This window comes from Chlamydotis macqueenii, chromosome 2, assembly GCF_036417535.1.
Source record: "Chlamydotis macqueenii isolate bChlMac1 chromosome 2, bChlMac1.mat, whole genome shotgun sequence".
Classification (NCBI taxonomy): Eukaryota; Metazoa; Chordata; class Aves; order Otidiformes; family Otididae; genus Chlamydotis; species Chlamydotis macqueenii.
In genome coordinates this window covers 112,684,075-112,814,101 of record NC_141557.1, presented here as the reverse complement: position 1 = coordinate 112,814,101, position 130,027 = coordinate 112,684,075, and the positions used below count along the sequence as shown (strand labels likewise).

At 42.4% G+C, this 130,027-nt stretch overlaps 1 protein-coding gene across 1 annotated transcript; it reads right to left on the bottom strand.

Moving 5' to 3' along the window:
• Positions 1 to 17,417: 17,417 nt before the first annotated feature.
• Positions 17,418 to 119,767, bottom strand: COLEC12 (collectin subfamily member 12). Its single transcript, XM_086740694.1, has 10 exons — positions 119,546 to 119,767; positions 108,095 to 108,145; positions 40,684 to 40,806; positions 32,402 to 32,500; positions 28,830 to 29,876; positions 26,927 to 27,415; positions 26,346 to 26,482; positions 25,443 to 25,552; positions 23,581 to 23,726; positions 17,418 to 22,315 (listed from the first exon to the last, which is right to left on the bottom strand). The coding sequence occupies exons 1-10, from the start codon at positions 119,550 to 119,552 to the stop codon at positions 22,296 to 22,298; spliced, it is 2,229 nt and encodes a 742-aa protein (XP_086596820.1). The 5' UTR covers positions 119,553 to 119,767; the 3' UTR covers positions 17,418 to 22,295.
• Between the last annotated feature and the right edge of the window lie 10,260 nt (positions 119,768 to 130,027).

Here is a 130,027-nt window from a genome sequence, read left to right as displayed (position 1 = left end):
CTTTTGATTGTCGATTTCTACTCGCTTTGAGCTGCAGTTCCCCAAGCAGCTGAACGACTTCATACCAGCAAAGGGAGAAGTGCCCTTAGGTTCTGTTCCACTGGAGATGACTCCTAAGGACACACACTCTGACTCTGTGGGAACTGTTATGAGGCCCCACTGAGATCTCGTAATATTTCTATCCAAAGAGGTTACTACGGCTCAAGTAAAAAATACGTAATTGCTATAAGAAAATATCGAGCATCATGAAAAGTGTAATTTTGCTGGAAATATTTCTGTATTGCTTTTTTTTTAAATTAAGAAAATCAAGCATAATTTTATTATGGATCAAAATCTGAAAAATTCTGCTATCATTGCATTTTTGGGTTGGTGTTGTTTTTTTGTTTTTTTTTTTTGAGCGAAACACCTCTGTCCTCTTTCTTGCTCTCCAATTTCCTTATTTTTTTTTCCCACAAAACCCCCAATGATTTTAAATAAGTAAAGCATACGTTCAAGGCCAGGTTGGATGAGGCTCTGAGCAACCTGATCTAGTCAGGCATGTCCCTGCTCCTTGCAGGGGGGTTGGACTGGATGACCTTTAAAGGTTCCTTCCAACCCTAACCATTCTATGATTCTATGATTTAGTTGGAACCTCCCCTCTTCTCCCCTCCCCCAAATATAAAATAGAGCAAAAGTTTGTCATGAATTATCTAATTTTCATAATGAAAATAGACTTCTACTCCCCAGCCTGTTCTGCTTTACAGTTAGAAATACAGGGGACAATTCAGGTACCTAAAGAAAGTTGCCCAGTGCCACATTAAACATCTCGGGGTATTGGAGGCATCTACACAGAGCTGACAGATGAGAGCAGGAGCCACGGGACCTGCATCCAGCTGAAGTGGCAGCTGGAGGCCAGGCAGGACACCCTTCCTCATCCAAAGCGGCACTAGAGACCTGAATTGCATCCGTAGAAAGTAATGGTGGGATTCACCTGTCTGCCCTGTAGATGTCTATGCTGAGCTTGTCCTTTGTACTTCTTGGGGAAAGCTTAGACTCATTTCTCAGGCATGAGTTAGCTCAGCCTGAAGTATCTGGGGTAAGGCAGAGGAGGAATACGAGCCTCCCAATGCCTGTTTCTCTGCGTTCGCCACAATGATCTGATTAAGACAGCTAAGGTTAGGTGAGATGAATCCTACTCCACATGATGTGTTTTTTGCTTTTTAGATGATACCAGTGTATAAAGACAGAACATGGTTGACTCTATGCAGAACATGTACGAAATGTGTGTAGAGACTTGTTTTGCTGTATAGCATGGAAGATATTTTCATTTTCCTGCATCCCTTCCTCCTTGTGCTGTCAGGGGAGGCTGAGCCTGCCCTGATTCAAATACAAATAAGCTCATCCCACAGCTTTTCCTGAGCTAAATCTCACAGTAAGCACAGTGGTTGTCTGTCTTTGTCACATAGCTATAATGGTCTCCTGTGAAGGCTGGAGGAGATGTTTTTTTTTTTTTTCTGTTGACCTTGCCACCCTCACCAGTGCATGAACAACTTGCAGAGGCCAGAGTAACATAACCAGTATATTTCCCCAGCCACGTATGGTACCACGCTGAGAACAGTAACAACACGTTAGCCTAACAATAGTGAGGAAACTCCCAGTGGAGTGGGAACACTGCTTCTCAGTTTCTGAGTTACAAATGGCCACTTCTTGTGCAGGAACATTGTTTTCAGATGAGTTACAAACAGGTGGTTTTTAAGCAAGAACATTGCTTTCATTTGAGTTACAAGTAGTCATTTTTTTTTGTCTCAGGAAAGAGAAATATTGGCCATTTTCATACTCTTGTAAGATGCTGAATTAGTCTGCACTGCAGCTGCCTAACCAGCCAATTGGGTTTTTTCCTTCTCTTCACTCTTCTTCTTTAGTAGTTACTCCTCTTTTAAATCACTAGGAGAGTGTGAGGAATTCGGCTCAGCACTGAAGCCATCCATATCATGGATCTTGCTCTTTTCTGGTACCATAACCTCAGGCTTTTGGTCAGTTATGCTGTCTGAAGCATGGCATGTGCAGGCAGCCCTCCTGCCCATCTCTGGCTCTTCGCATGAGTATTTCCGCAGTCGTCTTCTGCTGTTGTCTCTGAGTCCTTGAAGGAAATGTGCTTGCCTGGGGTGTCCCTGAGTTATGGCATGCAGTGCTCTGTATGTGCTTTGATTTCTTTTAACAGACTAAGAGTGTAAGTCCTCTTCTGGACCTCAAGTCCTTTCCTGCAACCAGCTTTGTGGGCTGGAGGCTCCAGCTTTTCTCCACCATGCACCAGCAGGCTGGGACAAGCCCTTAACCACCTTCCTGGCAGAGGGGATCATGCATATGCTTTGGGCTGAGCTGGCTGGGGCAGTGGGTTAGCTCACCCACGCCCGCCCAGGGTCCATGCAAGCTCAGCCTTTTATGTCGGCGTTGCTCCCAGGATCCTTTCCAGCAGCAGAGCAGCCTGAGCTGAGGCAGTGTGGGGTTAAGTGTGCCTCTTGGGGGGCAGGTGGAGGAGGCAGCGGAAAACTGTTCAATCAACACAGTTGCTTGCAAGGGGAGAGTCTGACCAGAATTATTGGGAAAATTAGAAAATGTCCGTCATTGCTAAGTGGTTGTTTTGTGTGTGTGTGTGTGTGTATGTAAGGTAAAGGACTGCCATGGCTTCAGCCTGTCTTTTAATGCAGAGAACTGAGAGCAAGCTGAGCCCCAACGTGATTTCCCAGGTCTCCTAAGCATGCTGTTTGGTAGCTGGCCAAAAAGCTCAGGTACTGCCAAACTCTTGTTGCATAGACGCGAAGAAGCTCAAATATCCAATATCCTGTTCATATTGGAAGAGGCAAATAAAATTAAAATTAACTTTATTGTTATTACTAAAAGCAAATATTTAAAATAGCGTATGGGCGGATAGATGGGAGTATGTTTTTCTGTGTTGTGTGGCTGTAGTTAGTTTCTTATACCAGGAGAGGGAAGCGTTTGCCCAGCAAAGGAAGTCGCAGGGTGGGGGCACAGCTTGGCCTGGCTTGAGGGGCTGGCGCCGGTGCTGCTCGGCTCCTGGGGAGCTGGGGGCACCTCGCCAGCCCAGGCTCTGTCACTTCATCTCTACATCAAACCATTGTTTGACACTGCCTAAAAAATGCGGGATATGTCAGAGCCGTGCCAGTTCATTTCAAATCACAGGGAATGTGGCTTCGTAACATTGAAAATAGGCTCAACGTGATTTATCATTTTTGAATGAGTCACCTGAATGTACTGTGAGACATGCTGAATATTATCCATTTAGGCTTGGAAGAAAGCTTACTTGTTTTTTTTTTTACATGGCCTTTTCACTATTTCTCATTATTATTTTTATTTTATTTTTATTTATTATTAACTTACTATTATAAGTTAAACAATATTATCAGCTGAAGGAAGGGTCATTCTAAATAAATAATTTGAGATTATCCTTGCCCTCACCTCTCACTGTATGAAAGAAAAACAGAGAAGAGCTCTCTGAATAGTTTAAAAACAGAGCTTTTAAACTTTTACAAAGATAGTAGAAATCCAATTACAAGTGTCCAAGGGAGATACTGCCAAAGTAAATTGAGTCTTTTTTAGAATACAACTGTTCCTTAAGCCAAGACTGATGCTGCGTGAATGGAGAGTAGGACTGCCAGCATGCTGAAAAGCAGTAAAGTGTAATTGTTAGTGATACACAAAAGTGTTAGCATACACAAAGACATTTTTTCCTGAGGTGGGAACAGTTGAAGAGGAAGAACAACGTTGCCACTGTGATTTAATAGCATTTTATAGCCACCTCTTGTTTGATATTGGCATTTTCCTCTGTTTAGAACAGTGTTTATTACTTTCCCATAGATCTCTTGCAGAGGGGGGATCAGCGCTGAGCTGTTAGTGCTCCTGTTGTGATATCGACAAATGAATCTAGCAAGCTGGCTGCAGTGACTCTGAAGATGTGGGCACCCCAGCAGTTGCTGTGGACCCCTGGCAGAGATTACTATTCCCATAGCAATGTCAGCAGCATATCGCTTCTGCTTGCCACTCCTTGCCACTGTGCAAAATCTGACAACGTTGTTTAGAGTCATCTTCATCAACTATTTAAGCAGAGATTCCAAACTATGCACTGGACTGGCAGGCAAAAATTGCTCTCTGTTTTGGGGATCAGAAACTCAGTCAGAGGAGTACTGCTGCATATCTGTAAGGCAGTAATAAATTAAAATGCCGCAACTGTTCTTGATGTGAAGAGTCAGAGAGAGCTAACAGAGCTAACAATATCTTACAAAAGTATGGCATCAATTAGGCTGTGTCTTCTAGTATGTGCTAGGTGGGAAGCTAAGGGGGGAAAACAGAATTAATATAACTTTCTTTAAAACTATTGTAAGCAAAATCAGTTTTCAGCCCAGATTTAAATGCTATCACCAACTGAAAGCCCAGATGGATGAAAGCAATTAACAAAACCAATATCTCAGAACGTCTCTGTGCTGAGGAGGCAGTTGATAGAACAGAGAGCCCTATGTCAATAGGTTGTGTAGTTTCAATTACAAAAATTTTCACCTAAACCAGATGCTATCTTTCCAAATAAAATCCTGTTCCAAGACCAAATTGAGTTTCCATTTTAACTTCATACAGAAGGGTATACTTGGAGCCTCTGGAGCTTCCCATCTCTGTTGGCACTAGTGCTTGGTGCTTCATTCTCCCTCCTTTGTTGCCCTCCCTTGTGCTCAAGAGCTCTTCTTTTCGACCATGTTCCTCCCTGGAAAAGATTGCACAACATTCAGTATAGGACTGGCATGAAAGGTGGATAAATTGCTTTATTAGCCTATTTTAAGTAACTTACCTGTTATTTCCAAACCAGTGATGGGAAGTTGCCCAAGATACTTTCATCTTTTAAACAATTATGAATACAAGCTGTACTACCTTTGGTACTTAATTTTTAGATGGCATCTCACCAGCCACTTAGTTTTTTTCCTGACTGTGAGATATAATTAATAGTGTGTGGACTGATGAAGGAGGAACTAGATTAAAACAAAAAAACAGCCCCTGAGGAAAATTTAAATTACATTTAAAAAGAGTGTATAACAGAGAATCTTTCTACTTTTTGTTGGTATGTTACACTTTTCACCAGAGCATACGTAGAACTTTTATGTTTGTTAAATCTCATGATGATGTTCTGCTGCATTTAATATTTTCTGGGTTTCTTCTCAATTTCCTGAAGAGATTGCTGGGGAATATATACCATATGATCCCATTCTGTTATACCAGTTACAGCTGAAATGTTTCACCAATATATTTTGATGGGATTTTTCAAATAACTTAGTAAGGGTACCAGGAAAGGCTTCATTTACCTGGATTCACCTAGAAGATTGTTTCAAATGTGAATCTGAGAATGACTGATTTTTCTACTCCTCATCTTTCATCTGGGACATGGGACTTACTAGCACAGTTGTCCTAGAATTCTGCCCCTCTGGATATAGATGGAAATACGATCACGAATGGAAATAGGTCTGACCCATTAAAGACTTTAATGATCGAGATCAGGGTTTTGACCTTAGAGTAGAATAAAAATGAGAGTCAGTGGAAGCTGAGAGCATGAAGTATGCTCTTGCAGATGCTAAAGACACTTATGGGCTGATTCTGCCTGAACTAGAATCCATTGTCTCCATCTACACGGAGCTAAGCAAACCGTACGATTCTAACAAGAGATGAAGATCAAACAATGTACTGCAGCTAGATACCTACAATGGCCCCACACCCAGGAGCTGAATGACTCCCTTTTTAGTCATTCATTCTACATGGTGAGCTAGGAAAGAGGACTATTTTTTTTGCCTGTGTCTAAAACTTTGTGCTATTTCTATGTGTTTTATCGTTCTCATCATAACAATCAACATACACAATTTTTGTACATAAATCTTAATATTCTGCAGAAATAAAAGTCAGTTAAATATTTTCAAATAGTATTATTTGCTACCTTTAAATGTCTCTTTTCTGTTTGGCTAATTTATCATTGTGGTCTGGCTGTCCTGATTATCAGTTTGCGAAAGTGGTTATCATATATTGTTCCTTTTATCCCAATGCAGAGAACATGTGTCATTTTTGTTGCCAAAAGAATTTACTAAACTTTATATCACTGTACCACTAATACTACAGGAATCTGGCTTTTTTCAAAAGCAAGGTGTCACACATCTGGCTACTATTCACAATAATCATGCTATCAACAGCTCCTTCCCTCAGTCAGTAATATTTTTTGGATTATAACCTAATAAAACTACTGTGAGTTCAGCAGAGAACTTGGATCAGCTTGACATTTTTTAGCTAGAATTTGCTCGCAACATACCTCTCATTTTCAGCATACCCTGATATGGACCCCTTTACTTTCATTCGCAAGTGCCTTATAATGTCAGGCTTGGTTATTTAAAAATGCAGGAAGGCATTTTCTGGACCACATACCTGTGCTTCTATACCACAAGTGCCTGGGGTTACTTCTTTACTTTCACATCTGCCATTGGTATGGATTCTGAAGTATGCTGTTGTTTTGTGATTATGCTGCTGAAAATTGCTGTCATTTTTGCAGATTCAGTTCCTGTAGATTGTACTACTGAAGCTCATTTCTTCCTCTGTGTCATCCTCTTTTTGACCTTCCTTGACAATATTCAGGTAAAATACAGCTCTGCCCCAAAGAACTTGAAGTCTAGTTCAAACATATACATTAAAAAAAAACATTTAAAAATTACAGAAGCCAGTGGCAGAGACAGGCAACTAATGCTGATTGTAAGCTTTTGCAAATGAGCTTTTCTTTGATGATAAATTCGAAGTGAGAGAACAAAGCCACTCAGCAGTTCAGGCTTGGAGTGGGATGGAGGAAGACAGGAAAGTGAGAATCCCAGAAAGACAGTGGCTAAGAGAGTGGGAGTTAGGAAGGCGTAAGAAGGAGGCAGAATCAGAGCCGTGAAGACCTGGAGGATGAGCCTGGCCTCAATGGAGAGGGAGAGAAGGAACCCTTGGAGGAATAAAAGAGAAGCTAAAGGCAGGGAGAGCACTTCTTAACTCAAACATTCAGCCTGCTTTGCCCTGAAATGGACGAGATCCATGATGCTGCAAGTATTTATCCTTTGGCCGCCCAATAGCTTGTGGTGGCGGGGGGTGGGGGACTTGTTTAATGGTGGAATGATCCCTAATTGGTGTTTAGTCCAGTACAAATAACCCCTCGCTGTCACATATATAGTCAAGAGGAAAAGAAGGAAGCAACTCTTCTAGTTCAAGCTACAGAAATAGTCTGGAAAAGTCCTGGTGAGGCTGCATAGCAGGAATTCATCCAAAAATCTCCCCAAACCAAGGTAAACTATCTGGGGAAAGTCTTTAGATCAGAAGAATGAAGAAAAGAAAGAATGGAAAAACATGATTTTTAAAACTGTAGTGGAATCCAATTAAATATGTTCAAATAGGTAAGGTCTCAGCTAACAATTTTATTAAGATATCCAAAAAACCTCATGGGAAGGGCCAGAAGGGGAATTAGCATAATGTGTGTGTCAGATCGCCTGCCTCACTTCACTAGTGTGTCTCTTTCTACTTTATCTGGTTCTTTGTGTTTTAAAAACTATAAGGTCTCTGTGCCCAGATGGAGGTTTGTAAACTACCTTGCACTTTGTGGACTTGTGTTTCACCTCAGCCTGCTACTCTCCAAATGTCATTCTAGGTAGTCTGTGCGTGGGGGTCTCGTGTCACCCTCTCAGATGGATTGTGGCTGGAAACTGCCAGCTTACGGCCACTGATGACATTCTTTAAGAGCCAGCTGAAGACAAAGTGGAAAATCCAGCCGTGTCCATGTGTAAATTCTGACTAAGGCATGTGTCATTGATAAACTTTGCTATTGGAGCTCTCTGTTATACTTTATTTATGTCAACTTAAAGCCTGAAAGAATGTTGCTTTGGCTGCCTTTCAAAACATGAAAGCTGAGCATATGTGGATTCATTGAAAGGGAAATTAGTCACTCTTATTGCTTTAGAGAATCCAATCACTTTAAAATCCCTGCAACATCAATATGCCTCCCCATGAAGTAAATGCCCCAGAGGATTTCTTGTTTTGATCATTGTCTTAATACAACTGTCTGTCTAACTACTAAAGCACAGTTCACCTACTGAAGTATGGAAAAGCATCTGGAAGTATAGCTTGTTCAATCAAAATGTCTGAACAGACTTGGAATCAGCACAGTGCTTACATTTTGGTCAGTTATCTCCAAGAGCTCACTGCTAGTAGATGTGGTCTTTTTCCAGGCAGCCTCACATGTCACAAAGTACTGGAAAAAGCTTGTGAGAAGATCCACCGTCCTTTAACACCACAAGTAGTAGCAAAACTGAAGCTATTTACTCTCACTCTTGCTTGCACATGCATCCATACATTGTTTTCTTAGCTTTGCCAAGGTGAGCTGTTTCTTTAGCTCTAAGAAGACGGTACAGGCCCAAAACATCAAGTGTTATTGCTGTGGTCCAACACACTACGGTGATGCAACCCAACTCTTGTCCAAGGGCTCCTCATACTCCGTACGACAATGACATGTGGTGAACAGGTTGTTGGGACTCTGTTATGAAAAGTCTTTCCCAGTCTCCCAGCAGGTGAATGAGGCTAAATGATGACAAATGGCCAAACAGAACACTAACACCCACAATGGCAAAATGGCTTTGGTTGATAGCAGAGCTCTCTCTGGCTCCAAGACTGCTTGAAAGATCTCTCCAGTCATCACTGGGGAGAGTGGCAAACAGGCTGTTTTCCTCTTAGGTCCCTCCTAGATGAAGAGCCTTGAAGGCTCCTGAGCATCACTTCTACAAAAGATGTGGGAATGGCAAGCTCAGACACATTGAGAGGAGAGAAGGTGAGGGGTGAAAAACCTTCTAATTTCTACTCCTTTTTACGTCTCATAGCTAGCTCTATTCCTTCAGTAAGGCCCAGATCCCTGTCATTTGTGAACCTAGGTGAGGAGCACAGCCTTCCTGAGCACCTCTTCTGATAAAACCAAGAGTGATTCAGGTTTTGGGTGGCATGAGTGACATGGTGGTGGTGTGTTCTCCTTACAGAGAGCCTATGGCAGGTAGACTTCTCTCTTAGGCACTCAGTTAAGTACCATAAATTAGGTGGGATGGATCTGAATGACAAAAATAAGTATTTTCTCTTGTGCTGTGTTCCTAACTGGGAAGTGGAGCAGACCAGCATAATGGCAGGACCAATTTCATTCATTGCACACACCCACCCTTCCTTCAGGCTGCAGTCTAGGAATAACAGCTAAACTGAGTTACTCAAGATGATCTCAGATCTGTTGCTTTTCCAGATGGCTGCTTGCTTTAGATGCTTCTTACAAAACTAAAGGAAAATCTGATCAGCCTACTCACTTTTTTTCTGGGACTTGGTTATCATCTTGAGATGGAGAATTTCTCATGAAAACTGATAGCAAACTGCATGTTTCGAGAGATATATCTAGCACTGTAGTACCTGGAGTGTCTCTGTGATTCCTCTCCTCGGTTAGGTGGTTCCCAGGACTCTCCCATAAGTCTGGATTCCTTCTGTATTCATGATCGTATTATTCACAATTTCCATTTCCTTGCAACATTTGGTATTGGCTTTTTATTTTTCTTTATAATGTGACTTAAATTCTCTAACTATTCTAATATTTCAGCAGAGTTACTGACCACTGGATTTTTTTTTATTGTTGAGGAATTCCACACTGGTATAATTACAATGAGAGTGTTTGCCTGGCAGCTTAATAAACTCTGAGCCGCTGAGCTATGGTTTTGGATTTTAAACCAATCAGTTGAGCTTGTGCTCAGGGCTGTGATAGTAACAGATTTGTAAAAGCAATTTGGAAACATGGTTTCTCTAGGTCACTCTTACTAATACAAAGTCTGCTAAAGTTTTTGCTTTGCTTAGAAATAAGTTGAGAAAGCAGAAAAGTTAAAGCCTGGAACTAAGAGTCTGAAGCAAACCAGCAAACATTTAAGTATCATCTGAAGCATGCAGGTAGCTCCAAAGAAAAATTCCTAGATAAGTTCCTGTGCTTTGCTGGACCTGGGAGCTGGGTAAGCAGCTACAGGAGAGCATTTGCTAGGATGTGAAATAGTTCCCCTGGCCCCTGGGGAAAGAACAAGTTTGAGGGTGACTGGAAGTAGTTTTACTTTCTTTACTTGCCCTTGACTCTAACTGCCAATTTAAATGTCTTTGTGGCACATTTTCTCCTTGTTTTCAAGTTGGCTTTTTCTCACATTAGATCTGGTAGGAGAATAAAATGAGGAACTTGTTACATGGAGAAATGCATGCAAAGAGCTGCCAAACACACAAAGTCAGCCCACTGAAAAAAGTGAAAAATATGTTTCCCCATAATATCTTTAAAGTAGGATTAATAATCTGAGATAACCCCCTGCTCCACAGCAGCAGCGATGCTCAGATAACAGTGTGGTTTCTAACCTGAAGATAAAATATCCAAATGACAAAACATAAAATCTGGCTATAGCTTTCTATCAATCACATCTTTTCTTGTTATCTGTAACTTACCTACTTACATTTCACATGCAAATTACTTATCTGGGGTACCCAAGGGAGCAGTAATAACTTATCAAAGTGTTCACCTGAAGGTTCCTGAAATTATTCAGCTCTGCATAGACTATGTATAGCCTCAGGGGACCTTTCTTTAAAATCCAGTGCTGGAAGAGTAATTTCTGTTTCAGCAGCAGGCAGCGGGGCCACCCTCTTGCTGCAGCTCTGGATCTAAAAATGTTTTGAAACCTCAGTGTCTCCTTCACAGAGAAAAGTGTAAATCAGGGGTAGAGGCATTGCAAGAAAGGCCATCTGAAGCAAAGCAAATAGCACACACAAATCTTATCCCAGCTTTTTGAGCAGGGAGCATTTAGCACAGGGGAACTCACGAGGTGTGGGTGAGATCATCATCCTTCCTAGAGCAGTGGTGATGCTGTGTGCAGGTAGTTGATGTTGCCATATCTGCAACTCCTGCACCCCTGTTCTCAGAGGTGGAATCTGGTAGACCCTGTCTTAGCTCTACAGTGTACATGGCAATAATGGAAGTTTATGGTTATAGCTAGCATAACATTTTTTTTCTGCTTTTGCAAAAGGAGGGGTAGCATCTATCACAAAGACTTCTTCTCCTGAGTCCAGTCCCATAACTTCGGTTTACCCCCTCAGAATGGGCTAGTCATTCTTTGCCTTATTTAAGGAGAAGCTGTAATTGGTTTGGTCAGCTGTTGTCTGTTTGGTAAATAAAGCAAAGGGTAGTTTGAGTTAGTTGATTACAAAAATCTGGCAAACTAGTAGAATTTTCTGGGTGTTTGTATTTCTAGTCCATATTCCAGCCAACTTCCTCAAAGTATTTTGCAGGTGTTCCTGTGGGAATACTCACAAAACCTATTTTTGGTTGGCAAATTTCATCAGCATCTGTAGTGAATAGTGAGAGACGCTGGGGTGAAGAGTCATTTAGACATTAATCAATGGGACCAGTGATCTGTTTAAAGCCAAGCACAAATTTAAGTGATTTACCACACCAGGCCTTCAAATCTTTGCCAAATGTCATCCTGAAAGTTGATGGTCATACCCTTATCTCCTACAGCTCTGCCAGGCTCAGGCTTTAATTATTATAACAAACTACTCTTTAATTTAGTAAAAAAAATCTGATAAGCTGCAAAGAAAAATGAACAGTTTTTGTTATAAACTGCTGCACATAGAAATCTTGCATGATAGCAGTACAAGATGGGACCCAGTCCAGTTGACTCCCATGGAGAAAGGACCCTAGACACTGAGCATGTTTGCAGAGAATCTGTGAAGTAGAGGGATGGATGTCTTCTGGGTAAATCCACTGTTGTCAGGTTATAGAGTTTTTAAAATAAGAGGCAAATTTCACCTGATTTCCTGAAAGGTGAAAAACATTAAGATATCTCTAGCTTCTGTGGTCTAAATCACAATGGCATTCAGTAATTCCCTCTTAGGCATGGTATGGTCTATTTTAAAATCAATACTTCATTTAATTAAAGCATATGTGTTAACACAGGGTTGTTCTACACTAGTTAGGAAGAAAGGAAAAGGTAAATGTCAATGAGTGGGACAAAAGGAGCCAATATTCTTGGCAAGTTTTGTTTCCTATGAATCCTTCCTATGAAGTGCAATGTAAACCTCCGAGCCGCCATACTGCCTTCAGCTAGCTCAGTCTGAATTAGCCCTAATGATGCCCTTAAATACCACAGTGCCTTTAGCTTTTTGAGTGTGACTCTTGCCTGGTCAGGAAGCCCAGTTCTCGCTGTTAGGTTGGTTCATCAAGAAATGATGGCCTAGGAGTTGGTTTGTCGGGTGTAAGTCTGGGTGCCTTTCCTTCCACATACATCCCTCTAGTGACAAGGGTAACCCAGTGTCTCAATTTGCTAGTGAAATTAATATAATTCTAAATCCCCACTTTTTTCTTCTTCCTCAAAGGAAGAAAGGAGCTTTCCCTCCTCACCTCATAGCACCTTTTAAAAGTCTGGAGCCCATTTTACTACTGTCATTTTTCCTGTACCGCTTGCCTGGTGACACTCAGAGTCACTCACAAACACAGTATGAGTGCTACTAAAAGCAATGTAAAAGTAAATGTAAATGTAAAAGCAATGGCTTCTCCATTAAATTCAAGAGCTGAAGTTAAGTGTTACACTCATCACAACGCTCTTCTGTATTTAAGGTTTTTTTCTTCTCTTTCTCGTTGGCATGTAAATGACATAATTTGGCCTGCTATATTAATTGCAGGATTAGAAGCCAACTTGAATATCCTTTAGCTGATGCTTTAATTAATATTGTTTCAAGTGCACCCTCTTCCTGCTCTAGAATGTAATCTATTTATGCCATGGTACTCTTATTATTGTATGAACCAAACTAAACCAGGCCAAGGTTGTCTGCGGTGCTGCGTGGCGTTAGCGGTGTGTTTGCAGAGCACTCTCTGATGTCACCTAACCACACGTACCAGATGCTGTGGGGTAGCTAAGGTGTTCACACCAGGGTGGCATATAAGACAACGCCTGAGACTGTACCCTTGGCAGTGAGAGAAGATGTCCCTGAGTACTAAGCACCTATGAGTAAGTGCCTGAATAAATCCTTTGCTCTCTGGGTTTGTTTTCTCAGGCAGCGATCTCTTTTGACCAGAAGCAATGGGTCTGATTCTGCCCTCCCACAGGTATTACACTTTGTGACCCCTCGGATGTGTCATCTCACATGGAGGAAAAGCACATGCTGTGTGCTCCTTTCTGGTGCCTGTACAGCCCTGATCATGCCCACAATAAATAACAACAAATACTATATTTTCCTTAAGTTCTACTTGTCACATATTTTGGCTAATGATCAAAGAATTAACCTGTTCTAGGATGTTTTGGTTTTTTTTTTCAGCAGAACTTCAGATCTTTCACCTGGTTTCTTCACCTTCCTTTTAATATGTTCAAAAATTAGGGCTGAACCTTGCAAGCTGCTGCATGTGCCTTGGAAAATAGCTGACCCAGCATTTTCTGGGGTCTCTGGGCATGGAAACACCTCTGGCTGCCGTGTCAGCTGTGGTGGGGGAGCTCCCCCCCAATAGCTGTGGTGCAAGAGCCATGCACTTTTCAGCTGGCGGTTAAACTGTCAAAACAAGGCTTGCTTGGGCTCTGAGAAGCTTGTTCGTGGCTCCCTACGTGGAAAGACTGTCATCCCTCATCTCTTACCCATGGCATGAGGACCGTGAGGCCCAAAGTGTGGCCAGAGCGCTGTGGGAGCCAGCTCCAGATGAGTTTGCGTAGCCTGTTACATGGTGTACACTCTTTTTCATTCTCTCTCTGTGCTTGGAAAGAGGGCAGTATTCTTGGCTTTTTTGCCTTGTTTCACAGCCATATATTCGTACACAGCTTTTACCCTGGCTAGTGTGATTACAAAGGAAATAGCGCAGTAGCCCCTCAAATTGAGGGAGAAGAGCAAATCAAAACACACATCAGTCTCCTTAGCCAGAGTGCCAGCTACCACAGAGTTGGGGAAAACGCTGTGCACGTGATTTTGCTGCATGTGGAAAAGAAGGGAAGGGAAATGAAAAAAATATACCACTGTATCATTTAAAAATGTGTACCTACAGAGTTGAAGCAACCACGAGTGACACTGTGCAGATGACTTTTCTCTTGCCAGGGAGAAGTGTAGTGCGGCCAGAGTCTTTTAATCTGTCATATATATAACCGAAGATTTACAGTTGGAATCAGACTTGAAAATGTAAATGGATTTTCAATTGCAGTGTCTGCTCCATCGTAATGGCTTTCATTCGGAGTTTTGTCTGGATAGAACAACAGCTGTTCTGCCTGTATTTTTTCTTGGTTTATTTTATTTTTAGTCTTTTCTCATATGTAAAATGCCAGGAGATGGATGCAGACTGGGAGACCTCGTGGTGATGTCTGCTGAATAAATAAAGTGCTCCTAGTGATACTTGAGGGGAACTTATGTTTAAAATGCTTTCTTCCTCATGTAACATTGCAAAACACACAGAAGGAGAGAGTTCATTTCAGCTAGTGAAGAGCCCTGACCCAGACTTTCAACCACCTTCCCATTGCTAACATGGCTAATATGGATAAAACTGATGTGGAGATCTGATCTGACTTTGAAATCACCTTTTTGCTTTACATCACTACCTGATGACTGTTGAGAATCCCCTGGAGGCTCCAGATTTTGCCTCTTAAAGTTAAAAATTGGGGAAAGCTGGTGGTTGCTTATTGAAAAATACCATCTTTAAAACCTCTACCCAAGAAAAGCATTTGGCTATTTGACCTCTCCCTGCTCAAATCCAACAATTGTCTACCTGTTTTTTAAAACCAAACTACCTCCTTTTTGTTTCAATAATTCCTGTTTTTCAACATCTGTACATTTCTGTGCCTGTTTATTACTATTATTAAAGATGCATGTTTGACTGTTCATAAAGTGCACCTGTTCAAATGCAAGTACCAAGGAGAGTTTACGGAAAATAATGAGAGCACAGAAATAGGAGTTACGAGTCCAAATACTGTTGTGGACCTATTTCCCACTGCACACATTGTTTTGTTGCTTGGAGACCTGCTGTATGTTCTTTCTTACTTTAATCTCTTCCACAGTTCAGCTCTGTACTTCTAATACAGCTGGAAAGCCAGAAAATATTCTGTGTTTCAAAACTTGTGTAGGAGGAAAAGGACATGTAGGAAAAAAACAACAAACCACCAAAACAAAAGCCCCAAACCAGCTCCCTAGACACATGGAGCCACCAGGAATTTTTGTTTGTTCTGGGAAAGTAGTAGATGACTTCAGGCACCAGCTGAATGACATGCTTGTCTCGCAAGGCAAGGATGTGTTCTTTTCACAACCGACAATGGGAATTACGAGAACCACGACAGTGCCCTCTTCCATTGTTTCTGAGAAGAGAGCTCCTCTGTGGTTGATCTTACTAGAAACCACAATGAGAACATCAGGGTTCATTTTCCTCCTTAATCATTCTCCATCTGTTTGTTTTCTCTTCCCTATCTATCCCTTCCTCTTTTTCTCTGTTCCCCTTCTGTCTTCAACTCTTCTCTCTTTACGTGATTTTTCTCTTGTCTCCTACAGTTTCTTTGAAACACTCACTGTAGGCGTGCAGGGTTGCCCCTGTCCATCAGAAGATGGACCAATGACAAGGCTATACCTGCCATTTAGTTTGGTTCTGCAAGCAGATAGCACTGAGCTGTCTGCTCTCCAAATATTGGTTCATGCTGTTCTCACAGGCATTAATCCAGGAACATTATTTGCTTACTACCATGAGATACTGTAATGCCAAGAGATATTTTGTCTGATTTCCACCTCCAGGCTTTTATTTTTATATTAAAAAAAAAAAGTGGACAAAAATATGTTGTTACCATTCAGAAAAATAATTCCTCATCTGTTTTATATGAGTGTGGGTAATAGAGCTGGAATTAAGGAAATGTCATCTTTGCAATATGTCCAGAGCTCTGAATGAGAGGGATTCCCGAACAAACTTCTTCCAAAGTCACATTTCAGACTCGCAGCTTCCACCAGCAGGACCTCTGGCAAGGCTGGCAGGAGCATAACTGCGAATGCGGGGAGTTTGGAAGCAATTCTCAGAGCCTGGAACCGCATTGATGCCTGAGCCGCAGATTTGTGCCTTGGCAGGACAGAAAGATCAGAAAAAGTAGAAGTTACATGCTAATCTCTGAATCAGAGATTTTAATCTCTTGAAGATCAAGGGCCTAAGTCTGACCTGCACTTAGATTCTGCTCTGGTGTAAAACCAGAATAAGTGTGCTTAAGCTCAGACCTACAGACTCATTTTTCAAATGCTTTATAAAATGTGACAACCTTATAAAAAGCCAAGCACTTATAACCTACTCTAATTCAGCAGGAAACCATCCTCTATACCCATTTTGTTGCTCCCTGTCCTCTAGCAGTACTAACAAGAACAGAATATGGAAACTTCCGCCATTCAGCAAGAAGCCCGGAGTGTCCTCAGATAATCCCTTGTGGAGCTGGACGGTGGCGGGACCAGAGCCAGGCCCTGTCGTCAGGACTCCCTGGCTGGTCAGAGGGATGTGTTTGTTCTCAACCGTCCCTTACTGCGTCTGAAGATGAATGGCTCCATGCTGACCGCTGCAGTTGCTTGGCGGTCCCAGGAGAGATGCTAGTTAAGCTAAAGGACGACACTGGAATGAGAACAAATGTGTCTAAAAGGGACATCATTGCATTCACTCTGGTTATTAAAAGAAAATTCCTAATAAAGTTTTTTAAGAGCTTCCAAAATGATTAAAAGGGCAAAGAAACCCCTAATTATTTTAAAAGTAAAACTTGGTACGTATTTTGAAAGATTTATTGAAGCTGGGCTGCAGAGGAGTCAATAACCTCAGCAGTCCTTTAACCTTCTTCCCTCTGATCAAGGAGTCTCTTGATAATTTCGTGTCATTTGTTAGCTCTTACCCACATTGCTCTCCACTGGGCTGATGTTACTCTGCTGTGATCACTCTGAGCTCTGCTCTCCAAAACAGCAGCAGAAGCAGCCCCTCCCATATGCACGGTGGTGTGGGAGAGACACCATTCTCTTTACCTCAGTGTTGAAAAGTCCATTCCTTTCACCGAGGTGTATGAAAAGTAATTTGCTCTATGCCAATGTTGGTTTCATTGGAAAAAAAAATCACCGCTAAAAATCACCTCCCCAATATCTGAAAACAAAATCCCTAAAACTGAGACATGAAAATGAATTGTATTCTTGAAAATCTAACTTTTCCTCGAGTCACAAAAGGGGGCTGGCAATACTTACATACCTCTGGGAAGCCCTTTTGGTAAGAAAATCCTCATGGCATGCAAGATCTTTTCTACAAAGAGCATTGTTTGCCTAGTGATTTGCTTTTATTGTTCTGATATTAAAAAAAAAAATCTCAACACAAATTTTGGAGCATTACACTGAGTTTATTTTGAAAAAACAATCAAAGAATGTTTTTTTTCATCTCTGAGCCAGATGGAAAGAAAAAAACAAACATATTCCACCCTAAGAAAGAAAACACATGAGAACTTTCAAAATTTTTTTTTAGCCAAGGTTTTTTTTATTTTTTTTCTTTTTATTAAACAGCATGGAAAAATTGAGGTGGAGATGGTGAATGAACAAATAGGCTCTGGTTTTAGGAAGACCTGTTTTCTGGGTAGCAAGGATTTTGTCCGTAAGGCACTGTGCTTTCCCATCTATAGGTACCCAAACTACCTCTGAGAGTGTGTGAGGAAGCACCGGGAGCCCTACAGCTGCCTCCTCCTCCTGCCTGGGCCCTGGGAGGAGCAGGGTGTCCCAGTGGGAAGGAGTGCCAGGCACAAGCAGCTGTCCCGCTGCTGGTCCCTCACCGGTGTGAGCCCCCAAAACCCGCACACAGCAGCGCAGAGCCCGCGCCGGGGGCAGCTGGGCATTCACGGAGGAGCAAACATCTCCAGGGTGCACAGAGACACCTGCAGAAGTGAGGGGGAGAAAAGCAAGGCAAGTGTGGAAGCCGGAGACATTTTGTTCCCTTTGGATGCTACGTCTGTGTGAGCTGCTGTGCTTTTAACCAAGAAAGCTGCACTGGGGAAAAGTGGTGGTGTTATCTCACATGTGAATCGACTTGGCCGCTTTTCCCCTACTCGCTGCGGAGCAACTTCCTCTAACAGCCAGCAGCTGCCCTCCGACCAGCTCCTCATCTTGCCAGTAATTAGAGAGCACTGATCATGCTACTTGCTAAAAAAAAGGGAACTACTTGCCAGGAACAGAAAATTAAGAGAGGAGGTCAGCCATTTGAGAGAGAGAGAAATCCCAAGATTAGATTAGCCATTGTAAACAGCCGATTCAAGCTAGACGCAATAGTGGCTAATCTAGGGACTGCTCCTGCTCTACTCAAGAAGTCCTTCACTTGGGGGCCCATCTGAGGTGCTATGCGTGCTTCTGCAAGGGCAGTGAACCGCGAGAGGGAATTCTTGCTTCTTGTGACCTTCTTAAAGGTCTTGCTCAGCTCAGACCTTTAAAACCAAGTTTCTAGCACCTAGGTGCTGCAAGAACAAGACACTAAAACGACAATTAAGGGATACAATAGCCACAGTCATGCTTAGAACTAGGATGGTGTAAGTGAGAAGAAAGGCTTTAATGAAAATAATTTTAATCAGTTTGATTTTTAGTACCTACGAGTGCTTCTGGCTCCACATCTTTCTGATCTCCACATCTCTCAGTTACACAAGCACACACAGAGTAAACATTCATTTCCATGTCTCCGCTTAGTGCCTCCTTTATTGGAACATTTGCAGGCATTATTTGTAGACATTAAAGGGGATAAGAGTTTGAGATTTATATGCTCTAATCAGCTGAAGGTGTTTCCAAATAAATTAATGTAAGAAGTCAGAAATGACATTGAGAAACCCAGCAGTGGATATAAATCGTAATGACTGCACCCTCCCTGCCTTCCCCTCCCCTTCCTGCAATAGTCCCAGTGCTTGCCAGGGTATACGAACTTGCATTTAGTTTGATGTAAAACAAGAAAAAGGATGATGAAAATGTGTACTCAGTATGTCAAGTTACAGTATTTGTGCATACGAAGGAAAGCCAAAACTTGAGCTGGGACAAAATAGTTCCCTATCACTTAAAACTTTCCATACAACCTACATTATCGCTCAAACTATACAGAAAGCAGATTTAACAGGGATGTTTTCCAGACCCTATATGGCAGCTTTGACTTTCATGACAATTTCTTGGCCTTTTCTGGTGTCCTTCTTGCATCCCTGCCAATCTCCCCTTTCTCCAACAGGTTCCTGAGCTGTCTTAACACTCTCCCGATCATCCCAGAGATCTCAGTCTGCGTCGCCATTTGACACCTCTGTTTCCCTCCTGCAGGAATACTGGGTCAGAAGGATGGTCTCTCTCAGCCCGCCTGGCTGCTCAGGCCAGATTTTAAGGATAACTGAACAAGCAAGGCACGCAACTGCAGCATCCCTCTCCAGCCAGTTTTGCCTGACAGCTACTCTCTTTGCTTCAGACGTGTGAACAGAGAGCTTGAGCCCAGGCATTTTTCATTTCGCAGTTAAAGATGCTTGATTAGAGCATAACTATAGATAATTAGAATTCAGCATTGAAATTCACTTTGAAATGAGTATTGAATTCATAAACATGTTGCATCTTTAAACTGTCCTAGTTCAATGGTTGTCTCCATGCTAAAGCCACCCAACTGCCCGTAGTTTAGCATAGCTGCTGTGCTGCTTTTCAATGAGCTAAGCAGCTGTCGCTGATAAACAGCCATTTTTGTGACCTTACGCAGGCATAAGTGCAATCTATAGCTGCTGATCACCACTGCACAGAAAACCTCTTTAGAGGGAGTGGAGGACGCTAGATGACTCTTGGATCATCTCATCTCCATATGTACCATTATCCAGCTAGTGCTGAAGGAAGAGAAGGATGAAGTCAGGGCAAGGAAACAGTACAGCTGGGTCAACAGGGGTTCCTCATGAATTTCTTTTGTGGACAGAAGTCTATCACATCAGTAAAAAGCAAGAACTTCATTTAATATGGCAGATCCTCAGAATGAGCTTATTTCACCTAAATAAGCCAACATTCAAACCAAAGGTAGCTGTGCTTCTGATGGTGTAGCTCTGCAAAGCTCCACTCACCAGGGTTTGTGAGGCTATCTGGGGGTGCAAAGTAATGGCTTTGTACCTCGTTATCCAAAAATAGCACTTGAAAGTTATCTTCACAGACACTCTGTAAATATATAGGGAAACACTACAGCGTGTATCTACACACAACTCCTAGGTACAGCATGACAAGGCGTATGGCAGAATCATGTTGTGTTCACAAGTTGATGAAAAAGCCAGAAGAAAAGTTTCAGGAAATCCAGACTGGCTGAGGAAAAGCCCTGCCTCCAAGATGGTGGCACATGGTTTCTACAGTGGTAATATGCAAACCTTTCGATTTTAATTAAACATAAGCAATTTTCATGTTGTTCCTGTCTTATGTCTAACATGGACGCCAGGACAGATTCCCAAATGTAACGTTTTGTTTATTTTCTTTAAGAAAATGATAGTTAAAATTAAAAGCCACCCTCCCCAAACGAACAATGGAGGGAGTGTGGGATGTAGGAAAGCAGTGGTTTTTAACTGGTTGCTCTTAGGAGCAATATTTGAAAATGTGAATTACAAAATCTTCTCTCTTTCCAACAGAGCTGGAGTATTTCAACAAACTTATCTGCATTCAGCCAAGGTAAATGGCAGGTCAGGAGGCAACGGAAAAACAGCTCTCCTTCCCAAGGAGCCAAAACATATCCTTCATGGTATATAGCGTGTGGCCATGCAAAGAGTGTAAAAACTGGGAACCAAAACCAGGATTTCTGCTAATGAACTTTAACTGCTTGCTAATTTTTTAAAATTCCTGATAAGTCGCACTGCTGCCTAGACAATGGCTCTTGGGACCGTGGAGGAAACTGGCTGGGTGATGATATCATCTTATTAGCCACACTGCTTTCCGGTTTGCAGCATATTTTATTTTCTAGTTTGTTTGGGAGAGAAGTACTGGTCCAAGAAAACAGAGAGATTGATTTACGAAGCACGCTGGAGACCTGCAAATTGATTAGACTTTCCTGAGTCTGAGTATGGCATGTTTTTCTTTTTCTGAAATCTGTCTTAAAAAGAAACATATTTCAGTGTGTGCAGCAAATTCGTTTCTGTTTTCATAAAATCCTTCATCTGGACTTGACTTGCAACGTGGGTAGCACCTACTGGAGTAGAATTCCTCACGAGAAGGGAGAAGGAATGAAAACATTTGAAAATAGTTCTAAAAATTTGGAGATTTACTTCTGTGGCATTTCTCATGAGGAAGGCAGGACGGCAGGCAGGCTGGAAAGAAGGAAGGTAGGAAGGCAGGCAGGAAAGAAAGCAGGCAGGTAGACAGGAAGGGAGGAAGGAAAAAATTTTATTAACCTGGTCTTTGCATAGTACCCCGGTGGAACACTGGCTGTGATCAGAGCTACAATGAGTATCTAGTCCTTAGTCAACTTAATTGTTACACACGCAGACTAGACTGCATATCATAAGGAAAACACTATCTAAAATCTGCTTTAAAAGTTATTTAACCAGAACAAATCATCTGGGGAAGTACAAATATTTCTAACTGGAAAAATATTTCTCTATAGCTGAGCTAGGCCTGACAGCAAACCTTAATGAATTATTAGTACCTTTATTGTTTTCTTTGGCCCCTGTGCACTATATTTGTAAAAAAAAGTCAGTAAAAAAGAGAACAATTTTAAAAAGCAAATATTTTGTACAAAAATACAAAGTTTTAAAAGCTCTTAAAAGTATATTCCATATTATTGATAAGAGTTGGACTATATATATATATTTATATAAAATCTATATATTCGTGTATCTGTATAATTTTCCTACATTTGGGATTTTAGCAAATGAAACATACTGTTTACACAGTTGCTTTATATGTTTTTCTATATGAGTGACCAACAGTCTTACTCAGATTGACAGAATGTCTTTTCTCAGAAGACAAAAGTTGCTTATGTATATGGTTACTGATTGGGAAGAAAATCTGTTACAGAGTTAGTCCAATGGTATTTCCTGATGCTGTGGGTTTAAAGGCCTCGAATAATTGCAGGATGCTGGAGAAGAGTTGCTGCTGAATTCCTTTATGCACTTAAACCAGTTTTCAGTGCTTGCTTTTGTTTTTTTCAATTTTGGTAGACAGTGTTGCTCTCTCCCAGTATTTTCTTCTTCTTTAAGTAAATTTCCATAATATGTAGGTATCTGTAAAGTCACAGCCTATTACACTCCAAATATTTGCCCTACAGTATGAGAGAAAAAACAAAAAAAAGGAGGAAAAAAATGTAAAAAGCCTGTGAAGATTAAACGCATTTCCAAAAAGAAAACTTACAGAGATCAAGGTATGTTAAGAATTTAAGTGGACTCATATTCAGATCCTCCAAGTCCTGGAGGATTAAATATTTGTAAACCATGAAGTTTTCAAAAAATAACAAATGTATGTAGGAAAACGAGGGCAAATTACATTGTTGCTTATACACAATCCTTTACTCGGGACACCCAAACAGAATTATACACACACAAAGCTTATTCAGCACTTTGTTTTGTTCTAGGGGGGCATTTTTTGTGGATGGGATGTAATTTTGGCTCTAGCTAACATTTCCATCTGCTTTCACTGAAATTCAGCCTACGTGTTTGCGACTGGAGCAGCCAGGCACCCTTGGCAAAGCAATGTTTAAACAGGTTGTATGGAAGAGATAATGTTTTGGGCAGAGCCCCACCATGAACAGAAATACCACCTAGCTCTGTGAAGACAGTGCTAGGTTCTAAGCAGCCATGTGAACCAGCTGCCCTCTGTCATTCCAGAAATCCCTGTATATCCAGAAAGAGATGCCCCATAGCAATCACTTGGGTGACTGCTTGGCCACATTGGCCAAGTTTCAGAGTCCTCCACACCAACTGCAACAGAGGAGTTGCTTTTGGCCTGTGGACCCAGCTTCTCAGCCCTATGGGACATCTCTTGGCAGCAGTGGGAATTTTAAGACTTCCTTAGCAGTCATCAAGTGCCTCCTGTTGCAAAACCTCTCAAAACAGAGTCCTGGTTTTCAAAGGCTGGTCCCTGAGCCATCCTGAGGCCAGCTTTCCTCACTGTGTGGCCGTTGAGCCTCTAAAACTAGCTTCCAGTGTGGCCAAGGTCTGGAGCACATGTCCCAAATCCTGCTTGAAATTTTAGACGCATCTGAAGTCTACAGGAGATGGTCAAGATGCAGAGCATGCTATGCCTACAACCAGCTTGAAGACTGCTCTTTTCTTGTGATGAAAGATCACAAGAGCACAAGATTTATTGCAGTAAATCCAGCATCTGCATCCTGCAGACTATTTGAAAAGCCCACATTGGGCTGGATCTGAGTAGAAGTGCTCCAAGTGTGATTGCCCCTCTTCCTCAACGAGGCATGGCCATAGCATCTAACCTCATGCCTGGATCTGCTCCCCTCTAGCTGTGGAAATTTTACTTGAATTTGGCCTCTTAGGGGTAGGGTAAAGTAATCAAACCAAGCGCCTTGCTTACCTTTGTCCATGTCTTTTTCACAAATGAAATTGTTAACATCTTCACAGTAGAAGTCATTCCAGAGCCCAGCATAGATTAACCCGGCACAGTCTTCCCCTGGCCCGTGCCCATGGCTCCAGTTATCAGGTTGCCCGGTTTTCCAGTTTCTTTCAACCAAAAAAGCAAGAGATATGATTGCACAACGCAGCACACATGACAGTTTTTCACCACAAGAAATTAATAAAAACATCATGAGATCTGTTCTGAACGGGAAATACATGTTGAAACAAACAATACATGACTCTTGCTGCAAATGGAAAACAGATGTATTACAGAGAAGGGAATCTATTCAGCCTTGGGCTGCCAAAACTCAGAGTCCTAAAATTAGACTGATGAACTTTATTTTAGTTTCTGAATGTACATAGACATACAGTGGGAGTGCTCCATGCTCCATGTGCACTGCTCCAAGCCTGCAAAGCCTGTGCACTGCGTTCCTGACAGCAGATGGGACTAAGGGGAGCCGGCAGGCCCACCAGCGCTACCCAGGATGGTGGCACCCTGCCGTCGCTCACTGCAAAGGCGCTCAGCCCTCTGACTGCGCCGAGGCGGGCCTCTCGGGAGGCACAGCAAAGATTTGCCTGTTTTATGGACCCATATTTGGATGGGAAGTGAATTTTTGGACTTATAAGGAATGTACAAAACATATATACACGTATCTTTTGAGATCACTAGCTTTGATGGTGAAACTTAATGTGTGTAAAAGGCTTGCAGCAAGTGTTTTCTCATCCTGTTTTTGTCTAAGAAGTGAGAAACGCTTCCAACTTCGGGACTTAAAAGCTCCATTTTCCTGAGGAAACAGGTTGTTGAAGGGAGCTTGTGATTACTGGCTGATACAGTCCCTGCTCAGCTAAAAAACAAGCCTGCCTGACATGGAGCGTCTGACCAGCCACCTGAGAGGACACACAGCTTTCCAGAAGTAATGAAATACTTTCAAAATCAGTAACTGACAGCTGTGAGGTTACGATAGGGCACGTAAAACCACTATGTAGTGGAAACCGATTGAAAGCAGCGGCTGAAGTGGGAATCAGTCACAGTGCTGCCGTAAAGAGAAAGAAAGATGAAAACAGGGAGGGAGAAAAAGGGAAAAATATTACGGCTCAGTTGAAATACATCTGACTTTTTCCATGTTTCTCATCAAAATGAACCCCAATGAGATCACAGCTAATCATTTCGTAATATCTGACTGACTGGAGCCTGTTTTTCTGTAGCACAGCATGCTCAGCTCTATAAACTCTTTAGTCCACTCCTCAGTATTAAAAATTTGGGTGGTTGCAATCTGTTCCATTTAGGACAAATTAGGTGTAGCCCTAGGATTCCTGGTGAGCTGCCAGTTCAGTTTTCAGCTGGCCAAAGCTTAGGACACCCTCGTTTCATGCATTTTCCTTATGTTTAATGCTTTCCACTTGGATTTGGGCTTTATCTAAAGGCTGGCCATTTTTTATCAGAACAAGTACTCTATTTATAGCCAGTTGTAATGCAAATAAGGAAAAGTCAAACCAAGACAGCAAAACTGTCTGTGCTTTCCATCTCAACTTTGTAATAAAAGTCAGGAGCAAATGTTTTGGCAAGAAACACTGTGCTGTGTAGCTATGTGATTCTTTCATTCAACATTCAGTTTTCTTCCTGGCAAGGAAAGCAAGCCATGTAGATGGGGAAGGGAGAGAGGAAAAAGCAGTTCAACAGCATCCTCAGTAGTGAATTATTTCATTGGTACCTACAACCCTCTGGGTCCACTGGATAATTTCTAGATGCTGCTTTTAGGAGTGTCAGGAGAAGTGGTAGTGCCTGCAGAAAATAAACACCATTGTTTTTTATTTACATACGTGTAAACTGGTAAGGATCCATCCAGCCATCTCCATTCATTTTCCTTTTCTGAATCTGTTAGTCCAATCCAGAAGCTGCCTTTTCCAAAAATCTGCCTTTTTATCCATTGCTGTGGAAGAAAGATGTTAGTCCGTAACACACAAACACAACCATCTTTGGAGCCAATAAGCTACTGTGGTTCCATGAGCATCTTTGTTATCAGAATAGGAAGGGCCAGAGAAATTTTTCTAAGCTGAAGATATGCTTCAGGAGTTGGCCTTACAACCCCTTGCCCACACTAGAATGCATTGAAGTGTTTGCATGTGAGGCAGAGAGAGCTAGACATGAAAATTAGATCAACATAAAGTCACAGACAATGTTTTATAGATACAAATGTAAAAAAACCCAAAGAGTAAGCAGTTGTATCTTGATGTCCCCTCTGCTATGTAGCCATCAAATAATTATGTTGAACACTAGTAAAAGTATAGCTCGATTTATAATTACATTAAAAATATTTTTACGTCACAGTAGTCTTAGGCTGCATGTATTAAATCAGACAATTTGAAATTAAATTCTATTCACCACTGGAAAAAAATGCATTTTGGATAATATGCAAGGCATAAGGGACTCCCATCTTTAAAGGTTCAAATTCCTACAATTCTCACCAGCCTTTCTGGCTGCTCTGTGCCCACCACCTTCAGGGTCAGCACCAGCTCTGCTCACCCTACCCCTCTGCACATGGAGAAGGTGCTGAGCAGGCAGAGGGTAGACAAAATGCTAGCTGGAGTCAATCACTGTGTCTAACTGTGTCTACTTCACTGCATGAATTCATGATGCTCTCAGCTTCCCACTTGCCTTGTGGCTTCCACCTGTGAAATAAATTCAAACTCTCTCCTTGAAAAACAGAAAGAGAAGGTAATTACCTGCTCCTCTTTGTTGTTTATGATAACCAAGCGTGATGCCTTCTCTTCACAGAATAACTTTGCCTCTTCAAAAATTTCTCTTTCAATTGAGAAGTAGTAGCACTTTTCTGTATAGTTCTTCCAATGAGGAGAACAACCTGTCATGTGAATTTTTTTTTTGTGTTAAACCAGTTACTGATAAATCAACAAATCAGTGGCAACTTTGTGCATCGGGCCAGTAACAAGTGGAGGATCCCATACCCATCTACAGCATGCTGCTATCTAAAATACTTGCAAGGATTTACTTACTAGGATCCTGACTCTGAGAAATCAAGAGTGAACTGTGTGGTCAAGGGGATTATTTATTACTCATAATACTAATGCCTTTTCTTTAGCTGTAAACATTAACTTAATTCTGTTTCAGGTCATCAGAAGGAAGAACAGCAGGTATAGCTTCACTTAACAGGGCTCTCTGTGATAAATCCATGATGTTTAGTCTAAGGGAGCAGAGGTTATTTGAATCACTAACAAAGTGGTGAGCACCCTCTGCTAGATATATTTGTATCTCAGTAAAAGATGCATGTAGTGTGTTGATAGCTTACCATTAGCCTCAGGTGCTGATGTAGGTTCACTTTGTAGTGCCATTGGCATCCCTGGACCTGGAGGCCCTGGTGGGCCAGGTGGGCCCTTCGGACCAGGCATTCCAGGGACTCCAGGTAGTCCAGGTAGTCCTCGAGGTCCTGGTACCCCTGGCTCTCCCACAGTTCCTTGTAGACCTTGAAATCCTGGTGGGCCTTGTGGCCCAGGTGGACCATCTTTGCCTTGTGGACCCGGTGGTCCTGGGTCTCCGCTTGGTCCAGGCAGACCCGTCTTGCCAGGAGAACCTCTCTGACCTTTGGAGCCAGGTGATCCTCTTGAACCTTTCCCTCCTTTTTCTCCTGGTGGCCCAGTTGGGCCAGGTGGGCCCTTCTCACCTGCAGGTCCTGGTGGTCCGGGCTCTCCTTTCTCTCCTTTTTGTCCTTTTAGGCCAGAAGGGCCAAGAGGACCTTGAGGGCCTCTGTCACCTTTAGGTCCCCTTGGACCAGGAGGACCTGAAACAATGTAAGCATCCAAAGTGGGGATACAGACAGAAAACAAAACAAAAAGCCCAGGTCGGGTCCTTGTTCAATATATCTCAGACCAGCAACACTGGATATTCAGCCCTGTGAAAACTGGGCTAACAACTGCTTCAAGCAGTGCTTGTAAAAGTACATCTGCTTCTCAGGCACTGTATAACATTGCTCTTTCCTCAGCCTCTATGGAACACAGGATACAGAAGAAAATAATCTGATGCACCTTGCCCTGTGAACTGGACAATGACTGGACCGTGACCTAGATGACCAGCCGAGGCACAGGTCCCTGCAAGACACACTCCTTGATGTTGATGCATGCAGATCTGCATGCTGATGCTCCCGTTCCCTCCCTCTGCTGAGCTCCCTTTTCCTTCTAGTCCCATCTCTCTGCTCTTAGAGTACAGGACTCTTTCTCCTGCAATGACCCTGTCAATAACAGGTTGTCAAAAAGAGACAAAACAATGGATAGCAAGCAATAGGCCAACTGTGGGAAAGACCAGAAGTACTAGTTGCTAAATGGCTGATTCTAACAGGAAAGAGAACAATACTGAAGATAGGAAATGGTAATATTGTGATAGCCATAAACGAGAAAATAATTTTGGATCGTGATCATGGATGAGCAAATGCCTTTACCACCCCCCACTGCCAATCTACATAATTTAAAGTCCTCCAGAGATAAATTCCTAAACTGGAGTCATTTAGGCCTTGTTGAAATGAGAAAGGTTAAGGTTACTGACGTGTAACCTTGGCTCTAATTCAGCCTTAGTTTATTTGGAGCAATGCATTTATATTTGTGATTAGAGTTTTAGGCCTGACTGGTTCACATCAGGTTGGAAATACGAGCGTTCTTTTCATTTGGGATAATACTTGGCTGGGAGAAATCTCCTAAACTTGATGCTATTTATTTCTGGAGAATATAAAATATCCCAGGATTAAAAACTAAGCAAAGTAGGATGTTTTCTGGCAGACTAACAACTGGCTTAAAGTGAAATAGCAACTTGTTTTTCAGTAAGGGTGGACCTTTCTGGGAATAGTCCAACGTATATTTTTTAGCCATTTCCTCCTTAGCAGGGATTGGTTTCTTGAGGTCCCACACCTTCACTAGCTTATTTTAGAAACTAAATCAAAAGCAGATCCAGTCAGTCAGTCACTCAGAAGAAAATTTTGCTAAGTCAGAACCTTCTTTCATAACATCCCCACTCTAGGTATGTAGAGAAGGCACAGGAAAATCAGTAAGGCATATTCAAGCGACATTTACATTTCCAAAGTTTAGGATTAGATAATGGAAAACTCTGTACCAGCATGCACTAACTAACTTCCACAGAACTAAAGAAGCAATGCAAGCAGGAATTCAGCATAGACCATTATGGGCATTATTAGAGAAGTTGCATACCTTGTAAGATAGTGAAGTTCTTGATGAGCTGGCCGTGTTTGGAATCTACCAGCTTCATTTCTTCCATGATTACTGACAAATTCGCAACTTCAACATCTAACCTCGACCTCATCAAATCCTGTTGCATCCTGAGAGATGCAGAGTCTAAACGAATATTGGCTAGTGTGCTGTTCATAAAAATTAGCTCATCTGAATGTTTACTTAAGGTGTCTGTACAAGTTGTCCTGACCTCATTGAGATTGCTGGTCAGTGTCCGTAGATGATGCGCAGTGTAGCTGATGTTGCTAATGATATTGACTATATCGGTTTCAAAGACCTGGAACCTCTCTTCTAGCTGGTTGAATTTGGTAGAAGTTCTGTTTTCATATTCTTTATGCTGTTCCTGGAGATCCTTTAGATTTTGTTCATTGGCTTGGGCAATTGTGGTGATATTCTCCATTTGCCCACTGAAGGAGCTGAGCTGATTGTTCATGTCTTCAAGCGTATCATTGTTAGCTTTTGCCAACGCTGAATTGTTGGCGGCCAAAGTCTGTAAATTTTGTACTTTCTCCTTAAGCCAGTCAGTGTCCTTCCGGGCCTGAAGGACAACCTGCTGCAGATTTTGAAAGTCATTCTTGATTCTCAGAATAGCCAAGCTTGTATCTTCCATTGACTTCTGCAGGACAGTGATAAGATTTCTTTGCTGTATTTGTGTCAGGTTTAAGTTGTTCAGGTTCATGATGACCACATTATGAGAATGCACTTGGTTTTGCAAGTTTGTTTGAATAGTACTCGTGTCTTGTTGAAGATTGTTGATATAGCCAGTATATGCCTGAAGAGTCTTATTGACACTGATGATCATGAAAGAGTTACTATCTAAGGCACTTCTCATTTGGCTCTGTCTATCATCTAATACATTTCCAGACTCTTGCAGCTTCTCTAGCGTATCTTTGTTTCTGGTAGTTTTCTCTGCAATGTCATGAAGCTGCTGCCGAAGAGCCAGAATGTCAGATCTGAAGCTAGACAGTTCAGTGTTAGTATTCATAGCTTTTTGTCCAGCTTGGTCATCTGTTGTGCAGGAAAAAAATGGAAAAGCTTTAGGATGAGTTTTTTAAAACACAGTATAAAAAAGCACAGTCTATTTTAAGTACAGTCAGGTTGTCAAAATATTCTGTTGATAGAACTGCTATGCTATCTATTCCAAAAAAGAGAAACCACTAAGGAAAGTTCTGCCACTAGACAGAGAAAAAAAATCAAAGAAATGAAGACCTTGTGTCTTGCTGAGGAGGACAAAGTGGTGATTCTGTTGTTGTATACAAGAAAAACAACCATTAGAAACTGATGAATATACACAGTCAAGCAGTGCTTGTATTGTCAATGAAAACTGAATGGTAAGCAGAGTTAAAAATATTAAAGTAAGTTTATGTTTTGAAGTTACAACTGGCTATTGCTTAAAGCTCAGAGGTAAATTTCAGCTGTTCATATTTTCTTCTTCCTTTTCCTGGCAAGTGGAATATCTTCATTGTGATTTAGTACATATAATTTCATTTTTAAAAATCTTGGATTTAGTTTTAAAAAAGTTCTAATGCCTATTTTAAAGCAATCTGGAGTAGAGACAAAAGCTTTGCCAGCAGGCTACTCCAGATATGACAGGATATGATGTATTTCTCTTTTTCTCTCTAACATGCTACTATTGCTTTTAATGACATGTATTTTGCCGTTATTGTTTCCTCATGTTCTGAGTTTCAGGAAGGCAAACCCTTTAATCTTAGAGGAACATCTCTGCTCTTGCTCACACTGCCTTACAGCGTACTTCTGGGAGCTTGCCTGAGTATGATTAAGATTTTGAGGCTGCACAGCTCATCAGCCAGGCCATAGAAACCAAGGGAAATAAGGAGTCAACACTCACTTTCAGGGAAGATTCCCTTTCTTGACCTCAATCACTTCCCTCTCCTACACATAGTCCATATATTTTTGTCCTCATCTAAGTGTAGCTACATATATGAATTATACAGTCTGAAGTCCATCATGTCAGATGACTCTGAGAAAGAGTGGTATGGTTTTCATAAAGTACAGTCAGCACAGCAGTGTATGGAGCTTTCTTCTGGGGTGTCTGAATGAGTCACGATGGCAAACATCAAATGGTGGCTTGTGAGACTTCAGTCTAAAGTGTTTAGGGAGTCTTTTGTGGATGGACATCTTCCCAAACACAAGTTCCTCTCTCTGCCACTTGTCTCACTCCAGGATCCTCTAATCTCTGACTCTATGTTTACCTCTCAGTTATAGCTCAAGTTATATTGTGTTCCACATGCAGCTCTGACAACTGCCAGGTCCACATACAGCTAATCTCTGAAGGCCTGTCTTTCATTCACCACATGCTGTTATTCTTCTGGCTCTACAGCAGTTCTCTTACCTTTATGCCTCCCACCCACATTGCCTCATGATTTTTTTAACTTCCTCTATGGCAAGTTCACTTAAATAGGAACTGATGGTTCTGAGCATCTCACTGGCCGTCTGTCCAGCACCATGCAAAAATGTGTGGGTGTGAATGAATCAAAGGTGCTCCAAGTTAATTTAAAAATTTAGTCAGCATAATATAATAACCCAAAAAGTTGCATGTGCTTTAAGATGTAACATTTACTTCTGTATATGTATCAGTAGAAGTACATGCCACTGAATTACCTCCTGTCTTTGAACTGAACGAAATGCAGTGTGCAAATATTTCAGAATCCAGCTATTTTTTGAGGGGAAAAAGGTGTAAAAATTTATGATCAAGCTGCAAGCAAGTAATTTTTCCTAGAAATACACATCTCAATATATGGTTTATGAAGCTAAACAAAATTTATTTCAAGAAGCATATGCATGTATGTGTATATTAATATTTATATTAAAAAGTATAAAAACTATAAGCCTACATATATATAAACTGATAATAAACTGCTCTGCTTCCTTTCTAGACAAGGAAGAAAAGTAGAAATGTACACTTAGTGAGTAGCATCTTTATTCATGGTCTTTTTCCATGTTCCTGAAAATTGAGAACTGCAATAGCACTCGGGAGACCTGAACTCGCAACAACCTTGTGTCCTGTATTCCCTGAGATGATTAAGAAACATTTTATGGAAGCAATCAACTTGCCTCAGCCATAAGAGTTTTGAACAGCTGATTATTTGTGCGCCCCTTAAAATGACCTTCAGTTTTGAATCTTAATTGCTAAAACAGTGTCAAGATAACTGGGTGACAGATTTTCATTTTATGTAGAGTACCTTGGGCTCTGCAACAGCTTCTGCTACGTTTTACATCTCTGCCTCTGAGAAGACTCTCTCCTGAGGACAACCTTTAAGTGTCTGTTTATTTTCGTATAAATGATTTCAGAGTGACTTCAGTGGGAACTGTAAATATTGAAGTATGCTTAAAATGTTGTCCTAAGGAGCGCTGATCTTAACTATTTCTAAGTGCTTTCCCAAGTACTTGAAAAATTGGAATAGAAGCGCTGTATCTTGTCATAGCCAGAGATTTTTCAGACAAATTTCCTGCCGCTATCTGCCAGAACACCCCAAAGCCATAAAAAGGGGCTTTGCTCATGCATGGATTACCTAATTTCTTCAGATCACTCTCCACCTCTGTGAGCTTTTCTGTATATCTTCTGTGTGATGTTTCCAGGCCACCTGTCACATTGTCCATTTTTTCTACAACTAGGGGAAAGAGAACAGTATGTTATGGAAAGAAGAAAAGTGAAATTATGAAAAAAGTCTAGTAAACAAACAAAAAAAACCACCACTAGCATAAAAAAAAAAAAGAAACCACCTTAACATTGCCTTGCTTGCCACTACACTCTACTGTTGCTCTGTGAAATGCTGGAAGGATGAGCTCCTATCTGCTGGTGGGACCCAGCATTCTTCCAGTTCTTCAGTCTGCCAACAGTTCTCAAACATTTCTTTGCTCATGAGCAATCTCATTCCTCAATGAGGAAATCCCTCTTTGTGGGTTTTCCTCATAAACCAAGTCCTTTTCTTTTAACAGTATTTCCATGCTCCAAGCACAGTGCTGTGTGGCAAAGGCAGACCGATTGCTAAAGGCTCAATCATACAAGAGACGACTTCCTTTTATTTTGCTCTCAGCCATTTCTCCTAAAAAAGAACTTTTTTTTTCTTTCCTGTGCTGTTTTATCATTAAAAATTGCCCCTTGGCTAGCAAACTTTGGTCTGAGATAGCAGTTTGAAGATGCAATGGCTGATGTGCTCTTTATTTTGTAATGTCTGAGTAATTTTCTTGTCACTGAGATAATCTGATTATTTGATAGAATTGATATGGAAATGGAAAAAAAGCAGAGCAACAAATAAAGAGCCTGTGGTGGCTTCCAGTGACAAAAATGTGAAATGCATGCAAGGTTTAGAGGTAACCTTCAGCTTCCATGCCAAATCTTGTCTAATATACATTTACATTCAAGCCACAACCAGGAGCAGAAATTTATTCTCATCACAAGATTATTTAGATCTTTTGCTACACTGGGAGCAGAATGGATCTGAACCAACCCTGGAGAGGCTACACAAGTTATTGTGCCAGCCTCCCCTTTCAAACAGAAGAAATAAGGTGTTTCCCATATTGTGAGACAGTGAAACCAATTCTGTAAAGTCATGTGGGGAAGGAGGTACTGCTAACACTGCGCGATAATCTGCAGCTAAGAAATAACCTCATAGAAGTTATGTAAAGATTTGATTTTTTTCTAGAAGTGGAAATTTAGGGGATCTTTTGTTGCTCATGAGCAACCACCAGAATCCTAGACCTTTAAAGTGTAGTCCACCAAGTGCTCCTTCTTTATTAACTTTTGCCCTTGTTTTTCTGACTCTGGGTAGCATGGTTAGACAGCAGGCTTTCATTGCTTCCCCAAAACCAACCGGAGAAAGAGTGGACCAAAATTATCTCTAGTGCAACTGCACTGAGGTGAGTAGTTACAACAAAGTCTCAAGGTTTTCAGAGACAGACACCCTTTGGCTGCTCCTTTTTATACTGCTAACAAGACAGTAAAACAGAGACTACTGAGTGTGCAAAGTTAAGTCAGAGTGTGGCTTTCTGTATTTGGGATGATAGCACAGGACTTCCTCAACGCCAGATCCAGGCTACAATAATAATGTCTTTGCTTTTCAGGGGGATCACTTCTCAATACCTTCTGCTTTCAAAAGCATTTCCCCCCCCAGTATAGCACTAATATTTCACTGGTTCTTCTGCCCATTAGAAGTTACTTGTCAAAAAGCTGTATACTATTTTCCTAAATGAAGCCAGAGTTGATTCTCTGTTTGTTCTGCCCAGCTGACTTCCAGGCTGAGGCCCAGATCAGCAAAGGTCCTTCAGTTACGTCTCAGACTCCACTGATGCATGTACATACCCATCCATCACATGCAGTGAGCGTGGGGACCATACTTGTCTTCTCCTCCTGGCTACCTCTGGGCAGCTCCTTGTCCAGTTTGTGGTGGTTGTTTATGGAGAGTTACTGTGAAGGGCATGGCTCACTCTGGGCACTTAGACAAGACCTCATGAAAGCATCTGGACTTAAAAAGCAGGCCTACTCCAAGTGTTTCTGCTAAACCTTTGCCTTGCCTAGCAATGTCATATCACCTATAGGTCTTGTTAATTCAGATTTAGTGTAATATTCACCTGTTGGCAAATGAATATATACTATCAATAATGAAAGGAAAATGCAGTTCCTTCCTTTTGTTGTTCAAATGAATGACAGTTTGTACTTCAGATCCGAAGTTTGTAAAACTGAGATTTTATGCTGTCCTGTAACAACAAGAATGTTTTCATGGTTGAATGAAATCTAGCACTGGAAACTTGAGTTAAAATATTCCCCTGAAGATACCAAAGCAAATGAAAATAGTAAAAATCCTGTTGATATATAGTAGCCTGTACTGGAAGTTAGATGAGATTGGATGGAACTGAAAATACAATAGCGTATGGTATTTTCATTGCTGACAATAAAAAAAACCACACTCCACACTAAAACGACTGAAGCTGGTCAGTAGCCTATGAACATCCTTTGCATATAACATCCCCAAAATTTGTTGAAGCAGGACTTTAATCAGAAGCCTTACTAATATTATTGACAATTGACCCCACATGATATGTGGGGAAGACCGTGCCTGGACTGTGTCTGAAAGATCGCTAATGAGCACTGGTAAAATGTCTTTCAGTCCCCAGCAGCTTGTCTCCTACAGAAAGTAATAGCTTTTAATTCTAGTGTGTAACTGGATGCCAGACAGCAGCCCTCGATCGGGAGGGCTGACACGACACTTAGCTGGAAGATGCTGGTTTAGAGAGGCTGGAAGGAGAAGGCTGCTTTCAAATACACAACATATTGATTTCTGCCTATTCGACGCTAAACTGGTGATGACGTACCCAGATTAACTGATGTGAATTGCAGAATTAGCTATGTCAGTCAAACCATTTCCTTTATTTTAATTCTCTTTCCTCTCAGCAGGCAAGTCAGCCCTGTCATGTGAAGTGTAGAGGAGAGAGGCCAGACCCACATTCAAACCACCCAGCTTCGGCAGCAGAAACAGGAGACACCTCTGCAAACGTGAACTGCAGGATTAGCTCAAGGATTCCCAGTGATGCAGGCTAAGCTGAATTTTGTCATCCCATAGACAAACCAATGCATGTATTTGCTTTGTACAGGGGCAGGCTCGCTCTTAGCCTTCACAGTCAAAAAAATAATGGGCCTGGGGGACTTGATCTCCTGCCCAAACTCCTTCCCCAAGCAAGTTGTAACTTATTTACTTTCTTGCTACTGCCCTGCAAGTGGAAAGGATGAACTCTGGGGAGAATGAGTAGAGAGCCGTGGCCAAAGTAGGTTTTGTTGCTCTTGCTGTCAATAGAGGTCATATGGATCATAGAATCATAGAATGGTTAGGGTTGGAAGGGACCTTCAAAGGTCATCTAGTCCAACCCCCCTGCAAGGAGCAGGGACATCCCTGACTAGATCAGGTTGCTCAGAGCCTCATCCAGCCTGGCCTTGAACGTTTCCAGAGATGGGGCCTCCACCACCTCTCTGGGCAACCTGTTCCAGTGTTCTATAACTCGCATCGTAAAAAAATTTTTCCTAATTTCTAATCTAAATCTACCCCCCTCTATTTTAAAACCATTACCTCTCGTCCTATCGCAACAGGCCCTACTAAACAGCCTATCCCCATCTTTCTTGTAGGCCCCCTTGAGGTACTGGAAGACTGCTATCAGGTCTCCCCGGAGCCTCCTCTTCTGCAGGCTGAACAGCCCCAACTCTTTCAGCCTGTCCTCATAAGAGAGGTGCTCCAGCCCTTTTATCATCTTTGTGGCCCTCCTCTGGACCTTCTCCAACTGGTCCATGTCCTTCTTGTGCTGGGGGCTCCAGAACTGGACACAGTACTCCAGGTGGGGTCTCACCAGGGCAGAGTAGAGGGGGAGAATCATCTCCCTCGACCTGCTGGCCACGCTCCTCTTGATGCAGCCCAGGATGCGGTCGGCCTTCTGGGCCGCAAGGGCGCATTGCCTGCTCATGTTAAGCTTCTCATCCACCAGCACTCCCAAGTCCTTCTCCTCAGGGCTGCTCTCAATCCATTCCCCGCCCAGCCTGTATTTGTGCCTGGGATTGCCATGACCCAGGTGCAGGACCTTGCCCTTGGCCTGGTTGAACTTCATGAGGTTGGCACAGGCCCACCTCTCCAGCCTGTCAAGGTCCCTCTGGATGGCATCCCTCCCTTCCAGCCTGTCGACGGCACCACACAACTTGGTGTCGTCGGCGAACTTGCTGAGGGTGCACTCTATCCCACTGTCCATGTCGCCGACAAAGATGTTGAACAGGGCTGGGCCCAGCACGGACCCCTGAGGGACGCCACTCGTGACCGGTCTCCACCTGGACATCGAGCCGTTGACCACCACTCTCTGAGTGCGGCCATCCAGCCAACTCCTTATCCACCGAGTGGTCCGTCCATCAAACCCATGTCTCTCTAGTTTAGAGAGAAGGATGTCATGCGGGACAGTGTCAAAAGCTTTGCACAAGTCCAGGTAGATGATGTCAGTTGCTCGTCCCTTGTCCACCGATGCCGTCACCCCGTCATAGAAGGCCACCAAATTGGTCAGGCACGATCTGCCCTTGGTGAAGCCATGTTGGCTGTCACCACCCACCTCCTTGCTCTCCTTGTGCCTTAGCATGGTTTCCAGGAGAATCTGCTCCATGACCTTGCCAGGCACAGAGGTGAGGCTGACCGGCCTGTAGTTACCTGGGTCTTCCTTATTCCCCTTTTTAAAAATTTGGGTTATGTTCCCCCTCTTCCAGTCATCGAGGACCTCACCAGACCGCCACGACTTCTCAAATACGATGGCCAGTGGCTTGTCAACTTCATCCGCCAGTTCCCTCAGGACCCACGGATGGATCTCATCAGGACCCATGGATGGATGTCCCATTATTTGGAATGCCTTTCCTTCCCTGGCAGTAGCATGAACCACCATCTCTGCATGGAGCCTTCAATGATCGTGAGCACATTGAGCATTCTCAGGTGTGGACATCAACCTCTGGGGAGTGCCCTGGGCTTGAATAGCCACTTCCCATCTTCTTCAGAAAAAAGGCAAAGGCAAAACAGGCAGACCACCCATAATATCCCTTATGAAGACCATGCTGCTGCTCTCAACAGTCTGCTGCTCTCAAAAATGTAAAGTCTGTCTATGCCTTAAGCTGACTTTTGGATAGTTTCACCTTAATTCTCAGCTTGGTCAGATCTCTCTACATTGTCATCTCACTTTCTGACAAGGTCACTGTGAAAAATGTGGTAAAGACCCTCCAAAAGAAGCCAAAATTTCACGTAGTTCATGACCAGAACAGTAAGGACTGTCTGTATCTGAGCCACTATTTCAGAAGCAGGGACAAAATGTGCTGTCTCACCAGGATGTGTTGGCCCTACGTAATGGCAGGCGGACTCTGTCTGGGAGACAGGTAAATGAAGTAGATGAAAGTCATAGTGGGCATGAATCAAGAAACTTTAAAACAAAGACTGACCAGAGAATGAGAACTACCAGAAATTCAAGCTGAGAGCATGATAGCTTCCCTCACTGGAGTGAGCCACAAGAAGATATTTCACCTTCAACAGGCTAATCTAATGCTGGGGGGTACCAGAAAAATATAACTTTGTGTTTTGCATTTAATTTAACAAAGTATGCATAAAAATGACAGATTGCTTTATTAATGTTTTTAACAATAATTTAATATGTCTTCTGAAACCAAACTAATAGTAAACTTGGCTTGTCACTCCTTCATGACCTTGATGTTTAATTCATGTTTTGGTTTCAAGTTTCTCCAACCTACCACGTAATTTTTACCACCAGTCTGGAGGTTTGTAATATGTTGACTTTGCCTCCCATTGAGTTTTTTTTTTGCCTGCCATATTTAATCCATTGATTAGTAGTTTTAACATTTTAAATCACAAAGGATATCTAAATACCATGTAGGAAATTAAAGTTTTAAAAGTAGTTTTGGGCTTTATAAACATAAATGTGGGAGTCAAATTTAATGGAAACTTAGCTAAAAGACTGAAAGAATCCCTGATGCCAGCAGAATTCCTTCTTTCAATGTAATATTGCAATGAAAAAGACAAGCCAAGCTCTGATGCAGAGAGGAGAGTTCAAGAGCTCTATAAAATTTTATTTTGAGTTTTGTTCTTCCTCTAAGGCATGATTTCTTCCCAATGATCAAAAGTATTGCAATAATTCCTTTGACTATGTACCATCAGCTGGGATTTTATCTAACTCGTTTTCCCTGGAAATTAGTGCTTAGGCACTTTGGAGACGAAGCTCTTAAGCTGCAGGTACAAAGGGCAAAATTAATGCCTGACATATGACCATTTGCTGCTTGGTGTTACATAAGGGATACCTTGGACTAATCAGGACTTTTCTCCAGCATATGCCTCTGTCCCTTGGCATTCAGGTGAAGCAGTCACCAAGTCAGTGAGCAGTGGACACCAAGATGCCTTAAGGTCTGTGAGCAAGATGTGCACTATCCACCTTCCAATAATCTTTTCCTCATTTCTTTGTGGGAGAGGAAATTCTTTTGTCCTTGCCCTGGATAAATGTATCTTGATACTGCTATGACGGAAAGACTAATCCCTGGTCAGGCACCAGCGACTACTACTGCAGAAGCAGGCTTAGAACTGAGTGTAGCAAAGATGGCATCTGAAGATGAGAACAAAGCCTGGGGAAAACATGGTGCTAGAGGTCCCCATGGAGAAAGAAGCTTGAAAACCATGGATGGAAATGAGGAGGAGAAACTCCCTCTCCCAAATAAATCTTTTTGGACCATTCCAACTCTAACCATTCTATGATTCTATGATTCTATGATTTCTTATTGCTGTTGCTTCCTACACACACACGAACAAACATTTGCCAAGATACAGAACAACGGTTCCTCCAAATTGATACGCTCTTTCTGATGCCAAGAGAGGTCTGAGTCTTCTTCTGGTGAGCCCCAGAACAAACAAACTCTCTTGAGGAAAATTCTGCTAAATCTAATGGGCGAATTATAGCCCAGAAGGATCCCATCCTTACCTGCTGTAAGATCTTTTGCAGATTTATATCTGCAAAAGGCCTAAGTTTGTCCTCCCTTAGTCCATATAACCAAATGATCTTTTCTTTATAGATCAAGAACAAGTTTTTGAATCCTGGAAATTTTTTTTTTCCTCAGAATCTGACTTTCAGAGACCAGTCACACATTCTTCAGGAGCATGTCTGACCATTGTACATAGGTACAGCATTTTTTTTACATTTTATTTTAATTTACCAGATTCCATCTGCTTTATCCTGAAAAAGGAATACCTATGTGTCTCTATCTGTCCTTCACATTCTATAATCTCCTTGACTAAATCTTCCATCTAAACCAAGCAGTTTTAATTCTGTTGCCACTCAAAACTGTACCAAATCCTCTGAAATAAGTATTTATCCCTTTCTATTTCTACAATTTCCTTTTCTTTCACTGGCAAAGGACCAGAAGTGATGTCAGCTCTGCTACAAGTGCAGCTGTTGGCGGCACAGGACGCACTGCATGCTAATCACATGAATATTTACCTAGCTTCTTGGAGAGGTTTTGAAGCTACTCTCAGAGCTGTACTCAAGCAGCTAGTTTAAAGCTAGCTTGGTTTTCTTTGCAACATGCTGCAATGTCCTGTATAATACTCACAATGATGTTATTCACTTCCTTTTTCTTACCAGAACCTCACGTCTTATTTCTTTGACTTATAGCTGTGACTGTACAACAAGCAGACATTTACATCAATCCATTTGTAAGAATGCCTAAGTGGACGAATGAGATGAATTTGTAAGAATGCTGAGGATGTATGGGAATTTTAAACCATGCTTTCAGTGTGCCCTATGAATGAGAAGCACAAATGACATTTTTTCCATTTCTGGATTGTCAGAATCTTTGAAATTACTGTCAAAAGCAATCTAAACATCTTTGTTAATCAAAATAGCTATAGATAACTCAATACATTGGCACCTCCTGGTTCAATCTTTCTTCCAGATATTTCAAAGTAATATTGATCCCACATTTTGTTCCTGTGATAAATATTATAATAGTAAGACTATTCCTAGCTCTCCCATTAAGAAGGACCTGGAAAGGTCCTTTGATGTATGTAAGAGAGCCCAGTGAAATCAAGGTATAGCACACGTTACAGAGCTTTGAGTCTTCCAGTTAGTACTCCTTTATGGTGGAAGAATGGTCATGTGTGTACAACAAACAACATTGCCAAGGTATTGATATTTAAGGTGAAAATGTGATAAATTCCCTGTCTATCTTACATCTGGAAAAACACTTGGATGCTTGTCTGAAAGTGAAATGTTGCACTTGATGCATACATACCTTTGTATCCCAGAATGGCTACTGTGATTGTTAACAGGGCACATAAAATATATAATAAGATGATGGAAAACTTCAGTGCCCAGTTATTTTTACATTTGGTACATTGAGTCCCCTCCTGAATACCTGCAAAAGAAGATTTTAAGAACTTTAAAACAATAGCAAAGAACATATTGCTGGTTTTATCTCCCCATTTCCTCTCCTCCATTTTCTAGACAAAGAAATATTTACATAAGCAGATGATACATGGGTGCCTATCTGCCTATTCTGCCAGGACAGACTCCACAGTGGTTATAACATCAGTTTAGCAATACAATCACTTTGCAATTTTAGTATGTGGAAGAGAAGTAGGAAAACCTGTGGCTTTCCTGAGAGACAAGACTGTTTTCTCATTGTGCTAACAAGCCTATGGTGAGCTTCGGAAGTCAAATGTTTATTAGCATCTCTGTCAGGCACTGCACCGCAGCAGCTCTTTCTTAGCATTCAGTCTCCCTACAGGGGCAATAGGAGACAGTAAATGCTCCAGCAGAAGGAAAATACAGAAATAAAACAGCATTGTGAAAACCTGGTATGAGTACTCGTCCTGCTTGTAACCATTACCACAAATGGTTACCATGTGAACACTTTCTTTTCATAATGAGAGAAACTTTTTTTTTTTTATTTTTAGAGGGGTTGGGAATACTATTTCCACGGAGAAGAAGGGATGCTGTACTGGTAAAGCTAGCAGTACATCTATAGTAACAGAAAAATGCTATATGTGAATTTGCCCTTGTGAACAACTTAAAGAAAAAGGGCCTCAAGTTGATGAGAGAAAACGGGCCTTTGCTATTTTATATTTGAACTTTTTGCAGAATGGTTTTGATATATTTGAGTCTATTTGTGAAGCAATATTCCTCTTTTCTTTACACGCTCCTTGGGAACAGCTTGAGAGCATTGGAAGCGTTGATTAAGTTACCAAGAAATTAATCAGAAACACAAACGTGTAAAACCATGAAGACTCCACCACTGTGCTGGAATGAATGGGCAGGATTTATCCCTCCTTCCATCGTGCTTTAAACAGGCCAGGATTTATGTAGCTCTCTGTGTCTGTCAGAAAATGCATTTCTTTGATATTTTACTCTATTTGTGTACTATTAAGGGAGTCTCACAGGAAAGCTTTGAGGTCTAATAAATTCTATGTACCAGATTACTTAACTAATCAAAACTTGCTCCGTAGCTTTTTATGAGTAACTTATATTTCCCTCAAGGCCTAACCCACAGCTGATTTTACTTTTCCCAACTCATGACCTTCTGCAGATCAGGGTTTTTTTTTTATTTTTTTTAAGAGAAAAGCACGGACCACTTCCCCATGGCTCACAGAGGACGGGTGACCAGTGGATCAAGTTAAGTCAACTCTGTTTATCTCTCGAAGAACAGCAGTTTCCAGTGACTTCCTTAAGGCCAAGGTACTTGACGGAGGGATTACCATATTGGAGCAACTCAGGAAGAGGATTTAGACAAAGTTTATTTGACAAGGCATTTTTCTCAGTCCCCTCTGCACATATACTAGCCGTGGCTACGGCAGATACGTCTCTCACAGGTCAGCCCACTTTCCACATTATGTCATTACATGTTTTTTCTCAACTTTTCAGCTGTGATGTCATGTTCTATTGCTATGTGATGAAAGAAATGTCATAGATTTGGGTTCCTTGGGGTTTGGGCGTAAGATCAGCTGGGAACATCTGGTTCTTTTTTCAGGAACAGGAACATTAGGGGAAAAGGAGACAAAGACTTCTAAGCATAAACCCAAGAACAGAAACTCCAGAGGGAAAAGGCTTCTCTCCTGCCTGTGCAGGTGGGAAGGAAGGGAGCTGGCACAGAGACAGGCAGTTGCACAGCCCATTTATCGATGACTTGGACTTGCAAGATTGGTAAGTCTCACACCATAGAAGAAAAGGTAAAGAGTTCATAATTCAATAGCCAAGTTTGCTTATGGATCCTAATGTGTGGGGTGGTTTTCTTTATTTGGTTGACAATCTCAAGGAGTTTGCTAGTGGAGAAGCTCTGCTTGCTGAAAAAGCCAGAGAGGGAAAGGGCAGTTTTCTAAGGGTTTGCAGCAGGTATTCAGAGACTGAAATTATTTCATGGTGGGAACTTGTGGCGTCTGGAGCACCATTTAGCTGCTGTTAGCTGGTACTAATGGGCTTACTGAGCCCCTGTGTGCTGAATGCTAGGTTCCTCCTCCAAAGGGTTTAAAATCCGGCTTCGAATCCTGTCACTCTTTGAACATCCCACATCTTAAAAAACACAAGAAGCTTGGGGCACAAAGCACATCACATTCACCTTCGAAATACAGATAATAAAAAGCGTGATCCTCGCTATTTTAATGCTAATGGAAGCAGGACCAGATCCATAACTGGGAAGACTGATAGACTGCAGCGGTACAAAGCACAGAGAAAGTCAGAAATAAAAACAAAACCTTTGACAGCAACTGCACATAGGAAAGTTTCACTTGATTACAGTCTCATTTTAAGATTACTCATTTTATGACATGACCTGCTTTCTGTCACTGTGCTCCGGCTTCCTGTGTAGTGTAATGAGCTGAAATGTCAATGATGTCACTGGATGTACTGCAGTTCAGCAGCGAGCATCATGCACGTTCCACTGCTTCATACGGATCTTGTTTCACTTGTCTCAGTCCTCTCTATTGCTAGTTCAATAAAACAGCACTTTGGCTTTTTGGAACTTTTACTTTCAGCGTATTTCAAACTGACATCAGAACAGCACCCCAACAAAAGCCAGACCTTTCCATCATTTAACAGTCCAGCGCTGTTGGTATCAGTAACATAAACACAGCGCACTAAAGCGATCATACAGGCTAAAGTGATTCCATTAACCAAGCTGGGCTGAAACTGTGTATTGTGTTGCCTGCTGGCGCTTTCTGCCTGTCAGCTTAAAAGGGCATCTGACTGCCATCGAACCCCTGATACTCTCATCTAATGCACCCCAGATCCAGGGCTGGAGTGAAAAGCCAGGGAGCTCCTTTGTTTTTCTTTTCCTAGAGATGGACACACTAAAGTCTTTCAGAGCTATTAAATTTATTGCAAATGCATAGCTCTTAACTCTGTTGCTAGTAACAACTGACTTTCTAGTTTACTAACCATCTAAAAATTACTAAAGATAGAGATACCTTGGAGAAAAGATCTGGAAGACTCATTCTTGTGTCTTTTTGTGCAGTTCAATAATCCAGGCTATGAGCAAAAGTAAAAGCCAGCAATGCAACCATCTCTGTACAGATATGAATTACAGTGTCGTCAGGGCTCCACAACCTTCCCAAGCATGGAGCCTGGCTTCAACTTGCTCTGTTGCTCTTCCCCACTACCCTGCTTAAGGACCAAGTCCGAATAAGCTTGTTCTAATACAGGAGATGCATCTAGTCCGCGCTGTGACAACACTTATTTTTATTGAAGGGTTGCTCTGAAAAGATGTGATAGCCAAAACATTAAGCGACAACAGATGGGAGACCATTTCAAATGCTCATTGTGATTTCACAAAACCCAGCAGGTTGGCATAAAATTATACAGGTTTATCACAAAAGCTGAGAGTCAAGGCCTGAAGGAGCCCTTGCTTGGGCTTTGATTTGGCAAAACCTCCCCACATTTACCCACTTGACTGCTTGCTTTCATGGCTTACACAAAATGCGGTGTCCTTCCAGGAGACGTGTAACCTCTTAACTAGAAAGCCGTAGAGTAAATGTACAGGGAAAGACCCTACATGCCCATTCCATCGACAGAACATATGCAAAACCTGCAAAAGGGGGTTCTCAGCTGAAGTCAGCTCTTCCCCGTTTGTTACTGTTGCTCCCAGTGCAGCATGCTCCTCTCTGCGTCCTGTACGTGTGTTTTCAATGTTGCTCTGCTCCCAGACATTTGTCACTGACTTCCAAACCCAGGGAGCCAGGGTCACTTCCGCATGATGTGCATTTCTCACTGCTGATTTGATCAACATTTAATAAATATCAGATGGGACACAATGTGCCTCGTTTTGCTGGACACATGCTTTTCTCCATTCCTTTCCCTGACATTTTAATAAGAGCTCTGGTTTTTCTATCTCACTGTTGGGAAGACATCTGGCCAAACAGACAGCGACTTAGTACAAAGAGATCCTGCTGGCTCGCATGCTTTGGGGACCCCCTTCTCTCCAAACCAAGATGGTCACAAAAAAATACGCAAGTGAGACGTCCCCCTGTTACCAGGCTTTGTAGTTTTTGTTTTTATAGCATTGCATTCCAGTGACTGAAGACTTTGTTCTCATGCAGGGGGTATACATCTGCAGATTCCTTTTGGGCTCCAGATAAGCAGAGGTTTTGCTGGGGAGGAGCTGGGTTTTGTGGTTTTTTTTTTTTGTTGTTGTTGTTGTTCCATGTTTTTCAATGGGAAACTAAATATCTTTGCTTTTTGACATGGAGTAGCCACTTTCCAAAATGCCTGACTCCTCAACTGTATTACACTTCAGGAGCACATCTTTGAACACTCAAATATGACACGCACACACATATTTTTTTGCTGAATAATTATTTTAAAGTATTTGCCTCTGTGTTCTTTTCTTGGCTCTTGCTGCAGGGTCTTAGGTGGCCTCATAATATTTCTGCTAGCAAATCAGTTTTGACAAAGATGCAAGATTCCCTTTTTAACCCTGACAAAAAAATGTATGGATAAGATGATTGAAGAAATGTAGTGCAGGAAACAAAACCACATACATTAGTTAGGAGGGATTTTCCCAAATGTAATTCATTGAAAAGAGATAACATACCTTGAATTTTGTAAGAAAGATTGCAAGTCTAGTTTGCAGCCTTCAAATGATAACTTTCGCAAAGCTAATGTTTTCAAAACTGATGAAAAGTAGATCTAATATTCATATTTAAAGAGGCCTGAGGAAACTACATCCATCTAGTTCCAACCCCGCTGCCATGGGAAGGTATCCCTCCCCATGGTAGGGGGATTGGAACTAAATGATCTTTAAGGTCCCTTCCAACCCAAACTGGTCTATGGTTCTATGATTCAACATGTAGGTAGGAATCAAATACTGAGAGATACTTAGCCATGTGGAGTTGCAATAAGCTCCCAGTGGGTGCCTTTCTCACTAGCAAAAGTAGATGATCCCACAAGGAACCCATCTCGATGTTTAAATAAGTAAATGCCTTGAAAAACCTGACTCTAAGTGCTTAAATTCAGGCACCCAAGTGTAAAATGGTAGTTTTTTACTAATATGCTTGACTAGCCGTTAGGAAAGGAACTCTGTCTCTTAGGACAGAGAGGATTTAAAAATTCAGGTGTATGTGTACATATATACATACACACACACACACACACACATATTTATGTTCAAATATATAGAAAATTATATGTGTGTGTATGTTTTTTACAGAGAAGCTTTTGTACTGACAAAAAACCAGCATATTACGTTAGCACACTCAAATAGAAAGCAGACACATCTTTGCCAACAATAAACTTTGTATAGCTTTGAGATTACTGGATCCAGCCAGCCACAAAATTCAGAGTGAGATTTTTGTCTTCTCTTCTGTGTGATGCTTCAGGTTATTAACCTACCCTTCAGGAAAATAATTTGTGAGATCGTCCATGAATGGTTTCATTGCAGTCAGCAAAAACTGATGATTTGACGGCTCCATATGACTAATCTACCTCAGAAAGTAATTGTTCTTTTTAGTGGTTATAAATGGCAAAAACTGAGGCTGGTTCATGCTTTTTTAATTATTATTTTGAAATAAATTTCCTTCCTCCAATTTAGAGTATATTCTTACAGTGTAAAGGCCATACCTTGAGCTAGAAGAGCAACCAACGTGGTTATTGCATGACCAGTCCAAGGGGAGCACTGAGCCCTTAGGCTGAAGTTGTGAAGTGCCTGGTTTGGGATAGCCATGCTGCTGCCTTCATCCAAACTGAGCCGTTCCTCAGGCCATAGCTCCCTCACATGCACACATCCATCCCCAGGGCTTTGTAGGGAAGAGCTCTTGACCAGGCAAACCAAGGCCCTTTACTGTACATTATAAAACAGGGGTGATAGCACCAGATTTAGATTAGATATTAGGAAGAAATTTTTTACAAGTAAGGTGGTTGAACACTGGAACAGGTTGCCCAGAGAGGTGGTGGATGCCCCATCCCTGGAAACATTCAAGGCCAGGTTGGACGCGGCTCTGAGTAACCTGATCTGGTTGGAGATGTCCCTGCTCCTTGCAGGGGGGCTGGACTAGATGACCTTCAAAAGGGCCTTTCCAACTCTAACCATCCTGTGATTCTATGATTGTGTCCACTGCCCTCCCTTCTTAACTCCTCAACCAGTCTCTTGCCATGATTTCCTTTCCTGTCAACCTTGGGTGAGTGCCAACCTTCCTCCCACATCCACAGTCCTTGCAAGCCCTGCCTCTGCAATGGCAATGGTTCTGCTTGCCCAGGTGGTGTGGTGCTGGCTTGTGGGCAGGTGGATTGTTAACAGCTTGCTTAACTTCATTGTCAGACTTTTACAATGCCATTGGAAAAAAAAAATTTTGCATAAACATGCTGTCATTTGTTCCGGAATTTGCTAGTTTTGCTTCTGTTTTTGTAATCAAATAGGGATAAATGGAAGCTATGCTTTTTTTGAAAAGGTTTCTGGTTATTTAGTAGGAAGCTATTAAAGCAGCAAAACTTGAAATCTAAGCGGTGGGTATGTACTCACCTAACTTGTGCCAGTTTTCCTATGCCAGGTGGAAAATCATGAAACATGGCAGCAAGACAAGAAGCTGAAACAGCCACTTTATATTTCAAGTAAACACTGCAAGACAGAACTGCTTTCTTCATAAATTAATAAATAAATGGACCAACCCCAAACCACTCCATCTTCACAGGTTTCTACAGTGTCCTGCATAACCCGATTGCCCTGTTACAAAGCTGGTGGCTTGTACGAATAAACTTTGAAGAGGAAAAAAACACACCTCAAAAGCCAGTTCTGAGAATTAATGCCTCAAAAGAGCTGCATGACTCCTGCCTGTGATTTTATTCTGAGCTTCACACACTGGATTTTCCTTTTCACCCTGGTGCTCCTTTCTTTCCAAGTGCAAGATCCTGCACCTGGGTCAGGGCAACCCCCAGTATCAATACAGACTGGGGAATGAAGGGATTGAGTGCAGCCCTGCTGAGAAAGACTTGGGAGTACTGGTGGACGAGAAGCCAGACATGAGCTGGCAACATGTGCTTGCAGCCCAGAAAGCCAACTGCATGCTGGGCTGCATCAAAAGAAGCATGGCCAGCAGGTCGAGGGAGGTGATTCTGCCCCTCTGCTCGGCTCTTGTGAGAGCCCACCTGGCGTACTGCGTCCAGCTCTGGAGCCCATAACATAAGAAGGATGTGGGCCAGTTGGAGAGAGTCCAGAAGAGGGCCATGAAGATGATCAGAGGGCTGAAGCACCTCTCCTATGAGGACAGGCTGAGAGAGTTCGGGCTGTTCAGCCTGGAGAAGAGAAGGCAATCTGATCTGGTTGGAGATGTCCCTGCTCCTTGCAGGGGGGTTGGACTAGATGACCTTTGAAGGTCCCTTCCAACCCCAACCATTCTATGATTCTATGATTCTATGACTTTCAGTTTGCATTTTAGGATAACAGCATATTCCTAGACTGTTAAAAAAGAAAAGTGAGGAGGAGTTGTTCCTTAAGGCTTAAGACAATAGAAGAATCCACCATTTACAGGATTTGAATAATCCTGCCCCTAAAGAGCTGCTCTCACCATTGAGAGGGCAATGCTGGGGCTGGGGCTGTCAGACTCAATGCTGAAGCTGGAGGGAGGCACTTTATGCCAAGAGCCCAGGGTATTTCAGTGGAAATGGGAGGTCTCCTTCTCTGGGAGACCTTGGAAAAAACCCACCCTTGATGATCTGCAGGTTGCAGCCTGAAGCTCTGCACGCAGGGGAGGCCAGGCAAATTCTCCACCAGACTGAGTCTGTTGGAGGCAGCGGCCGCTTCCTGTAAATCCAAATCCCACATCTGACATAATAAAGAGCCTCAAAGGGCCGACACTGTTATCTCTGGAAAGCTTTCAGACTAAGAAATACTTAATTCTATGTAATGTACACAAACCCTTTCATTAAAGGAGGAGAGAACCCTCATTTTCAGCCTGACCATCATCTCTCACTTATTTATATAACCCAGCCAGAATTTTCTCTCTGGCTTTGTTCTCCTTCACAGTAGACCAGAGATTCACAATGAATTGTCAGAAATCCTAATTATATACTTCAACAACCATCACCATGTAATTATATAGTATTACCAAACAATGTCCTACTGTGATTAAACACTAAATATCTTAATTGAAAGGATACAAAAAGCTCAACCACAACACAGGCTAAGTAAAGACTGTTGAGTATCTGAACTGTATGTTAGGCAAATATTATGAACAGAACTGAAGCACCAGCATGGTAAATTTTAAGAAAAATAATGGATTTGCAACAGTTTAAGGTCCAGCTGTAGCAATGCGGTAAGAATATCACACCACCAGAGGGTCCAGCATCCCATAGTCTATTAGATTTAAAGACATGTGTAGAGCTTAACTCAAACCAGAACAAAAACCAGTAATTGCTGGTGCTGTTAAATAATTGTCTGGAGCAAGAGAGATGTGTCTGTCCTCAGTTGCTGAAAATCAAGCAAGGGATCACTCAGTGCACGTCTCTGGAACTAAACCCAAAAATCTAATTCAGCTGTTCAGAAGATGAGAGAAAAACTAGAATAGTTAAAAAGAAGATAAAAATAATGTATGAATTAAAGACCTGTTCAATGACAGGCAAGACAGCCATGATACACCACACCAAAGAGCCTCTCAAACTGCATCCCAGTAGAGAAGAATTTAGACTGGCTCCCAAGACAGATAGCCAGATCTATAGGGAGACCAAAGCCAGATCTTTGGTTTGTGCAACAGCCTAAAACAACCTGAGGATATCCCATCCAGTGAGTTAATTAAAACTAGAGTGAACAAAGCATTAGCAAAGTCACAGAAGAGACCTGCCCTTCAGAGCTATGCCAGATGGCGAAGTAATGCCATTTCTAATGTCTAAGGCTGGGCGCTCCGTTCTGAAATAAACAAGCTTCCTAATAGTGCCTCATTAAGATGATATAATCTGATGATTAATGTACACAATTTTTAGTCTTAATTCATACTACATTCGACTGAAAGGAGGAGAAAAGGTAACACACTTAACACACTCAAGGTAACACCCCTAACATTCATTATTTTTATAACACAGATTTGTGCCAAAAATTTTTAATCAAGATTTTCTGTGTCAAGTTAATATATAGACCTTTATCCACCCTTCATTGGATTTAGTAGTAAGGCTTCTGTTGCCTTCATGAAGAAGCATTCTAATATAAAAATGGCCTCTTTTCCAACTGAAAAGTCTATTTGAGCACATTATTTGGAATTTAAAAGAAGTATGTGCATGTAAAAGAAGAGGTGAAGTTGTTTCTATTTGTGCTGGGTACCTAGCAGTTACATGGGCCCCTTATTTGGAACATGACCCCAAAAATGAAGAGGGCCACGAGGAAGAACGCAGTAGGACCTCACAGAAGAAAGTGAGTGCAGAAGACACAAGTATGTATAAGGAAGTCGGCTCTGCTCATTTAATTACGGCTGTGAGTGCAAATTGCCACCTCTGAGTAGCCTTTTCCATGGTGGTATCAAGACTGCCTGGCTGAAATACCATCACCGAATGGAGAAAAAAGGATGCCTGCAGGCACTGCATTGAACATAGCTCACAGTCACAAATCCACTGGCTGTAAATTCATTCCTAATCTCCTGAGGCTACATGTTCAACTGCGGGAGAGAAATTATTTCTAGGTATAAACAGTTCTCTTCTGGAAGTGTGCTGCCTTACTCCCCTCGGCTGAATCGAGACACAGCATTAAATCACTTCCAAAGGAGAGGAGTTGGCAGGGCCAGAATTTATTTTTCACCCCGCTGCCCTTCTAAAACCACTTTCTAAAGGTAGGGCTTTTTCCTCAGAAATATTGCAGGCTTGATGGCAGAGACAACAAATCCTATTTCCATCCTTCAACCTATCCAACCCCCTCCAACACACCTCAGTCTCTGCCTTTTCCTGAATCTTATATTTTCAAAATGGATGTTTTCCTCTGTGAAGTTGGATCCCTAGGCTAAGAGGAACGACTGTGACCCAAAGCAGCTACCACATTTCAGTATTCTCGTTCTATTCTCCCTTTTCCCCTCTCTCCTGTCTTCTTTGTGTCCTGCAGTATCTCTGACTCCTGAGCTCTCCCCATACCCTGGCTCATACAGACCTCACTAGCATCCAATTTCCTGGATAAAAAGCAGACTTAGAATGTATTCCTCAAGCAATCAGAACATTTTTCACACAGTTGTGCCAATGTGCAATGGCTGTACAATGTAAGGAGCAAACAGCGCTGATAAATGGATTTTTTCCACCTACTACCATCACAATTTCTGCGATTTTCACCTGCTTAATATTCACCTGTATCTAGAGAGGAAATTTTTATTCTGTAAATTACTACAAGAAGTTTCCTGTACAAAGGTGGAAGTGTGGCTGATGAATGCCATTTGTGTTTCCCCTCCTAAGAAAGCAATAAGCAAATTTACACTGTCTTGGCAAAGACTGAAAAGTGTTGAATTAAACCTGCTTGACACAAGTGAGGAAAAGCTATGCAGAAGGGCATCCAGAGCACTGCGACTGGCAGGGAGAACAACAAACACACTGCCTGCCTACATAGCACCTACCCGCTGCCTTCCTAATAACATCAATGCAATCACCGTGTTAAGTAGGTGAAAATTCTACTGCAATCATGGAAACACAGAAGTAGACCAATCCATTAAAAGCATTAATCTTCTAAATCTGTAGAGTGTATGTATGCCTTGTAACAACCTGCCATTTTTTTTATATCTTGGGAAATTTATTAGACCACCCCCTAACAAAGCATTAAACATGTTGCTACAGTTACAATTAATACCTGCTATAATAATAATAATCTTCCTGAAACATATACTCCTTGCTATAATCCTTTTCTTGATAGCTCATGAAATAATGGAAAACTAAGTATTTGCTAAATAATTTTTAATGGAGCCAGGGAGTTTTAGGGTCTCTGGCTCTAGAGCAGCATGAAGGGTAGGAAGCTGCTGTGAGGCCAGGGGCTCCTGTGATTCCACATCTGCAGATGGAGGACTCGAGTCTTACCAGGCGTTTCAGGCTCATTGCTACAAGTCTTATCAAGGGGTTGAGGGTGACAGCGAGAGGCTTAAATTGAACCAAATGCTTTTTGTATCCAGAAGACTAAATAAAATAAAAAAAAAAAAAAAAGACATTTTCACTATAAAATGTATGGGCTTTAATGGAGAGAAAACCCCAGGTACTAAAGGGCATTTTAATTAAGAGGCAGAAGGCATAACATAAACCTATAGGTACAAGTGGGAATTTGTAAATTTTAATTTAGATGAGAAGTTGTAAGGGAGACCTGTGGGTTTTTTTCCCCTAATTGATATGTAAATATATTATTAAAAGTTCTTGAGAAAGGTACAATCATATGTAATAAAAAATACCCTAACCAAATCTTAGTTTGTGTTTCAGTGAAAGCAATCCACACGTAACTGAAAATAATGTTTAATTATTTGGAAGGAAACAGTTCAGGAAAGAAGGAAGAAGGGAACTGAATGAACTCAGACAATTGAGATGTGTAAATTTTTTTTATTTTGAAAAATTATTCTTTCTGAAGTTTATGCCAGAGACTTTCAGACTGCAGACCTAAATGTCTGCCTTAGAACTTTTTCACTTGTTTCCAGTGTTTTTCTAGACTTGTAACTTTATCTTACCTTTAACTTTCTGAAGAATGTTGAAGTCTTCAAGTAATGTCTGTAATAATCAGGTTTCCCTATTTTGATATGATATACTACTGAAAATACAAGGAAAATGGTTCCTTTCTGTACTTATTATAAAATGTGGCAAGCACTTGGAAAGTTAATAGAATTACACAGATTTGTGCCAAGCCTGAACTTGCTTTTCAACTCTTATTTTTTTTTGCCAAATACCAAGATTTATTGGTCCTTGAAGCAAAAAAAAAAATGACTGAAACAAATCTGGGGTCAATATTTAACTCCAGGGTCAATACATCTTGCTTTTTCACTCCCAAAGAAGTCAATATCTGCTGTTATTTATGCCATACTCTGCAGCTGCTCTTTTGAACTCCAACAGATAAATACATCCCACCTTTGACCCACAGTCTTTCAATGTAAGTATGGAGACACCATAATTTATTTGCTCAATGCAAGTGTCAAATGTTTTCAACACTAAACTGCACTAAACACTCTTGTTCCTTATCACCATTTCAGTTACAGAAGTGTAGCCTCTCTGGCTTCCGCAGACTTACATGCAATTTATATCAGGTGTATCATTCAGCCAGGGAGCTAGAAAACATCTTTTCTTTCACATCAAGCTGAAAGCATAAAACAGAAAAGCAGCTGAAGCAGCCAAACTGGCAGCTCAGTGGAAACTTTGGATTAAAAAAAATTAACACATAGTATTATAATCTATTTAAGAAAAATCCAATAAACTACAAAATAACTCTTCTTTGTGTCTTCAGAGTCCACAGGCACTGAGTCCTTGTACTGCTCTAAGATTTATAAATAATGGACTGAAAAATAATTTTCATGTATTAAGAGTAAAAATATTTTCTAAAAATGTCTGTTTTGCAGCAGTTTTATTTGACTTACTTAGAACATTTATTTCTTGGCTGGTTCCTTGTATGCCAAATTTCAGCCCAGTATGATTTTTTCCATGGCTGAACTATATACTCCTGAAAAGCAAACCTGGAAATGTTGAAAACCATAAACTATAGGTAAAGGCACATGTCACAAACAGGATCATGAAAAGCAGAGCTTTCAGTGTGAGCAGAGCTTTCTTTTTAATGAAAGATGTATTTTGTTTGTTAGGCATACTTCATACATCACCTCCTTGTACCCTGACTGAATCTTACTCAAGCCCCCACAAGGATGAAACGTTTGGACACATAAGATGTAGCCTTTTCACATAAGAAACTAATAGTTTTCACTACTTTCCCTGCTTTTCTTGTTCTCTGCTTCTTGCCTGATTCACAAGAAAAGCCAGTGTCCTGTTTGCTCAACTGAACAACGCATCACTCTATTTAAATAGCTTAGATAAGATTTTATTTAATGCTGTGAAAACAAAAACTTTCCAAAATATTTCAGAAGTGAATTAATGGATTCAGCTCCTTCACATTTTATTATATGAATACTATTTTTTACTGGTGAGATCAATCTCTTTACAATTTTAGAAGATGAACTGTGTTGCACAGTTGTGCATATGACCCTAAAATAGATTAAACTGCTTGATAAATGTCCTGGTAGCTCTTGCGTCAAAAGATGAGAGAGGATATGCCCAGTGAAAAGTGTTACACTCCTGTAGAAATTTTCAGGGTAGTAAAAATTGTTACGCAGGTTCTTCTCTCTCTCATTCCTTGTTTTGCCAAGAGCTTTGTTAAAGAGAAGTTAAAGACACTTACAGAAATTTCCTCTAAGTGTTCTGCCAAGGTGCATGAGCAAACTTAGGTCAAAATTTTGCTGTACATGGACAGAAGCCAGAGGACAGAAGAGCACTTAATTTTTAATCATTATTTCATTACTTACTAAACTGCTTAGCTGCTCCATAATATTTTGGATTGTCTGAAAATGGCATTCAGCTTTGTGGGAGATCCTTCTTTGGCTTCTCTCAGCCATAGACACAAATCTTATTAGGTTTCCAAAGGAACACAAAACTTAATGCATAACTAATGATGAGTACAGGGCAGCCATTCAAGCAAGCTGAATCACAGGATAAGCTGGGACCACTTACAGAAAATGAACATTAATGTAACTAAGAGTAAGGTGGGAACAAAAAAGCATAAACCCTGTGTGCTGTGCTTGGAGAGCAGTGGCTCCAAAAAGGGTAACAGGGGTGAGATGGCAAGAAGGCTACCAAAGAGTTCCCACCATGATGTTAGGGCCAAAAGGAGATCCAGCTTCCCGACTTGTGTCAGTGAGCTGGCAGTTGGACAGGTCTCGGGCATCGTGGCATTGACAAGCACCTGGCTTGACACTGGGACCCCAAAATACCAACCCACTGCTGTAGCTCTCTAGCCTTCTCATGCTGGAGACAGTACTTGGAGCCTGGACAACCTTAGATAAGCTCAGCAGCTCAGGGACAGGTTGGTCATGCAAAGACAAAGAGGAAAGGTCTCCTGAGGCTGGTGACCAAGAGCAGCTCCCAGTGGGGTCAGAAGCCTCCAGGGCCACTGGCTCCAAGGCAGCACATACAGGAGGGAGCTGCTATTGAGCTAACGATCCTCATGTCCGTAGTGGGGAGGCTCCAAGTCTTACCAGGCATTTCTCCCGCTATGAGTCTTACCAGGGGACTGAGGCTTACAGTGAGAGGCTTAAATTGAACCAAATGCTTTTCTTACTCGGAATAAAACATATATTAAAAAAAAAAAAGAAAAACAGAAGACTTGGCTGCAGACCCTAGGTGCTTTAATGGAGCACTGGCACTAAAGGGCACTTTTATGAAGAGGCAGAAGGAGTAACATACGCCCTTGGCTACAACAAGTTGGAGGTAGAAAGGTGCCTCTTGGAAATGAAGCGAAAATGCAGGCAGTAGGGGTGATTACAACTGGAACAAATTACCATCACAGGGGATTCCCTGTATTTTAATGTCTTTAGATCAAGCCTGACTCCTCATTTAAAAGATATGCTTTAGCCAAAAACAAAGTCATTGGACTTCGTACAGGAGTAACTGGATATGATTGTATGGCCTATCATACACAAGAGGTCAGAGTAGTTAAGCGCTTTGGCTCTAATCCCTACAAATGGAAATGTGTGTGTCTCTGCTCTGGCCTGCTGCACAGAAAATATACGTCTTTAGGGGAAATTAATGGTGATGACAAGGCGTCTCACTGCCCTGAGGGGGATGTGCCTTTCAGATCCAGCTGAGCTCAGAATTACAACGGGGAGTGAGCAGATAACCCTCCCAGATGTTTTATGGCACTGGATGGAGACAGCAGATGATAAGGGTCAGCATAGCTCTGTACACTGGAACACGAGAGGGTTTTTTTTTTTTCCTATAAAGCATGTAGTAAGTCTGTTTGTTCAAGAAACAAAACAGAGTGAATCAAAAGGAATAAAGGCTGGAGGCTAATTAAAAACCTATTTCTATTAATATTATGGGAGAAACCGCTCAGGGACAGTCCATTATGTTGAATCATGGCCCTGTAATTGTGCCAGAAAATGCTAAGAGCTTTGGTGAGTTATCTTTGGTCCTGTTTGTTAAACACAACCGCTGAGAAATCACTCTGTTGCTTTCCCTGAGAATGGGCACCACCTCCAGTGTTTGGGTATCCACCTGGAGAGACAACAACCAAGGCAAGTATATGTCTCTCACCTAGGGGTGAAAGGACACATTTTTCATCTTGGACCTTCTTTTCTGTTTCTTTAAGTGAACACAATGAATCAAAGCCCTAAATGCGGCTCTTCCAGTCTGCAGGATCTTCTTCAGAGCTGCCGACCAAATTCTGGAGGGAAGCTCTTTTTGCCAAAGTGCAGCTTTTTCCTTGAAGAGTACACAAAGTGTATGGAAAAGTATGAGGGAAGAACAATGTTTCGGTCAATTAATATAGACTGGGAAAAGATGATAGTACTAAACCATGTGTATCACGATGTCCTGGTTTTGGTGGGGACACATGACTACACAAATCAATGAAAATTTGCTGATAATGCTAGTGACTACTAAAAGGCACAGTATGGAAAGTAAGGATTTAAGACTAGGATGTGAAACAGGAGCATTCTCTATAAAACTGGAAAGGGCTAACTTTGACAGGCTTGTAGAAGCTATTTACTGAAGCACTATTTAAGACGGAGCTCACCTGACATTCACAGAAAGCTTCTGAGATCCAGTCGGTCCCTGCAGTCTCTATTCTGAGCATACTTTCTGTTGTATTTGCACTCCTTACTTATGGCAATAAAATTAAATGCTGCATTTCAGGACAATTTGGTTACAAGAAAAAATATAAGGAATGATATAATAAATAAAATACTGGAAGACTGATAGAAGTACTGGACAACTGTGCATGAAGACATAAGCATTAAAACCTGGTTTTTTGCAAACTTTTCTTCATCTGCATCTGTTGGGAAGGCTCCCGCAACTTGCAAAAGAACACAAATAGAAATTGGGGTTTTTTTTTGTCAGCTTTTCATCATAATGAGTGATCAACGCACCAGCCTTTTATAGCCAAGAAACCTGCCTCCCTGTGAGCTGAAACTTGGATCATTCACCAGGTTAGTCACAGCTGGGGGTGGTTGTGCTCTGCTTCCAGCCGCAACTCTGCCGTGCCAGGAGAAGGGGTGAGGGTGCTTTTGGGAATCTGCAGCATGGCAGTGACTCCATCATCGAAGGGGGATGGTCACTGCAGAGAGCATGCGGCCACCTCCGCTTCAGGGTGACGTGCTCAAGGGATGTTCACATTCATGCTGAGTTTTCCTGCAGCCTGTTAGTGGTTTTTTTTTTTTCACCTTTTTCATCTAGCAGGCAGCAAAATGTGGAAGGCTGAGCGCCCAGACATACTATACTATTGCATCTGATACCTGTTAACAGATAAAAAGCCACTGTAGTACTGGGGATGCCTTAAATTAACAGTGTTGCATTTCAACAAGGATGCTTAATGTGTTATGAAAGAAAGACTGAGGGCTTGTGTCTTCTTAACTCATCTGAATAATACCTGGCAATCTTACAAAGTGAAAAACATTGTCTTGAATTTTCATTACGGCTCAGTGTTCAGATTCAGTGCCAGTTCCCATTGGCTCACTCCGTCTTCAAGATAAGTCACAGATTAATCTGTTTTACTTTCTTACAGTAGCGAGGCCAAATTATCTTTGCACCTGCTCCAGTGGAGCCTCGCAGAGTTAATGTCCTCACACACATAAAACTTGGACCAAAATTTGGTGTGCTGACTGTTGCCCTCCCTGCTTTTCAGCTCTTTTTTAGAGAAAAAGTGCAGCCCATCCTTCAGCTGTGTGAGACAAAGAATGCTACTGAACACATTGCTTCTAAAATTTTTATTTTTACTTTCCTTGATCAAGACTTTCTTTGGTGAATGTACAATTATTTAAATAGATTGAATTTGATTAGCAGCTATTACAGACTGAAACACAGCACTAAAAGATTATTATAATGAATTAGGATAATTTTCTGTAGTGTAAATTCACCTCATAAATCAAGTTTGGTATTCATATGGCCTTCCAGATGCGCCAGCTCACTTGCAGCTGCAAGCACTCGGAAACTGGCAGAATTTGTCCCTAAGTCTGCAATTGTTTGATGACACAATTAATGTATTATGACTTTCAAGTGAACAGATTATTTAAAAATGTTTTATAATACAGAGTTTCAGGATATCTAGCACAAGACACCACTGTTGGTAAAAACGGGGAGAAAGTGGAAATTAGTGGGTTTTTCTAGTTCTGCCCTCACTGCAGTTTTTAAAATATATCTTCCTCTGCCTCTGACATGCCAGTCAGCAGAGCAAGCATTTCTTCAGCACTGACACGCCATTCGGCTCTATGTGGAATATGGAAAAGAGATACTCTTGCGCCACAAGAATGTAAAGCACTTCCAGGTTCAGGGGAGTTACTAAATAAACAGGCTACATTTCAAAATTACCTGGCAACTCCTATTGAAATTGGGACCATTCAGCAAAGAAACAGTTCAACATTAAATACATGAGTAGGAGGTTAACTGAAGTTGTTGGTGGTTCAGCTCTTTCGAAATTTGGTCTATTATTACTATTTACCAAGTGACTCCCTGGCCAAGGTCCCTGTTTTGAAGACTCTAGGCTAATCCCACTTCCTTACTTATTTTTGTCAATCAAAAAGTGACTGGAGTTCCTGATTTTGGCACAGTGGACAGACTGAAACAAAAGCTCTAGAAAAATAAGCCTACATGTTTGGGACAAACACTGAATTTATGAGGAAAAAAAATCTAAAATTCAGCAACCACAGGAAAGAAAACAGAAGAATTTTTTTTTCCTATAATTTTGATGCTTTTCTCACAGAAAATTCTTTATTCACAAAAATTTTGCCTCAAATTTAGATTTTTAGCATAATCCAATTTTCACCAGACCTACAGTATTCTGTTACGTTTGCTGGAGAAATTTTGACTATGCTTTTCTGCATTTTCTGCCCTTTAAATACAGACTGACAGTTATGCTGTCCACTTTAAATAGCACAGGAACAAAATTTGACCCCCAGCAGGCAGTAGTTTAAAATATCTGATCCCTCTCCTGCTGAGATACACTGATCACAGTCATAGTCACAGGTTTTCCATGAAATTTACTGCCTTCCTGAGCAAATTTTTTCTTCGCAATCAAATTCTCAACTCTTACATCAATGCAAATCCAGGAAAACTCCAGCGTAGTAACTCTAGAACTAAACTGGTACAAGTGAAAACAGAACAGCACCTGAAACATTTTAAATACTACCTGTTGAAATGAACTGTAGAAGCCATGTCCAAAAACTCTGGCTTTGTTGTTTTAAGATATTTTGTGTGATATCCAAAAGGAATTTAAAAGAGGGGTCATCAATTCAGAACAAAAACTATGGTCAAAATCAGCTTGTATCTTCCCAGGACCAAATCTTTCTGTAGTCTTTCCTGGTTCCCTGTCAAGGCAGTACTTCCAGGAACACCCTCATAGACTCTGAAAACATGCAATATAAAGTCTGGGCTGTAGGGAATAATATCATTAATGCAAAGTAGAGTCTCTGCAAGACCACCATGCACAACTGTAACGTTTCCTGTGCCTAAAATATCTCCCTCCTTCATGCAAGTTGTACATAAGAAAAATCTTAAGGCTCATTTAACAGTTTTAGCAAGTGATCTGCATTCAGAAGGCTTTGTAATTAACAGCACATCTTTTAGCCAAGTGAGCACTTAGGAAAGTGTGAGATTGAAGAATAACGCGATCCCAGCTCATATGCCTCCATCCTAACCCAGCTTCCCTGCTACTCCAGTCCCAGGCCTCTCTTTTAATTTAGCTAGTCAATTCGGTAGATACCAGAGACATAGGAACCAAGCTGGGATAAATTAGCCCTCTGAAGCCAGACTTTGAATTTTAGCCAGATGAGCTAAAAAACTGAGTGACTCACATGTGGTACAATTACTGACTGTTCAGTTATCCTCAGTCTTCTTCACGTGTCCCTGTCTCTCCCCTCATAAACACCTTGAGAGCTTTGCAGGTCTCTGACACTCTACCTGCAGGACCTACCACACAACTAATTTCCCCTGTATGTACAGCTAGATATTACACACCAATTCTGTTGGTATCCCGCCTGCCTGTCCAGGATGTTTCTCACCTGCTCAGCAATTCCAGCTCTCCCTGTGATAGCTAAAGCTTTGTGCAACGTGAGATTAAAACTGCAAGAAAGCCTTCCTATAGGTATTTACAACAATGTGTTAATTTTCCATGTTGTTTCAAAGGAGTGCATATCAACAGTTCATTCCTTGCTGTTTGTGAATAAATCTCAGATTCTTAACTCAGGCCGAAGCTGTCAATAAGTCATAGAGGTTCTTTCTTTAAAAGTTTCTGCAACGAGCTTTCTCCACATTCTTTCTGCTAAAACTTTGGACCCTAGGTTGGCCACCCCTTGACTCAATTATTAAAATCCCCTTGCCATCAGATTCCTTACATTCCTTTCTGACCTCCTCCAGAAGAGCTCTGAGACAGCTACTACCTCCCTTTTCCCCATCCGACTCCACCGGATTTCCTGCATCCCTCTGCTACATTCCCCTTCCTCATCTCTGCAAGAGCCTCCTGGCCACTCCGCAGGTCCTTTGGGGCTATCCTCCAACTCCTAACTTCTCTCTTTTCATGTACTGGCCTTTCCCCCGTGCTCCTTTCACTTGTAAAACTCCTGACGCACAAGGGAAGCTGGGTCTGCTCTCCGTCTCCCATGAGCCAAGCAACATCCAGTGCTTGTGCACAAAGCCCCAGCCCTGCTGCATCACATTGTCCTGCCTCCTATTCCTCTGCAGAAGTCCCTGGTGCCCTCAACATTTAGCGGCTGCATTGCACATGCGTCTGCCACCTGGTCGCCTTCTGGGTTTGCTCGTGTCATGTACGTCCCCATCCCTGTCCTTAACCGGGAAGCAATTCTGGGCAGAGACTCTACTGAATGTTACAGTTTGAATGTGTACTATAAATGACTTGGTGAATACAGTATTACAGTTACTCCGCCTGGAGTCTGACAGTGAGGGCTTTTAAAACACTACAGAACAAAATTTGTTAAAAAAAAATCCCCTCTAACATCCCCCCTAGTCCCTGAAAGAGCAGGAGACACAGTAACCCACCCGTTTCCATGGCAATATGACTTCAGCAAAGGCTCAGAGGAATATCTGCTTTCCCTAAATCACATCATGTCATGTAAGGAGGCCGCAACAGAAACAGATGCTGACAGTCTATCAAGCAACAGTTACCACCGTGCTGATAAACTTGTTATCCGAAGGCTGCAGTTGTCAGAATGGCTTTTGTACAGACCTCAAGCCCACCTGGCTGTTGAAAGAGGACACATCAAAGAGGCGCCGAGCCAGAAGCAGCCTGACGCAAAACCCATATTCAGTACCACATCCTTTCGAATGGCAATATAATCTCCCACAAGATGCGTGAGGATATGGAGAATATGTCTCCACACCATAAAAATATCTGGCAACCGCAGTGGGTACTAAGCAGGGTTCACCACAATCTGTGGGTTGTGGCTGAAAACTCCACCAGAGGACACAAACTTTGGAAAATACAGATGAGGCAGATCTACAAAGCAGCTCAATTGTGAGGCAATTGACTTCACTCAGCCGATATTGTCTTTTTAAAAAATATTGCCAACTAAATATAAAAAGCAAGAGCCCAGTCACGTAGGAGGGATAGGTGACTGTGTTTCAGCAAGCGGTGAAGGCAGTGTGGGTAACCACCAGAGCCTGACAGTAACTGCAGAGAGAGTAAATGCAATGGCTGGGTGTATAAGCAAGATTAGAGACATGGTGTAACTGTATCTGGTGATGCTTCTGGAATAGTCAATATCATTTTTGCATCTACTCATTGAAAAATTGAAATGTGGTGATGGCTTGGACAGTACAGACAAAAAGGATGCTAAAAACCTGCCTTAAAATGAGGGGCTAAAGAATTTCATTTTACTGAGTTTATCAAGGACAAGGCTAAGCTGACTTATTCATGTTTTGTTCATAAATGAATCCCTTTCTGATAATATAGGGCTTTCTATTAAACAAAGTAGCGATAAGAGCCAATGTAGTGGACAGTGAAGTTAAACATATTCCTAGTAGACACAAGCTGATGATTTTTATCAGAGAAGATGATTAACAATGGGAAACAGTGGAAGAGACACTTAATGGATTTTCTGTCACATAAAATTTTAAAATTAAGACTGGATGTCTCTTTAAAAGATATGCCTTAGCTCCAGAAAAAAAAATTATGGGCATCATTCAGCAATTACTCTGTCTTGTATTATGCAAAAGGTCAGGCTGCACAATCGTAATGGTCCCCTCTAATTGTAAAGTTATGAGCCTATGCATTTTTAAAATGCTCTAAGCTCTTGAAAACAGTTGATTCCACTAAACTATATTATTATAAAAATGAGTCACTGTCTAGATGGAGAGGCTGAAGAGGGTATCTCGCAACAGTCAGTAACCAGCTGCTATGATTATAGGAAATGGACTCAACTGCAAAAGCAAACATATAGATACCACATGGGTGTCTGTGCAAAAGACTCCCTGAGGGCGCAGAGGCTGCCTGAACCATGCTAGGTTCTTCTCTGGGTAGAAAGAGATCAGAAAGGAAAATATTAATAATACATCATGCTTGTTCCCTTTGTGCATTTGAAGAGATTTTTATCTGAACTCAGTTTTCCTGCTGCACCAGTAGCCATTCTGGCCACCTCTCTCTCGCATCTAGTAACCGCGCTGGAGTTGGGACCCGTGTTTGCAAAGCCAGGTGTATCAGGCCGGTCATGTTCAGACTGGCTGGGCAAGTCAGACTCAAGTGTCACCAGAGCCCCACTGTGCTGGAGCCTCCCAGCCTGAAGACCTGGTTGCCTCCTTCCACCCAAGCTCCCACGTGGGCAGTGTGTGTATCACCAGGGTGCTGGGATAGGGTTCAGCCTTCAAATAGGGAGCTAACGTCACAGTACAGGCAGCATTGCTCCAGCAGGCATTGCTTGGGAGGAATCAGTGCATTTTTGTTGGGAAATCTGGGACAAAGCAGAAGCTGAAGGGGCACCAGACACATAAGGCAACTGCTGAGCCCAAATACGGTTTGGTGATGTCTTTTCATTTCTCTCCCTCTCCAGCCCCTCAAAAAACGTCAATGAGAAACTTTTCCTCTCCCTTTGCTGTTTTCGGTAAAAGGGTTTGTTTTTTTTTTAAATATTGTGACGCATCAGGGAAGCTATTTAAAAGGGAACTTCTAAAAAACATACAGAAAAATTTGCTTTTAAAAAAAAAAAACAACAATCCCCACAACTATTCCAGTGGAGTCACTGTGGGTAAGTGATGTCTGCAGTCACTTTTCTTACTAAGTATTTCACTCTTTCCTTGAACACTGAAACAGCTTTCGCCTCACCTTTTAGTTTGCTGGGAACTCTTGTAATTGACAAAAATATTGACATGTTCTTTGGCTTTTTAAATAATCCCAAAAGATGCAGTTTCTTTGTATTACTCCACTGGTGCAGTAATTATCAAAACTACAAATCTCTCTAAGAAAGAATAGGTGACCTGCTGGTAAGAGCCTTTGACTTGGGAGACTATCAGATTTCCTTTGAGATCTTGCAAACGCACCATCCTACAGGACTGCTCGTGTATCTGTCCTGCTAAGGTGAAACACAGTGCTGAGAGCCCCAAGTTAACACTGACCCTGTCACTGGACACACGGCACTGCAGCATTCCTGCACCCATACCACTGAGCAGCACTGCTGCACCAGTACGGGCACCTCAGCTCAGCAGCTTTGTTTTGTGTCCTGCTGCCTGCTATGATGAAGGATGCATTTCACTTATGAACCATTGAGGAAAAAAAAAAAAAAAAAAAAAAAAAAAAAAGGACTTACACACGTGCAAAATTTGAGAAAGCTTTTGGAAAGACACTGGCATGATGCGAAATGGATTTAGAAATTATACAACATTCCTACTCTTGTAAAGTAAGGTTCTGCTTTTATCTTCAGGTTTGTCATAGTTCAGCCCCGATCGGGACCAGACTACACAGTCTCTCTCTCACTCCCCTCACCCTCCGAGAGAATAGGAGGAGATAATATAAGGAAAAACGGCTCGAAGTTTGAGATAGGACAGGGAAAAAATCCTTAAAGTTACCATTACGGGCAAAACAGACTCGACTTGGGGAAAACTATTCATTTATTACTACAAACAGCAGGATAATGAGACAGAGAACAAGATAACCTCCCCCAACCCCTCCCTCTTCCCAAACTTAACATTATCTCTACTATCTTCCCCCCGCCCCGAGTGGCACAGGGGGGAGGAAGGAATGGGGGTTGTGGTCAGTTCATCACGCGTTGTTTTACACCACTGCTTCATGGTCAGGCGAAGAACTCCTCACATTCCTCCCCTGCTCCGTTGTGGGGTCCCACCCCTACGCCACAGTCCTTCATGAAACTGCTCCGGCATGGGTCATCTCTTCCACGGGGTGCAGTCTCTCCAGAACAGCTGCCCCAGCGGGCCCTCCACAGGCCACAGCCGCCTTCAGGCATCCACCTCCCTCAATGTAGGGTCCTTCACGGGCTCCAAGTGGATCTCTGCTCCTCCGTGGACCTCCATGGGCTGCAGGGGCACAACCTGCTCCACCATGGTCATCACCACAGGCTGCAGGGGAATCTTGGCCAGGAGCCGCATTACTCCTCCCCCTCCTTCTGAACTGACCTTGGCATCTGCAGGTGTTTCTCTCACAAGAAAAGTTCTTCACAACAGGCTGGCCTCTCAGAATCTCTTCACATCATCCAGCTCATCTCCTCTCCACTTCTTGAAGCCGGGTCGGGCCGAGTCGGGCCCAGTCAGCCACCCGGCAAGAGACCAGAAGGTGAGGCCTGCAAGGCCCATGAGGCCTGCGCCTCCCCCTCTGCACCTCTGCCCCTGCTCAGCTTCTTCACATCTTCTCTTCTCTCTTTTTTTTTTTTTTTCTGTTTTCCCCTTCTTAAATACATTATCACAGAGGTGTTATCACGGAACATTCTGCTACCAATCGACTTGGCCTTGGCCAGCAGCAGGTCCGCCCTAGGCGTGGGCGAGTCCACTGAACAAAGGGGAGCGACTTCTAGCAGTTTCCTACAGAAGCTACCACCTTAGGCCCCCCCTCACCAAACAAAACCACAACAAGCTTCAAAGTCACAGAAAGCTCCATCTACAGTATCCCACTAGCCCTCACAAGAACTGGTTTAAAACAGCATTACCTTAATCAGATACAACTTAGTAGTTCCTCCCTTTAAAAAAAAAAAAAAAAAAAAAAGCTTTAATGAACTTCAATTATCAGGCTTTCTGAGAGGACCATAAGCCAAAATCTACTTGACTTTCCCGCTCAGCCTCCCTGTCTTGAAAAGCAAACTTCACATCTGCTTGTTATCAGTAGTTATCTCACAGCATGCCTCTGAATCATTTAGAAAACTCAAAGCACATGTTTATCCCTGCTGAGGAACCAGTCATTATGATGCTATTTACAGGCCCTTGGTGACCCAAGCTCACTACATGGTGTAGAAAACTGCCAAAGATTTTGTCTCAGGAGTTCTCACTGCTGCTAGGTTTAATTACTTACCATCAGCTTTTCAGCCATAAGGCTGCACTCCCTCCTTTAAAACTACATTGAGGCATGCCTGTGTGAGGACATGTGGGAAAGCTAAGATAAATCAATTAGACATACGAAGCATGTTACATGTGACTTAGAGTAACTTTAAGTCCTCATGTGGTTACTCTTATTCAGGAGAATAAAAGGCTTTCACTTTCCTGTGTAGACAACTTCAAAGCTGCACCATTTTACAATTGTAATGTGTAGTGAAAAGCAATGGGGGGCCAGGAAGAGATGCCAATGGTCTTGGGCAAATACATTCACATGTAAAAATGAAAAATGCTCATTGATTAGTAATATGGATGGATGATATGTTCTCCTGAGACCAAAGTCTGCTTCTCACAAAACACTGCACACAAACTGCTCCAAGGCCTTTCTGCTTGGATGGCCAGATGAGCCTTCTATTCCTCTTAGCACAAGGATAAATAACTACACCACTACAGGATGCTCAAAGTAAGCCTACTTTTTGTGGGACACAAAGTTTGATGCAGGACTGCACTTCCACTAATTGTACAGAGTCAGCAGCTTTGCTCTGTATTTTCGATATTCAGGAAAACCATTTAAAGGTCTGATCTTACAGCCGGTATCCAGCTTGCAACTGTTCCTTACTATACCATACAGAAAATTCCCAGCATCAAATCCAGACCTTTCCCATTCTGGAGCAAAAAGCTAAGGATATTGGTTTCCACTTGCACAAAGATATTAATCTTCTTAACCCTCTTGAATATCTTGCACAAAGATATTAATCTTCTTAACCCTCTTGAAAATTTGTGCAGGGCTAGCCCCACATTTAATTTTTCATTATTTTGAGTCAAAACAGAGCCCTATGCTTTTGCTTTCCAATGAATACTTTCAGCAGTGATCCACTTGTAGCTTTTTTTTTTACCTAGAAGTGTTTCAACAAGTTAAAAAGTTCTTTTAAACTCTTAACGAGACCTCAAGAAACAGCAAGAATCCTAAGACTGCCTCCTTATTTTCATTTTGCTAAAGAATATTTTGAAAAGGTAACAGCATCAGACAGAGGTGTTGCAGCTTTCACTGCTTTCAAAGAATGTCTCTGTGAGGGGACATACAGAGAAGGCACCATACAAAGCCAGACTCCAAGTCTTACAGTATGCATGTGAAAACTCATCTGAAGCTACTTACTGTAGCATATCTGTGTGACGTACCAATTACTGACAGAGACATCTACTATAAATTCTATAGAGAAGTTATAAGGTGTCTGTCATCTTTTTAATTTAACCAAAACCCCAAAAGAATTTAAAAAAAACCCCGAACCAAAATACTTCAGCAGATTGAAAACAGCTGAATGTCACCAAGATTTCCAGTTCTTCATGTGGAGAAGTATCTGTAGCTGACAACTTCAACCACACGTTCTGCACGCCGCCTCGTTCCACTCCGTGGGGGGAATGTTTATGTATCTACTCACAAGCCTTATGTTCTTTAATAACCCAATATAGAGAACTGGAAAAGCTTAGAGAGAAAGCAGTTGGGTACAGATAAGTCAAACCCAAAGCTAAGCCTAACTTAACTGTGCCTCAATTCTCATATTTCTATTACCAAACCAGTACAAAATTTGACTACAGTTAACGTTTCTGGCTTTATCTTGAGAAAACCATGGAAACTTGGGGTTGGATTAAAAAAAAAATGCTTCAACTGCATTGCAATGTGACACTGGAAAAAAAGTCTACAGGCAATAAGTATATACAAAATATCTGTTCTGCCATGTACATAGATACTAAAAGTTTAGTTAACATTCCACAGCGGTTTGACAGAATAGACTCTGAAAAAATCAAATGAGAAATGAAAAATGTGTATGCAATCTATTTTGCCCATCCCAGTGCCACTGGCCTGGTTCATTAAGTGCTATGGGGCTGCTGCATTACTCAGAGACAAAATGTGTATTTCAAGCCTGCCTTCATTAAAGCACTGTAGTACAGTTTTCTTTACTTCTCTAGTTTCTAGCTCGCACAGGGACTAGAACTGATTATTTTTGCTGAAGCTTGACCTGGGATGAAACTCCAGAGGTGTACATCACTGACACGCAGGAGGGAAGGACAGTGATGCCCTGGAAGGGGCTGCTGTTGAAGACTGTCATTGTCTTCTCATGCAAGAAGCTCATGATTTGGAAGTGGCACCACTCTCCTGGTTTGGTCCCCACATAGTACTGGCATCAAGGGCTTTACTCCATGCAGTATTTGCATCACTGAGGGCTTTACTTCACTGAAGGCTTTACAACCTTTTCTTCAGGCCCTGGTCAAGCCATAGTTAACTAAATCTTTCTACTTCCACTTAATTTTTCTTAAAGATGTAAATACTGCAATGCACTCGAGCTTGGAGCTGCCCCTGAAGATCACTCAGAGGCAATAGCTGCCACACACTGTGGCTTCCCACTTGCGAGGAATTGCTCACCACAGGCGACATGTCACAACAGCTCTTTCAACACACTGTACAGATTTGCATCTCTCATGTTCAAAGTTGCATTCCTCTAGACTAGCTGAGACACAGGGAAGCTGGCATCTTTGCGCTAGCTTGCTAAGGTCAGAAAACCAAGGGCTTGATCCACACAAAGTTTAGGCAGCATCTCACTTTTGGGTACAGTGAATTCCCAAGCCTTCCCTGGACCTCACTGCTTCTGGGGTCCTTCCCTGGACCTCACTGGTGCTTGGTGCTGAGTGACTGAGCAGGAGCTGGTGATCTGAAATTCAGGCTGTGTGTATGTTGCTCAGCTTGGGAAACCAGTAGTCGTCTCAAAGGAGGCACCAGGCTGAGGAGGGATGCAGGTCTGATTGCATGAAGCTATCACTTGAAAAGGTGGAAGGTCTGTACCAGGTGCTGGTTATCTGTGAGGTGTCGTGCCGGATGTTGCAGAGTCAAAGCTGAGGCACAGCTTCTCCAGGCTGTACTCTAATCTCCAGTTCACCTGAGATCCTAACAGTGAATGCCATAATGAAAAGCCTGGCCTAACTAAGCAGGGATAGGGTCCTTCAGACTACAAACAACCTCTTTTGCATAATAATGCAACCATAACTGGTTGAATTTAGCTAGCCTTTGTTTTGATCTGGACGCAGCTTGTTTATACTCCCTAATTGTAGTCATTCCTGTGGCTTTGTTTGTTTGTTTACAACAGTACTCAGGAGTTTGGGAAAATGTTGCAAAAGATTCCAATGGCAAACATGGTGGTCATTCTTTAACCTTATGTTTATAGTTTATAGGAGGGCTTTAACATGCATTACAATATTGCAAAACTCCAGAATGTCTTTGCATAGTTTGTCAGTATAAATCTAGGGACAATTTATGCAGTGCTGCAAAACAGCTATTTCTGGTACAGTCAGGAGCTCTTGCAGTACCAGGCACACAAGATAAATCACCTATTCAAAGATGATGGAAACACTACCAAGAGATTCAAGCCAGTTCACTGTTAATTAACTTCTACCATCACAAAAAGAAAACCAACTGTATAAGAAGTTGTGAGATCAAGAAAAAGAAAAGGAGGTAGCAACACACTCCTGTTATGTCCCCACATAGTATTTGCATCACTGAAGGATTTTCAGCAGTCTTACTTATTTCCTTTTTCACAGACTCAAATTGGCTTTCTGAAGATGTTCTGAGCTGAGTTTGTATGCTACATTTCCCATACTTCAGTATTTCTATTCCAAAATTGTCCCTTTTCCCAGAATTTGTCAATCTTACTGATACATCAAGCTAAAGAGTCTCACCCTTCTCATAGTCTAGTTGGAGACAGTATGCTTCACCTGAAGAAGCAAAGGTCTGACATCTTATTTAGCACAAATCAATGGGACAGTTCAGGAAGGGAGAGTTTGAGGAGCTCTATGATAATTACGAGCTGCAGTCCAGCAGACTTTCAAAGAGGATATTTCACTTCTACGTTCATTAGATACATACACTTGAACATTTTCCTTGCCTTCCAATGCAGGGCTCTAAAACCTATGGTTCTGGTACCATGAGACTGAAACAGTTCTCGAAGTGGGACATCAACAGCCTTCTTTGTTTTAACAGTAGTTTAGTGCTCTGACACATCCAAAACCACAGGAGCTTTCTACCTAACCTTCTTATGGACACTTTCCGGTGAAATGCTCTCTCCACACCCTTTCCTTCTCCTCCAGCCTACGCTTACATTACCAGATTTACACAGTGCAGTATAAGTTTTTGTTGTGACACAGATGACATTCACTTATCGTGCAAGGTGAGTTTTCTAGAAGGCACAAATATTTCATTCAAGATGTCCATTCTCTGTTGAACTGAACCGGAAATTTTTGCTCAGAATTGCCCAGGGTTTTGCTTTGCTTCCTTTTGTCCTTTATTTTGTTGAACTTCACTGTGTTGAGATTTGCAGCCTCAGGTTCCCTCTCAGAACTGAAGATTACTCTGGCTTGTGGTGAAATATCCATCTTACACTTTCTTCCCTCTTTGTTCACATCTGGAGTGAGGCATGATGTCATCAGTATGGTATGTCATCTGCCTCATCTCCCCTGGTAAAAATGAGGAAATTTGCTTGATGCTCAGCATTCATTCAAGAGTTCTAATGCAATATGAAGCTGCTCAGAGTGCCTTACCCACTCTGGCTGGTCTGATTTATCTGTGCCATCACACGGCTCTCTGGAAGGATTTTAATAGCCTTGCTCTCAGAAAAAAAATAACTCGTCTCATTCACAAATTCTTATTCCTCTCTGCCCTTCCCCTAGCCTCGAATCCCATTTCTGTGCCTTTAAAGGTGAATTATTTTTTTGTTTCCCTTTCATTCCAGCAGAGAGATGGCCCCTTTTCCGTTTCAGTGGGATCCGGGCCTTCCTGCCGCAGCTGCTCCCTCCTGGCCGGCGGCCGACTCTCATCCGAGCTCACTCTTAATGTAGTTTATTTTTCTCTGTCTTACTTCTTTCATTCTTTGCCTTTTCTTCAGGCTGGACCTCTCTTAATCAATCTCAGTCTTAGCCCTTTTCCCTTTCAATTCAGCCTTTTCTGCTCTGCTGGGTTTGGGGGGTAAGGGAAACAAGGCTTCCTTGAAATAATTTGCTTACTCTCTTTTTTTCCGATTTCCTTACTCTTCTCTTCCTCTGCCAGGGAGGTCAGGCGAGCTCTGACCTTGGGTAACAGTGCAAACTGGAACATTTGTGGTTGCAACAGAGACAATTCTTTAATTAATTAAATGATCCAGAAGTGGCAGAATGAAGCCAGCAGAGCTCTCCTACCCGCTGAGATCTGCTGCATGCCATCTTACAGTGCCTGCCAGGTTGAAGCTCCCTCTCAGGGAATGAAGCCATGACCCTGACAGTCAGTTAGACATATCTATTTATGTATATTTATTTTTACCTTTAAAAAAATAATTAACCCTTAAAACTCAAGTTGTGTTGTTGTGAACTCTTATTTTGCTTCATGTGGCTTTTGTTTATTTGACTGAAGAGTCGCAAAGTTGATAGACTTGAAATATCTGAAGGATTCTATAAGAAATGATGATATGAAATCTTTATTGGAAAGAAGTAGTGCCTATGTTTGCTCCTATGGATGGCAGTAGGCACATACTATTGAATCTCATGGAAACAGAATGCGGCCCTACAGTTTCCATCTGAAATATTTTAAAACCACATTGGCCTGAATGGGGTCTGAGAACTTGGCCTATATGTAACAGGAAGAAATACCCTTTAGGAACCGTTTTTGTCTGCTTAACACATGTTCATAGAGACTGCGCCAGGCTCTCTAGGAGTGCTGGAGTCATTGAACCAAATAAATGACTTAGGAAAAATACAGGGCAATGTCAAAACACCATTTGCTTGTATGGTAGAGAGTCATCTTACCAGCTCTCAAGCATCTAAACCAACTGCTTTACCAATGTCAGCTGGCATAAAATCTAAGCCTGATCATTCTGATATAAAACCATGGTGACTGGAAATCACAAATAATCCACGGGGAAACTGTCCTTAATTAATAATCACATTTCTTTAGAGCCCCAAGTTTGACATGTAGTGTTCAGTAGCCTCCTTTCATGAGTAACCACACTTTACCACACCATCTGCAGAAGAAAATAACTGCATTTAACAGAAGCCTCTCTTTATTTAGAGCTGCAGGGGGAACTAATTAAAGATAACTGAAACCACAGCTGCTAAAATAATTATATGGCATCTAAACTATTTTGTAGAGCTCTCATTGTTTCTCAGTGTGACATATGCAGAATATGATTGGAAACCTACCATCACCTTAAACAACATAATTGTGGTAAATGATGTATCTAGAAGTCTATAGGATGCTACTTAACAGAGATATGTGTAACATTCATGTATGTTTTATGTGTATGTACCCACAAACACACACACACATTCTATACATGGATGTTTTTTTAGTACTCTTACTAGCTGCATATAGTCTTCAAGACTTAGGAGAAAGAAAGAGGTATTGGCATTATGAAACTGTAATAAAGAGATGCCCACTTTTTTTTTTGCAAAGCAAGGCATTTTATAATCACACATGGAACTGATTGTTTGGAATTAAATACATTAAACATTACTCAACCAGTCTTCAGTTAAGAAAAATTTTCTTTCAATCATTTTCATGTAACAAAAAGGCTTGCACTTCATATATATACAAAGAATGGCAGTACTGAAGCTTGGAAAAAGAGTTTCAGATGAGGTTTGAATTATTCGAAACTCAGGGCTCAGTGGAGAGCTCAGATTTTACATTTGCACAGGGATGCAGCTGTCAAAAAGAGGTAAAATCAATTGACAAAAAGCACCAGAAAACTAATCTGATTTTGTCATTTGGACCTTATTCAAAATAAGTTCTTTAAAATGAAGAAGAGGAAGGATGTGCATTTGAAGTCTTTTCTACTTTAACTGTTTCTCTCCAAATGATGGTCATCATAGTGGCATTTCAGTCTCTTTTAAAATGTATTAATACAATCAGGTCTTCAAAAGGAAGGCATTATAACAGACTGATTCAAAGTTGGATCTGGCTTTAATTTTACAAGCACATTCTTCTCTTTACATCCGATCCAACGTTTACGATTAATCACACTAAATGTTTTGGGGTAACAGTGTTCCCCTAATAAAGCCATGACAAACTTGTGTGGGAGCATGGGACATTCCCCCTGAGGGTGCACACTCTCCTAGCCTTCCCAGAAAGGCTCTGGGTCTTTCCAGAGCAATATCCCCATATTCATCTCCATTAGTTGACTTGCACTTCGCTCTTGAGGAGAAAGAAGTGTGGTTGTCTATAATACAGTTATCACAAAGTTTATCAACAGTAAGCTTGGTTATGCTGATAGTCTTGCTCTTCTAAGTGACAGCCCAGCCAATATGCAAATGTCTAAGTAGCACTGAACATCACAAAACCAAAGTATTAATAGTTTGTTATTAAAAAAATCTAAGAAGAACCTTGGTGACATCTCAGTACAAATATTACTTGGAAATAAGAATGAATACCAGAAATCAAATCATTTCCATACCTTTGAAACAACATACTGACCCTCTGGAGATGGAGAAAAGGAGATGAGATCAAAAATTGGCAGGACAACAGCTGCATTTACTGCTTTAAATAATATATGGTCAGCAAACATCTATTGCTAAAAGACCAAAGTACAAATCTCCAACTCAGACATTACTTTTGTAATCATATGTGGATGTGAAAGATGGAACTCTATCCAAGACATAGGCAGAGTCTGAATCCTTTTGAAAATAAACTCTTCAGAAAAATACTAGGCACTAAATGGACTTCAGAGATAATATATACCAAGATATACCAGAGCATCCAACAACTCGTTATGTCTAAAGTGAACTAGAAAAACATCCTAATGAACAATGACAGGCACATGGTGAGGAAATATGTAAAGAATGAAGCTGATTTGTTTACCACAACAGGCATTGAATAGGGTAGGGGATAAACCCTCAGAAGGTCTGACTGAAAGAATTCCATCTTTCAAGCCTGCTGGGAGAAGGAGAAGGATAGCACTTAACAATATGCTAAGCCTGAAAGCAGGAGTTCCAGTTAATCAGAGACTGCAATGACTCTTAAGTGCCCTAAGAAATGCCAGGTGGCTTAAGGAAGGATTCAGATCCAGATGTGACAATTTTCACAAAGTCATTTGCCTAATTTTTTTTTTTTTTGTAAATAGTTTAATTTAAACTTTCTGCATTGCCCTCTTGTACCGCAAACATTTGCCTTGGTACGGCCAAGGAAAACCAGCCCAGAAGCCAGGTGTTGGCTTGGAATGGACAATGTCCTTCCATTGGCTTCTACTGGGGCTCAGAGCAGGTCATGCAAGCACAGCCTCTTAAAAGCACTATATCATCTAAAGGTGATGCAAACCTTCTGTGACTTTAGAAAGTGCCTTAACAACTAAATCCTGCTGAAATAAAAGAAGTATTAAAAGATAAGCGATAAACATCACCTTGTGACACTGAAAGTAAGCATGAATTAAAAACGCAAATTTTCTTCAGGATCATCCAGTCAAATGGTCTGTCAAAGCAAAATATATTCCGGACAGTGTCTATTTTTTCCCCCAGGTTGTTTCTCGTTGCTGTTCTAATGGACCCTGTATGAAACCAGGAAGCACATAGGCCTAAAGGAGCTGTAGGGAAGCTATAGATAGACTGTATGAGGCCTGCTCTCAATTAGAGCAGAGCTGGAAGGAGTGCAAATGAAAAGCAGACTGACAGTCTGGGTATTTTATGTCTCAATGAGATCTGCAAATTTAGATAGCTTCAAGAATATCACATACGAAGTTTGGTCAATAAAAGGCTCAGAGACTGACTGGTCTCAACTTGTAGTCATTTTCATTTTGACTTGATTGAAAACATCAATCCCTGTCTCAGATGGTATGTGGGTCACATCAGTGGAAGGAGATTAAGTTCACCCCATTGGTGCCCTTTCAGATCAAATGTGTTAAGAATGACCCTGACATGCCAGAAGTGTTGACTGGCAGTCTCTTTCCTTCAGATGCTGGAGAGGTTATGCAAATCACGGTGTTTATGAGCTGCTACACAAGACACGAGCCAAGTTTGGTAGAAACCACCCATCCATTTCACTGTCTCATGAACTCACTCAGAGGAGCTAGAAACCTCAGATAGCGTTCCTTTCTTATGGAATGTGAAAATGCCGCACTGAATTTGAGAAGCTAAAAAATAGACTGACTTGGACTTCTGCGCCAAGTTATTTATGTTTCAATTGCCTTTTTAAAGTAGCAGCAGATAGTAGTTTCCATTTTCCTTGAAGCAATTTTCAAACAGGAGAAAGGGTCGGAAGAGTGAGTTACAGTCTGTGCCAGCAGAAAGGATTAAGATTTTCAAGATACTATGATAAGAATTATGGTACTTTCACATCAGGATTTGGGATTGGAATTATTGAAAGAGGGCCCTTACAGAGAAACCTGAAGTCTGTCCTCATTTTCCCTGTTACATACTCCTTAGAGCTGCCCCTCTTCTACAATAATCATTAAAATAGAGCAGCTGTTGATTTTAGTTTGGAAATGAGCTCTAAGGCAAGCAAATATTGATAAAATACCAAGATGCAGTGGAATACAGTCTCCAAATACCTAAATATGGAGAAAAGTTTCCAGCAGAGTGATATCACTGAAATGAATGCATGCCCTGTTCTGCAGATGTAAGAACTGGCACCACTCATAAAATGGCTGGCAAAGGACACACGTTTGTTGTACAAAATAAAGCCGTATCCTATCACTCAATTCTGCACTCTGTCCATCTCATCTCATCTCATCTTGTCTCGTCTCATCTCATCATGTCATGTCATGTCATGTCATGTCATCTTTCCTCGTAGTTCGGCTACAGCTGTACCAATGCTGATTAGTGTAAAGTCACACTTCAAGTGATAGAGTGAAAGTCAACAGTCTTGTTTATGTGTCCCCAGATGAGACTGAGACGGTTCACAATAACCCTGTGGAAATGTCTGGGCATCCTCCATGATATATTAGCCATGTACACAGAGAAGGATCAATATCTCCATCAGGCTCAGGGCAGCACACTATGAAAAGCAATGTTCTTATTCTGGAAGTTCTGACCAACGAGCTCCCATGCATCTGCCAACATGTTAAATATTGAAACGCACAATGACAAAAAGGAGGTAAGAGGAAAACAAACCACACCTAGGTTATTCAAGGCTGCATCTTTACAGCAAAGAAAAATGGCCATGAATGAGGCAAGCTGAACTTGCTCCCACACGGGCAGTCTGTGGGTTGCTTGTAGGCTCTACCTGAAGAGCATGTTGGAGTGTGTTCGTCAGCACCTAGCTGGCTCCACAAACTGAGACACTGCAACTGGCCTTAATCAAACTCACACGCTCTGAATTATTGTAGGCAAGGATGATTCTCCAAAACTTTCATTCTAAGCCTTCAGAAAATCATCAACAAACAACAAAAGGATGTTGTCCTGCTGAATGTCAAACTGTGAAGCTGGGACCCTGCACGTATGGGTAAATTATTAAAACAATCAAAAGACTTGAACATTTCAATTATGAAGTGAGTCACTTAGCTGGTTGAGTAATGAACATGTTCAGAGGGAACTATTTCTGAACAAAGAGTAAAAGTATTGCCAATATTTCTGAGCAAAGAATTTCTAATGACTAACTTGACCTGTAAATTAATTCAATTTAAAAAGTGATTTGGATAAGCTTACAAGTCAAAGGAAGTAAAAAAGGCATGAAAAAGTTTGGCATTTAAACAGACTCATAAATGGAAGACACGTGGCTGTAGATGAACAACAAACTCATTTAACGTGCTGATTTTCTAAAGAGAAAATAGGCTGCAGCTATTTTAGATGTTTTCAGGACATGGTTAGGGTCTTCATTTTTGCAAAGCAAAAGAAAAGCAAGACATTGTCTAGAAACACAGCATTATGCAGATAAAGCAAATTTAAAAGTGGAAATTCCTCGTGCTATTGAAATTATTAGTATGCAATGTACAAAGTGTAAACCAGCTGGCAGGATGTGCCAGGCTTATTTGCCCTAACTCATCTCCCCTGAACCCCCAGCCTGCACCCTCACCCATGGGTCAGAAGCACCAAGAAGCCAAATACTGGGACCCCCGTCATGCTTGGGGCTAAGGCATCTCCTTGCACCCAGCCCACACTGATGACTTACAGGGCTCCCAGCACCTGGTCCGTAGCCATTGGCTTGCTGGAGTGCACAGAGTCTGTACATATGTGCACCACACTTGTGCTGTACCTCATGGGCACGAGAGAGCAGAGTCTTGCCCACCTAGATGAGCGGTAGGGATAGAAAGGGTCTCTTGGAAGCTTGGCCCTTCCCAACTTAAGTGAGAAAGCTAATAAAGAAAGCAAAAGAGACACTCGTATTTGATAATAATTAAAACATATTCAGATGGTGACAAATGAAAAGGGATGTTGAAGGTTAGAGAAGAGCATAATTGTAAGGCAGTAGCTGAGCTTCTGCTTCTTACAAAAACAAGAGAGACACTATGAAGGATGCCATATTGCACTTGGCTCCTGTCCTAAAATAATTCCCCATTATAAATATTTGACGCAGCACTTAAGACTATTGCCTCCACAGGATTTAATGTAGCATAATGTAATACATCTGTTTGCTACCCACACAGTATGAAAAGAGTGAATGGGTAAGATAGGAACAAAAAATGCAAAACTGTATTGTATACTATTACTTCTGTGTTGATCATGCTGTACTCATTACCTATGGAATTCAGATGATGGAAGATGTTTCATAATACCTGAACAGCATGATCTCGTTTGTTGTTTTGTGATCTACGAGACTACATCAGCCCTGTTCCTACTTTGACTTTCTGTACTCATGAAAAGTACCATGAGAAGTTGTGACTTGCATGGGCACTGTGTTTAATGTGAAAAATCGGAGTACCTGTATGAAAATGCAGCAGCCTAAGACAGGTACAGTCATGTAACTTAGGGAAATATGCCTGCTTTTTCTATCTTCAATTTAAGTACTAACATTCTATCATCACCAGCTTACATTACCTGAAAAATTATATATTGAATATACATGTGATAGATATAATTGACCACCTTGCAGCTAAGTGACACTGTCTTACTCTACTTGGAAGACTTGCAGGATAGCCCTACTTTGACAGTTATCTCCTGTGTGAGTTCCTCTGCTCAGCATCCTTCCTACTTACAGGGATATCTTTCTTAAGTTCAACCCAAACTATTCTATGACTCTATGATCTTTCTTAAGAGAATATTAAATCATAAGCGCCATAGTCAAAGAAAAATGTAAAAAGCCTCAAGTCACATTAACAAGCAAACAAGCGAATGTGCAGACAACACATAAGGGACAGACACTTTCATCACTGCAGGTCTGTCAGTCTCTGGATAACAAACTCCATGCCAGCTTTTTGTTCTTCTGATGGCAGCTTAGATTGGTTTGAAAAGAAAGCTACACTGAGAAGGTAATTACAGCACAAACTTTTTGTTTCCACATGGTGCCATGATCAAAGTGTGCCAATCTGTGGTGCTCCCAAGCTTGACATGGTTAAAAAAGAAAAAAAGAAAAAAAACTATTACTGTGGGACAGAGTAAAACCTTTCCAGCCCTAGAAGATGGACTCTCTATTCGTTCATGTTTTACTTTCACCAAAGCATTTTCTTGTAGTGGTAGACCCAACCAGGATTTTCAAGGGTGCAAACCAGCTTAGATGTCCTTTGTACCTTTGGAAATGTCAGCACTGAGCTCCAGAGAGACCACGCACAATGTGGGAAAGGGCAGAGCTGTATGCACCTGCGCTCCAGCACTCCCTGCCTGGGGCAGCCAGAAAGGAGGAGGTTGCCAAGAGCTATGGTTCAGCCAGGAGCTACAGCTGTGCCAGGCCAGGAGACATGGTTCAGCCAAGAGCTATGGCTGTGCCAGGCTCCCAGGTCCCACCAACACTGACTGATCCATTACTAGGGTTCCGGGAATTCATTACAATGTATGTATTTTGGTAAGCTCAGTATCTCTGTGGTGATCTTTTCCTATGTCTGAACCACATTTTGTTTTCTCTGAAAGTTGCCAATGAAGCAAACACTAGTCTTTTTGGGAAACTGCTTTGGCATCTCTCAGAATATCAAAATAAGTAAATCATTTAGCAGAGAAAAACAGATTGAGGCACAATTTGGCATGCGATTATCTTGACTCCTTTACTATATAACTTTTCAAAACTGTGCCTCATCTGGGAAAAGACACAAATCCATACTTTGCGGGAAGCTAGATAATTAGTCACTTGAAATAACAACTTATGAACTACAGCTGAAAACTAACCAGACTGGTAAACAAGAATTGCAAGATTGTGATTTTTACTTCTTTACCCAGAGTTTCACACAGATGAAACAAATGCTTAATTCAGCCCTTCTCTAGCAGCGGTTCACAAACCAGGGGTGGTTCGTGAAACCACACAGCTTACTCATGGAGCCATACTAAATCATAACATTTCTCAGTTCTGTGTGCCTGCACTGGTCATCCTTCCTCAAATTTGGCATTTACTGGTTCATTCATCCACAGCTTGGAGATCTATAGGTTTCAGTTAGGTCAACCTAATGACCAGAAATGTTGCTAGTTGTTCATAAGTGATTTTCCACTCAAATGCTCAAGAGCCTGATTTGACAGCTCCTTAAGTCAACAGCACTCCTCCTGCAAGAGCCAAGAAACCAAGGTAACAGCATCTTAAATAAAGTATTAATTTTTTTTACACTGGATAATGTTTACATTTTTCCTTAGAAAATAACCAATCCATATGTATTTGGTTATAGACAGATTTCTGATTTCACACACACTGTGGGCAAACACTGTGGTCAGAGGTTGCTAGGAGCATATATATGTATAGCTGTTAGTCATCATCTTCTCCTATCTTTGTAGGGGACATAATTAAGAGTATATCATTGACCTCTTTTATTTGCGTTACGGATGGACCTGGCTGAGAGCAGCGGGAATGAACTTGAAACCTGGGTCATGAATGTGGATGATTACAAGCAGGATCTCAGCTAGCATATTCGATCTCTTCAGCTTGGAGGACAATTAGAGCAAAACGGAACCGCTTACGTTTTTCTTTAATTAGCCTTCAGTCTGCAATGTATGGGGTTCAGAGCTTAAATCAATTATTACATAACTCACGGTCCTCTTTTCTTTTTCCATCAATATTACTATTTCCATTGAAAAATACTTAGATTTTAGAAAGGAGTGATAGTCATTTATTGCACCCACACTGCTAAGAAATTCCATGCTTTTATGTGCAGGAAGCATTGTGTTGATTTTGGCTTCCTCATGGGTTAAAAATCTTGTTTAAATGTTGCAGAATCTAAATGCTTTTTGAGGTTTTTCTGTGTTGTTTTATGGAAAGGCTTCTGCCTGATTATTTACAGATGCTGTCTCTGAGAAAGCCAAAAATAGTCCTTTACTAATTCAAAATTTAAACTAGCATTTTTATTATTTTATTGTGTAACCAAGAAACTCTGCTCTGTGGTCCTCAGTTCAAAAATGAAAACAGAGCCCTTCGGCTCGCCATTGGCATCACAGGCAGCAACATTCCCGTTCAGCTAATGGCAGCACCAAGCCTTGGCAGACCGTGGGGTCCTCTCCAGCAGACGTGCAGCCTCCAAAGCATCTTGCAGCACAGACTGCCCAGGTTACACGACTATGAAGGACTCGCATTGTTTCAAAAGTTACTTCTTCCACAGTAGTGCAGGGTGTTTAAAACAATTTTAGGAATTACGACAGCCCTTCAAGCCATGCTACTTTCCTATGGCCACCTTGGCTGAGCATCAGTAAAGGATTTTTTTTCAACAGTTCATGAAGTGCTAAGATATATCTTGGGCTCAACAAGTAAGAAATGTTGCTCAGCCAGCTCAGCCAGCTCAGCAAGCAAGCGTTTAATCAGATGAAACACTCCTCCAAAGTTTCTCTTTGCTTCTCCAAGGTTAAGGGAAGTCAGGAACACTAACAAACAGGGGGACTGCCCTTGTCAAAGGGGAGCCAAAGAGCTTGGATCTCACCCTTGCCAGTCTAAAGAGATATTACTCCTTATTCTCTCAGCAACCAGCAGGAGAAGAGTTGCACTTTCCTTGCTGCCTCAAGCGACTGCTTTTCTATCCTAGGTCCTGCATATACCTGGTCGGAGGGCTGTTCCACTGACCTGGAGACCATGTGTTAGACTACTCCCATCCTATGGATATGGCAGCTCCAGAGATCCCAGGAAGGGGCTGGGGAACAGCACAAACCAGCTACCTGGGAGGTGGGTTACCAGACTTTATTTCTGCCTCACCAACAGCTACAGTAAGTGCATGTTTCAAAAAAGCCTTTCTGACACTGATGAACTCATCAGCCTCTCTAAATCCCTGGGTCATGCGATGGTTAGGAGGGAGAGCGATGTATCAAAAACTCAGCATTGCCGTAAATGAGGTCATCTGTTACTGTTATCATTACAGAAAGTTCTGCATAAAATACTGTTGATAAAACATTTGTGAATGTAATTTTCTGCCTGTCAGCAGATACTAATACCAGCTGATAGCTGCTCCTAACTCAGTCTCACAAACATTCACTTGCCTACTGCAATGGGGCTTGGAAACAAAACTGCAGCTGTTCGTGGACCGCCAGTTGTCTCAGCCCACAAGTGAAGTAACACACAGGTACAGAACAAAGTCTGTGGGCCTGAGTGGTAGATCAAATTGTCTTCTAAGAGACAGGCCAACAATCTGCATGGTATCTTTCAAACATAGGGCTTAGGAGGTTTGTGTTTATTTCCTACACTCTAATTTCTTATCTGAAAAAAGCAATATGGATTTTCTGAAAATAAGAGCAAACCTATCTCAGGGGATTTCTTCACAGACTTTTTTTACTTGGTACAGAATGTGTAGTAGTTCTGCAGTTTCTTTTATTTAAAAAAAAAGAAAACTGGGCTATGCTTACTTTCTACAGTTGAAAATTTCCTTCACCTCAGATAGACACAACTACCAGAGATTATCAGAGAAGTTGGTACACTGACAAATAAATTAGGTTCTTACTTGGATACAACAAAATATTGTCACTTATTTTGAATGGCAGAAACCTCTCTAGAACAATTAGCATTTTAAGATTTTAACTTCTGGCAAACTTCAGATAGGAAACCACTTGAGAACCAAGACCACAAAGTCAAATTTGATCTAAAATTGAGTTCCAACCCTTCCTTCCCGGAACACAATGGAGCCTGGATTCCTACATGTTCTGGCTGGATGCAACTCATCTGTAGCACTGGTACTGATGAATACGCAGCTTATCAATGCCACAACACATGAGAAACTAAAAGATTTGTGCTGGAGACAGAGTGATTTATCTTTTTTTTTCTGACAAAAAAGAGGAGTGGCTAGCAAAAATTTTCTTTGGCTTTAGATGTCTTTAGCAGGTCAAATGGATGTGGAAGATGTAACGGAGCACCTTCCTCTCTAAGTATATGCTGTGAAAATGGCATTTTCTGAAGTATGACTGGGTAAAAAAAATCCCTTAATCCATTTTGAAATCTGGTTCTGGAAGAAAAAATGTAGGATAATGGCCTCTGATGAAACAATAATAACAAAAACAATAATAATAAATATATTTCCCTAATTCTACTTGTATTATTTTCATCATTGCTGCATGCAGTACTTGTGACTCTTGGCCCTAACTCCTACCTTGTTTCACTGTGTTGGAACATGTGAGGTATAAGATAAAGTCCACAGCTATTTTGGTTTTTGCTTATTAAAAAATCAGGAAGCTTCTTTTAACAGTTGTATCATCAAGGAAAGCTTGCACAATTGAAGGAAAATTGTATCCTTTTCATCATTTTAATGCTGGAATAAAACTGCTACTGTTGGCCAACAGTATTGCACTGATATCAAGAACATTAAGTGGCAAATCAAGTGCTTCACTTTTGAGGGATTTTCTCCTCTAAGCTTTCAATTTACACATTTATAGGTCTCCAAGTGGTAAGAGGAAATCTGTCCAAAATTAAGTACCTGAGCACAGTTAAACTGACAAGACTTGCATCTAGCCAGAGGCTAAAACTGATCCCTTGTAAGAGTACCTCAGCGGACTGAATTTATTAGCAATCTGAGCCCAGGTGCAACCGCACATTGGATGCAAGTCAGTCAGAAAAGGGGCTTCAAGCTTGATAGGGTTGGGGATTACCCAGCCTTCCTTGGACGCTACTGCGTCCCTGCATTGCACCACAGTTGCACAAGCAGACTTGTGAGCACAGTGCTAGCCACTTGCATGATGAAGAGCCCCTGCTGGGGTCTGCTGATAGTGGTCTCGCTGGTTCTTCATGTTTTGTTACACAGGGCCAGAGGATTCCCCAGGACCTTCCCACCTATTCCTGTGACAAAGTAGAGGCATCAGCCTGAAATACTTTCTCTCTTCTCATATTTTGGGCATGTGCTCACTATAGACTGCAAGTTTCCTGCTCTCCTGTGCCAGACCAGGCTTTAGTTGTCGTTAGTCAACTCCTTCTGTGTAACTCAGTGTTTCTCTCTCATACCTGGAGAGAACATTAAGCCAAAATTAATGACCCATGGCTAACATGCATCATGACTAATATGTTATCAGGACTGTATCTCCTCAAGCAGCAGTCTCTGATGAGCGTCCGTTCTTGTCTTCCTGACTCCGCTGTCCTCCTCCATGTAGCTTGCTAACTCGGAATACGTGCAACATCTTTTGCTGTTTAGCACTAATAGGATCCAGTTGAACGATGCATAATTACATCCAGGTCTCCTTCAACGGATGGCTTGTTCCCTCTGTCAATGGTCTAATAAGTAAAGAGACATACCATAAAATGGAGGATGAGTAACGCACACGGAGGTGATTATTATGCTGTGGTGCTCATGCTAACAGCTGGAAGAGATCATAGATTCCTGAAGCTGCATGGGCTTTGGGATGGCCCCTGCAAAACGCTTTCAAGAATCCAGAGTTTCTTTCAGCGGCCAGGTTAACATATCTTTCCAATCTGCTCTATCCTTCTTCCAAACGACTGTTTCCTTCATCTCATTTGCCGCATCCTGAGGAAGGTTATTTAATCTCATCATGGAGATATCCTTGTGAAAACTGGGAAGAAGAAAAGTGGAAAAAGTCTGCAGCTCACAGCCATCCTTATATAATAGTTAATGGAAGATCCAGGACATAAAATTCTCTCTCATCAAGACCTCCTTAGTTTAGTTAGCCATGATAAAAGTCATCAACAGGCGTAACTGCTTGATGCTGGACATGTTAGATCGGTGAGGTGGATCAAGTGAAAACTGTCCAGTTTGACAGAGTTAGAGGTCAAACACGGGGGCAGATCCAGAAGTCTGGCTTCAGGACCTCTGCCACTGACTGCAGGCATGGGGAGGGGGTGAGCTGAAGGTGGCCAATCTACCACCCACCTTATCAGCATGTTGTCCAGAGCTGGAGATGGCAGACCAATGGAGAGGTCCATGTGCTGAATGCTAACTGGGATATACACTGTGCAAGTCTCAGAAGCGTTATGACCACCCTGAAAGTGCTCTAAATAGAAAAGGGCACATGCCAAACCACCCCCCCGCCTCCTTGGGGGGCTGCCTTGGGAAGGCAACAAAGGTTTAATTTATATGGAATTGGCCTATGAATTAAATAACTTGGTATTACCCCTCCAAAAGAGAGGGAGGCATCACTGGAACAGGGTCACTCAGGATGCACACTGCTGGCCACAGGAGCCAGGAAACTGGGTTTCCATGAAAAAGCCTGTTGCAGCTTGAGGAGGAGATGTAAGTGAGTGAGAGGGGTAAGACCTGAGGCCAGAGCGAGCTGTGAGTGCTCATGCTGGGTTGAGAGGTTTCTTACCCTCTGGCACAAGTCCATAGCACGTCTGCTGGCAGAAACCAGGGTGCAAAGGCTCAAGCAGTCCCATCACCCCAGGGTAGCTCTTGTTCCCTGAAGAGTTCCATCCTCCCAAGTTATCCAAGGGTGAATCAGCCCCTCCTTTACTACCACATGCTTAGCCAAGGACAGCTATACTTCATTAGCCCTCAGCAGTGAGCATACTCTAAACCAACTCTAGAAACCTTCTTCACAATTTCATCTCTGACCCCTCTAGCCATTCCCTAGCTCCTCTGAGTCCTCCAAAAGCTTTTGGAGACAAACAGAGCAGGTCAGCCAGACTCCTTGCAGACTTCACCAGAAAAAGCAAAATATCCTGTTTACATTACATGGTTTGGGAGCTCGGGTGCACACCTCAGCCATAACTCCGCAGCTTACCAAAAATTTGCAGCTGATTCCTGGACCACTCTGTAATGTGCCACAGGAGCCCTCGATGCTGACCTCCCTCTGCAGAGCTGAAGCTCTCACAGCAGCCTTGCCGAGAAAGCGAATGCAGCCAGCATCCACCTACAAATACCCAGCAGGATGGGCTGCAAGTCTCCAAAAACCTGTTGAGTATCAGTATAATAAATTATGCATCATACAGATGCACAATCTGTCCAGCTTGCTTTACTATACGTGGCTAGATCACATTCAACCTAATTCAGACAAAAAAACCAGGCAGAGCTGATGGACTCAGCTGCCTGAATAATCCAAGGGAAGACTTTCATCAGGTTCAATGGGCACCTTGCCTGTTTCCACAGTCACAGAACAAAGATATAATTGAATATCATGGATTTCGGTCAGGAAGAACTGCATGAGGGTCAGATCTCACTTGCTGCTCTCTTCATTCATAATAAAATTCAGTTTGCTTGTTTCTGCTGAAAACAGTCTAACGACATGAAACTTGGTTCTTTAATGTGAACACATACTACAGTAATAAAAAGTAGCCCGTGACATCATTTCAGATGACCAACAGAGTAAGTTAAGTATCACAAAATGCAGTAACTTCACAGTTGTTTTTTTCATCAGAGTAAAAATGTGTTTTCAGTAGGTTCCATCTTCTCTGCCTTTAGAGCCTTTCAGGAAAAACACTGTCCCTCTGTTCTGGACAGGTCACACTCCTGCCTTGCCACAGCTGTGAGCGCTTGGTACCACCCCTGGAATTTGTACCACCTGAACTGGTTTGTTTATATTTGCTTATAAAGAGCTGAGTGAGCTCTCACAAACACTGGTGTGGAAGATCAGTGATACCACAGAAGCCTCAAACTTGCCTAACCCCAGCCAGAGACACACTGAATCAGCTGTAAAAACTTCTGTGATACTGCTGCAGCGAGGAGTCTGTCAACAAGTTCTCTTGCAGGATGCAATGCTTGGGGCAAATGCGGCCCTGATCTTTGTGGGAAGCTGAGCAGTTTTGTAGCCACAACCACACAACTTGATGCTAAACCTTTGCTGAACTGATCAGAAGAAACAGGAATGCTACATCCCTCCCCATCCTCTGTCCTCATGCTCTGTTCTTCAAGTTTTAGAGAGTTAATAAATCTCCAAGGCACATATTGGATGCTTCTAGAAGGCATACTCTGAGCTCTACTACTTATTCTCTTGGTGATTTTTTGACTGCACAGGATAAACTCACATTGTATTCTGATACTCAAACTGCAAAAAAAAAAATTAGAGTAACTGGAAACCTCTCAGTAAAATGTCCCTGTGTTAGTTTAAATGAGATGAAGATGACCAACACATAAAGACCCTCCTTTGCCTGCACCAACAGACCTAATTGTGTTAAATGAAGAAAATGAAACAAGTAAAAAAAGTCTTTATGAATTTGCTTGGATAATACTTCAACCTCTTCTTTCCTAGCTGTTTAGAAAGAAGTCTAGAAGCAATTGCCTGTTCACAATAACTTTTGTGGAAAGCAATGTAGATGAAAATGTTTATATATAACAGCTAACACAAGTACTAATTTATTTATTGCTCATAAAGACTCGAGGACTCAGTCACTCAGTGGAGAGGCTCTCCTGGAATCATGGATGCTCCCAAAATGCTACCTCAGCTTTCACTGAACTCTGTTGCCCTTTATTTCTGCTCTGTTTAGGTCTCCAGCCTAGAAGCCAGCACAGCAGTCTTGCTGATTGATGCTATCGCATCATTCCCTTAGCTTGCAAGTTTGCTTATCTCAGCTGCTGAGACCACAAGCTCTTTGGTACGTGCATGGTTCTTAGCATGTATCTTGGCTAGCAGCGGATGCTACTGAAATAAGCACCATGAGTAACAGCAACAGCGCGCCATTTAGACCCTGGAAAGAAACAGCTGTTCACTGCAAGCATGAAACATTTTAGTAAATTCTCAGCTTTTCTGCACGTATGCAACACATAGTTTCTATAAATGGAAGGGCAGTCTGTAATATTTTTTAGAGCTGCTGATAGCTAAGAATGTGACACTTTTTTTGGGAAATTAAACCCAGTGAAAGTTTTCACTAGAATATTGTGTCTATGGAATAAGGCAGTTTGATTTGAAAGAGTAAATTTTATAAACATTTTCAGATTTTTCTTTAAGGAAAGCTGAAATAAGCTGTGGATAATGTTTAGATTCTGGACAAAGTACTTACAATGAACAAGCATCAAAACCTTCTGTAAAACTGAAAAATTACATTACTCAGTTGAAATGTGTTTATTTTGAGGTAACAAAAAGAGGAAAAAACTGGACAGTATTTCTAAATAAATAACTGTGATACCCCCTGCAGCTCTGGCTAGGGAGCCCAGCCTTCTGGTAAAAACTGAGAACATAATTTATCTAATCTGGTTTTCCCATGAAACAAAGAGACAAAATTTAAAATCAAACCAGAATAAAGTGGAATAGCTCAGTTGTTCAGGAATTCTGAAACTGCACTTCAACTGAAGACCTCAGAATGAAGCAGTCTAGGCTTTTCCAAGATTATCCTTTCTACAACTACCCCTTGTTGGTGGGGGAAGTGGGGGGCAAATCATACGTTGTCTTTATTCAGGGCAACATAACAAAAAGTTAAAATACCAGAGTTTTCTCTAGGACAAAACAGCCAAAAGTTTTTGACAAGATCTAATATTAGAGGAACACTAGGTCATTAGGTCAGCATTGCATTCTCTTTGAACAGAGGTATTTTCATATAAAACCAAATGAATATACTTGGAATTTAAGATGAAATTCAGCCCTGTGCAATGACATCATATTTGCAGTTTGTAACCCCCAAAATTATCTAAATTGTAGAAGCATCTGGTGCCTAGAAACTTCCATATCACAATAAACGTGATATAGCATCATCATTATAGACACATTCATTGATAGTGAAAACAGGCTGAAAAAACACCTTTTCCACCAATCTTTCATTGAGCTCCTGAATTCACTGCTAAAAGTGATGATGTACCAAAAAAAAAAAAAAAGTAGGTGAAGCACCTACTTGTAACAAGCAGTGTGAAACTCTGGATCTCCATCCTTTTGCACCGAGGCCAGTCTCTAAGTCACAGCAGTCCAAAGAAGAGGCAAGTTATTTCATGTTTTGCCGATGCAAAGTGTCTTACACCTTATTGCACTTGGTCACTTGGGGACAGCAGCACTCAATGAAAGGATGCTTCCCTAGATGGGAAGGCTTTGGTCTGCTTTGGCAACTCTTTCATAGAGCTGGACAAGGGCAGTGGCACCCATAGGGCGAAGCCCATGTGTCAGCACTTTATGCACTGACATGAGAGAAGCGTAGAAGAAAATGTGCCCTCTCTGCATAAATAAGATAGGAGAACTAGTGACAACCAATGTGGAGAAGGCTCAGGTATGCGACAATATTCTGCCTCAGTTTTCAATGGTAATTACTCTTCCCACATCTCTCAAGTCCCTGAATCTCAAGGCAGGGAGTAAGAGAATAAAATCTGTCCCATCATAAAAGAAGATCAGATTTGAGACCACCTGAGGAACTTGAACATACACAAGTCCATGGGACCTAACAAGATGCATCCCAGGGTTGTGAGAAATTGGCTGATGTAATTGCTAAGCTACTCTCCATCAGATTTGAAAAGTCAGGTGAAATCCTCAGTGACTGGAAAAAGTGAATATCGCACCAATTTTTAAAAAGGGTAATAAGGAGGACCCTGGGAACTACCAACGAGTGAGCCTCACCTCCATGCCTGGTAAGATCATGGAATAGATTCTCCTGGAAGTTATGTTGAAACATATGGAAGACAGAGAGGTGATAAGATACAACATGTCTTCACCAATGGCAAATCATGCCTGACTAATCTAATATCCTTCTACAATGAAGTGACTGCATCAGTGGACAAGGGAGGAGCTACTGATGTCATCCACCTGGACTTCTGTAAGGCTATTGATACAGTCTCTCATAACCTTCTTGCTGCTAAATTGGAGAGATCTGGGTTTCATGGACGGACTGTTAAATGGATAAGAAATGGGCTGGATGGCCATGTTCAAAGAATTACAGTCAATTGCTCAATATTCAAGTGGAAATCAGCAATGAGCGGTGTCTCTCAAAGGTCTGTACTGTTATCAATACTATTTAATATCTTCAGCAATGACATAGTGGGATTGAGTGCACCCTCAGCAAGGTTGCAGATGACACCAAGCTGTGTGGTGCAGTTGATATGCTTGAAGGAATGGATGCCATCAAAAAGGACTTTGATAGGCTTAAGAAGTGGGCCCATGTGAACCTCATGAAGTTCAGCAAGCCCAAGTGCAAGGACCTGCACCTGGGTCAGGGCAATATCTAGTATCAGTAGAAACTGAGAGATGAATGGATTGAGAGCAGCCCTGGAGAGAAGGACTTGGGGATACTGGTGGATGAAAAATTGGACATGAGCCAGTCATGTGTGCTTGCAGCCCAGAAAGCCAACCGTATCCTGGGCTACATAAAAAGAAGACCTGGCCAGCAGGTGAAAGGAAGTGATTCTCCCTGTCTTGTGCAGCCACACCTGGAGTACTGTGTCGAGTTCTGAATGTGCATCCAGTGTTCACCATGCAAAAAAAGACCTGTTGGAGTAGGTCCAGAGGAGGGCCACAAAAATCGTCAGAGGGCTGGAGCACTTCTCCTATTAAGAAAGGTTGACAGAGTTGGGTTGTTCAGCCTGGAGAAGGCTCCAGGGAGACCTTTATTGCAGCCTTTCAATACTTAAAGGGAGCTTACAAGAAAGATGGAGAGAGACTTTTTACCAGGGCCTGTAGTGACAGGACAAGACACAATGGATTTAAACTGAAAGAGGGTAGATTTACATTGGATATAAGGAAAAGAGTTTTTATGATGAGGGTGGTGAAACACTGGAACAGGTTGCCCAGAGAAGTTGTGAATTCCCCATTATTGGAAGTGTTCAAAGTCAGGCTGGACAGGGCTTTGAGCAACCTGATCTAGTGAAAGATGTCACTGTCAGTGGCAGAGGAATTGGACTAGATGATCCCTAAAAGGTCCCTTCCAACCAAAACCATTCTGTGATTCTATGTTTCTATGATTTTAGACACCCAAAAAAGGCACCCAAGCACTGAGAGAGTGGGCAATCCAGTTTAGTTCTCATTACTTCAATGCTCTGTGCCATCATGTCTACAGGTTCAGCTTTTGGGCACAGACTTGCTTTAAACTATCAATTACTGTCCATGTAAAGCTTTCCTCATGTATTTGATATATCAGCCAAGGAGAATCTCTGATTTTTCCAGTTTTACAGGGAGCAACAGGGCTGGTTTAATCAGGCTTTGGAAAATCAAACTCAGAGCACGTAATGATATTATGTGCATACACAAAGATGAGGGTTACTTCACAGATGACACACATCAGCAACTGGGTGAGGCAGGTGGTGGATAAGAAGGAAGAACATGACAATTTATTATTTAGAAAGGAAAACTGCATTTTGAGAAAGTATTTTCAAAGTAGTAGCTAATCAGAGATGAAGACCTTTGTTTCTATTTGCTTTCTCTAGGAGATGTGATAAATACATATGTACTTTTTTTACAGATAGACCAAGAGTATATGGACCCTCCAAAGCAACCCCTGAATTGCCTGATGGGTGTCTGTTGAAAACACCAGCCTATAAGCCTTTATTTCTGAAGCCTTGACGTCAAGAAAGTGAAAAATTCAAATCTTTTGGGAGAAACTGTGGTAAACTAGAAGAATTTATCAGCAGCTGCCTCCTTGTATCTGAAAAGTTCATGCATTTACTAGTGCCATTTTCCCAACCATTTTCCCATTTGTTACAGTACTTTCTACCACAGCTCATCACTGACTTCAAGTTAGGCTAGAATGGCTTGATTTTAATAAATGCTTGGTGTTTAAGAGGAGAACTTGGTAGATAATTCACCATTTCAGTTGCACTTTATGAATAGAGGCTATTGAGGACCCCAGTTTGTAGGTATGCATGAATATTAAGATCTGGCCACAGATATGGTGTGGCAACGGCACCCATAAACTAGTAGGCATGTGGAGCTCTCTGCTATGTAGGCAGCAGGACGAGCAGTTGTCATGGATCCTTCTTTGCCCCACCTCACCAGCCATTTGCAATTCTTGCTCTGGGGCCTTGAATTTAGGCCAAAACAAATGAGGAGAAAAAAAAAATCCATATTTTGGGACGGGGCATAAGAGAGAAAAATTTCTCTAGACATTTTTTCTTTTCATTGGCAGCCACTGGACACTGCTCACAGGTTTGGTATGTCAGACGTGGTCCCAGCGGAGACCGCCCAGCACGCAGGCTGCAGGTGAGGCAGCTGTTCAGCCACCACCACCACCATGCTTCACCTTTGCAATCTCTTTGGTATTTATTTGTCCTCAACATGCTAAATACAGAAAATATTATAAAGCAAACAAAAAATCATATTATTAATATGTTTTCCAAAGCCAGTGATTTATTGTGACCAGAAGTCTGTGACAAGGATCCTGTTTGGCCAGTCCTGCCTTCGCAGTTTCTTTACTTGCAGTATCACGAGAGGAAACTACATCACACTTCCTATCATCTTGACTTCTTACATAATAGAGAAAAACAAACTCAGGCTCAAAATAACCCAAGAACCCAGTACCAAGACAAAAAAAAAAATTACTGAAAAATTAACATTCCACATGTTTAAAGAATGTAAACAAGAATGTCATCACACAGACATGCAGAAAACTGGTGTTACTCAAACCTAGTGCTGCCAATTCTCCATCTAATGAGTTATTCAATCCCAAGACAATCAGAAACGGCTTGTGAGAGCTTAGTGAATAACAGCATTTGTTTTTCCTTCTGATTTCTCCTTATTAAAAGCTACAGGGAAATCACTGAGCTATAAAGACTACCTCAATTACTCTTAATTGCTGTCAGTTCTGATTATCCCAGACCACAGTGATCCTGCAATGAGCAGCACAGGGGACAAAGCAGGTGCCTTGTCTCTTCACGGCACACTCCGCTTGCAATGGAAATGCCATTGAGGGAATGGGTGTGAGCTTACGATTCACAGAGGCTGTTGATGCTCATGACCACATTTCTTGTTAAAAGCGAGGCTTACCCTTCCTGTTTTGCTCAACTCTCCATTTTTCGCTTATGTATTCTGGGCAGCATGCCAAGCAGTCTTATGAATGAAACTCCAGGATGGACGCGTGGTGCTCGCAGCCCACCCTTGCAGAGCGAGAGGGGTGCTACCGCTCGGATGGGAGCGCGAACGTGGCTGCAGCAGCTCAGCTACCGAGCAGGGACGTGCACATGGCCTGGTGGGCCAGTTACATAAAAGCAGCAACAAACATTTTTCTAAAATCAAGATGAGCAGAGAGGATTGCCTCAAGGGAGCTGAGTGAATATTGATGCTTTTTTGAGCAAAACAGAGGAAGTAAGATAAGCCTGGTCCTGGTATTTTGGTATAAGTTTGCAAGTCAGTTTGGGGCATAATAAGAAGTAACTAACATGGTTCCTCAATATACAGCAAGAAATAAAGATTGCTGGAGAACGGACCTGCAAGGTGGCAAACTCTAAGTTAGCCAGCTGGTTTCTTTTAACCTTTTCCCCAATAAAGGAAACATACAGAGTGGGATAATATATATTATCAAATAGAGATGAAGATGGATATTGTTTTGAAGCGTAAAATACAAAATTAAGTTTATCTGTTAGCTCATTTTCCACCCAGTTATGTAGGACCACATTCAACATCTCTTTTGTTCATGAAAAATAATCATACAACAATGAGAATGTAGGAACGCCCATCTCAAATCAGCTTGCAGTAAATACCAAATTATTAGGTAAGTAAAGGGAAATGGACTCTCTTAATACTATTGATCAGCAAGAAGATCCAGTACTGGATTTTAAACAAAGCATTATTTCTTTTTATAAATCTCATAATGACCAGATGCAAAACTCCATGACAGTATTAACTTCACTATTGCAAAACTTTAAAACATGCACAGTGAGATGCAATAATACTTTGACACTCAGGTCTTGGCAAACTCTTGCTTATGCTTTTATATCATGCTCCTGAACTAGGGTGTGAGGGGATAGGACCCTATGTGACTGAGTTACTAGACATAATATCATGATAATGTAAACTATCCTCATTTTTACAATATGTAGAACAAAGTACAAGGATGCAAAATTAAAACGCCCAGGTACAGATCCACAAAGGTATTTAAGATCTGAAACATACTTTGATGCCTCAGTTTCTGCAGCAGGTGCCCTGAGCTCCTCTGACAAGTGATAATGGATGGCACAGCACATGCAGTTACAGAGGAAACAAGTCTTGTTCACCGAGAGCTGGGCTCTAATTCACTAAATAGAATGAAAATAAATTATGAGTTTTACCATGATTTAAAGCAATGTACTTATCTAGGCCTTTCAGCTGGCTGCACAAGTATAGTTTAACTCCCTGCCTTCCAACAGTGGGATGACACAAATCTAATCAAGTCGTTTCACACCTCAGCACTGGCAGGGACAATGCTGCTTTAATCAGTGGACTTGTACCTATTTACAGCAGATTTGTCTGTGACTCAGCAATGTAATTTGTGAGAAATAGTCAGAAAATTGTCTGATCTCCTCAGATTTCTAAAAGCCATTTAAAGTTATTATGAGAAATGATGTTATAGACAGCTCCTGTGAATTTCCAAAAGAGCCTGAAGCAAGAAATCCCAGAAAAAAAAAAACGTTTCTTTGCCTACTGTGCTAAGGCCGAAATATGTAATCAGTATTTTAAGACCTGGGAAATCAGCATGGAAAATCCCAAATCCTCATAACAAACTGTAACCTGAAGAGAATGATAGTCTGCTGTGCGCATCTCATCTGCCCCAGGCAGAGCTGCGGATAAATTACAGCTTGTCCTCCCCTTTGCCCCGTTGTTCACCCAGATCTTCCCCACGCCACTGTTCAAATATTTCAAAGAAGCCACTTTGACTTAAATGTCTACTTTACTGGAAATCTGCTGGCAACATCCTTATGAGTTGGTTGAAAAACAAGCAATGTAATCTGCAAAGCTTTAAACCAGTGCATTTTTAAATGGGGAACTTTGCTGACTGCTTTTTCTCTCTCTTAGTAGTGGTCAGCTCTGGCACCGAAATGCTTTAAAAAACACTCAGGCTGTGCTAGAAAAAGATCAAAGGCGGGTAAGATGGCAGGGCCAGCTCAGTCTTGCAAGAAAGAGGAGAAAACAAACAAAATGAGAAGATCAGTTCGTCTTGCTGTGCATCACCCCATGCTACCCACCTGCTCGTGAGGGCTCCTGGGCACAGCGCAGCATCTCTGCCGCACCATCCACCTCCACCCCATCCCTCTCCCCAAACAGATTTATCAGACTTTATTCCGGCAGCAGCTGGGCTTTTCCTCGCTGGGCTGCCACTCCTGGAGAAGGGAAGGAAGCCTGGGCACTGGTTTAACTGCCTACCCAACAGCGATAGGGTTCAGGGCGATGGTGGCCCTTCTCACTGGCGGGTAACCAGTGCACATGTAGGGCCTGGCTGTCTCCAAGTGCAAGGTCATGGCACAGCTCTCCCTCCCTGCTCTTGCCGCACCACGTGCCATATTCTCTTGCATTTGCAAGGCTACACAGACTGTGCCGCGCTAAAAATGTGTGAAAGCGTGTGGATAATCCTCTTCTTTCTTTAAGAACATGAAGCCTTTTAAAAACCTTGGAAGTCAACATAGAAAACAGTCCTCACCTAGAGTCTTAAATGCCATACACATTTTCTATGGGATTTTCCTAAAGGACTGTATGGGGACCCATATAAAAAGCAATGAGTTATGTTTATAGCCCTGTATATCCCTTCTAGATAGGCACACCACTGCAGCCGACTGGTAAGCACCCCCTTCACCGTCCACTCTCCTCCTTTCCATACTTTCCCAATCACACAGCAAAGGCAGTGAGTGCCCACGGATTTCGGGGCAGACCCAACACGACAAATGACTAAACCCGGAGGCTGGCCGTGCCGACGTGCGTGGTGGCAGCCACGGTCCGTGCCCTGCTGACACAGCTGGACTGGGCTCGGGCTGGTTTGCAGGCGAGATTGGGTTACAGGGCAGAAATCATAACAAAGGCAGGAAACAGATCAGCACTCCTTGGGTTTAACACCCTCTCCGGGGACCCTGCCATTTCCAAACTGCAGATGGTTTTAACCCTGTCCTGAAACGTGCTTGCGTCGCGCAATCCGCTCTGAAGAAGTCAAGACCAGTACCTAAAATAAAAGTAATTCAAGGCAGCGCTGGAACAGCCTCGACAGACACTGGTCAGAGTAGTCTGAAGGGTTTTACATCACTTTCTATGAATGGGCTCGGAAATACGAACCCTGCTGAATGGCGTCCAAATAATAGTAGACAAACTCTTGTGACAGAGTCCCTCGGCGGAGCTTTGGGACGACCCCCTCCCCGTTGTTCGCTGACAGCGCTCTGTGGTTTTGCCAGGCTGCCGCCGCAGCCCGAGCCTCCCCGCAGCTGCAGAGCGTCTCCATCGCCTTGCAGCCTAGCTCTCCAGTTTTTGCTGTTCTCAGCACTGCGCTTCCAGCACGGGGCAGGAGGAAAACCCCGGCTGATCTCATTCAGCTTTATTGAGTCCAGCGCCAAAATACAGTTGTGCCCTTGACTGCTTCATTTTGACAGCTGAGTTAATGCAATCAGACAGGGGAACAGGTAGTCTTTCATAAAATAGATCAGCTCAGCAGGTCTGGGAGTATATTGTTTAAAATAGCTTGAGGGAGGTTGTGCAAACACAATTCCTCCAAGTACTGATTTGCCTGTAGGTGTTGGTTTCCCACTTTGCAGCAGAACGCTTTAGGAACAAGTCCTACCTGTGGCCCGAAGTGTTGCTCAGTGCGGGGGGAGAAGGGGAGCAAGCTCCACGATCTCCAAACTGAAGGTGTCTGGGGAAAAGAGGACATTCCTCACGAGACTGTAACAAGCACAGCACTATCCTCGGTCCCTGCTGGCAACTCCGACATTCTGGAAACAGTAATCTCAAAAGGCGAAACACGGTCACTTAGAGGTTACGAATCTGTTTCACATACAAAACCCACAGCAAAAGGAGAGACAAGTGCCTGCCAAAAAAAAATCCTTGCTGTGAACCTGCCCAAATGAAGGCTCAGGACTAGAGCAGGATCATGGCTTCCTTCCAGCAGAACTGCCTGAAGGGTGCATCTGCAAAGGTGGTGATGGTCCTATTACACATCACTCCGCAAAGCTCTCGTAACTGGTGGAATAAGGAGGAGCCTCTAAATTCAGTTTCCACTGTATTAAAAGCATATGAAAACTATTTTTAAACAAATAAGACAAACAAGTAGAGTATTATAAAAACCCAAACAAACCTCAAAACACACCCACCCTGGAAATGTCTCCCATTCACAGCTTCACTGAGTATTTTCTTTTAACTCACCACAAGTCTTCCCAGAAGAACAACTGAGAAGGCATGTCTATTATTTATTTTTCTTGCTAAAATACTGGTTTAGAAACTGCCCAGAAGGGAGAAAAATAAAATAAAATTATTATAGTGCCACATCAGCGCAATCAGCAAGCTCAAAATGAAGAGAGCTAAAATGACCTAAGTATTCCTTTGAGGTAAGATACTTTTTAACTTCTCAGTCAGCTCTTCTGCTTCCTTTCACAAAGACACTTCCACTTAATCTCTTCGAGGCCACCTTGAACACCCACTAGACATACATATATTCTTGGTAGCTCTTTTGGTTAGTTTTCGGGGTTTTTTTGGTAATCTGGTTTCATGCATATGAAAATTCATTCCCTGCAGTAAATGAAAGGCTTTCACAAGGGGTCTTCTTTCCATTGGAGACATGATTAAAGGCTTAATTGCTATGCAAACCAAGTGTAATAAAAAGGGCTTGTTGTGGAGAACACAGCTCCATTTCTCTTTATTAAAGCACAGAACTACTCACAGTAACCTCTTGCATAGACAGCTGAGAATAAAAACAGCTCCACCATGCTGTTATTTCACAAAGCAGCTTGCCAAGAATACGAGTTTCTCAGGAGCTGGGATCTGGAGCTGGAGCAGAGGAGCAGATGCAGCTCTTGTGGAAAAGGTGTGCCCCAGCTAACACCCTCCCATCCCGCACGTCAGCACGCACAGCAGTAATAACACCCTGAGCAAAGTGGTTAAAACTCTGTTCCTGGCCCAGAGTCAGGATTTGCTGAAGCAAGAGGCGAACTGTGAAGTTTACAGGGTTTACGTGGTGCCGATCACCCTCTGACAATGGCAGGCACTTCCTGCAGCTACCAAATTTCCCCATCGCGTCCTCTCAATGGGCTCAGTACTGAGCCTGAGATTGAGATGTGCTTTTTACCTTCTGCTGGACTGCTCCAGACCTAATCTGTATGGGCAGAGGGAATGAGAGGAATAAGGGACAGACTTACAGTTAAACAGAAAAAGGACAGGAGCCACCTCTGCTTTGCTCCTGCTACCTCTTGAAAACAAAAAGCAGAACATGGCATTCCCTTATGGTACCACAGACCAGCATCTCCACAAAGCACCCTGTTTTCTGCACCTTGATGAACTAAAACTTGAACTCTGAACACCACACAAAGTAGAGGGGTCTTCCATGTATGTGGCTTCCCGTGCTGTTTGGGACCCTGCAGAAAAGATGTGTCTGATCTGGGACCAGCAGGGATGGAGCAAAGAGGATTGAATTACGGGCCTCTTAAAAATGATCTTTAGTTCAGTTCTGTTTCATGACCCAAGAGAGAGACAATGAAGACATGTCTACTCCTCCTCCTGCAGTATTTCAGCTGATTCAGACCCTCACACACCCCAAACTCATTACTTTGACACTTCAATGTTTTCAATGTTTTCTCCTAATCTTAGCTGACCTTGACCAACTATTTAAAAAGGCACCAGTTTTAAAGTTTTCAATATTTTGGAAAGCTTTTTCAGCTCCTCTGCAATGAGCAGAAGATTCAGATGTTGGTTTGTTTGCTTCCCCTTAAAACAGAGCCTTGCTGTGTATTATTCAGTCCTCGTCTCCAGTCCTTCTGCTTTCTTAGCAGAAGAATAAAGAAATTTTGCATATCACTGAAATATGCATATGGTCATTTTTATAAATTTGTAAAAGAAGTAAAACATGTAGTATCATTAATCAAGGAGAAACCTGTTTTCTTAAGGAGACAAGTAAGCTATGGAGCAATGATGAGCTGGCCTGTTTGAGGCAGCAAGAGGACTTGTGACTGGGGACTTGGAACAGGGTGAGGACAAGATCCACCGCTCAGATTTTTGGCTTACCAGACCTGGGGAACAATACGCCCAGGAACATGTTTAGAGCACAAATTTCCAGATGGAACATACATGCAATCTAGTCCACAGGTCTGGTTTTTGTATATTTGAAGTCGTGCTGTGAGGTAGTCCAACACACTGACCCAAATCCAGTTTGGATGTATTCATATGAAACAGAGTACATAGGTTTAAATACAAACATCTGCACACACAAGCAGCGATATGCAATAACTTCTGGGGACAAGTGAACTTAGCTGTGCACAGATGCTATGTGGAAACCTTGACAGTGGGTGTTCAGAGTATTCTGCCTTCAGACTGTTCAAAATGTTAATCAAGGACAAGAGCTCTCCCACTCCAGACTTGAGTCTTACAGGTCAGATTTTAAATGAAATCACCAGTTACGTGGGGCATTATAGGCCATATTTCCACCTGAAGCAATTAACTTCTAGGGAGAAGGAAGGAAGGAAGAAAAATATCCCTTGGCCCTATGTATTATTATTTTTTGTAACCAGATTGTCCTCCAGTATGTGACAAAGCAGAAATGTATGTAAGGAATCTTTCCATTACCAGTTGTCACTACATCCACAGATGGTCTGAAATCATACCTTAATCTCTCAGCAAAATATAAAAAGCAAGTATTTTTTCTGCCATTGAGCACTCCTGAATGTAGAGTATATTAACCTTAACAAGCCTGGCAATAGAAGTACCCATGCCCATTCCTGGGCTAATTCAAAATACAAAACTTGACAGAATTCTCCATGTTCCTGGCTAAGACCTTGGTAACAAGCACACAGATACATGTTATGTAAAGCAAATCAATAAGTATTTTCCAAGCTTTTAAAGTTTCAAGTTTTGAAAGATACGCAGCAAAATCCTGTTAGCAGACCCTAGTGCCCAGACATCCTTGCATCCTTAAAAGAAAACCAATTTGCACTGCATCTTCACAGCAGTATAAAATGGCTATCAGAAGAGATGCTACAAAGTCCTGTTACGCTAGGCCTGAATGTCTGCACAAGGCTTTTAACACAAAATCTGCTTAGGAGCCTTAGCTGGGCTGAAGAGAAGTGTATCCTTGTGTCTTGTACTCCATCTCCTATAAAACCTCCAGCTGCCTCGATTAAGAGTCACAAGCTGAACCACGGAAAAAAACACATTCACGTTTTATTTATTTAAGGCATCAATCTTTCTCTCTGGCTGGGTGGATTTTCCAGATGCATTCCTGACTGAGCTGAAGAGTATCTGCAGGACGCAAACCTCTCCACGCACCCATTTCGCAACACTTGTCCATGCCGGCTCTGAGCACCGAGTAAGACTCCTTCCCACTCACACCTCTCTCCCAACCCTTCTCTGCTTTCCAGAATCTCAGCCCACTCCCTTGACCCAGGCTGAAACATGACAAACAGAAGTTTCTTTGCTCTCTAGCTGCTTCACTTAGGTTTACCCATATGCAGCAGGTTAATCGGGACTGGATAAGATTTTATAGCATCTTTCCTTTGGCTAATGGGTTGTACTGCAGCACAAGGGAGTTTGAATTGGTTTTGACTTAGCAAAACAACCTACTCTTCCTTGTTAGTGTCTGCAACAGGCAAAGCCAGCCTAAAACACATATAGAGAGAGTCTTTATTTATCTCTGTTACTATTCTCCTTGCAGGCTTCTTTAGGCATTTATATGTGAGATCTGGAGTTGAAGATCTCTGTGTAGCAACTCAAAATGACCCTGAGCAAAGCTCTCACTCAGCATGGAAGTCCCTTCATGCAGAACAAGCCTCTCCTTGCTACTGCCATTTTAAGGACCGGTGTCTTTAAAAGAGGTAGATGTCCAGGCTTCCTTAAAAGTAGGTGAAATGACTCCCACCCTAAGCCTGATATATAGATTTCACATGGAGGTCAATCTTCAGACATAAAATTTTCTCTCTGAAAATCACAAAGAAATTTGCCAAATACCTGATGTACCGCGTTCGTGGTGTCACCTGTCCCAGGACACTGGCTGGGCTCAGGGCTGCTGAGTGTGATGGCAGGGGACAGCAGAGACCGCTGGGTCGGGATCCAGGTCTGGGTTCAGGTCCAGGCCAAGCCGGCGAGGTTTCACATCGCCCTCACAGCGGGTCCCCCAGGAGCATGGGAAACCAGGCATCAGCCACGCAGAGGCAGGAAAGCATGATGTAATATGAAACAACATCTTATGTCAAAACATTGTGGCACTTTTTGTTCTAATGCTTCTGAGAGTTCTGCAGCCAAAATGCCCTACCAACGATTTAATCTGATCTTTCCCCTTCCCTGGGATGCTGCTCAAGTGGACAGCAGGAGATGCGACTGCTCCTTTGACTGCAGCAAGCAGGAATGACTGCAGGGGCTTTACAGCAAGACAGCCAAAGGCTTCCTAATCTGAAAGCTGGGGGCTTATTGTACGAGGTAGTGCATGTGCCTATCAACATGTCTGTCAAGCTAACGTGTACCAACTACTTGTCTTGGTAGCTGCTGCTTAAAACACACAGGTCTTCGCTGTTAGAATACCTGTTCAGAAATTGCTGACAAAGTACTTGCAGCAGCACGGCTTCATGCAGACCACATGTTTGGGGGCCTGGCTCAACGGGATGCTGAGGGGCGCTTGCCAAAGGCTCAGAGCCCGGCAGTATCAGGTGCGGTGATGTCACCTCTGCCGTGTCACTTAATGTCGGTGTTAGAGCTCCAGGACATTCTGAGGAAATTCCCAAGAAATGAAAGGAATCTAGGATACTGATGTCAACAGCACCTGACAGGTATGTGTTTTATTTGCGCATGTTGCTAGATATATCTAACAATGTATCGTCAAGGGAAAACAGCACTCCCTTTCTCACTGGGCACCAGTGTGTCTGCGTCACTGGCAGTAAGCACTGGCACAGCAGCTTTCTGATGAGGAATTACTCTGAAGTAGGTACAGAAAAGCCAAAGACCAATTAGACAGATTTGAGCACTTGCAACCTTATAGTTGCAGTAAAGAGCAGAGGATAGTAGCAGCTGGCTGCAGATGGGGACTGGTATTTTGAATAAAGCTTAAGAGGAGCTCAGGAGTAATGCTGCTGTGTGCTACAATCCCACAGCAGCGCTGGGAGACTCCACTAACAGGTATTTCCAACTATTTTTTCTTCCTCCTTGTGATGACTTCTTTTCTGAAATTTTAATTTCTCCCACAGTTTTCCTGTGTTACTCCTTTGCATGGAAACATAATGGCACCAAGCGCTGAAAATACAGTGCTTAGTTTCCTTCCAAGACATTAATTTCACAGGTAATTTTGTTATGAAGTTGAACAGCTCGTAACGCAGCCTAGATGTTTTGGCAGCAAGCTGATGTTACCAAACATTATTTATCTGGCTGGTTTACAGGGAAATAAATACAAAATCCCCAGGTGTTGCTTACAGTGTAGCCAATGTTTTTCACACTATTCGTAAATACAACGTGCTGTTCAGCCCACGCACCTATTTTACAGCTCTAATGAAAAATAGAGAGCAAAATTCACACATAATGGTGACCACACCGCCTTTCCACGCACCTCTGTAAAAGACAGATTGATTAAACAGGTATTGCTCCAAGCATGCAAACGCAGTATATGAAGAAACACGTCAAGATTTTTAATTGTACTAGATAGGAAAAAAACATAACTGAGAGAAAATAGATTGCCTACATAAGAGCACACAGCTGGAATGACTTTAGTCTCCATGGCAGGGCTGAGAGGCCTCTTTATGGGTTTGGATTAGAAGGAGAAGTGCCTTGAGCCAGGCACAGCAGGACAGGTTGGAAAGGAGCAGCTCCAAACCCATAGGCCTGAGTGACTCTTACAGATCTGGTAACTTTCTTGATCTCACTATTACTGCCTGACACTGATGGATTTATCAAGGTGCACCAACTATTTTCCATCTTTAGGAAGATTGCCGGTTTTAAATTTGTGGTTTGGATATATCATCAATAATCCATTTATCACCCATGCCTTTTACATCGCAAGAGACAGAAGCTACTGACAGAGGAGGGACAAACCGGTGGCACGCCGGCACCCTGACAGCTCGTGAGCATCTTGACGTTCCTCTGCAATGGCAATACTGCATGCACGTCAGTGTTTATTTATTTATCGAGACTTCAATTCCCTGCCAACCACCCCAGTCCTCTGAGTACGTACTGGAAAAGAAAAGAAAGACAAAGAAACCCTTACACAGGCGGTCCCTCCACATGTACCCCCTGATGCAAGGGACTGAAGCCCCAAAGCAAGCTCAGGACCCCCGAGGGGGCTGGGCTCTCTCAGCTGCCCAGGGCTCACCCCCGGAGAGGGCAGGCTTGGCCCCCTTCCACCTTACAATTAAAAGGGTTGCTCCAAATTAGATTTCTCAGGCTAAAATGAGCAGCCACATGGGCAGCACCATTCAGCAGGGATTTAATTACCTCAGGACACATGCAGGCAAAATCCCCATCTGATAAATATGGCCAGATCAATGAACTGGAAGCAACGTGCATGACTTTCCTTTGGCTTTGTGAACATCGGTGACCCCCGTGACTTTTTTATTAAGCCATATGATTACAAGCTGCAGGCATTCATCCCAGGGAGGGATGTGGCTTGTGGCACCTGAAATCCCTCACTGGTCGTTTACAAACCATAAAGAAAAGTTGACGAATTCCTAAAGCTTAGAATTATTTTTTTTTTTTGTTAGGGGCTTAAGGTTTGTGTGGATATAGCACACCACTAGAGTGATGCCAGACATTTTTTTGGTGCTTGTTACTATAGATGCGAGCAATGGCCTGGATTTACCCAGAGATAAGGACTAAAATTAGTCTGTCTGTATAGTGTTAATGAACAAATGCTATCCCTGAACTATTGCAAAATTCCAAGCCATTAGTTTTGCTTACCATGATCATGTTTGAACTGTTATTTCTAGGCAGAAAAAGCTGTAATTTTTTAAACCCTTTTCTGAAAAACTTTTCTATATCTCAAAGTTTTAATTTTTTACTGTAAACCATTCATAAGGCTTTAATCAATTGTTACACTCCTAAAACTCCCCAGTTGTATCCTATCAAAGGTTCTCACTGTATGAAATACTATAAACAATATATAGTGAGAAAACAGTTATTAACTGGATCTAGTTCAGCTGCTCCCACGCGACTCATCAGGGAAAAAAAATAACATTTTCCAAATATGCTTTTAAACCAGGAGGTTTTTTCCCCTCACCTCTTTTTAGTACAACAGATTTCATTATCATATGGGAGGATGATTCATTCATTTCGGGTCCAGAAATTCCTGGACTTAATTCTTACACCTGGAATGATGCTCAGGAACTAGGTTGTTATAACCACACAGAAGGGACATCCTGACCCAGTCATCTCTTGCATATCCCTTGGAAGGTACCTAAAAAAGTACCTACCTTACTTGAGGGAGTCTTAAAGTAATTTTTATTGCTCCTTTCCTGTCAGCTGCTGATGTACAGTGTGTGGGGAAGGATGGAGGACCAGTGCCACTGGAGATACCTAGGGACATGAAGCCTGACTGATGGCTCAGCTTTGTGGCAGAGGAGTGGGAAGGTGAAGGTGATCCTGACTCACTATCTAGAGGATGGGGGTTACTGAGATGCATCCTGCTATAGAGGACAGGCTTACAGGCTTCGGTTCTGGCTGTGTTTGCCAAGGGCAAAGGGTAATTGTCTTACACAAGCTGTTTAGTCTCCTACTTATCTATAGTGCACTGGCCCTATCTTTTGATTTCCTTGGGAGGTTTCTCTTCATCAGCAGGGCTTTCAGCTCATTTCTTCAAAGCCTGTTTTCTAAAACATTACAAATGTGCTTTGCAACAGTTCAAAGACCATCCCCTTTCCTTTCAGTTCTTTCATATTGTGCTTTAGCTTCAAACTATGCAATGAATAATTCCACATCGAAATTTCTACATTAAATGCTGTATTCAGTAAAGTCCACGGTTTAAGTTCTAAAACATTAAAATAAAGAAGCAAAATTCACAATGATCTCTGTATCTATTATCTGGGAATGCTACTAGTTAGGAAGATGAGATCTGCCACCTTGCAATCCATTAGTTCCCTTCAGTTCCCTTGCCTGGAGCCTGAATCTCAGAGGAAAGAGTGAAAACCTTGCCATTAAGAGATCTCATCTTGATATCTACTGTCTAGAAAATAGTCTGAGCTCTCAAGCTCAGATGATTTAGCATCCCATTTAGCATCTCAAAAGTGTGTAATATTGAAAAGCAAGTTTTGCCCTTTCCTCATTCATTCTTTACCAAAGCAGAGTGGTGAGGGGATGCAAACCAATACACTAATTGACGAAAGAGTTAACATCAGTGGCAATCTGATATTGGAAAACCAGTGGAGAGACATAGCTTGTTATCTGGAGCAGATAACTTCAAAGCAGCCTGAGCAGTGACTGATGATGAAGTAACGGTGATAAGAAACACGCTTCCTCACGTGCTTTCACACTGCAGGAATCTAGAGGCATTGCAGCTGAGCATTGCACTTCTGGCAGTGTCCTTGCGAATCTGCAGCATCCATTGAGAAGAAGTAAACAGCATCAGCCAGAAGGAAAGAGTGCTTTCCTCAGCCTCCCTGATGGCCTGCAACAAATTTGTCCCAAGCTCAAAAGAGAAAAAAATGCTGGTGTGTATTTTCCTACCATTTTGGAGTTGTCTGCATCTGTATTCATTGTTATTTAACACGCTACTGTGTTATGCTCAGTATGTTTGGCTTAATATGATCAGTTAATGTTCTTCTGACTAAAATATAAAGTAGCATGATGAATCCTCTCAAATTAGCTTATCTGAGGAGGAGGGACAGAAAGATTCAGAAAAAGGGGAAGTGGTGCAGGACAGTGTGTCTTCAGTCCTCTTTCCAAAAGCTTCTTCCCCAAAATTATAATCTTGGATAATGCCTCCCTCCCTGCCTCCGCAGATCTCTTCCTTCCTTGAACCAAACTACAGGCTCCAGCAATAAGGCAGCTAATAATAAACTCTTCAGCTGAACTCTAGGAAAGCAGTTTGGTCAAGGCTTTGCCTGCCAAGTGCTGACAAACACATGTTCCCAGTTGCCAGCAGTGACTCACCGCAAGCCGTGATTTTAAAAACCCGTCATGCTTTAGTTGTCTGCCCCTCGCAGCACGTCTTCCTCCAAACAAGGCCTCACGCTTCCAAATGACGGAGTCAAAGGCACTTGAGTCATGGTCCTCCTACTATGCCTCACATCAACAGGGCATACAGGGATTACTCCCGTCACAATATATTAACACAGCTGCTCTTACACCATGGCTCCTGAAGCAAAAAAAAAACCCCACCACTGCTTTTATGACTGCCCACTCCAGCAAGTGAACAGCGCTAGGATTTCAAGAGCACCAGCCAGCAGACAGGACAGGATTCCTATCAAAATGACCTTTCACTAAGGGTCTGTATAACAAAACCTGGTTCTTGCGTGGGCTTCCCCCATAGTGCCTTCTCTTCACGAGAGGAAATGGCCTCAAGTTGTGGCAGGGAAGGTTTAGGTTGGATATTAGGAAACACTTCCTTACTGAAAGAGTGGTCAGGCACTGGAACAGGCTGCCCAGGGAAGTGTGGAGTCATGATCCCTGGAGGTGTCCAAAGAATGTGTAGACATGGCACTTTAGGACATGGTTTAGTAGGCATGGTGGTGTTAAATTGACTTGATGATCTTGGAGGTCTTTTCTAACCTTAAAGATTCTATGATTCTCTTACCAATGAGGACACAGGGCCAAGAGGGAACACCAGCTGGGACAGCAGGCATAGCATTTCCTGCTGGCCAGGCAGGAGCTTGAACTACTCAGCTGCATTTTGGCCCCAAGAGCAACCTCTGGTGCTTCCCTGGAAATGCCAACCCAGCTGGCCACTGAATTTGGAGTTTTTAAAAGACATGCACGTCACCTTCCTGAACGGAGGAGCCTAGTGCCAGGTGAAGCAGCCAGTGCTGCAGAAGGCGCATGGCTTCCACTTCTTCCAGAGGTTGCTCAGAGGCTTCCTGAAAATGCAGCAGAGACTGTAGAAATGGGAATGCACCGAGTCGAGTTTTCTGAGGGAGGGGTAATAACCCCTCTGAGGGCCACAAAAGCATGAGCGCTTGCAAGCAAGCAGCACGCATGTTGGTGCAGGGACATATGGAAACCAGGTCTGCCTAGCTCCTCCCTGTGCTGCCCCACGATGCTGGGAAGGATGAAGAATGGGGTATGGGAGGAAGTCTGGGCTCAAAATCAGTATGGACAAAGAAGGCTCCTTGGATCAGGACACTACTGAATTACACAGCTCTCACCAGTGCCAATGCTATGGCTTCACGACCCCATTCCCCTTTTAGTCGAGGCTCTTCTGTACTGCAGACATCTGGGACCCCTCCCAGACCACAGAAATGTTTTTTCCATGAAGGAGAAGGGGGTTATGCTTGTTTCCTAAGGGTGGAACTACCCTGGCTGCTCCTTTTGTGGTGAAATCTCCTTCTCCTCCCACTGCCAGACTCCTGGCCCTCTCCTCCCTCCCCGCCGCCCCACCAAGTGCAACACGCAAGCATTTCTGGAAATGCTCAGATAAACCTCTGAGCATTTCTAAGGGGAGAAATAACTCACACTGGTAGCACCACATTACCCGGGAGAAAGAAAGAAATGAAAGCAAGTTAAGACGCAAAAATCCCATCATGCGTTTACATAGCATTTACTATTGGGATGGTGAGGATAATGGGGTACCCACTGCTTGCTAAAACCTTTCAGTTCACTGCAAAAGCATGCTGACAAGGGATAGCTAGGTAGTGGGCAACACGGAGGGAAACTATTTTTATAGGTGTTAATGAATCCTAATATTTTTTACTCAGCTGGAAGTGACAGAAATGAGCAGGTAACATTTCTTCCCATTTCTCAAGATTTTTTTTTTCCTTTTTGCTATTCCAGGGCCTAATCCAAAAAAAAAAAAAAAAAGGAGTAGGAAAAAACTCTGTGTGCAGCCTTATGGCAAGACTTTCCAAGCCACAGATGCTGGCTCTGTGGTTGGCTGACCTATCCAAAATAAAGCTCAGCAGCAGGGAGCGGTGGAGCAGTTCAGGGGGTAGAAGAGGTCATGCGAATGTGATCCCCACCTCCTGAACGCCGCATCTTCTTACACTGCCTGCCCCTGCTCCTTTTGGGATGGAGGGAATTGTTGACTTGTTTTTAATTTTTATTTTCAGCCTCCTTTTCCTATCCGTTTGCCAAGTGGTGTTGTTGAAAGTGACTCTTCTTGCAGCCACTTTCCCAGGAGAGAAAAAGTCAGGTGAACTTTTATCCTGATGGCTTACAGTTGAAAAGGCAGCAGAGACCGAAACATTTCCCCAAGGGAAAAAGAGCAGAAGAGACTTGAAAAGAGGAGCCTCAAAGGCTGCTGACCCCTGTGCAGAGATGCATGGCACTGCCTTCTTCACATGAGAAGGCCATTTTCAGAGAAGAAATATCAAAAAAGGAAAGAAAGTGGAAAAATGAAAGAAAGTGGAAAAATGAAAGAAAGTGACTGACCTCATTTTAATAATTTTTGACATCAGAATGCATTCATACCATATACTTTTACTTCTTTTTTGAAAGGAGTGCTCATTTAGCAGTACAACTTCTGTGAGTCTACAGGAGGTCCCATGCCATCGCTCTCGGGAACACCTGCAAACCCTGCTGCACATCGGTCTGTGGGCCGAAGGAAAGCCCAGCTGGGCAGAGAGGACATGTAAGAGGCATGGACCTTTTTTTTCACAGTCACATTCATTTTCACATTCATTTCTCTTCAGGTGTGGGCTTCATTTTCATAACGCTAATAATCAAATAATGAAACCAACCAATTTTTGTTTGTGCTCAGGGCTATTTCTGAAGTGTTATGTTTGCCAAGAAAATAAACCAAGTCTAAAAATCACACCTTCCTCTGGGCAGACTTTAGACTGAAGTGGATATCGGGACTGTACCTGTATGTTTTGACGCTGCCACCAAGGGCGGTTTTCAGAACAAGTGTTTGACTTACCCTAAGCACTAGGCAATAGCGAGCTGAAGGATCTGCCACCACTTACCAAACCTCTTGTAGCCAAAGGACTGCACCTCCTCCTCTTCTGCAAAATCGTCTGCAGAAAGAAAGAAAGGCACAGCAAGAGATTACTACTAGCACTGGAAAAAGATGAGAAGATGTTTTTACAGGTGCATGTTCATAAATTAATGGACTTGAGAGTTTAATGGATTTGTAAGGCATGTTACTGACCTTCCCCTCTGTTGCTCGTATCCCACCTCTGTCCCTGGGTAGAAAAGGCAGTTTAGAGCCTTTCTCTTAAATCAGTATCTACAGTAGAAATCCAGACTACAAATGCTTTATCACCTGGCAGCTATCCTGAGGCCTGCTTGGCCACCTAAGTATAGACCAGACCCTCATCATGATGATGGCCACAGCTGTGGCACTGACTCCAGCTCTCTGTCTGTGCCATCCAGGCAGCTGGGCTCAGGTTATACAGGCACCAGCTGGGCCGTTTGCACAGAGTGCTACACATAGCTACGCCAAGTAAGGAGAGAGGAGTCACAGGTGACGGCTGTCCGTCCACCCTCCCATGGGCACTAGCTTGGCCTGAAGAGGCAAGATCCGATAAAAAATGGGAAATAGAACTGACAAACTTGAACAGATGAGAAAAACAAAAACCATGTAAGCCCTTTTTTTTCTCAACTTCACCAGCTAGCAAGCAGTAAAATGCTAATAATCACAGTTTTATTTTGTCGGAAGCTTAATTTCTCTCCACTTCCTTCCAGCAGCAAAGGAAAAGGCTGGCATCAGCAGAAGAAATACACGCAAGACTTCTTAAAAAAAAAAGGATATGTTTGTGTTCATACGTTCAGCCTCCTTCTGCCAACACAACCCCTCTTTCTGCTGAGTTGGGAAGGCGAGAGCCATGCCTTATCAGCAGCACCAGCCTCCACAGCAGGTGACTGAACAGAAGCATGCAGGCAAGCCTGCCTCCACGCTGCGAAAAACACCACCAGGGACTGATGGCAATCCCTGCTCTTCAAAACCCGAGGGGGTACTCCTGGGCTCTCGTTTGCATCGCAGCGGCAGGGAGGCAGACTCAGCATCCCAGGGAGCTTTAGCTTCAGCATCCCACCTTGTGCCACCCTTCCAGCTCACTCACTTGCAACCTTTCCATTCAGACTTTTCCTCGACACGAAGAGAAGAGGAAAGCAAAGCTCAAAGGCCAGTCAAGGGATTCACCAGAAGGGAACATTTAATGAGCATTGATAGAAAAGCAAGCTCAAAGCAGACAAACAGATGTGATGGAGTAAGAGGCTGTGCTTGGTTAGACCTTTGATGTCCACAGACCTGCTGCACATGAACAGGCTGCTCTGCACGGTGAGGCTGGGCTAACTGGTGCTGCAGATAACTCGGGCCACAACAGAGCCTTGGGAGGATGAATTAAAAGGTGAAGGAAAGATATGGTCCTCATCCAGGCTCAACAAAGCCCAAATCATTTGAGTGTATGTCTAGCAAGAAATCTGACCGGTGCCTCCTTCTGACCTGCAAGGTGCCCGGCACAGAAGTCTGAGGGAGACATTGCCTGAAGCAGCAAAGGAGTTCATGAAATGCATCATTTTGCAGAATGTCACCCTTTACTCAGACAGCACTTTTGATAAAACACCTCAAAACTCATATTCTTCACCAGGTAACACATTTTGCTTACTGCCAGAGATGCTCCTGTCCATATCCTAAGCTAGATCCCCAATTCAGATGTACATTCAAGAAATGGAAGAACCAGTAGACACTCCTTAGGCAAAGCAAACACATCCTGGTTTTGAAGGGAGAAAGAATCCTTTAAAAAAACAAACCCAACAAACCCTCACAATTGTACCAAATGTTATCTAAAGACAAGGTCACCCAACAAAACATGACAAATATCAATAAACCACAAAAAGCTGACAATCAAGCTTCTCATCCCAGCAGTGAACTACTCAGGAAAAATCTTCTCCTCTTGCACAAAAGATAAAATGCTGCACAAAAAAAAATATCAGCTCCAGAGCCCTTAGCTTCCTGCCCTCTCCTGCTATCGGGGCTGTAACACAACTGCCTCCTTTGTTCCTCAGGAGCGTAACCTGGCTTATCCGATCCATATCTGATGTATGCAGCCAGGCCTTTTTAAATCCTGTGGCTTCTTCCTATGCCACATCTCCAAGACTTTCCTCCCAGGCTGCCAGCCTCTTCCCTAGTTGTTTGGTTTTTCATGCTTAGCCCAATGGCATTGCCCTCTGGCCATGCATTTATAATCATATTTTTGTTTCTCTGGACTTTTTTATGTTTGCAACATAAATACATATATGTTTTTATATATATAGTATATATATTATATATACACTTTTATATACTTTATATATATATATATACAGACTTTCTAATATTTGCAAGACTGCATGCTGTGCTGGATAGGGATGATTTTTTTCTTTAATCTTGAATACTTTATGATTATTCATTAATCCCTTAATTTTGAGGAGCGCTTGTGGCATTTGAAACGAAGAAGTGGAGACAGGCAAGGACAGTTTTGTCAACAGGTGACCTGGCTCACTGCTTACTAAAATCTAAAACATTTTTTAATCCTTTTGAGTTGATCTAGCAACCGGCAGCAATGTATTTCAGGGGAAGTCTATTAAAATTATTTAACAGACTAAGCTCAACGGTCTTTCAGTCACAACTGCCACTAGGCACTTTGCTCAAATCATGTGCAAATACAGTATTTTACAATATTAACTGTAATGTTACAAGTTTAAGGAAAATAAAGATGGGAGAAACAACTTAATAAAACGAAGTCAGACTAAATGTTCAGAAATGAACAGAACCGCATCCTTTGGAAAAAGAGACTAGGATGGGTTGAAAGTCCTACTCCAAAAGACATCTGTGTTTGAAATATTAAAAACAAAGTTGATAAACAAGCCTATAAATTTAAGTCCTGAGGCAAAGCCATGTGCCCCGGCCTGCTCCCCCCACGCCTTCTGGGCAGTATTGCGCTCACTGGAAGTGGCAGAAACTTGGCCCTCAGCTCCCTGTTCCACTGCTGAAGATATTAAAGTTTTGTCACAAGTTTTGCAAAAATCTTAAAGCTCTGTGGTATCTTTGAATCAGGGAAACAGAAGAGAGCCAAAGTTTTCATTGAATAGGGAATAGCTTTTCTAGAGAAAACTATGAAAATGTGATCTGTGATGAATTACAGAGGTTAAGAATATACACACCAAGTAGGAAAGCAGATAGTAAGAAAATCCAGCATGTCTTTGTGCCTTATGCTTTTAAAAGCAGTACCAGATATCTGAGTGCAAGAAATTCATAAGTTTTGAGCACTGGTGCCGTTTTTACATCAGTGGTGCCCATACACTTAACTGGGGCTGCAACTGGTGTAAGAACATTTGTTCGACATTGTGAATGCCATAAGTTTGAAATATTTTATTTTAGTTTAAATCCAGCCCTTCTCGGTTACAGAGAGGACTGGAATGAATGCAGTATTTTGGTTACATACATATATATATATAAGTAAGGCTTATTTTCCTGGGTGAAAAATATGAATGGCATACTTCTACTTGAAACACAGAATAAAGCAGAATCCGTTGTTATGTTCCAGCTGGAAGAATTAACTCTTCAGTGCTGGAAAAACCAGCCCTAACTTTGTTATAAACTTGTCTACTGAGCTCCCAGCTGTGAGATGAAAGAGAGGGAATCTAGAATAAGACAGACAAAGAAATGTGAAAAGTTGGTTAAAATGTGACTTCTTATTACACTGACTTCTACTGAGCTCTGGCAGAAGGAAGGTCCATAAAAAAAAAAGGTGAACTTTGGGCAGAACAAAAACACACGTTAGCAACCAGTTGTATTTAACCGTGTAGGGGAACGACCACCGGAGATCTGTTTCATCAGGGTCACAAGAGTCTCCTTGGATTGTCACTGCTAAAATCAGTGGCTCGCTGTAGCTGAGCAGCAGTACATCCAGTATTTTAGGGAGTTGGTACAAAGCAAGAGCTCTGATCAAAAAAAAAAAAAAAAAGGCTTTGAAATATTTTGGCAATATCCACACCCCACCGAGTACCTTCGAGCTACCAATTATTACTGCAACACCTCTAATAAATACAGTTGTAGAGTTAAATAAGTTACAGTACAATGCTTCAAGGGAGTGGAAATTATAAAAAGGCAGTTCAGCTGGGGATTAACACAGCGAACAGAGGGAATTCATTTAATCTAAAACAAATTAGACTCTCATTTGATTAATTTGCTAGAGGCAAAGCCAAAATCTGTGGAGGAGAACTGTGTAATTTCTAGTTCTTGTTCTTAAATCTTAAATAAATTAATCATGGACCACTTATAAGTCACTCTGAGGTCAAGTAAGAAAGAGCTGGCCTGCAGCCAGAAAGGATGCCAGATCCACCCCGGGACCCTGCAGGGCCGACAACCACTGCACCGCTCAGGCCCTTCGCTGGAACCGCACCGGGCCTGAGGAGCCTTTGGTGCAAGGTGATTTTAGGGAAATGGTTTCCATTTGCTCCCCTTTCTTTTTGTGGGCATCATTGTTGGCATATGGAAGGCATCACAGAAGGCTGCTGATGTACATGCCCAGCTCTCACCTTTTAACAGTGTACCCCATTCAGGCATTTAAATGTAATTGTAATGAAGCAAACTAGACCTCAGAACTGTGGAGATGCTGGGTCGTAGGGTGGCTGCAGGCAAGTGGTATCCAATCATTTCTAGAACTTTTGTGTGCAGTAAACACGGGTTTAAAGTCTTTGTTTAAAGACTTTATTTAAAGTCTTGAACTAAAAAAAGACAGCAGTATTCTACACCGCACTTCAAAATCCATAGAAATCTGCTTCAGGAGAGAATGAGGCATCTGGGCTGAAAATTGTCATGCTGAGTTTCTACTCAGATTTTAGAAGCTACTTTATAAGCCCCCTGAAAACTGCATTTATAGTGCATGAGAACTTACCCTTAAGTACCACGGTGGGAACTCAGGACTAGAAGACTAATTTGTAGTAAAAATGACATACAGTGTAAGAGTTTCCTTTAAAATAAATCTCTCCCTCAAAGAGTTTTAATAGTCAGGGCCCTGCCTTTCCCACTGACTTAATGGGAACTATATAGTTAGATCCCAGTGCGACTGTGTAAAATTCATTTTAATATTATCAAGAACAGATTTTTTTTGGTAACACTTGGAAAGACAGTGTGCCCATTAGTTGAAAATGATGATATTCCTCTCTTTAACCCACAAACCAGCACAGATACAGAACTCTGCTCAGAACTGTAACAAGTGCATCCAGGATCCAGCCGAGGGACCACCACTTCTGCCCGCTCTCTCCATCTCAGCCCTCTCAGGGAAAGGCAAAACTTGTCCACTTGTGAGGTTTCCGCAATACTAACAACCGCTCACCCAGATGAGAACAGTGAACACCAATATCTTTCTCATATCACATTTCAAAAGCTTTTTGAGCAGCCACCAGATTTATAAGCATTTCTGGTCACTATTAACCAGGTCTACATTCAAAGTGCTGACCTAGAGGTGAAACTGAGCCAGCAGAAGCCCAGCAAGCAGCTGCAGCCTTCAGATGTTGATGACTTCATCAGTCTAATTGGTTTCCACTAGTTTTCATAGCTTTTATTCTGGACAGTCTCCTGCTTGTGCTAACAGGCTGCTCATTCCCCTCTCTCTTCACAGATGTTTCATTTCACTTGCCCTCTTCTGTTGCTTTTCTCTACTACTTTCTCCTTACAGCCCCTTTTCATATTCAAGTCTTTTTCTCTTTGCTTCTATTTTGGTAAGCCCTTTCTCATGAAAACCTACCCCGCACTTAAAACCCTTCCCTATTGACGAGGTCTCAAGCTGACACGTCACGCTCACAATGTCACTGTTGTTGACTCTGTGTATCATGCCCATCTTTTCCACCCGATCCTTTGTCCGACTTGTGATGCAGTAAACTCCTTTGGATGGGGATTACACGGACTCTGCATTTGCAGAGTGCTTGGTCTTTAGGGGAGCCATGGCAGAGGTTCAGCTGAGGCAGTCCTGGAAGTAAGCCCACCTCCCCACATCCTGAAGCATCCTTTGGGCTGAGCCTGGATTCTGGCAATGAGACTGAGGCTTTTCCCCACCACTGTGCTTCAGGCTGTTGATCTGGGAATTTATCAGCTTTCAGCATCGCAAGAAACTAAGAGGCAAGGTCCCAGACCATAGATCCTCTCTTGACACTTAATATCTAAGACTAGGATTGTGTCTCTCATCACCTAACACATGCATAAAACACAACAAAACAAAGAATTATGACAAATGGGTGCATGTTAATATTCCAGTCTTGATCTACTCCCTCACTGCTATGCCCGAAAAATGTGAGTGTTCACATTAAGAATGCAAAAATAGACAGGAGATTAAGAAATTCAGAGGCATAAGAATGATGGCTCTACTTTTGCTTCTTAAGCACAAAACGAAGACAGTAAATAGGGGAGTTTCTCAAACAAAAGTTGTTAGCCCATAAGTGCTGCAGAGCATTGCTAAAGGATGGGGGTCAGGACCAGCTGCATGGTGTGGAGGGTCGACCTTAGAAGTTAAAAGTTTAAATCATATCGTATTTCAGCGTAATGGTTTAAGAGCAAACAGACCTGTTCTCATTAGTGCACTGAAAAAAATGTGCCTCCCTGTCTGTGTGTTAGAGGAGGCAATTAACAACATTAAAATGGCACACACATTCCTGAACGACACACGTCTCTATTCCCTCCCATAACTCATCCACTTTGTTCCCCAGTGACGTCCCAGTCTTCACCTCAAATTTATGCACTGAAAGGGAATGCCGTTTTAGGTGGAAGCAGTCAAACTCCGAAGACAATTAATCTTAGGTTGCTCCCTCACTCACAGAGATCACACTCACATTTTGAGGAGGATCAGGTTCACTTTCAGAGCCTGGTAAAAAGCATCTTTATTTTGCTTTCCAAGGGGGAGGCCTGGAAGGGAAGAATCTCTGTTCTGACACACAGAACCTCAGGATAAGGAACGTTTTGTGAAGCTGAAGATAACTGGGCACGCATCCTTGGCAGCACTGAATTGTTCTCATCCTTGACATTTCTTCCAGCTCCCTTTCTTTATTTTCCTTTGGTTTTGCTCTGCAAGGCCTGATCAGCTCCATCTCTCTGCAAGATTACCTTTCCCTCCTTATCCTGGCAGGCAAAGGTGTTTGAACCTCCGAGCACAATGGTCCTTGAGTGCAGATCTAAGCAAACTGTTCAGCAGTTGTGACAAAAAAGGGGCTCTGTTCAGCTCTCAGCTGTAGCAATATCAGTCTAGAATACATTTATGTTATGCAAAGTAGGAGAAGATTCACAACTCCCTTCTTCACAGGGATAGGCTCGCTGGTGCTATTCTTAGTCCTACATGGCTGGGAAAAGTAGAATATTGAAAGTGAAGATGAACAATTACAACTTCTTACTGAAATTACTCCTGTCATAAACAGCTTATATGCTAATTCTGCTCAATATCCACTACAGCTGTACAGTAATATTTCTATCTGTGCAATAACAGATTTATCTTGTATTTTCACAGCTTCTAACACTCTGTTTCCCCCTATATCATTAATAAGAATACTCTTTGACACACACTTGCATGATCATCTTTCTCATTCATATGTTTAAAACCCTCTGAGCTACCAACCAATTCAGGATACAGGCTGACTGTATAGTAGCATTGCTGGGGATTTGTTCTGCGTTGTATCACACATTTACTATAACTGCTCATGCCTTTGAACTTCGGCGGTAGGGTCCTGTGACATGTCCAACACACACCACTCAGCTCCTGCATATGTTTCATGTTTATGTCACTATATTCATATAAGCTCTGTTATAACTGGACTAAGTAAAAGTTACTGGATCACTCTACTTCTAATCCTTGGTTTTCCGATGCTTTCTGGCTTCTGCAAAATGCTCCAAACTGGATTTTTTTTAAATTTGCAGTTTGAAGTTTCTATCCAGGAAAGACCTATTTGCAGATGACTGTTCATTTGATTTTGTGCACACGAAGATTAGAGAGAGAGATACACTTTTCTCCAGTATTAGAATGCTTATTCCTTTCATCTTTAAAAATAGCAGTGGCATCAAAACAGTTAGAGAGAAAGAGGAAATCTCTCAAGAAAGTGGACACCATATAAATAGATTATTTAAGACTTTTCAATGCAGCCAAGAAAGGGCAACTGAATTTGGAAGCACACTCAACTTGTGCAAGTGGAGGCTTTACCTGCAGATTACATCCAGGCTCTAAGTTAAAACACAGAAGAGATGACTTCAGCAATCCAGGTGATATGCCATTAATTGCCTGTTAAATTGTGCACTGTATAAGGCAAACTTGAGGTAAACTGAACTGGCATATCCCATGAAAGCTCAATGTACTCTGTGTAGCCAAAACTCTGCACATGAAGCATGCAGAGAGCTGCCTTTGAGGCAAACTGGTCGATCTTCAGACTAGACCATTCCTGAGGCTGTGCCGGCTTCACTGATTTCAGTGGAGCACAACCAAGGACGAACTTGTCCCACTGTTTCACTCTGTGCATCTCTCTTATTAAATGAGAGGAACTGCACAGGCCAGGGTATTTGGTCTCATTCCAGTTCTCAAGCACAAGACACCAGCTGCTTTGTCCTCCAGCACCACAGATGTACAAGCCGTACACAGCAAGGTGCCTGCGACAGTATAAAGGAAGGAGGAGGAGCAGAAAAAAAGCAGCTGAGCTACCTTGGGTACCATAATTAAGAACTTCTCTGCCATCCTGGAGCAACAGTCCCAAAGCAACCACTTTGACTTTGTCATTGCCCAATTTGGGGCATTTAAGTCATTATCCAACCAATATCCACATTGAAGATGGAAATACTTATCACCAGCACTGCCACGACAGTAGTGATTACCGACACAGTTTAAAGTAATAATTACAAAATACATCACAGAAACATAGGAAGACGTTCTCAGTTTCAACAACGTTTGTCCCTGTCTTAAATTAGGGCCAATGTCTTTGAACATGTGGTGGTGTTTGACTGTGAGGAAGCTGTTTTCATTTGTTTCCCAGGCAACAAATACTCCTTCATGCCCCAATAAATAACTACAACTTAGAAGTATTATTTAATAAAGATACATCTCACCCTAAAGCAGTCAAGTCCCTTTATAAATCACATGAATTATTACGAAAAAGTATCACAAAGTTTGTGAGCTCAACGCAGTTTGCTGGAAGCAAAACCGCCAGCATATTAAACGTAAACTTCAATTTGTTTTACTGATTTAAAACATAACACATTATGAATACCAGCAATGGAAAATACAATTTATTCCTTAAAGATATTTAGTGATGTAATTATTTAGATATTCTTCCATTCTCCAGAGAGCGTAGATACAGAGACAGCTGCAATCAACAGATCATTTTGTTCTTATTGAGAAAAATGTGTAACTACACCGAGTTCTACAGTCCTACAATTATCACCACCACCATCAAGTTTAAAGAGAAAATATGAAAAACTAAGTCTGTACCCAGAAAAAGAAAACACAGAGTCAAAATTTGGTTTGACTCTCTGACTTCCACAACACTGGCAATGGCATTTGATGTGACAATTTGTTTGAAGTCTCTCTCTTCTCTTGCTATTAGCACAGTCATTTAAGCGTTCTTCCTTGCATGTTTTATTACTGATTTCCGTAACTCTGCAGGGGAAAGAAATAAGACGGCTGTGATCGCTCTTAGGGAAACCGAATGGCAAGGATGAGCAACCAGAGCGAAGCATCTCCCTCTCGCTGGAGTGTGGAGAACCAACACGTGCTCCCAGCAGGAGTAACATCTTCCCTCCAAACGCCACTTCTCCGCTTTGCAAAGAAGAGTGACGGAGGCACAATGGAAGGAGACGCAAGTCACATCATATGTTATTGCCATCCTCAGTCCTTTGCATCCCGCCTCCCCGCAAAACCGGTGCACCCTCAGCCCCAACAAAAACAGAGCGTGAGGCTTCCAGTGATAACAGGCATGGGTTTATATTACTGGATTCCCATTGTTTTGGTTTGTTCCTGCCATTACACTTATGCTGATAATGACAAGCTGATGACAAAACTTTTGGCACGAGTACCCTATAAATAAAGAACATTGTAAATACATTCTTTTTAATACATCGCGTGGCCCTGTAGAGACACCATGTCACAGTGCCAGAAGTAACTTAAATCGTGTGTGTGGGCTTGCAAAAATAAAACCCCCCAAAAGCTTCTCCTCCCTTCAGGCAGCTACTCTGGCAAGTGAATAAATAATCACATCATTTGGTGTCCCAGACTCTGGAAACTAAGCGTAACTATCATGATGTTTACTGGCCTCCTGGCATCTGGAATCAAACTCCACGATCCAAGCACAAGCACACTGGTGCCCAAAAGCAATTTTCTTATATGTATGGGGTTTTTTTTTTCCCTTCCACCCTTCAAGTTTATTTTTGCCTCTGAAGAAAAACTAGACTGAACTCTCACAAACTCCCAACTACTTCCTAAACTTTCCACAACGTCCTTTGATGTTTTCGTTTTAAGTATTCCCCAGCGTGTAAAGTCTCTGTCTTTTGCAGTAAGACTATCAATTTTCATAAATGAGCGGCTTTCTTGCAACCTCCCTCATACATCTTCACTAGGTCACAGCATAGCTATTTGGCAATCCGCTTCTTTATTTTACTTTAAAAGTGTATTATCTAATATCTCTTGGTCCCAACTGCATAGGACGGGGTCAACTGGTAGAAGTGGCTCATTTCACCCATTTAAAAGAAAAAGAGAACGAGGGGGGGGGGGAAATACAAGAGAGAAAAAGGAAAAGAAACAAAGTTTCAGTTTTAACAGATGCAAAGCAAAGACCAAATATTTTCCAGTCGGTGGATGTTGGGGAGAAATATGCCAAATACATTTCACAAGCCGGTTAAGCCTCTACTGGCACCTAATCACTGCCAGATGTTTAGAAGCAACACCAAGAACATCGCAAAACGCTGGCAAAAAAAAAAAAAAAAAACCTAAAAAAACCAAATACATCAGAGAGAAATAAAAGTTGTCTTCCCGGGACACCGGGGAGGGGGGAAATAATTTGAATGCCCGAGAGAAAACGTCCCGGGGCGAGCGCACATGACTGGAGGGGTGGGGGGGTGTCACACACCAGGATCTCCCCGCTCCCTGGACCGGGACCGAGAGACACAAACCGAACCGAAGCGGCGGCTGCGGGCATCGGACGCGGGGCGGGGGCTCCCCCGCAGCCAGGGGTGCTCCGCGTACGCCCCCGGGGAGACCCCGCTCTGCCTCCCCGGCACCAGCTGCCTGCACCCGGCTTACCCCGCCTGCACGCTGCCCTGCCAGCACCCTGCCCGAAATCTCCCCTACCTGCACCTCGCCCGCACCCTGCCCTGCCGTTGCCCGTTGCCCGCTGCCCGCTGCCCGCTGCCCGGTGCCGGGGGCTCACGTGTGCGGGCGGCGGAGCGGGCTCCCCGCTGCCGTCCCTACCTTTCATCTTGGCGCCGGGGCGGGTCACATAGGACGGAGGGGGCGCGGCGGGGGCTGCCGCCGGGAGCGGCGGGCGGGCGGCGCTCCCTGCCTACTGCCGGGCCATGCCGGGGGCCGAGCGCGCCCCCGCCGCCGGCCCTGCTCTGCACCCCCGGCCGCTGCCGACGCCGCTGCCGCCGGCGCTCGCCGTCGGTCCTCGGCCGCCGCCGGCACCGCACTCTCGCCGACAGCCCCCGCCCGGCCCGGCCCGGCCCCGCCGAGCCGCGGCCCAGCCCCGCCTTCCTTTCCTCCGCCCCGGGGAAGGGGCCGCGGCCGGGGACCGGGCGGCGGGGGCGGGCTCGGGGCCCCGCCGGCGGTTGGGGATTGTGGGGGAGGTGTCCCGCGGGACCTTGGGGTTGGTTCCCGGGGTGCGGTACCGTGGGCTGCAGGGGCTGCCCGTGGGGGAGCAGCCCGGGACGGGGCTGGCAGGGTACCCACTTGTGACCAGGGAGCTTGAGTGGGACACGATGTCCTCTCCCTGTCCTCCCCACGCAGGTGGCAGGCTCTCGGGGGTTTTGGCTAAAGCTGTCTTCGTGAGTGCTGCACCACCCAGGCTCACCCTCCCAGTGTCACACCGTGATACACGTGCCTCACACCATGGTGCGCGTGCTTCGCACTGCAGTACAGGTGCTTCACACCGCGGTACACGTGCTTCACACTGCGGTACACATGCCTCATAACAGGGTACGCGTGTCTCACAGCGGGGTACACCGAATGAGAGACCCTAGAGCTGCGGGTGCATATCCATCGGCTGGGAAGAGGCTGCAGGAGGTGCGAAGTTCACCCTGGCGCTGAACAACACGTGGACGGCAGTCCCGTTGGGTTCCATGGAACTGTGCACAGCACACACACTGGAGAATGTATGTAAATATTTGTGAGATTAGGGGGATACGGGCCAGTCATCTTTTATTCCTCTCTTTCTGGATGTTGCTGGGAATAATGGGTCATTTCCAGGCTCCCATTTTCATGAAAAGCACACTTTGATTTTCTGTAAACTTACCCGTATTTAGGCCATTGAAGATGGTGATAACTACTTGTGATCCAGCTTCAACTATTAACACCAGTGCTGATGAAGCAGAGCTAATGCAATACGCAATATGCACCAGTTTGTTCTGGGGGCAAACAAAGGAGCGGAGGCATCAGAGAGTCTTTCCCATCACAGAGATGGACGTGATTTTGCCTTTGCAATTAGAGGTATCGCAGCCTGTTCAATGAGGGGCTGCCCAAAGAAATGATTATGCTACGTCGTCTTTTCAGCCAGCCTACGGCTCCGATAAGGATCATAGCATACCAGAAAGGTCAGTACCACAGCATTAGCTTAACACCAGGTCAAAAAAATTTGGAAACCTATCAGGTGCGATCTCGGCTGAGCAAGGAACGGAGGATTAAATCCACAAAAAGTAACTGTTGTAGAGCAAAAAATAAAGTACAGATTTAGAAATCTGAGTTCCTTCAGCTGGTCTGGTGACTTGAGTTGACATCCGCTTCAGTGCGTTTCACTGACTCGGAGGCAGTACCTTCAGTTTGGGATTGCTGAAAATACTTCAATACCAGCTGCAGTAGCCATTTGCTGCTTTAAAGCAGGGCTCAGATATCAAAGAGACTTGACTCAGCTTTTAGTTTACGCTCTGGTAGTTGACTGGAACATCTATTTTTGGTACAAAACACTTAAATCTGAATACAATAATTGCGTACTTAAGGATGCCTTGTAGTGTTGCGTTGGATGAGGACAGCAGCTCTTGCAGTGTTTATAAGACTGATTAATGCTTTCTCAGTTGTGTGATTTATTTTGGATCCTAAGTTAACTCACAATTTTTGTTCTGAAGAACCAATATTATTCAGTTTCCCAAAATAAAAGCTATGTAGACTATCCAAAGCCCATGAGTATGTTTCCAGGAAGAAATCTTTCCTTTAATTCTCATAGACTGGATGAAACCAATAATGAAGCTCCATTTCTCCAAAGAAAAAATGCATCTATTTGAAAACAGCACAGAAGGAATGCTTTGAAAAAAGAAAAAAAGGATATTACTTTAAACCTGTGTCACCAAGGAATGTGCAAGGAGCAGGACTGTGCAGGCATTTAGAAAATTCCTCAAAAGCGGTAACTGATAACACTTTTCTCATTCTTCAGACAGGAACCGTAGTGAACTGAAGGATAGCAACGAAAAATTGCAGAGACTGATGAGTGCACTGCTGTGTCCGAGGAAAACATGTTCCTTACTAATTGAAAGAAAAATAGTTAGTATTTTGAATTCGTACAGAGTTTATGATTGATTTGTTAGGCCTGAGATCTACCTCCATTCTTGTGACTTTGAAATATTTATTAATTTGTGGACATAGTGGGACAATTCATATTTTTAAAGCAAACTTAATATATTATCTTTTAATCGTGTAAGTTGTATTCTGCATTGGATTTCTTATAAACATGTTATATATTTAAATGGCTGATGAGCTTCTACTAGTACTACTTTAAAAATCTGGTGTTAGTAAAGAAATTCAGGAAACTCGTGAACTCTTTCATGTGTCAAATCTTTCCTCTAAAATCAAGTATTTCATGTTTCAGTTTCTGAAGGAAATGTTCCTTTTTTCTTCCCACTGGCCCGTCTGTGCCTACTAGCGGAAGGTAAAGCTGTTAGACGCCGTCACCACCACTTATCAACCCTGGGATTAATGAGGGGGAAGGCAGATTGTCGATGGTTCATGGAGATGGGGTAATTGAGCAAGCGTACTTAACGAGCTGAGCATCAGTGGATTATTGATATTACGGAGCGTATACTCTCTTCATCAAAACCAGTTTGATTAAACAGAAGAATTCTAGACCCAAAAAAAAACCCCACTCCAACCACTAAGCAGCCTAGTTTAGAAACACTGGCTTTAAAAAGCAATGAGAGCACATCCCTTTCCTTTCACAAGTGGATTCAGCTCTCCAGTCTCCTCTCCATCGTCCCTGTTCCAGCTGCCTGTATGAACAGCTCCTCAAATTTCCAGTTGTTGTTCGATGAGCACTCGGAAAATGATAATCAGTGCCAGTACATCCAGAGGAGACCTGCCTCACATTTGGCCTGGCTTCCAAGACTCCATCCTACCTGCAGGAAGTGGGTTGTGGGGTGCAGCCTTTTGTAGGGGGGCTGGTGTCCGCTGGAGCAGGCTATGGCGAAGGTACATAGGAATGGTGCTGCAGCAGGCAATGCTGGCAGAGACGTGGCAGTCCCTGTGGCACTTCTCCCAGCCGATCTGCCAGGAATATTTTGTTGACAGTGGTGTCACAGGTCCCAAGGCTTGAACTGTTTCTTGCTCTGGGTTAAACCAGGTCGCTTTACTGGAGCTGCTTATAACTAGACAGTGTGACTGTCCTCTGGTTCGGGCATCTCTCCCTTTCTTTTCCCACATCCTGTGAGCTTTGCCCACAAGGACACTCAGGCACAAGGACACCAGGAATCACCCAGAGACACAACCTGTGGCCTGAAAAGAAATTAAGCTCAGTTCTCCTAAATTTTGTCCCTCCCTGCCTACTGTGCAGATACCCACGCATACTGGATTTCAGGCGACAAGAGCAGCCTCTCTCCAGCCCCCCTCTGCTGCCTGGGCTTCAGATTGATGCTGACCCTGAATAACCACATCAGGTGCTACCTTCATAGAATCATAGAATAGTTTGGGTTGGAAGGGACCTTTAAAGGTCATCTAGACCAATCCCACTGCAAGGAGCAGGGACATTTCCAACCAGATCAGGTTGCTCAGAGCCCCGTCCAACCTGGCCTTGAATGTTTCCAGGGATGGGGCATCCACCACCTCTCTGGGCAACCTGTGCCAGTGTTCCACCACCCTCACTGTAAAAATTTTTTTCTTAATGTCTAATCTGAATCTACCTCCCTCTATTTTAAAGCCATTACTCCTTGTCCTGTCACGACAGTCCCTGTTAAGAGTTTCTCCCCATCTTTCCTGTAAGCCCCCTTTAGGTACTGGAAGGCCACTATAAGGTCTTCCTGGAGCCTCCTCTTCTCCAGGCTGAGCAACCCAAATTCTCTCCGCCTGTCTTCACAGGAGAGGTGCTCCAGCCCTCCTCTGGACTCTCTCCAACAGGTCCACATCATTCTTATGTTGGGGGCTCCAGAGCTGGGTGCTCTGTATTCCAGGTGGGGTCTCACGAGAGCGGAGCAGAAGGGCAGAATCACCTCCCTCAACCTGCCAGCCATGCTTCTTTTGCTGCAGCCCAGGATGCGGTTGGCTTTCTGGGCTGCAAGTGCACATTGCTGGCTGACGTTGAGCTTCTTGTCCACCAGCACTCCCAAGTCCTTCTCCTCAGGGCTGCTCTCGATCCATTCTCTGCCCAGCCTGTATTTGTGCCTGGGATTGCTCTGACCCACGTGCAGGACCTTGCACTTTCAGACTCCCCCTCCTATTTCTGCTTAGGTGCAAGCTTCCCATGAAGTTGGACCTCCAGCACCTTAAACTTTATCTCCATTTCTTATTACATGGGAATCAAGAGATATCTCTACTAGATATGTAGAATGCACCCTATAAATATGTATATGTACATATTTAGGGTGCAATACAGCACATAATATAGAGTGCAGTATGCATTGCCTAGTCCTGGGCCTTCACAAGCTTGAACTTTTTATGCACTTTTTTAATGTTTTTCAAGTTTCGTTTAAAGTTACGGTGAAATTTGCCAAACTCAATTACACTGCCTCTCTGGTTAAAACCACTGATCTTCTCAGAAAACATTTCAAGCATATTTTCAAATTCTTTTATTTTTTGGAAACTTTAGACTGTGTTCTAGGGAAATCTAACTTCACAGAAATACTTCATTTTAGAGACTTTTTTGTTACTCTAGTTCAGGACATAAATTTTGAGGCCTGTCTTTTCATTCAATAATAATAATATAACAACAGCTTACTACCACAATGGGCTGCCTGTGGTGATCCCACATTGCGGTTAGATTCAGACTCAGAGAAGGTCTAGAGGATCTAAACAAACCGTCCTTGTTTAGAAATGTGTACATACTGGTTTAATATGACTTGTTTGTATGGAACTATTACAATTTATTCATCAAATGCTGAAATAAGGTACCCAAGTGAGCGCTCTGAGGTTGCTGTGCCACAGGGTGACTTCAGGCCCTTACCAACCACGTGTGTGTCGTTCAGTTTTTCTTTGCTACAGTCTTCTCTTGAATATCAAGGAAATTCATTTACTCACTTTTACTTTGCGAAACATGTTCAAATTTGGCAGTAATCCGAAAGAAAAAGAGGCAAATTTAATCTCCCTGTATGCACTTCAGAATGAATTGTGCAGACTTTGCTGAAGTGATCTGAAACCAGAGGTAATGTGCACAGTTCCTGTTCACTTTGCACTTCACGATGGACCATTACCCTCACCTGGCTCTTTCCTACAGCCTAACCCACAGAATTTTGTCAGCATCACTCTTCTCTTCCCCAGCCACCAGCTATTTGGTGATTTGGCGAGTCTCAGTGCGATGCTGGAGGAAGCCTTGGTCCATGCACGTGGAAGTAGGTATGTGTGTCATTCTCTTTTGATTGACAGCCTTCTCATTGCCTGAGTCCAAACTGAATACAAAGGACAATAATTAAATGAAAAAAAACCAAAAACAAACAAACCTGAAGAAGAATTGCATGCATCATTGAGTTGAACTGCATGTGACACGGGAACCATATGTGGAAGATCATTTGTCTGAAGTGTGTACCATTTGGGTTCAATACAAAATGTGCATTTGAAATGTAAGACTTGAGTATTATAACATATTTTAATGATAAATCTTTTTCTCCACAACAATTTCATATTGTTGTTAATGACCATTTTGGATCTGTGCCCAGAGTGAAGACATTATCCTTGGATTTGTGTAATGAGTTTGTAAATGATCCTGAACAAATGGTGAAGTTATTTACTAATAATTTTGTTAAATCCACAGAAGAGCCTTTTCTTAATCTGGGCAATTAGCATCATAATTGGAAGGTATTTAGTTATCTAGATTTGTCTGTCACAAGTAAGGTTGGTTTTTGTTTTTCCTTTCTTATTTTTTGATTAACTGGGAAACTGAAGGAGATCGTGAAGGCAGCAAAACAGCTGGCTGTCTTTTCAGGATGCCAGAGTTACTCGGAGATACAGACTTGTTCTAGCTATGGTTTGCATGTTGATCATCCAAAGGTTCATGAGCCAGGTCTCTTGTCTTTCAATTGCTGTGACCTTTTCCTTTGAGAACTTGGTTTGTTTTTTTTTTTTTTAAGATAACACACAACAGCTCTCAAATAGCCCTAAATTTAAAGAAAAGCAAAATACTGGAATGCCATTAGAATTACCTGCAGATGATATTTAGGGACCACTTTTATATTTTTGATATTTGATGAAACACATCATTGTTGGTTTTATTCATATTTTGAATGAAGAGCAATTATTTCCCATTCAGGAAGTTTGGGAAATTTTATTCTGGCAATTTATATTAACTGGAATTCCAATTTCCTTGCACAATATTTTGTCAAAATTACTGAAAACAACTGTAGCTGTTAAGTCTGCTGAATATTTAAACCAATGAAATATTCAAGTTTTGTGCACCAAAATGTCACATAATGAAAAGTAATTCCACTACTGCTAGAGTGCTTAAATGTTGAAGACTGCCAAACCAAGACCAAATAATTAGTGCCAGATTTTATTAGGATGCTTGAAGAAGTAGAATTTTATACATTAGTAATAACATTTTGTTTGTTCATTATGTGTGTTTCTTTCAACACACAGAGTAGAATAGTTCTGATTTCCTCAGAAATAATTTCTGATCGCCTGAGGTCTAATAGGGTGAGCTTTTTGGCTGGAGTATATCAAAACAATACCTGCCGGAGTTTGCTTCATGTTGATGGAGGGAGGTTAAAGATCTTGCCGTGTTTTGAGACTGTCCAAATGCCAATGACATTCAGTTTCCAGTTATCTTCAGTGGGGGCTGGCAAGCAGGAACCACAAAGATGATCAGAGGGCTGGAGCACCTCTCCTGTGAGGACAGGCTGAGAGAGTTGGGGCTGTTCAGCCTGGAGAAGAGGAGGCTCCAGGAAGACCTTATAGCAGCCTTCCAGTACCTAAAGGGGGCCTGGAGGAAAGATGGGGAGAAACTCTTCAGCAGGGCCTGTTGTGATAGGACGAGGCGTAATGGTTTTAAAACAGAAGGAAGCAGATTCAGACTGGACATAATGAAAAAATTTTTTACAGTGAGGGTGGTGGAACACTGGCACAGGTTGCCCAGAGAGGTGGTGGATGCCCCATCCCTGGAAACATTCAAGGCCAGGTTGAATGAGGCTCTGAGCAACCTGATCTGGTTGGAAATGTCCCTGCTCTTTGCAGGGGGTTGGACTAGATGACCTTTAAATGTTTCTTCCAACCCAAACTATTCTGTGATTCTATAGCCCATAGTTGGGCTCTGTCAGCTTGGAGGAGCATCCTCCAGCTCTCGTTACATGCCACAGACTTCATCTGGGGTTCAGGTAGAGCTGGGCATGTTCTGCATGCTCCTGGCTATCTGTGCAGCTTCTCCCAGAGGTAAGGTGATGCACAAAGTCTCCGTAAGGCCATCTGGCACTAGGAGGAGTGGAAGCCGGTGTAATCTACTTACAGACCCTGACATGACTTGGTTCAGGTGCATCTGCTCCCCAGATTTGCTGGTTACGGCAACATAGATGCACATAGCAAGTCCAAATACACCCTATATGGTCTTTCTGACCTCTCACCTTGCAGTGCAGACCTAAGAGTCAAACAGGGGCTAAGTGAGAATGGCTTGTAGACTGCTTGGCCGCAGGACAGGAGCAATACTGCTTGGCCACAGGAGAGGAGCACAGCAAGAAAAGCAAATAAAAAGACAATGAATCCTCCCTACATTAAGTTAACATTATTGCAATGTATTTTGGCTCTTCAGCCTGTGAGTTACAGCCACCAGGACTCCCTGACGCTTCAACAAGTGGGTGTAAGTAGGGCCAGGGGAATATTAAATTACAACTCTTCAGCTCTGAATTTGGCCCAAAAAATACAGAAAAAAACCCCTTGAAAATCAGGGAACATCATGATTGCAAATGTAAAGTATTTTGCTCACTATATAGAACACATGTGTAACTTATGTAAATTACTGTTATGGAGAATGTTGAACCTTTGAAGTTTTGCTTGTTCAGGCATAGTGACAATAAAAGATAGCCACTCTAAGAAGTACTTTTAGTCATATTTACCAAGTTTACGTTGGTCTTGCTTTTTAGAGTAAACAGACTTCAAAAGAAACAAATTAACCAAAAGATAGGTAGTGATAAATAGTCCCTTTTTTATTGCTCCTGAGATCTTATTATCAGCAGTTGCTTCTGATGCAGTATTTCTGTTTTCTTTCAGGTAGATTACAGGGCATTAGATAGTCACCCAAAACATTAATAAAAACTTTGGAGAGATCCCATGTCTTTTTCATTTTGTCAGACTTCATAAATACCACACACAAATAATTGTTGTCAAAGAACATTACTGAGGTGGTGAAATCGAGCACTCACAAGCCAGGAAATGCCAGGAGAAAGATTTCCCATGGGACCCTAACTTATCTGCATAGATAGAATTATTGACAAGACGTATTACTCCTACTGATAAAAAGTATTGATATGGATGTTACTTTATAATAGTGTATTAATTTTTCTCTGAAACTCCATTTATTCATTACAGAGAAGGGATTGAACTCATTTAGTGAGCATCCATTCAATATTTTATCTTCTCTTCATTGTTCCTCTAGGTCCCATTCACTGCAACATTCACGCTCTGCTCTGAAGATAAAATTATTGATTTCCTCTATGCCTGTCATCAGGGTAGCATTTATATGTTTCACAAATGTTAATTAAACTTTGCAAGCAATAGGGAGTATTATTACCTCCATTTTATAGGACTGAGGCACAGTAAGATAAAAGTTAAAAGTTATCCTCTCGTACTCTGAGCCAAGTCCTGCATGGGGATGACTGAGAGATCGGGACATTAGGTGTGCTGCTGATAGCACAAACCTGGCGATCCAGCTACAGTCACGCACAGGATTTTGCACACTTGAAGGCTGGATCCCATTGACTTCCACTGTCAGGACAGTTGAGAAAAACATGGGTGGTGATAAACTGGGATGAGCTGGATGTTGGTGAGTTACTGGGGTGGGTTGAGGCTAGCCGCTGGCAGTTCAGCCCCCACCCAGTTGCTTGCTCACTTTCCCCCAGGCAGACGGGGAGAAAATTGGGAGGGCAAAAGTGAGAAAAATTCGTGGGTTGAGGTGAAGACAGTTTTATAAGTGAACACAGAAAAAAAAAAAAAAAGAAAAAAATAATCCCAACTGATGTAAAGGCACTCACTTATCACCTCCCACCAGCAGACCAATGCCCAGCCAGTTTCCGAGCAGCAACTACTTTGGCAAAAAAAAGGTCCCTGTTTTATTGCTGAGCATGATGTATATAGTGTGGAATATCTCTCTGGTCAATTTGGGTCAGCTGTACCCTCCCAGCCTCTTGCCTACTCGCAGCCTACTCACTGGGGCAGCCGAGTTAGAAACAGAGAAGGCCTTGATGCTGTTCAGCCATAGCAAAAACGTTGGTGTGTTATCAACACTGTTTTGGTCACAAATCTAAACCACAGCACCGAACAGGCTGCTGTGAAGAAAATGAACTCCACCTCAGCCAGACCCAGTGCCGTTGTTCATATCACATGAGCACTGCCTGGCAGAGGCAGGGTCTTGTTCTCTAGCACTGAAGCCACCAGCTTTGAAAATAAGAATTTCCTTTTTTTCCCCTGCCTCTTCTCTGACCTTTACAACAAGTGAGGCGGAACTCTTAAAAGACAAAGTTTTCTTCACTATACAAATCTGTGGTTGACATCTTGCTTCTACGCTGTGCAGATTTCCACTGGGAAAGACAAAAGGCCGTTCCAGGCACAAAGATCATCTACCCACCGGATTTCAGGACTGCACTCCAAAGCCTAGGAAATGAGAGTTTTTAAAAGAAGACATCTACAAGTTTTTGACATAGACAACAATATATACATTTTCCCCTAGGTTATTTCTTGGAAATGACTGAAAATTTTCCAAAAAAAATTTCAAATCCAGCCAACAGGAGAAATTACTAGCTAAAATGACTGAACTTTGGCAGAGCTATAAGGTCCTTATAATGGAAAGTATTGGGTAACTTTAGTCAAAAGCCAAAACCAGTTGAGGAATGAAGAAAGAATGACCGTGGTGACCAGTGATTTTAATCTTCTATCTGTCATGCAACCTTATAAAGGGAAGACATAACCCAAAATCTCTTTGGAGGTATCTATGGAGAGGATACAAGGGAACAAGACGATTTTGACCTTTCTTTTGTCACTCCAGAGTGTCAAGTCTTCTAAAAGCCCTACGAAGCTTTCTCTCCTAATAGAAAAGTCAGTTTTCTCTACTTGATAAATTTATGAGAAATT

What these genes read in the sequence shown, in the direction of transcription:
- COLEC12 (XM_086740694.1), bottom strand. An exon ending in GAGTGATCTGAAGAAATTAG is followed by an intron (nt 29,877 to 32,401) that starts GTAATCCATGCA and finishes CCTGCACAACAG; the next exon opens with ATGACCAAGCTGGACAAAAA. An exon ending in GGATCCTTACCAGTTTACAC is followed by an intron (nt 23,727 to 25,442) that starts GTATGTAAATAA and finishes TTTGGTTGAAAG; the next exon opens with AAACTGGAAAACCGGGCAAC.